The 122,823-nt window shown below is 35.9% G+C and overlaps 13 protein-coding genes, 3 long non-coding RNA genes, 1 other non-coding gene and 1 pseudogene across 22 annotated transcripts in view; 12 read left to right on the top strand and 6 right to left on the bottom strand.

The window, feature by feature from the left end:
- The first annotated feature begins 1,593 nt into the window (after window positions 1–1,593).
- Window positions 1,594–6,622, top strand: LOC147551089 (uncharacterized). The gene is made up of 3 exons (XM_086668522.1): window positions 1,594–2,738; window positions 2,770–3,510; window positions 6,159–6,622. Exons 1-3 carry the CDS (start codon window positions 1,665–1,667, stop codon window positions 6,447–6,449), a joined length of 2,106 nt encoding a protein of 701 aa, XP_086524648.1. The 5' UTR covers window positions 1,594–1,664; the 3' UTR covers window positions 6,450–6,622.
- LOC147551090 (uncharacterized) lies at window positions 5,591–5,939 on the top strand. Its single transcript, XR_015237113.1, has 2 exons — window positions 5,591–5,700; window positions 5,825–5,939. It is a non-coding gene; the product is annotated as an uncharacterized LOC147551090 (long non-coding RNA).
- A 16,454-nt stretch (window positions 6,623–23,076) lies between the features above and the next one.
- Window positions 23,077–25,890, top strand: LOC147551088 (uncharacterized). 2 transcript variants are annotated; one of them, XM_086666839.1, is made up of 2 exons: window positions 23,077–23,526; window positions 24,068–25,890. In XM_086666839.1, exon 2 carries the CDS (start codon window positions 24,431–24,433, stop codon window positions 25,718–25,720), a length of 1,290 nt encoding a protein of 429 aa, XP_086522965.1. In that variant the 5' UTR covers window positions 23,077–23,526; window positions 24,068–24,430; the 3' UTR covers window positions 25,721–25,890. The 2 variants fall into 2 exon arrangements, with proteins under 2 accessions (XP_086522965.1, XP_086522966.1); XM_086666840.1 differs by having other exon boundaries at window positions 23,121–23,357; window positions 24,699–25,890.
- A 6,561-nt stretch (window positions 25,891–32,451) lies between these two features.
- On the top strand, window positions 32,452–35,944 carry LOC147551087 (GRF-interacting factor 1-like). Its single transcript, XM_086666842.1, has 4 exons — window positions 32,452–32,794; window positions 34,077–34,153; window positions 34,929–35,013; window positions 35,283–35,944. Exons 1-4 carry the CDS (start codon window positions 32,714–32,716, stop codon window positions 35,694–35,696), a joined length of 657 nt encoding a protein of 218 aa, XP_086522968.1. The 5' UTR covers window positions 32,452–32,713; the 3' UTR covers window positions 35,697–35,944.
- A 797-nt stretch (window positions 35,945–36,741) lies between these two features.
- On the bottom strand, window positions 36,742–45,779 carry LOC147551086 (TNF receptor-associated factor homolog 1b-like). 3 transcript variants are annotated; one of them, XM_086666831.1, is made up of 13 exons: window positions 45,369–45,779; window positions 44,625–44,836; window positions 44,290–44,401; window positions 43,476–43,564; window positions 43,313–43,381; window positions 43,095–43,224; window positions 42,060–42,218; window positions 41,066–41,414; window positions 40,153–40,265; window positions 39,877–40,027; window positions 39,167–39,564; window positions 38,505–38,697; window positions 36,742–38,205 (listed from the first exon to the last, which is right to left on the bottom strand). In XM_086666831.1, exons 2-13 carry the CDS (start codon window positions 44,794–44,796, stop codon window positions 36,955–36,957), a joined length of 3,186 nt encoding a protein of 1,061 aa, XP_086522957.1. In that variant the 5' UTR covers window positions 44,797–44,836; window positions 45,369–45,779; the 3' UTR covers window positions 36,742–36,954. The 3 variants fall into 3 exon arrangements, with proteins under 3 accessions (XP_086522957.1, XP_086522958.1, XP_086522959.1); XM_086666832.1 differs by having other exon boundaries at window positions 38,514–38,697; window positions 45,369–45,757; XM_086666833.1 differs by lacking the exons at window positions 44,290–44,401; window positions 44,625–44,836; window positions 45,369–45,779 and adding an exon at window positions 43,662–43,783.
- A 1,413-nt stretch (window positions 45,780–47,192) lies between these two features.
- On the bottom strand, window positions 47,193–47,504 carry LOC147551085 (signal recognition particle RNA). Its single transcript, XR_015239119.1, has one exon.
- A 1,325-nt stretch (window positions 47,505–48,829) lies between these two features.
- On the top strand, window positions 48,830–53,110 carry LOC147551084 (quillaic acid 3-O-glycosyltransferase CSL1-like). The gene is made up of 8 exons (XM_086666836.1): window positions 48,830–49,526; window positions 50,110–50,208; window positions 50,338–50,463; window positions 50,632–50,844; window positions 50,955–51,054; window positions 51,174–51,358; window positions 51,613–51,966; window positions 52,427–53,110. The coding sequence occupies exons 1-8, from the start codon at window positions 48,876–48,878 to the stop codon at window positions 52,967–52,969; spliced, it is 2,271 nt and encodes a 756-aa protein (XP_086522962.1). The 5' UTR covers window positions 48,830–48,875; the 3' UTR covers window positions 52,970–53,110.
- A 742-nt stretch (window positions 53,111–53,852) lies between these two features.
- LOC147551083 (quillaic acid 3-O-glycosyltransferase CSL1-like) lies at window positions 53,853–60,988 on the top strand. The gene is made up of 10 exons (XM_086666844.1): window positions 53,853–54,073; window positions 55,219–55,690; window positions 56,420–56,509; window positions 57,886–57,983; window positions 58,025–58,067; window positions 58,440–58,652; window positions 58,828–58,927; window positions 59,043–59,233; window positions 59,816–60,169; window positions 60,355–60,988. Exons 1-10 carry the CDS (start codon window positions 53,886–53,888, stop codon window positions 60,895–60,897), a joined length of 2,292 nt encoding a protein of 763 aa, XP_086522970.1. The 5' UTR covers window positions 53,853–53,885; the 3' UTR covers window positions 60,898–60,988.
- A 3,162-nt stretch (window positions 60,989–64,150) lies between these two features.
- Window positions 64,151–64,618, top strand: LOC147551082 (zinc finger protein 6-like). The gene has a single exon (XM_086668521.1). The coding sequence runs from the start codon at window positions 64,151–64,153 to the stop codon at window positions 64,616–64,618; it is 468 nt and encodes a 155-aa protein (XP_086524647.1).
- A 1,590-nt stretch (window positions 64,619–66,208) lies between these two features.
- LOC147551081 (plant/protein (DUF668)) lies at window positions 66,209–69,074 on the bottom strand. Its single transcript, XM_086666837.1, has one exon. The coding sequence runs from the start codon at window positions 68,154–68,156 to the stop codon at window positions 66,318–66,320; it is 1,839 nt and encodes a 612-aa protein (XP_086522963.1). The 5' UTR covers window positions 68,157–69,074; the 3' UTR covers window positions 66,209–66,317.
- Window positions 69,075–71,477: 2,403 nt separating this feature from the next.
- On the bottom strand, window positions 71,478–75,919 carry LOC147551080 (pentatricopeptide repeat-containing protein At3g26782, mitochondrial pseudogene; annotated as a pseudogene). Its single transcript, XR_015237109.1, has one exon. The product of XR_015237109.1 is annotated as a pentatricopeptide repeat-containing protein At3g26782, mitochondrial pseudogene (transcript).
- A 54-nt stretch (window positions 75,920–75,973) lies between these two features.
- Window positions 75,974–82,243, bottom strand: LOC147551079 (uncharacterized). The gene is made up of 4 exons (XM_086668520.1): window positions 80,312–82,243; window positions 79,450–79,591; window positions 79,210–79,329; window positions 75,974–77,787 (listed from the first exon to the last, which is right to left on the bottom strand). The coding sequence occupies exons 1-4, from the start codon at window positions 82,148–82,150 to the stop codon at window positions 75,974–75,976; spliced, it is 3,915 nt and encodes a 1,304-aa protein (XP_086524646.1). The 5' UTR covers window positions 82,151–82,243.
- A 5,871-nt stretch (window positions 82,244–88,114) lies between these two features.
- Window positions 88,115–90,442, top strand: MEF3 (Pentatricopeptide repeat (PPR) superfamily protein). Its single transcript, XM_086666838.1, has one exon. It carries the CDS (start codon window positions 88,237–88,239, stop codon window positions 90,082–90,084), a length of 1,848 nt encoding a protein of 615 aa, XP_086522964.1. The 5' UTR covers window positions 88,115–88,236; the 3' UTR covers window positions 90,085–90,442.
- LOC147551077 (poly [ADP-ribose] polymerase 1-like) lies at window positions 89,875–96,145 on the top strand. Of its 2 annotated transcripts, none has more exons than XM_086666834.1 (19): window positions 89,875–91,004; window positions 91,266–91,315; window positions 91,430–91,613; window positions 91,704–92,194; window positions 92,282–92,477; window positions 92,564–92,695; window positions 92,774–92,834; window positions 92,953–93,016; window positions 93,100–93,354; window positions 93,478–93,715; window positions 93,817–93,932; window positions 94,024–94,100; window positions 94,219–94,379; window positions 94,465–94,659; window positions 94,741–94,849; window positions 95,041–95,123; window positions 95,228–95,365; window positions 95,461–95,643; window positions 95,983–96,145. In XM_086666834.1, the coding sequence occupies exons 1-19, from the start codon at window positions 90,855–90,857 to the stop codon at window positions 96,028–96,030; spliced, it is 2,931 nt and encodes a 976-aa protein (XP_086522960.1). In that variant the 5' UTR covers window positions 89,875–90,854; the 3' UTR covers window positions 96,031–96,145. The 2 variants fall into 2 exon arrangements, with proteins under 2 accessions (XP_086522960.1, XP_086522961.1); XM_086666835.1 differs by having other exon boundaries at window positions 90,299–90,417.
- A 663-nt stretch (window positions 96,146–96,808) lies between these two features.
- On the top strand, window positions 96,809–99,877 carry LOC147551076 (uncharacterized). The gene is made up of 3 exons (XR_015238078.1): window positions 96,809–97,354; window positions 98,677–98,851; window positions 99,644–99,877. It is a non-coding gene; the product is annotated as an uncharacterized LOC147551076 (long non-coding RNA).
- A 294-nt stretch (window positions 99,878–100,171) lies between these two features.
- On the top strand, window positions 100,172–101,138 carry LOC147551075 (uncharacterized). Its single transcript, XR_015238077.1, has 4 exons — window positions 100,172–100,293; window positions 100,433–100,476; window positions 100,803–100,995; window positions 101,063–101,138. It is a non-coding gene; the product is annotated as an uncharacterized LOC147551075 (long non-coding RNA).
- Window positions 101,139–105,196: 4,058 nt separating this feature from the next.
- LOC147551074 (LOB domain-containing protein 29-like) lies at window positions 105,197–106,663 on the bottom strand. Its single transcript, XM_086670758.1, has 2 exons — window positions 106,324–106,663; window positions 105,197–105,953 (listed from the first exon to the last, which is right to left on the bottom strand). Exons 1-2 carry the CDS (start codon window positions 106,600–106,602, stop codon window positions 105,447–105,449), a joined length of 786 nt encoding a protein of 261 aa, XP_086526884.1. The 5' UTR covers window positions 106,603–106,663; the 3' UTR covers window positions 105,197–105,446.
- Window positions 106,664–120,838: 14,175 nt separating this feature from the next.
- LOC147551073 (transcription initiation factor IIA large subunit-like) overlaps window positions 120,839–122,823 on the top strand; it is a 5,515-nt gene continuing 3,530 nt past the window's right edge. Inside the window, exons 1-3 of the mRNA XM_086667434.1 lie at window positions 120,839–121,282; window positions 121,943–122,107; window positions 122,702–122,823. The exon at window positions 122,702–122,823 is cut by the window's right edge and continues 1 nt beyond it. Coding sequence (XP_086523560.1) covers window positions 121,163–121,282; window positions 121,943–122,107; window positions 122,702–122,823 — 407 coding nt within the window. The 5' untranslated portion in view covers window positions 120,839–121,162. The remainder of the gene's footprint in view (window positions 121,283–121,942; window positions 122,108–122,701) is intronic.

The following is a 122,823-nucleotide window of genomic DNA, read 5'->3' as shown; positions in this document are numbered from 1 at the left end:
TTTTCCTGGAAAATCGTAAAAACAGAAGGAAAACTCTTCCCTTAGGGTATGTTTGGTTGAAAAGCAGGAAATCAGCAAGAAAAGTTATGATTCTTATTTCATTTTCTCTCTTACTTTTCGGATTTATTTTAATCTCGTATTATGATTAGCTGAACATCTATCTAGGGTCGATGATGAAACCATGTTCAATGTTTTAATCGGGATTTTAACGAAAACATTTTCCGGAATTCGGGTAGTTCATTACCTTGAATTTTGAGTTATAAAAAGAGATTTAAATGTTTACTTATTGGTTCTTAAACTAATTTTATGTGGTGAATTCAGAAAACCCAAACTCTCTCCCATTTGACATCTCCCCCATTTGAGTTCCTTGTATCATTTGTATTTATTTCCTTTCCGTAATTTTATTTTAATATTTTATTCATTTCAAAATCAAAACCATTTTCAAAATCTTAATATTTCCTAGTTTTAGAATAGATTTCATTTAGTCTCTGAGGAACGGACCGGTCTTACCGGAATTAACTATCACTTGACGCCCGTATACTTGCGGGTGGTGACCTATTTAGGAAACTTTCTAGGCCCATCAACCCTAAACCCAGAAGATCTCACATCAAAAAGACCTTAAATTTCATAACATCAACCCATTAGGTAGGAGATAAACAAAAAACCCTAATTCTTCCTTTTCTCTTACTAGATGACAAAGACCAGAGACTACCCAGACCTTGAAACTCAAAACCAGATCCGTAGGACAAGGAAGGCTGTAATCCCCTTTTAAGAAATTAAAACCCTATCCCCATAAATGTAAAAGAAAAGGGGAAAAAAAAGAAAGATTCATGAAACCCTAATTAACAAGTGACCTGGTCTGGTCTGTTCGTGAACAACCGATCTGGTCTGTTCACGGCTCCGGCGAAGGGAAACCCCCTTCGCCGGAGTTTTTAGAGAGAGAGAGAGATGAGAAGAAATTTTTTTTTTTTAGAGGTCGCCGGCCGGAAATTTTTCCGGCCGGCGACCTTAATCGGAGAAGATGAAGGTGAGTTGGAGAGAGAGAGAGAGGTGAGTTGGAAAGATAGAGAGGTGAATTGGAGAGAGAGATGGGTGAGTTGTAGAGAGAGATGAGGTGGAGAGAGAGAGAGAGGGGGGTGAGGTGGAAATAATGTTTTGTAAATGTTTTAAATTTAAAATTAAGAAGGGTAGTAATGACATTTACTTGAAAATAGGGGGCCATATTTGAATTTACGAAAAAAAGAGGGCCATAAAGGAAGCTAGTCACAAAGTAGGGGGCCATATAGGAATTAACTCAAATACATTATATGGCACAAGGTATTATGAATGTTTATCAAGTTAAGCGTAGAGCTAGTTCAAAAAAAAAAAAAAAAAGTTAAGCATGGAGCTAAAATTTTATGTTTATGAAGGGATTAAGACTGCAAAAAAAGGGCTACCAAACAAAAATAAGGGGCTACGCATGTGTGCCGGTGGGAACTGACTGGCGTGGTTCAGTCTACTCTTGGATCCAACAATGTAGTATGATTGAAGGTGATCCCTAATACTTTGATGAGCATTAGGCATGGCCTCGACATGATTGATTGTTCAGAATAGAGAAGAAGCACTGATTTTGTTTCACATCATCACAGACTCACAGTGAGTGAGTAACATCTCCAGACACAAAAATGCCTCTAACAAGAACTGCTTCAAGTAAGGCTTCTTCTTCTTCATTTCTATCTTCCTCCATTACTCATCTATCACTCAAACTACACTCAAATATTCTTAACCCTAATTCTTCTTCTAATACACCAAAGAAAGATTCTTTTCCTGATTTTATTAAAACAACCCAAAGATTGGAGACCTTTGTAAGAGATGGGTGTAAATCAGGTACTATTAAGTATGATGATGCCCTAGTTTTATTTGATCATTTGCTTCATATTAAACCCTCACCTTCTATTTATACTTTTACCCAATTGTTGGGTATAATTTCAAGAATGAAATATCATTCTACTGTTATTCATTTATACAAACAAATGGTACTGACTTCAGTTGAAACTCAACCTGATATTTCTACTTACAACATTTTGATTAATTCATATTGTAACATGAATATGGTACATCTTAGTTTTTCTGTACTCGCAAACTTCTTCAAATGTGGTCTCCAACCTAACACCATAACCTTGACCACACTTATTAAAGGACTTTGTAGAGCTGATAAAACCGCTCAGGCAGTAGTGGTGTTTGAGGAGATGTCTAAGAGAAAGGATATACTAGATGTTGTTTCTTATGGGACGGTTATAAATGGGCTTTGCAAAATGGGGAACACAAAATCGGCTGTTCAGTTGTTAAGAGAGATGGAGAAGAAGGGAACTTGTAAACCTAATGTGGTAATTTATAGCACAATAATTGATAGTCTCTGTAAAGACAGATTGGTAGATGTTGGTCTTGAGTTGTTCTCCGAAATGATTGGTAAAAGTATTTGGCCCAATGTTGTAACTTACACTTCTTTGATTCAAGGTTTATGCATTTCAAGCCGGTGGAAAGAAGCAGTCGGCATCTTCCACAACATGATCGATCGTGGGCTCTCCCCAAACGTGGTAACCTTCAACATTCTTATTGATGGTCTTTGCAAAGAAGGAATGGTGGAAGAAGCACATGAATTTTTAGAAGCAATGATAGGAATAGCTAAGGAGCCTGACACTTTCACTTACAATTCATTAATCGATGGATACTGTTTGAAGGGTCGTATGACTGAGGCAGTTAAAAGTTTTTGATTTCATGGTTCATAAGGGGCATGCACCCGACGTGGTTACGTACGCCACATTGATTAATGGGTACTGCAAGAAAAAGATGATTGATGAGGCCATGAGGGTAGATGAAGAACTGTGTAGGAAGGGATTGAATCGTAATGTCGTTACTTATAATACTCTTATTGGTGGTCTATTGATGGTGGGAAGAGTTGTGGAAGCTAAGGAACTTTTCAAAGAAATGAAGTCTCGTGGTCAGTATCCGGATATCATCACTTACAGAACACTTATGGATGGATTATGTAAAAATGAGCGTCTTTGTGAGGCAGAAGAACTACTTCAAGAGATGCAAATGAGTTTCATCAAACCAGATATCAAAATCTATAGCATCATGATTGACGGAATGTGCAGGGCAGGTAAAATTCTAGATGCTGAGGAGCTTTTCAGTAAAATTTCTACAGCTGGGTTGGAGCCTGACACAATAACATACAACATAATGATAAATGGGTTTTGTAAAGCAGGGTTTCTGAAAGAAGCTAATGAATTGTTTTTAGAAATGACGAAGAAAGGTTATCCACCGAATGAGTGCACATTCGATATCATAATATTGGGATATTTTCGAGAGAAACAGATTAATAAGGCAGTGCAACTTTTACACGAAATGATTGGGAAGGGCTATTCACCATCAGCAAATATGACAAGTGTGATAGTGAATCTTCTATCAACCGGTCAATTAAGTCCTGAATGCATGAATTCACTAAAACGGTTCAACCCAAGTACCAAATAGACTTGATGTCTTACCATTGTTCTTCATTCTTCTTTATCATTCGGAGCTGAAGCATAAACAACTTACTTAATCTTCAAAAAAAAATTTTAATCTTCAAAAAAGCATAAACAACTTACCTTTTAACGAGGAAGTCATCCTTTAGAAAAATCATCCTGGGATTATCTCCAAGGTACACAAATACGTCTTTGCATTTTTTTTGTTGTAATTTCTGTACCAAAATTGATGAATCTGTTGCGTTGCTTTTAATGGAATATTGTTCTCTTTTCATGACTTTGCTACATCTTTAATACTGTCGAATCGTGCCTCTGTTCCCATATGTATTTACTGATTATTTCCTGCAAGCCCATAGAAGAAAAAAAATCGAAAGGGATAGATCGACTCACAGGAAGAACCCGCTTTTAATATGATTTTATCATTTAGTCCCATCCGACATGGCATTTTCCCGGCTAGGAAGGGACTGACAGTAACATGTTGCTAAACTACAGAGAACAGAATTTCATGGCCAAAAAATTTGTATATATGTCTAATTTACCAAGTAGGCTCACTCAACAGGGTTGCTTTAAATTTGATTCTTAAAAATGATGATGATTGTAGTTTGAATTTTGAAATAACTAAAAGTGTATTAAAGATGATGGAAATCCTGCCTCTGTTATCATCCGCTTTTGTTAGGCCTCGTCTAAGTAGTTTTTACTAATAACGTTACTACACAAGTCTATTCGGCGGAGGAACCACAAAGTGGTTAAACAAATTGTCAGGTTATCTATACGTGAAAGAACTCTTCTGGTCCGACACTGAACGATTTAAACCCACCTGTTTGTCGTTAATATGAGTTATGACATTAGTCTTCAAAACTTAAAGATGACTGAATTTGTTTTTACATGACTGTTACACACTTATGTGATCCATGAATGTTTTTTCATATTGTTATTATTGTTTGCCCCTTCAGAAGTAGTAATAGACCATGAAGATCTCGTCTAGAACGACAGGACTCGAGCTATTTTGGTGATCTTTTTTCTCAAATTGAGCCAGACCCATACCCTGGTGCACCTGAAATTTTTAGGAAACCGTAGTTCCTTCTTGCAATATGATAGCGTTCGGCCGACAACCCTTGGTTGGAGTTGTAAGAGGTTAAGTCTTCCACCTTAGAGGTCAAGGGTTCGAGGCACGGTGACAAATTAAAGAAAAATGATAGCGTTCGCGTCATGGTTCTATCGCTTAATTGTCCCCATTGATATCAAGTTTGGCCTTGAATAGTCTCCTGTAAATTTAGTTCAAGTGAAACTCATTAGTAGTCAAAACAGCATAAAACAAACGATGTTAATGCCTTAATGGTAAATGGAGACAAACAACAAATTCTCAACACATAAAACAACCTCGGACAGGAATACATCTCACTAATACCTACTGCAGAAGCTTTAATAACTAGTAAGAACTATGTTCGGGCCCTTTTCGGGCCACGACTGTAATGACCTATTTCAAAGAAATTCTGGATATGCTTCTTTTGCTCAAACACATCGTCATATGCTGCAAAAACGGATAACTACCTCATACCACTTATTTATGCTACAGTAGCAGATTCATGTATGTCCACATTGGTTGCACATACATGAATGTATTGGTCATACATTGAGATTTTTATCCAGGGTATTTTTGTGGTATTATATTAAAGAGTTGTGGGATTACATCAATTTTGAATTAATCCGAGAGTAATGTCAAAGTCACCTTTATAGTTCTACCAGGCCAACTTTCTTGTTCCAAATCTATTGGATTTTGGTTCTCCAAATCTTACTTTCATTAACTAATGGTGCCGAGAAAGAGACAGGGAGAGAATAAAAAATGTTGGTCGCTGGTATTTACAGAGCTTCCAAACGATATTTTTAGACATGGATATTTAAAGATCTTACATTTGATAGTGACATACATTTCCATATTTGTTCTCAAGGGCAAGCAGACGGTCGGCCAAACCTACCAGGCTGAACCAGCTGAACCGAACACTGTCTCTAGCTTGGCTCTGTCTGCAAATGTCAACATCTTGGGGGACCAGTGATCTGTGCTATAGGCAGTCGAAGTTGCTATCTTATCTTCTTATTTTTATCTCAGTTGGGGTGTAGCGTGATCTGGGTGGAACGCCTACACAAAATATTAAAAATACGTGAGCACCTTATCCTAGCAGAAGAATAAAAATACGTATAACTTCGGCTGTGAATTCGTACAAATTTTGATAATTTCATGTGTTAGTTACATAAATAGTTCTTCTTATATACTGCAACTAACCGTTGACACTCTACTTGTCGGTTTGAGCTATCGGCAGGTTAGAGATGACAACGGAGGCGTAGATGATAGCTGGTTTAATAGTAGTATGATAAAACACTTCTTAGGCTCATTTACTACACTCTGTTTTTTTCTTTTATGTTCTTTTTTTACTCTCTCTCTTTGTTGCTTTCCTGATTGGAGTTGTAGGTATATATATACACAACAACAACCAACCACCTATCAAGAAAGTAATCTAACATTTCTCTCTCTTATCTCTCTGTAGACTGTAGGTATATATATACACAACAACAACCACCACCTTCACTCAGGAATCTGTCTAAGCTGATCAGCCTTTCCTCAAGTGTTGTAAACTACACATACTTACTATGATAAATGGGTTTTGTAAAGCAGGGTTTCTGAAAGAAGCTAATGAATTGTTTTTAGAAATGACGAAGAAAGGTTATCCACCGGATGAGTACACATTCGATACTATAATTTTGGGATATTTTCGAAAGAAAAAGATTGATAAGGCAGTGCAGCTATTACACGAAATGATTGGGAAGGGCTATTCACCTACTGCAAATATGACAAGTGTGATAGTGAATCTTCTATCAACCGGTCAATTAAGTCCTGAATGCATGGATTCACTGAAACTGTTCAACCCAAGTACCAACGAGACTTGATACATGACCAAGTTGTTATTGTTTTCGTTCTTCATTCTCTTGTGGATAAACAACTCACATTTTAATGAGCAAGTTCTTGTTTACGCAAGTCACCTAGGGTTCATCTCCATGTACACTGCTAATCGCACATTTCTGGAAATCATGACTGTAATTTTATTTGCTTTGCTTGATAATTTGGTTAGTTCATATTACATAAATTTCATCCATGCCTAGTTTTCTAAAGCATTAGATTCTATCCTCCGATCACGCCGCACAAGTGGGTTATGTCTATTGTACGGTTCAGACTGGGTGGAGTTCAAGCCTGTGAGGTGATCACAAAGGTACAACTGCAAACTTTAAGTTCATCGTGAAACCTTCTTATGCATATCCTCTGTGCAGCCTTTTGTTAACATTAGTCTTTAGAAATGAAATATGATTTTCCAAGGAATTTAAGTACTATGGATTACTGAATATGTGTTCACATGATTGTTATAATTTATGAGTACTATTTGATATTATTATTACTTCACCACTAGTAGCAGTAGAGTGTGCCATGAAGATCGGTCGGATTTCTTTCAGAGCTACCCAATTCGAGGTGTTTGTGTAACCATTCCCCTCATATTGACCCAGACCCCAGTGTACCTAAAATTCTCAAGATCGGAAGTTCCTTCTTTCACTATTATGGCATCTACGTTACTGTTCTGGCGCTTAATCATCTTCGCCGCAATCTCCCCATTGACATCAACTAGCTCTGGCCATGAATCCTTACCTGTAAATGGGACATTGCATATTGATGTATTGTTAGTGAAAGAGTATTGTCAACAGGTTTTTGAACTATCTACTTAATGAGACATTGCGTATTGATGCCATTACTTGAATCATGTCTAGTTCTAAATTCTCTTCTTTTAGTTCTTTTGGTTTTTCATCTTTAAACAGAAGATTTAGGGCTTAAATAGATTCTGTAGGGTGTAAGCTTTTAGGATCTTTCTTTCTGTCATCAATTCATAGCTGCCCAGCCTCATATTTGATCTTGGAAATATGTTGACTTCATCTCTAAAGAATATAAAGTTGATAGAGATGACGATAGATAGAAATTTATTAGATGAGATCAACAGCTGGGAATTGTTGACTGTGGCATATGGGTTTTCTTTTTGGCTATGGTTTAGGGCCTTAGGCTTAGTGACTGAAGAAAATAGCAACATCTATGAGCGCCACTGATCTGTGCTATAGGCAGTTGATGCCACTATAGTATCTTCTTTCTTATTACAGGCGGAAGTGGGGCGTCATCTGGGTGGAACGCCTGCATAAAAATGGAAATGGGCCTAACTTCAGCCGTGAGTTCGTACGAATTATGATAATCTCACGTGTTAGTTACATAAACAATTCTACTTAATGGACACTCTACTTCTAGGTTTGAGCTATCGACAGGTTAGAGATGACAAGGGACGCGTAGATGATAGCTGGTTTAATAGTAGTATGATGAAACACTTCTTAGGCTCTGTTTTTTTCTTTTATGTTCTTTTTTACTTTCTCTCTTTGTTTTTTTCTTGATTGGAGTTGTTCATTGATTAAGTTTGTTCAATTTTGTGGAGTTATTATCTTAACTGCTCTTCTACCCCCCACCAACCACCTATCAAGAAAGTAATCTAACATTTCTCTCTCTTATCTCTCTGTAGGTATATATACACACAACAACAACCACCACCTTCACTCAGGAATCTGTCTAAGCTGATCAGCCTCTCCTCAAGTGTTGTAAACTACACAGACTTACTATGGATGTCAGATGCCTTGGTGATCTCTCTCTCTCTCTCTCTCTCTCTCCATACATACGTATATATATATGTGTGTGTGTGTGTCTGTGTGTGAATATACATGTGGTAAGGTATTGATGGATGGTGAATGCAGGGAAGGTAGAATGGCCAGAGCTGGTGAAAGTAAGGATAATACAGAACGGATGCATCACGATTCTCGATTATAATTGCAACCGCGGCTGGTTATGGGTTACCCTCAATTGTACGTCTGAAGAACCAGTTGTTGTCCAGCTCCTGAAAGTTGGTTAATTTCGTCTAAAAATTCCGATCGAGAAACTTGTCAAGTGAGGATGAAGGGTTAGAATCAATAAAGACTTGAAACTCTGTAATAGTCTTTTCAATGAATAAAAGTTTCATCCTTTGTTAATCTTTGATGAACCTCGATTGATATATCTTCTTAGTTATGTTATTTTTCCTGTCACCCTGGTGTTCGAGTCCGCTTAAGTGCATCGTGACTAGTCCACAGGCTTTGTGCCTGAACCAGCTGAACTTGTTTGCCATAATAACGTGAAAATGAAACACATGGATCAAATTTATGCTATAATAATGGATCAAAATCTAGATTATAATAATTTGATTCATTTGTTTGTTCATAAAGACACTTTGTACCACCATTGATTAATCTAACGATTCATGGAGATTTCAACGACGTAACCATCGGGTTTTTTTAGTAACATAAAGTACAACACGATAGCAACCAACATCGTGAAGTCTTGACTCTCCAGCATTATCACCTTCTTTTGTTCATCTTATGAACACAAGGTGAAAGAGTGGTATTCAAAAACAAAAATCCTTTCCTGATTATGTTGCTCATTATTCAATTTATCATCCTCTTCCATCTGCATTTGTTGATGCCCTTCATAAGTTTCATGAGCCAACTTCCTTTAAAGAGGCATCTAAGTCCATAGAATGGTGTAATGCTATGAAAAATGAGTTTTTGTCCTCACACAAGAATGATACATGGTCTCTGGTTCCTATTGATCCCTCCTCAATGAATGTTCTTGGATGCAAGCGGGTTTATAAAGTGAAACAGAGGTCTGATGGGTCTTTAGAGAGATATAAAGCTAGATTGGTTGCTAAAGGTTATAATTAGCATGATGGTGTTGATTTCAATGAAACATTTAGCCTTGTGGTTAAGTCTACACCAGTTAGACTTATTCTTACTATAGCAGTCACCAAATCCCGAAGCATCAAACAACTTGATGTTTCCAATGCTTTCTTACATGGGATTTTGGATAAAAAGGTCTATATATTTCAGCCACAAGAATTAATTGACAAATAAAAAAGAAACCATGTTTGTCTGTTACATAAATCTTTATATGGGCTGAAGCAAGCACCAAGAGCTTGGTTCAACAGATTGCTACCTTTCTTCTTAAGTTTGGTTTTGCCAAAAGTACCACTGATCATTCAATGTTCTTTCTACTTCAACAATGTGATGTATTAGTGCTTCTGTTATATGTAGGTGACATAATTCTCACTGGGCCATCTTCCATTTTGGTTGATTCTCTTATCAAGACATTAAGCTCTGAATTTGCTATGAAAGATCTTGGTCAATTGCATTACTTCTTAGTTATTGAAGTTATAAGGAATGGTACTGGCTCTATTTTGCTCACCCAAAAGATGTATACTCTTCAAATTCTTGAGAAGGCTTCCATGATGTATTGTAACATCAGTAAAACACCAGTTGCTAGTGGTTCAAGAGTTTCAAAACTAGATGGTAATATTTTACCTGATTCCACCATGTATAGAAGCTTAGTGGGGGATTTACAATACCTATCTCTCACCAGACTAGATATCTCTTATGCAGTTAACTATACTGCTCAATTTATGCAGGAACCAAGAACTTCTCATTTACTTCTTGTGGAGAAAATTTTGAGGTATTTGAAAGGATATATTGGCTCTGGAGTCACTAGTAATCCAGGGAATTTGACTACTCTTCAAGCTTACTCTGATTCTGATTAGGCAGGTTGTCCAGATACTAGAAGATCAACAAGTGGTTTTTGCATTTTTCTTGGTTCTACTATTTTATCTTTGTCCTCAAAGAAACAACCAACTGTTGCTAGGTCTTCAACAGAAGCTGAGTATAAGTCACTTAGTGTGGCAACAACTGAAGTGTTATGGATTAGCTATCTGTTAGATGAATTACATATGCCTTTATCCAAACCTTATCTCATTTAATCTGATAATCAAGGAGCCAAGCATATTGCCTCTAATCCTATATTTCATGCTCGAGCTAAGCACACAGAGGTCGACTATCATTTCATCAGGGATTTGGTTGCCAATGGTTCACTTCAGACCAAGTACATCCCCACCCATCTTCAATTAGCTGATATTTTTACTAAAAGTCTGCCTTATCCAAGCTTCACATCTCTCAAGAACAAGCTGATGCATTTTGAGGAAGCACAACTTGAGGGGGGATAGAAGAGAGTTAAATCTAACTAAGCTAACGCAATTGAGCTGGTTCAATTAGTTAGTTTTGAATTATGATAGTTAGAGAAAGTTAGGCCGCAGCTTTGGGGAATAAAGAAAAATCTCGAGGGAATAACAACTTAGTCAACTATGATTGACTTAGGGGGCATATTTATTTTTTGACCCAAAAATTAAGTAACTTGTCTCTTGCTTCCTATCTTCATCTTCCTTGTCCTACCAAAAATTCCGCCCACCAACAATTCTGGCCACCACCTTTGAAACTGATAGATCTTACAATGGGAGCATCAAAACCTTCATCTATAGCATCATAATCAGCCAGGACAAGAAAACAATATTCCTAGTCGATATACACAACAAAATTATTGTTTTTCAACAAGGTCTATAATGGAGTCTCAATGAACAACAACTTGGAAGAAATACCTCCCAATTCCTGTAAAAAACAAATATTAAACAAGAGTGAATTACTACAATCAATAAATTTCATATACATGAAACTGAACAATTTTTTTTTGAAAGAATTTAAACAAAACCTAGTGAGGAAATTTATCAAACACTTAACATTCATCTCTAATATTTTAAAAATAGAGCAGAAACTGAAAGAAACCCCATTTCTGAAATTCAACTAACAATATCTGAACAAAAATCTAAGAAAAATGTAGAAAACCCCATTTCTATTATCCATATAAACTTGATGGAAGAAGAAAAACAGAAGAACCATATACCATAATGAGAAAATTTTGATTAGAAGCTCTTCTTACCTCTTAGGAATTTGGGGAATAGAGAAAATGATATCCTCTAATAAAACTGAAGATAACCCAGATGAGAGATCGGATCGGAGATGTATACGAATGCAAGGAAATTCGAGTAAAATGGAGAAGATGGAGAGAGAGGATGGTTAGAAAACAGAGTGGTTTTTCTTGTTGTAGTAACCTTTTTCAGAACTAAACAAAGATGGTTGTATCTGCTGCCCTGCTGTAACAATGAAGCCTTTCATTATTAGAAAAGACGCAGGGGTTTCCCCTTCATCATCTTCTTCAACTTCTTCAACTCGGAATATCACCTTGTTTAACTCAGATTCTGAGTTGAAGAAGATAGTCTTCAGAGATAGAAAGAAAGGGGAAAAGGGAGGAAGAGAGAAGAAAAATGAGGGAGAAAGAGAGAGAGAGGAGTTGAAAATGATGGTCAGAATCTATGGTGGTCGGAATCTGTAGTTCCGGAAATTGTTGGTGGCCGGAATTTCTGGTGGGATGATGTGTGAGGAAGATGAAAATTAGGAGGAAAGAGACAAGTTAATTAATTTTTGGGTCAAAAAATAAATATGCCCCCTAAATCAATTATAGTTGACTATGTCTTTATTCCCTCAAAAATTTTCTTTTATTCCCCAAAGCTGCAGCTGAAAGTTATTGTTTGAATAATGGTAGTTAGAGAAAGTTAGTTAAAGTGTAATAATAGTTAGAGAAGTTAGTTAAAGATTAACAACCTAACAGAATTTGTTAAGAGTTGTTAATCATTCTCTCTATCTCTATAACGAACCGTTTTTCTCTCTCTCACACTAGATAATATAAATAGAGATCATCTCTTCTGTAATCTTTAATTGAGAAAAGTTACAGAGTTTATCAAAGGATTAATCAAAGTTCTCACATAGACACATCAAGATTCATGAAATGATTAGGTACTATAATTGTCTTATTTAAACTCTAAAGACTATTTACATTTGCCTTCAAAGGCCATCCTAAGTGGGTTTAAGGGCTAAAACCCATCTAATCTAGATCTACTTTATTTATACACAAGTTCGTTAAACCCTAGATTTATATTTTCATGAGATCAAACCTGAAATCTTCGTGTTGCAGTGTGGGTATCCAACCACTGCACCAAAGAGGTGGTGGACTTCTTTTCCTCATATATATACGCCCACCTATATCAATTAATTATGTTATCGCAAATTCATTTCTACAAGTAATTGAAAGCGAAAAGAACAATTAAGGGAGAAAAAACTGGTGCAATTCGGGTTGATATTAGTCAAATTTCATTATTCACATAATTTGAGTCTTCATTAGATTTTTTTTATATTTTTTTTGTGTTGCAAGAAGTCTTTAGATTTAACATTGATTGATAGTAGAAGACCCATTTCTAATTGTAAGCCTAGTCAAAGAAACAATTAACATCTGCCAAGGCATTACCCACCAAGTTATTCGATCTAGGCATCGGGCACGTGGTCCTGCTCGCACATAGGTGCAACCAAAATGTTTCAGAACCAGAACCCTCTGGAAGAGATTCCCTATCATTATATATTGTAATCGGTCCTCAACACCACTATGGTTTTGTTTTTCTCATGCAATATTACACCTGCTTCGATTTGATATAAACAGGTACGTACTTGGGAGAACATGAACAAGAAGAAGAAGAATAAACTTAGTTTCTAAAGTTGTCGTTAAGTTTTTTATCCTCTATACTGAATTATATGAATAAGATTGAAAAATATATAACTGTGGTTGACACTTGACAACTTTCGTTGACGAATCTATGTACACTTATTGGACTATAATATTTCAAATGGACTTTATAACGTTGACCAATTACGATAGAATCAAGATTTGGACTCAAGGAGTGCGAAATTATATACAAACAAAAAAGTATTGCAAACACAATAATAAACTAGAGAAAAACTATCAAAATAAATACATTATATGGTATAGGGTATTATGAATGTATATCAAGTCAAGCGTGGAGCCAAAATTTTACTTTAGACTGAGCTGACCGTGAATGAAAACGGTATGAAATAAAAAATCGATACGTATGACTAGTTTTGAAGAAGATAATTATAGTGCGAATATAGGCTCTTAACTACATATGTTAATTGTCAAACAAATATTGTTGTTTCTTTTTTAAAGACTAAGTAATAGTCAGGGGTGGCCCGTGACCAAAGCCACCAAAGCGGTCGCTTTGGGCCCTAAATAATCAAGGGCCTCATATTTCCTATTTCGTATGTAACTTTCAAAAAACTAATTATACTTTAAACAAATTTCAAATATAATTTAAGGCTTAGTTTAGTAGTAAAGAGTTTAGATCTTGGATAAAAAGTCAAGAGTTTGATTCCTACTTTTTACATTGTTTAAATTTTTTCTAATATCCATTGTATGGGGCCTCCCATATACTTGGGCAGCTCCCGGTAATAGTTTAGAAAGCTTAAATTCATAAAAATTTTAAAGAGAGCAAAAATCTAAGGCCCAAAATCCTACCCAAAACCACAAACCCAGCCCAACACGGAATATTATTCCAAAAAAAACTCAAAAGATGAAAAGTCACTTTTAACCTCTTAAGACAATCATCCTTCCTCTAGTATCCCTCCCTCATTTCCCGCTTTTTTTTTGTTTCAGCCTTCCTCCCGAAAAACGAGGGAAAAAGCTGTAATGTGAAGCGACTTGACGTGACGCTTAAACCCTCTCTCTATTTCCCTCTCTTCATTCCCTCAAAACACAAAAACGAAATCAGACTCAACCATTTCTGGAGACATTTACAGCTATGTTGAAGACATTTGGGATTTTGTTTCAAACATTTAGCGTATTGTTGGTAATTTTTGGGTGTTTTACTTGGTAAAAAAGCTTATGTTCTTCTTTAAGCGTTTTGAGGGTTTTGGGAAAAATTTAAAGTTATGTTGAAGACATTTTGGGTTCTGTTTCAAACATTTAGGGGTTTGTTGAAGATTTTTGGGGGTTTTACTTGGTAAAAAATTTACTGGTCTTCGTTAAGCATTTTGGGGGTTTTTGAAGACATTTACAGTTATGTTGAAGACATTTACAGTTATGTTGAAGACATCTGGGATTCTGTTTCAAACATTCAGGGTTTTGTTGGTGATTTGTGGGTGTTTTACTTAGTAAAAAAACTTTTGTTCTTCGTAAGCATTTTGGGGATTTTGGGAAAAAATTTAAGTTATGTTGAAGACATTTTGGATTTTGTTTCAAACATTTAGAGGTTTGTTGATGATTTTTGCTTGTTTTACTTGGTAAAAAAACTATTGTTCTTCATTGAGCATTTTGGGGGGTTTTGGAGACATTTACAGTTATGTTGAAGACATTTGGGATTCTGTTTCATACATTTTGGGTAGCGTTGGTGATTTTTGAGTGTTTTACTTGGTAAAAAAACTATTGTTCTTCGTTAAGCATTTTGGTGGTTTTTAGAGACATTTACAGTTATGTTGAAGACATTTGGAATTTTGTTTCAAACATTTAAGGTATTGTTGATGATTTTTGGGTGTTTCACTTGGTAAAAATCTTTTGTTCTTCGTTAAAGCATTTTGGGGGTTTTGAGAAAAATTTAAAGTTATGTTGAAGACATTTTGGGTTCTGTTTCAAACATTTAGGGGGTTGTTGATGATTTTTGGGGGTTTTACTTGGTAAAAAAAATATTGTTCTTCGTTAAGCATTTTGGGGGTTTTCGGAGACATTTACAGTTATGTTGAAGATATTTGGGTTTCTGTTTCAAACATCTACACAACATATGCAAACATTCTGTTTCAAAATATTGTTCTTGGTATAAAATTCATATACAAAAAGAAGAGTTTCTAAGACAAATAAACAACATATGCAAACATTCTAATTAATGTTGGAGACATACAGAAGAAATGGCAACTACAATTGGGTTCGACATGATTCACATATCATTATTTTGAGAAGTAGCAGGTACTCTATTCGGTTCCATCTTTATCATTCTATCCGGGTGGGTTCTATCACGCACCCTATTTATCATTCTCTCAGATGACATTATCCCCCTGGTCATCCGCTGTTTTTAGGGATTTGCTTGCAGCATCAGAAACCTTCATTAAGACATAAGTAGTTATGTTAGTACATTTCAGAAGTTCTTTCAAGCGTTATCATGTACTTCGTAAACATTCAGAGCACTTTCCACGTCTAACATGAAAATGTTCATAACATTGTGTGAAATGCTTAGCTAACTATTTAATCTGCAATTAACACAACAAAAATGCTCACGAAAACATGATTTTGTCTGTATAACAAAGAAAAATGCACAAGAATCAACACAGAATTATATGCCTACGGAAAAGACATAATTGCACAAGACATTTCTGAGAATGCACATGACAAATTTGTAAATGTTTACAAATGTCGAAAAATGTAAAAGACGAAATATTTAAAATTAAGCATTATGTTAACAATACTACAGAAAATTTCGAAAAATATTTACAAGTGCTCAAAACATATGTAAAAGTGTTTAAAACACCAATCGATTTCTGTAAAAAACAAAATCTGATTTATGATGGTAACATCTATAAAAAAAAAAGACTAAAGCATTTTTGAGTTTGCTCGCTGTTTTAACATCGTTTAACAATATATTTTAAAATGTTTAATGCACCAGCCAATTTGTCTGTTAAAAACCAACATATGCAAAAAAAACGTAATTCTAGAGAGAGAAACCGAAAAATAGATCTGAAATTGTACTTTTTGATTCTTTTGAAAAAAAATTGTTTGTAAAGCTTTCTCACACTATTGTTTTTTAAATTATATAGTGTGGAAGTAAAACCAATAAACTTCATAAGAAGATTGAACCTTATAAGAAAAAAAAAACACCAAGAACAACCTCATTAATGGAGCTTCAAATAAGTAGATCTACAAATCTATACGAGAAAAACAAAAGAAATACAAACATTACTTGTACTTTTGGGTGAAGAAGATGATAAAATAGAGAAGTTTAGAGCTAGAAGATGATGAATCTCGGTCTTTTTGGATGTCACAGATATTAAGATAAAGACAACCCAAAAAAAAGATGAAGCTTTTGAAGGTCTGAAAACGAAGAAGATGAAGCATTGGAAGTCTTAAAACGAATAAGATGAAGCTTTAGAAGTGTGAAAACGAAGAAGATTATGAATGTTTTCGTCAAACAAGTTACGGTTTCCTTAAAAACGAAAGAAGATGGTGATATGAAGAGGAATGAACACGATGCAGAGAGATAAATGGAGAGGAAAGAGTGAAATGTAGAGAGATAAAGATGAAATTTTTTTAGAGAGAGAAAACCAATAACTGATTTGATAGAGAGGGAGTGGAAATATTTGGTGAAGTATATATAAGAGGGTAAATGAGGAATTATGGAAATATAAGATGTCTTAGAGATGCGTTTTTGTGAGATATGGCACATAGGGATCCATATTTGGGTTTGATATGAAATAATATTTGGGTTTTGGGATTTATATGAGTTACTATTCCGGATTGGGTTTTTTTAAGATTAGGGCCCAAAAGTTGGGTTTTTCATCAAAAATTTCTATTTTGTTTAAACATATGACCTCTTATGCCTCCATTAAACCAACAAACAGGGACATCAGGAGAGTGCCGAGCTTCTTCATTCTTTGGGAGTGATCAGAGACTACTCCCATCTTTTTTGTCAAACTACTGCGAACAATATCTATGTAAATACTAGTTGATATGATTGTTCAGAAACAAATTAGGGCTCGAATAGAGAAGAAGCACTGATTTTGCTTCACATCATCACAGTGAGTGAGTAACATCTCCAGACACAAAAATGGCTCTAACAAGAACTGCTTCAAGTAAGGCTTCTTCTTCATCTCTATCTTCCTTCATTACTCATTTTTCACTCAAACTACACTCAAATGCTGCAACTCTTAACCCTAATTTTTCTTCAGACACACCCAACAAAGATTCTTTTCCTGATTATATTAACACAACCCAGAAATTGAAGAATTATGTAAGAGATGGGTGTGTTATAACTAAAAGTCGCGGAAGCTATCGAACCTATCCTAGAAATTGATCCGATTATGAAGGTTAATCGAAAAGCTAAGCCAAAATCAAATATGCGAACAGAATTTAACGAGGTTCGGCTTAAAGCCTACGTCCTCGGGCGAACAAGAAATCTTTATTGAAGGATAGATGAAGACGACTAACACAACCCGCAAGTTCGTCCCAAGATGGTACCGTATAGAATTTAACCTTCTATACTAGATCTTCGACAACCGAGAAATTAAACACCGCTCAAAACTATGAACAAAAAATTTCTCTCTCACTTGCTCTCTCTCTCTTTAGCTCTCTCTAAAGAAGAGTTGTTGTTGCTTGTGTTGGTATTTTACAAAGACTCAAGACCCCTATTTATATAGGATATCAAGCCCCATAAACAGAAACTTTGGTTTCTAAATTACTTTGGTGCCAAAATTTAGAAACCACCTATATGGTGCCCAATAAACCGCCTATGTTGCAAGCCAACTAAACCGCCTCTTTTGAAATTGGAAACTGCCTCTCACAATTCTCCACCTCGTACACAATTTGATACTTTTCAAATTTTGGACGAACACTAGGATACTCCTTGTAAGATATATCTTCTTCTTGTAACTACTTCCGACTGCACCATATGACCATGGCTGCCTACGTACCCTTTTATAGGATCAAGCCTACCGTAGTTCTACCAACCCTTCACATAAAGAAAACCTTGTCGCCATTACGCCCTTTCGGGCAACTTAACACGAGCCGATTTGTAGCAATTCCAGGCAATGCTGAAACTTGCTACACGTCACCACTTTAGTCAACATGTCCGCGGGATTCTCATCTGTGTGTACCTTCATGAGAGAAACATCACCTTTCTCTATGACATCTCGTACAAAGTGATACCTGACATCGATATGCTTAGTGCGAGCATGGTGAACCTGATTCTTCGCCAAGTGGATCGCACTTTGACTATCACACCATACATCCACGCACTCTTGCTTAATCCCTAGATCATCCAGAAGACCCCACAACCACAATGCTTCCTTCACACCCTCGGCCATAGCCATATACTCGGCCTCCGTAGTAGATAACGCAACTGTAGATTGTAACATCGATCGCCAACTAACTGGAGCACCATGTACCTTAAATACATAACCAGTAGTAGATCGTCTTCTATCTAGATCGCCAGCATAATCCGAGTCAACATAACCGCTTACCTGACATGTGTCTCCACCAAAGCACAAACCCGTATCAACGGTACCCTTCAAGTACCTCAAGACCCACTTCACAGCTTCCCAATGTGTCTTCCCCGGGTTTGCCATAAACCTACTAACCACACTGACCGCTTGTGAAATATCCGGACGAGTACACACCATAGCGTACATCAGACTGCCAACTGCACTAGCATACGGTACACGATCCATATGATCCTTCTCCACCGTAGTAGTGGGAGATTGTTTTCCCGAGAGCCTGAAGTGTGGTGCCAAAGGTGTTGACACCGCCTTCGCATTTTGCATCCCGAACCGAGAAACTACTCGTTCGATGTAACCTTTCTGATTCAAGTACAGTTTCTTACTTGACCGCTCTCTCTTAATCTCCATTCCCAGTATCTTCTTTGCAGCGCCCATGTCTTTCATCTCAAACTCTTGACTGAGTTGAGATTTCAACTTATCTATCTCCACCATGCTTCGAGAAGCAATAAGCATGTCATCCACATACAAAAGGAGATAAATAAAGTCACCTTCGCGAAGTTTCTTGATGTATACACAACAATCATAGTCACTTCTGCGAAAACCATGCTTTAGCATGAAAAAATCAAATCGTTTGTACCATTGGCGAGGGGATTGTTTCAATCCGTAAAGAGATTTCCTCAAACGACATACTTGATTTTCTTTGCCCTCAACCTTGTATCCCTCTGGTTGAGCCATATAAATTTCTTCTTCCAAATCTCCGTGCAAGAAGGCGGTTTTAACATCGAGTTGTTCCAGCTCAAGATCACTGTGAGCAACAATACTCAATAGCACCCGAATAGAAGTATGTTTCACGACCGGTGAGAAAATCTCATTGTAGTCGACCCCTTCTTTCTGTGCATAACCCTTGGCCACTAGTCTTGCCTTATACCTTGTACCTTTGATCTCGGAAGAATCCTCTTTCTTCTTGTACACCCATTTACAACCAATAACAGACTTACCTTCGGGCAGTGGGACAACCTCCCATGTCTGGTTCTTGTGAAGAGACTCCATCTCTTCTTGCATAGCAACCAACCAACTCTCTCTATCCTCCGCGGTAATAGCTTGTTTGAAGGTGACCGGCTCGTCGTCTTCCACCGAGAGTGCATATTCAACAAGATTTGCCTGCCCATAATGCCTAAGAGGTTTGTCTGACCCTAACCTCTGTACCGGCTTATATAACCGCTTCGGCCTAGTGTGTACCGAAACATCCTGCTGTTGTTGTTGTAAAACTTGTGTACCTTCCCCTTGAACCTCCTCATGATCGGGTTCATCAATTTTCTCATCCTGAGTATTATCCTGATGCTCCACCTGATTATGATTCCTAGAAACCCGTTGGTCTTCGGCTTCTACTTCCACTACTTGAGCTTTAGTAGACCCAACATCACCACAACTAGGCACCGTAGCTTTCGCCATAGCTACAATAGATGACTCATCAAACACCACATCTCTACTGATTACAAACTTCTTGTCTTCCGTACACCATAACCGATAACCCTTGACTCCTGTAGCATATCCTAAGAAAATTGCCTTCTTTGCTCTATTGTCAAGTTTGTTACCTTTAACATGGTAATAGGCCGTACAACCGAAAACCTTAAGTCTCCCGTAATCTGCATGTTCACCTGACCATACCTCGTAAGGTATGCCGCCATCTAAAGAAGAATGTGGAGACCTGTTCACAATATAACAAGCTGTAGCAACAGATTCTGCCCACCATTCTACGCCTAGTCCCGAATTGGAGCGCATACATCTAGCCTTCTCAAGTAGTGTACAGTTCAATCTCTCTGCGACTCCATTCTGCTGAGGTGTGTTTACTACTGTCCAGTGCCTCACAATGCCTTCCTGATTACAAAACTCCTTGAATGCCCCATCCGTGTACTCGGTCCCATTATCCGACCTTAACGTCTTCAACTTTCGACCAGTTTTGTTCTCAACCATTGCTTTCCACACCAGGAATGTGTTGAATACCTCATTCTTATGCTTCAGAAAATAAAGCCAGACAAATCTCGAATGATCATCAACGAATGTAACAAAATACCTGGAACCACCCTTGGAAGGTAACTTTGCCGGTCCCCAGACATCGGTGTGTACGTAGTCTAACACCTCTTCGCTCCTGTGCTTGCTTGTAGAGAACGTCACCCTGTGTGCCTTCCCGAACGCACAATGCTCACAAAACTCCATGCAAGGCTTCTTCATGTCCTTCAACAAGCCTTTCCCGCACATCAAAGATAGACCCTTTTCTGACATATGCCCAAGGCGCATATGCCAAAGCCTCGTACTAGCCGTTGGATCCCTTCCACTGATTCCTACTGCTACATCTCCCGTAATTGTTGTCCCCAAAAGTTTGTATAAATTACCGTAACGAGTACCTCTCATTACCACCAAAGAACCCTTAACGACTTTTATGGAGCCATTCTCTATAATTATCTTACAGCCGTTCCGCTCCAACACACCAAGGGAAATTAGATTTTTCCGCAAATCGGGTATGTGTCTTACGTCCGTGAATGTTCTCACCACTCCATCGTGCATCTTGATCCGTATTGTTCCGAGTCCCACAGTTTTACATATACTATCATCACCCAGTATAACTGTACCACCATCTATACTCCTATAGGTAGTAAACAACTCCCTATTTGGACACATATGGTGTGACGCCCCTGAATCAAGCATCCACTTATCGAAGATTTTCTCAGACACCTCTGTCACCGAGAAACATTCATCCGCCTCTTCTGACACATATCCCGCCTCTTGCATCTCTTGTTTCTCCTTGTAGCCTTCGTTCTTTTGCTTCAACTTTCTCTTTGGACAAGCCGCTTTAAAGTGGCCAAGCTCACCACAACTAAAGCACGTTTTCTTGAAAGAGCCTCTAGATTTGGATCTAGATTTCCCGCCCTTTCCCTTTCCCCTTTCATTACTCCTCCCCCTCGTTACAAACAACCCTTTTGCTTGTTCTTTGTCTACTCCACCCGACGCCATACTGCTAGTAGCAACCTTCATTAAGACATAAGTAGTTATGTTAGTACATTTCAGAAGTTCTTTCAAGCGTTATCATGTACTTCGTAAACATTCAGAGCACTTTCCACGTCTAACATGAAAATGTTCATAACATTGTGTGAAATGCTTAGCTAACTATTTAATCTGCAATTAACACAACAAAAATGCTCACGAAAACATGATTTTGTCTGTATAACAAAGAAAAATGCACAAGAATCAACACAGAATTATATGCCTACGGAAAAGACATAATTGCACAAGACATTTCTGAGAATGCACATGACAAATTTGTAAATGTTTACAAATGTCGAAAAATGTAAAAGACGAAATATTTAAAATTAAGCATTATGTTAACAATATTACAGAAAATTTCGAAAAATATTTACAAGTGCTCAAAACATATGTAAAAGTGTTTAAAACACCAATCGATTTCTGTAAAAAACAAAATCTGATTTATGATGGTAACATCTATAAAAAAAAAAGACTAAAGCATTTTTGAGTTTGCTCGCTGTTTTAACATCGTTTAACAATATATTTTAAAATGTTTAATGCACCAGCCAATTTGTCTGTTAAAAACCAACATATGCAAAAAAAACGTAATTCTAGAGAGAGAAACCGAAAAATAGATCTGAAATTGTACTTTTTGATTCTTTTGAAAAAAAATTGTTTGTAAAGCTTTCTCACACTATTGTTTTTTAAATTATATAGTGTGGAAGTAAAACCAATAAACTTCATAAGAAGATTGAACCTTATAAGAAAAAAAAAACACCAAGAACAACCTCATTAATGGAGCTTCAAATAAGTAGATCTACAAATCTATACGAGAAAAACAAAAGAAATACAAACATTACTTGTACTTTTGGGTGAAGAAGATGATAAAATAGAGAAGTTTAGAGCTAGAAGATGATGAATCTCGGTCTTTTTGGATGTCACAGATATTAAGATAAAGACAACCCAAAAAAAAGATGAAGCTTTTGAAGGTCTGAAAACGAAGAAGATGAAGCATTGGAAGTCTTAAAACGAATAAGATGAAGCTTTAGAAGTGTGAAAACGAAGAAGATTATGAATGTTTTCGTCAAACAAGTTACGGTTTTCTTAAAAACGAAAGAAGATGGTGATATGAAGAGGAATGAACACGATGCAGAGAGATAAATGGAGAGGAAAGAGTGAAATGTAGAGAGATAAAGATGAAATTTTTTTAGAGAGAGAAAACCAATAACTGATTTGATAGAGAGGGAGTGGAAATATTTGGTGAAGTATATATAAGAGGGTAAATGAGGAATTATAGAAATATAAGATGTCTTAGAGATGCGTTTTTGTGAGATATGGCACATAGGGATCCATATTTGGGTTTGATATGAAATAATATTTGGGTTTTGGGATTTATATGAGTTACTATTCCGGATTGGGTTTTTTTAAGATTAGGGCCCAAAAGTTGGGTTTTTCATCAAAAATTTCTATTTTGTTTAAACATATGACCTCTTATGCCTCCATTAAACCAACAAACAGGGACATCAGGAGAGTGCCGAGCTTCTTCATTCTTTGGGAGTGATCAGAGACTACTCCCATCTTTTTTGTCAAACTACTGCGAACAATATCTATGTAAATACTAGTTGATATGATTGTTCAGAAACAAATTAGGGCTCGAATAGAGAAGAAGCACTGATTTTGCTTCACATCATCACAGTGAGTGAGTAACATCTCCAGACACAAAAATGGCTCTAACAAGAACTGCTTCAAGTAAGGCTTCTTCTTCATCTCTATCTTCCTTCATTACTCATTTTTCACTCAAACTACACTCAAATGCTGCAACTCTTAACCCTAATTTTTCTTCAGACACACCCAACAAAGATTCTTTTCCTGATTATATTAACACAACCCAGAAATTGAAGAATTATGTAAGAGATGGGTGTGTTATAACTAAAAGTCGCGGAAGCTATCGAACCTATCCTAGAAATTGATCCGATTATGAAGGTTAATCGAAAAGCTAAGCCAAAATCAAATATGCGAACAGAATTTAACGAGGTTCGGCTTAAAGCCTACGTCCTCGGGCGAACAAGAAATCTTTATTGAAGGATAGATGAAGACGACTAACACAACCCGCAAGTTCGTCCCAAGATGGTACCGTATAGAATTTAACCTTCTATACTAGATCTTCGACAACCGAGAAATTAAACACCGCTCAAAACTATGAACAAAAAATTTCTCTCTCACTTGCTCTCTCTCTCTTTAGCTCTCTCTAAAGAAGAGTTGTTGTTGCTTGTGTTGGTATTTTACAAAGACTCAAGACCCCTATTTATATAGGATATCAAGCCCCATAAACAGAAACTTTGGTTTCTAAATTACTTTGGTGCCAAAATTTAGAAACCACCTATATGGTGCCCAATAAACCGCCTATGTTGCAAGCCAACTAAACCGCCTCTTTTGAAATTGGAAACTGCCTCTCACAGGGTGTAAATCAGGGAGTTTTAAATTCCATGATGCCCTTGTTCTATTTGATAAATTGCTTCATATTAAACCCTCACCTTCTATTTATCCGTGTAATCAATTATTGGGTGTAATTTCAAAAATGAAATATCATACTACTGTTATTCATTTATACAAACAAATGGTACTGACTTCAGTTCAAACTCAACCTGATATTTCTACTTACAACATTTTGATTAATTCTTACTGCAACTTGAACTGGGTTGATTGTACTAGCAAACTTCTTGAAATGTGGTCTTCAACCTGATACCATAACGTTGAACACACTTATTAAAGGACTCTGTAGAGCTGATAAAACCGCTCAGGCAGTAGTGGTGTTTGAGGAAATGTCTAAGAGAAAGGATATACTAGATGTTGTTTCTTATGGGACCCTAATAAATGGGCTTTGCAAAATGGGGAACACAAAATCGGCTATCGAGTTGTTAAGAGATATGGAGAAGAAGGGAACTTGTATACCTGATGTTGTAATTTATAACACAATAATTGATAGTCTGTGTAAAGACAGATTGGTAGATGTTGGTCTTGATCTGTTCTCCCAAATGATTTCTAAAGGTATTTGGCCGGATGTTGTAACTTACAATTCTTTGATTCAAGGTTTATGCATTTCAAGCCGGTGGAAAGAAGCAGTCGGCATCTTCCACAACATGATCGATCGTGGGATCTCCCCTGACGTGGTAACCTTCAACATTCTTATTGATGCTCTTTGCAAAGAAGGAATGGCGGAAGAAGCACATGAATTTTTAGAAGCAATGATAGGAATAGCTAAGGAGCCTGACACTTTCACTTACAATTCATTAATCGATGGATACTGTTTGAAGGGTCATATGACCGAGGCAGTTAAAGTTTTTGATTTGATGGTGCATAAGGGGCATGCACCCGATGTGGTTACGTACAACACACTGATTAATGGGTACTGCAAGAAAAAGATGATTGATGAGGCCATGAGGGTAAATGAAGAACTGTGTAGGAAGGGATTGAACCGTAATGTCGGTACTTATAATACTCTTATGGGTGGTCTATTAGTGGTTGGGAGAGTTGTGGAAGCTAAGGAACTTTTCAAAGAAATGAAGTCTCGTGGTCAGTGTCCGGATATCATCACTTACAGAACACTTATGGATGGATTATGTAAAAATGAGCGTCTTTGTGAGGCAGAAGAACTACTTCAAGAGATGCAAATGAGTTTCATCAAACCAGATATCAATATCTATAGCATCATGATTGACGGAATGTGCAGGGCAGGTAAAATTCAAGATGCTGAGGAGCTTTTCAGTAAAATTTCTACAAAGGGACTGGAGCCTAACACTGTAACATACACCATAATGATAAATGGGTTTTGTAAAGCAGGGTTTCTGAAAGAAGCTAATGAATTGTTTTTAGAAATGACGAAGAAAGGTTATCCACCGAATGAGTACACATTCAATACTATAATTTTGGGATATTTTCGAAGGAAACAGATTGATAAGGCAGTGCAACTTTTACATGAAATGATTGGGAAAGGCTATTCACCTACAGCAAATATGACAAGTGTGATAGTGAATCTTCTATCAACCGGTCAATTAAGTCCTGAATGCATGGATTCACTGAAACGGTTCAGCCCAAGTACCAACGAGACTTGATACATGACCAAGTTGTTATTGTTGTCGTTCTTCATTCTCTTGTGGATAAACAACTCACATTTTAATGAGCAAGTTCTTGTTTACGCAAGTCACCTAGGGTTCATCTCCATGTACACTGCTAATCGCACATTTCTGGAAATCATGACTGTAATTTTATTTGCTTTGCTTGATAATTTGGTTAGTTCATATTACATAAATTTCATCCATGCCTAGTTTTCTAAAGCATTAGATTCTATCCTCCGATCACGCCGCACAAGTGGGTTATGTCTATTGTACGGTTCAGACTGGGTGGAGTTCAAGCCTGTGAGGTGATCACAAAGGTACAACTGCAAACTTTAAGTTCATCGTGAAACCTTCTTATGCATATCCTCTGTGCAGCCTTTTGTTAACATTAGTCTTTAGAAATGAAATATGATTTTCCAAGGAATTTAAGTACTATGGATTACTGAATATGTGTTCACATGATTGTTATAATTTATGAGTACTATTTGATATTATTATTACTTCACAACTAGTAGCAGTAGAGTGTGCCATGAAGATCGGTCGGATTTCTTTCAGAGCTACCCAATTCGAGGTGTTCGTGTAACCATTCCCCTCATATTGACCCAGACCCCAGTGTACCTAAAATTCTCAAGATCGGAAGTTCCTTCTTTCACTATTATGGCATCTACGTTACTGTTCTGGCGCTTAATCATCTTCGCCGCAATCTCCCCATTGACATCAACTAGCTCTGGCCATGAATCCTTACCTGTAAATGGGACATTGCATATTGATGTATTGTTAGTGAAAGAGTATTGTCAACAGGTTTTAGAACTATCTACTTAATGAGACATTGCGTATTGATGCCATTACTTGAATCTTGTCTAGTTCTAAATTCTCTTCTTTTAGTTCTTTTGGTGTTTCATCTTTAAACAGAAGATTTAGGGCTTAAATAGATTCTGTGGGGTGTAAGCTTTTAGGATCTTTCTTTCTGTCATCAATTCATAGCTGCCCAGCCCTCATATTTGATCTTGGGAATATGTTGACTTCATCTCTAAAGAATATAATAAAGTAGATAGAGATGACCATTGATAGAAATTTATTAGATGAGATCAACAGCTGGGAATTGTTGACTATGGCATATGGGTTTTCTTTTTGGCTATGGTTTAGGCTTAGTGACTGAAGAAAATAGCAACATCTATGGGCGCCACTGATCTGTGCTATAGGCAGTCGATGCCGCTATAGTATCTTCTTTCTTATTACAGGCGGAAGTGGGGCGTCATCTGGGTGGAACGCCTGCATAAAAATGGAAATGGGCCTAACTTCAGCCGTGAGTTCGTACGAATTATGATAATCTCACGTGTTAGTTACATAAACAATTCTACTTAATGGACACTCTACTTCTCGGTTTGAGCTATCGACAGGTTAGAGATGACAAGGGACGCGTAGATGATAGCTGGTTTAATAGTATATGATGAAACACTTCTTAGGCTCTTTTTTTTTTTGTTTAAAGTTCTTAAGCTCATTTACTACTACTCTGTTTTTTTCTTTTATGTTCTTTTTTACTTTCTCTCTTTGTTTTTTTCTTGATTGGATTTGTTCATTGATTAAGTTTGTTCAATTCTGTGGAGTTATTATCTTAACTGCTCTTCTACCCCCCACCAACCACCTATCAAGAAAGTAATCTAACATTTCTCTCTCTTATCTCTCTGTAGGTATATATACACACAACAACAACCACCACCTTCACTCAGGAATCTGTCTAAGCTGATCAGCCTCTCCTCAAGTGTTGTAAACTACACAGACTTACTATGGATGTCAGATGCCTTGGTGATCTCTCTCTCTCTCTCTCTCTCTCTCTCTCTCTCTCTCTCTCTCTCTCTCTCACTCTCTAGATCTCTCTTTCTATGTGTGTGTGAATATACATGTGGTAAGGTATTGATGGATGGTGAATGCAGGGAAGGTAGAATGGCCAGAGCTGGTGGGAGTGAAGGCAAGCATAGCTAAAGAGACAATAGAGAGAGAAAACCCATTTGTCAAAGTGAGGATCATACAGAAAGGATGCATCACAATTCTCGATTATAATTGCAACCGCGTCTGGTTATGGGTTACCCTCAATTGTACGTCCGAAGAACCAGTAGTTGCCCTGGTCCCCAAAGTTGGTTAATTTCGTCTTAAAATTCTGAACAAGAAACTTGTCGGGTAAGGATGAAAGGTTATAATCAATAAAGACTTGAAACTCTGAAGTAGTCTTATCAATAAATAAGAAGTTTCATCCTTTGTTAATTTTTTATGAGCCTCGATCGGTATATCTTTTTAGTTAGGTTAGTTTTCCTGTCAACCTGATGTCCATGTCGTCCCCTTGCCTAGTCCACAGGCTTTGTGCCTGGACCAGCTGAACTTGTTCGCCATAACAAAGTGAAAATGAAACACATGGATCAAATTTATGCTATAATAATGGATCAAAATCTAGATTATAATAATTTGATTCATTTGTTTGTTCATAAAGACACACTTTGTACCACCATTGATTAATCTAACGATTCATGGGGATTTCAACGACGTAACCGTCGGGTTTTTTAGTAACATAAAGTACAACACGATCGCAACGAACATCATGAAGTCTTGGTTCTCCAGTCTCAACAAAGGGTACATATTTCACATTTGGATTCTCCTTCATCACTGTCTCCTTTGCTATTGATGCTTTTTTCCCCAATAGCTCCGGCCATGTTTGCTTTCCTGCATACATACTTTACATTATTAATCACTTCCAAACTGCAGAAGGAGAGAGAGAGAGAGAGAGAAGGGCATTACCTTTGCATTCAGAAGTCATTTTCACACTTGGGTTTTGGCTTATACAAGATTAGAGTGAGACTGTTTCCTTCATATTCTCTACTTAATAGTGAATTTGTTAATCGTTATGAATTAGACAGACCGACTACTTTTTCTAAATGTGTCAATAACATAATAAAATGGATCTTCTAAATCACGCATTCAATATTCAACTTTTTATGCGAAATCTTGGTGATTTCGGAGTAATAAACAGCCTCTATTTGTTTCCTTACCTATCTCATTTAATCATGCCAACATTACCAAATAGGCATAAAACCATGTTGGTAAATAACCTGGCGGAAGAAAATCATTAGACATTATCTTTTTAATGATTCTTATTGTTAAACAGTAGATTTTGGAGCCAAAATTTATTATTTTACTATCCTCATAAATCAGCTAAAAGTCTAGGGCTAAATTTATCCCTCGGTATGAGATCCGTTAGCATTTACCTTCGAAATTCTAATTATTGATTGATTGGAAAATCATTAATATTTATTGGAATCACCTCTATATTGTAAACATCAAAGACTGTGAATCTTAGTCCAGCAGATCCTAGTGTTAAGTAGCCAAGCTTGGTCAAAAGATCCAAAGTCAAAGAAGAAGAAGAAATGAAAAATCTAAATAATGATGAGAATATTATTTGATATTTCAGAATTATCATTGCTTTTAGTAGTATTCCCTTATTCATTCATGAATTTGGGTCTTAGCTAGACTTATGATTGATTGGTAGAAGAAGACTCATTTCTAATTATTAGCATGGTCAAATAACAAATGACACTGGCAAAAGCAATACCCTTAAAGTCAATCGACTCGCATTTGGTTACATCCCACCTTGGAGCATTGGTGCAACAAAGAACGTCCAGAACAAGAACTAGAACCCCTTCGAAGAGAATGTATACCCTGGAACGGGTACTTGGCAGAGCCGGCCTAGGCCCAAAGCCACCAAAGCGATGGCTTTGGGCCCCAAGATTTGGGTGGTAGGATAAGGGCCCAAAAGTCTGAAGTTCAAGTATATAACCTGAAAGTGCAAATTTCTATTTTGTTTTTTTTGTTGTTGAAAGATATGCACCATCTTGTTGGTCCATCATATTCCAAATGGACTTTATAATGCTGACCAATGACTAGTTTCTGTTTGTTTGTATTCTTTTTCAAGATTTGAATGAGTTGGAGGAAATGTTAGAATTTGAACTTCAATTTTACCACCGAATTGCTAAGTCCAACTTCTGCTAATGGTCAAAGTTCACTTGGGCAAATTTCGGAATCTGCAAAAACATCATTGTTCAATTTATTCATTTGTTTATAAGTTTTTCCAATCCTTTTTTTGTTATTCTTTTTCATTTTAGCTTCATAGGCCAGTCGCCATTGACAAACTAATCTAAACTATAATCACGTGTTAGATAACCTAAATACCAATTTTGTGATTTAGAATGAAAGAGGGCAGTAGATTAGGGAACTAAAACATCCTGCTCCAACGTGGCGGGCTCTTAATTTTGGGAGTCCCTAAAATTTTGGAGTCTCAAGTCTTTTCTCAATTCTAACTTCGAACTCCCAACGGAAGCTCCCAAATCTAAATTTTGAATTGTTATAATTAAAATTCATTAAAATTAAGAGAGAGAGAGAGAGGGGTGAGGTGGAGAGAGAGAGAGGGGTGAGGTGTAGAGAGAGAGATATGAGGTGGAGAGACAGAGAGGGGTGAGGTGGAGAGAGAGAGGGGTGAGGTGGAGAGAAAGAGATGAGGTGGAAATAATTATGTTTTTTAATATTTTATTTAGAAATTAGGAATGGTATTTACGCCATTTACATGAAAATGTGGGGTCAAATTTGAATTTATGAAAAATAGGGGGCCAAAAAGAATGTGGTCACAAAGTAGGGGGCCAAATAGGAATTAACTCTAAAATTAATTAAGATTTAATAAATAATTAAAAAAACTACAATAAAATTTTAAAATATTTTAAAACTAATCTAATTCGCATTCACCCAGTTTGAGAACAATTTCCTATGAATAACAAGTTGTTCGGGATTCATGTTTGAAGTATCTTTGTTCATCAAGTCTACCTCAATTTGCATCTGTTGATCGTCGTTGGTTTCTATTTGCACGTCTATGTTTGTTTTGCATGTCTATTTATTTGTTTTGAAGGGCTAGACCTTTTTTTTTGCGCATTTATGGAGTCATTGAGAAATTTATCTTCGGTCTCCTGATTCCCATTTCTCTCTTTCCAAAACTCAATCGTTGTAGAACTTTTCTTACTTTTGGCTTTATCTCTAGCCTTCTTGCTTGCTTTTCTTCCAAGTGGTCTTTGTTGGATTGTAGAGGGAGATTCTTCGTCTTGGTCCAAAGAAGGTTTTGTTTTGTTTGACGAAGATTGAGATAAGTTTGATGACCATTTGGGATGGTCTTTCAAAATTTTATAACAATGTTCGAATTTAAAAGGTTTGTCGTCATTGTTTCGTTTAAACTATTCATATGCGGACTTCAACTGCAAAATAAATTTTTTAATTTCAAATATGTTGTCAAAAATAAATCATAATGTTGTCAAAATGTAATAAGAGTAATTACCCGATCATCATCATTTTCTTCGTTTTTTGGGTTCTTTTGCAAAAATGACAAATGCCAACAAAACTTCGTGCATTGCTTGTTAATCTCGGTCCAACGACATTTAAGACCCTTCGGAGCACGATTTTAGTTTGTATGCTCGTTGAAGTGTTCAGCAATCTTGTTTCAAAAAGTACGTGCTCTTTGATCATTTCCAATAATCGCATCGGTGACAATATGTAAATAAGTATTAAAGAGCACATTATCATCTACATGATTATAACGCTTAGCGAAAACCGACGAGTTCGATGTTTCATTACAATCAAAAGTTTCTTCGATCCCATCATTCAATAAATGAACATCATCATAATTATTTAAATCGGCGTTTAACAAATCTACATAGCTTCCAATATTATTCAAATTGGAGTTTGGACTACCCATTGAAGAAAGAAAAATTAATGGGGGAACAGAAATTGATAGAGAGAGGTTGCAAAATATTGAGAAAGAGAGAGATTGCAAAATATTGATAAAAAGAGATAAGTATAGAGATGGTTAGAATATTGGGATGGATCCTCAACTAGTCGTTGGAGACTCCCAACGGTAATCTATTGGGGTTGGGAGCCCGGGAGGGTGGGGTTGGGAGCCGGGGAGGGTGGGGCTCCCAGTCCAGGTCTCCCGAGTTGGGATGTGAGGGGTTGGGGCTCCCAAATTTGAATTTGGGAGTCTAACCCCACACACATGCCCTAATACCGGTATACCACAATGGTGTCTTAGAGCATCTCCAGTGCAACACCGAACAAAAACTCAATTAATTCAATGTCAAGTACGAATTGAGTTTTTCTTTCCTAGGTGGTACTAATGAGATACTCAATTCAAAATTCTTCTCCAATGCAATATTAAAAAAAGTCAACATTTAGTCTAGATTTAATCTTGTTTCTTATTTTAATATATAAAATGATGATGTAGACCAATTGAAATACAACAATAAATATTGAGATACTCAAAAGAAAATTCAATTGAGTTTTCTTTTGAGTATCTCAATATTTATTTTTATTTTTTTTTGTTGAAGATCTCAATATTTATTGTTGTCACATCATATTAAGATTCTAGTTGAGTGTTGTATTGGAGAGTGTTTTTTGTTAAAAACTCAAGTAATCTTATATGACAAATTGAATTTCAAATTTAGTGTTGCATTGGAGATGCTCTTAGGTATTCTGACAACTTTTGCTCTCTGCTTTCTCTATCCATGTAACATGATAAACCTTTTTTTTTTTTGTTGAAAATGTAACATGATAAACCTGTATATCACATATGTAATGTGTGACTAAAACTAGAGAAAAAAAACAAACTTCACTAAAAAGTGACATGTTTTAGAGAGTGGGTGGATATTGTAACTTATGGGAAGACCATATCAATTTATGACACCCTTACAACAAGCCAAGCTAACTATGAATCTTTGTTTGTCTCATTCTCTCTCTCTCTCTCTCTCTCACTCTCTCACTCTCTCTAGTCTATCTCTATTCAGTTGTCTTTTATGTGTTTGTAGTTTTGTAACTGCAAAAGAAGAAGAAAAAACATCTCCTATCAGAGTTGTAACAGCAGAGTATTAAGAGAGAGAGAAACAAGGGAGAGAGAGATAAAAGGAAGAAATGCAGCAACATCTCATGCAAATGCAACCCATGATGGCAGGCTATACTCCCACCAATGTCACAACAGATCACATCCAACAGGTTTACTTACTTACCATCTCCTTTCTGTATCTCTTCTCCCTTAGCTCCCTTTTCTCTTCTAGGTTTTTTCAAGCTGTTCCCTTTTTCAAACTCTGTATAAAATACTCATTTTGATTGTTATTCTGCAATTGCTATTTGTGGGTTTCTTGTTTCAAACTCTTATTGAAATGAGTTAGCTCTTCTTAGGTTTTTTTGTGGGTTCTGCTAGGGTTTATGTGATATTGATATTATCATATTAGTTGATACCCCTTAATGATTCTCACTTACTGCAATTGGTATAATTTTTTTTAACTTGCTTTGTTTGAAAGAGGCTTCTTTTGCATGTCAATAAAAGATTACTAAATGAACAATATTGGATGTCTTACTAGTGTTTCTCATTTTATTAGTGTTTAGTCTTTGAGCAGCAATGCTTGAAATTGAGATGAATTATGAAGATTTGACTTGATGTTTTTAACAAGCTTTGGCATCAATGGTTTGGGTGAATTTGGTAGCTTCAAGTGACCCCGGGATTTCCGGGACCATTTTTATGCGATTATGCGATTGGAGAGACAAGCACATGTGGGGGCCATACGAAAAAAAACGGCCAACTTTATAGAGTTTTGCATTTCGAATAGAGTTTCTGTAATTGATCGTCTTCATTCGCGCATTTGCCCACAAAGATCAAAACTCTTCCGGGAAACAGTATCAGTAAACTTCCTTTAAGAAATGATATTTCTCTAGAGACGAATGTGAGAATATTTGATGTTAATTTTGTTTGACGTGAGTCTTTCCTGTTTCAGTCGGTCTGCCCGTGACATGTTAATTTGTGTCATCTTCATCAGTATGAAGTGAAAAAACAAAAGGTGATCATTCATTTGCAAAAATGTCTCAACTAGTAGTAATAGGATCCCTCTTTTTATTTCTACCTCTTACAAAGTTTGATTATGGTTGATAACTAGTTGCTGAAATGGCATTTTTATTGGCACAACCTGGCAAATGTCGTGTTGATCATTGTCTCAGAGCGAAAAAAGAAATACTTCTATAATGTGTGCTTATAGTGCGATGGGGACCCCTTGATCTGTCATTACGATATTTTTAATTGGTTGTAGAGCTCTTTTCCTTGATCTATAATTTACTAATTCCGTCCGTTAGCGAATGAGGGCATGTTGTCATTTGGAGGGGGTGCTGGCTTTGTATTATATAGTTATTTGGTGTGCTAGTGTCTCACTTTCATTTACGCATCCTTCCCTTTACTTAACTATTACTTCTTTCTATTTCTGTAATGATGGATTTAAATGTGCAGTATCTTGATGAGAACAAGTCCCTGATTCTGAAGATTCTTGAGAACCAAAACTCCGGAAAAATGAGCGAATGTGCAGAGTAAGTTACAGATGATGCTCTAGCTAACCTAATTCTATCTCGGCTAGTTTTACATAATTGAATGATCTACTGGTATATTTTTCATTACTAGCCAGAGATAAAAGCAATTACTTGTGAAGTTGTAAAGTCCGTGGGAAGGAAAGGTTGACAATGAGAACCAGTATTTCATACTTCATAGAACTATAACCAGGGGCATCTTAGAACCTCAGAACTATGAGAAAATCCTAGAAATAGTTTGAATGCTTAGTATCTAGTAGCGTTGTAATTACAATTTTGGGTTATCAATAGAAACAATGATCGAATGTTATCAGTCATTGTTTTCACGTATTTTTTCAAGTAAGCTTGATTTGGCCCCTCTATTCCTCACTATGGGACTATTTCAACTCATTTCTGTATAGAACCCTATGTGATAGGTTAGGGTTCAATTTTTACTAGATGAACTCGAACTGAACCTTCTTAACGACTCGCTACTTCTTTCGAATCTGCCCAAAGTCTAACAACTACTCAGATGAAAACTTCAAACCGTGCCAAGGCCATATCTGTTTCCTGCCATTTTTTGTTGTAATTAGAGTGTCATTTCCCCTGTCTTCGTTCCATCCTCTGTTGCACTGTATCTGTCCACCCTCACCTTTTTTCCGCCTCTCATTTTCAAGTTACACAATAGTTGGACTTGATTTAGGTCGGGCTTTTTTGTTCTTTAATATGGAGATATGTCCATGGTTTAGAGAGTAATGTGGAAATTTTTGCGAAGAATAATTTTCTTTTACCCTTGCAGGAATCAAGCAAGGCTCCAGAGGAACCTCATGTATCTAGCTGCAATTGCTGATTCTCAACCCCAACAATCCTCTGTGCATACTCAGGTACCCCGTCTGAATACCTCGTCTTCTCATAAAATTTTGTGATCATTGATCTGTTTGGATTTTTATACCCTCAAGTTCCACTAGTCTGTGGGTCATGTCGTTGAGATTATTAACCAAGGGACAATTTTCGTGAGAGAATAAACGCCCCATTGCCATTTGTGGATGCTGGGAACGCTACAAAAAAACTGATTGTAGTCGTTTATCCATTTTACTTTTGTTTATCGGGGCAAACATTCACCAAAGTCTAAAGATAAGCTTTTGTTCTACAGTTTCCTAGTGCTGTAGCTCAGCCTGGAGCTAACTACATGCAGCAGCAGCAAGCTCAATCTATGCCCGCACAGTCAATAATGACTTCTCGATCCTCCATGATATTCTCTCAGCAGACATTATCAGCAATGCAACAACACCAAGCTTTACATAATCAGCTTGGCGTGAGCTCCGGCGGTAGTAACACTGGACTTCACATGTTCCACAATGAAAGCGGTATGGCAGGAGGAAATCCAACAATCGGGTCCATCAGGCTCTCCAATTTCGGCCGAAGCAAGACCAGCGAGGATTTTCAGGGTGGTAACAGAGGAACAACAGTTTCATCTGCAGGTTCTGGTGAAGGACGAACCTGTCATTCTGGAGGACAAGGAGGGGAAAGTATCTATTTGGAGGAAGGCGAAGAAGAGAGTAACTAATTGCTCGGAAAAAAACATTAGCTACTTCTGTCGATGGTTACCGTAATTTAGAAAGTTTTAGATCGTCCTGTAGAGTAGTGAACTTTTTTTACAGACTTTTGGTAGTAATGGTGAAATGAAAACTGGCTAGGCGTTAATATTCGAAAACGATGTCACCTGTTAATGTTTGTGTCATGGGTCGATCATTCAATAGTATATCTTGTAAATCTTGCACTGAATTGCTGAATGAATGGTGATATTATATGCTATGTTGATGCATTTACGAACAAGAAAAATTGTCACACCTGTTTTCATGTGACAATTAAACTATTTCATCAGTATTTGTTTTCTCATGCCTCTTCATCTTATGCGACACATATGACTAATACAAATGTTTTCTGAGTAGAGATTTATGTGAGTTTCAAACTGATACTCCAGCGTATGTCTGTCAGAGTTTTGCTTGAAAACTAACGGCAAAATTTTCGCCCAAACAGTTTGCTGCGTAAGGATAGCACCGAGGAACTGATCCAATCGAAATGGGATCAGAAATAGAGGGAAACAAAAACTTGAAACAGATAATAACGTTTCTCGGTCTTCTCATCAAGGGCAAATTTTGTATGCCGTAGTGATGCATTTTAAGGCCGTAGGTCCTAAACTACCAAAGCAAATAATATGGTTAGCAGCCCAAAGCTTGTGTGCACAATCCTATAACAGTAAAGGTTTTTTTTTTTCCGAAACTGTCAGGCACTTATTCACCGAAATTAAGATACGTACTAGGCTGGATATTGAGTTGAATGATAATTAAAAATGAGTATGTTGTTGAAGTTGGGATCTTCTTCACGTCGCTAAATTGATCGTGTCTGCATGCGTGGGAGGTGCAAGCCCTAAAACATCAAGACTCATTTATAAACGGGGCATAGCAAGTCAGTCTCTACCTGTTTATAAACAGTCTGTGACCTGTTGCTTGCCTGTTCAATCGGATCGTAGAGGACTCTTTATCGGTCGAGACATTATGCTCTTCCTTGAAGAGCAAGTTCCTGCTAAAACTCATGCCAGAGACGAAAGGTAGTTTAAAAGATTTAATGTGAAAGGCAAAATGATTCTTTACAAAGGGTATTTCTTGTAGAATCTATTGCTAACAACCTCACTCCCTAGCTGACAGATAAATTCTTTGCTCCTTTTTGTCCCTCCGACACAACTATTTATTAGGTCCGACGAAAAAACTAACTGAAGTCAACCGAAAATAACATCCTTTTCTCTCTCTCTCTCTCCCTCTCCCTCACTCTGAACCATTTGCAGGTCGGAATACAGGATTTCCGTAAAAATCACGTGCAATATTTGAATACTCTGACGGCTGTCCATACAGGTAACCATCCCCTGGGATGTTTCCGTAACCAAACGAAGAGAGATCAGGACCACCCACACGCCATTGGTTCTCATTTACTCCATCAACAATTTGACCATCTGAATGAGGAAGACCAATACCAGGATAAGCTTCCCCAAACCCAGCGTAAGAAGGCCCCGTGCTTGAGGATCCATAAATCAGCTGCAACCCGCCATCATCACGGTAATTGCTCTCCTGCACGTTAACCGGCGGATTTTGATGATACCCATTGCCGGAACTAAAACCCATGTTAGCAGTACCTGTCATTCCAATGCTTCGATCCTCGTCAAACAAATAGTTGATCATATCAAGGTGCGGAAACTCATATTGTCTTGCTGAAGCTGAAGCATTACCACCAGAACTACCAGAAAAATCATGGTTTTGAATGTCGGTCAACAGGATGGAATTGTCTCCCTGTTGAGCTTCGCCGGTCCAAGGAGGTGTATTCTGCAAACTTTCTGGAGTAACAGATTGAAAAGTAAAGCGCGGTCTGACCATTTCTTGATCTTCCTTTGTTGTGTTCTGAGATAAATGCAGTTCTTGAGACATCAAAGAAGTTGATCCGTACTGTGTAGAGGATCGGCTTACAGAAGAACAAGAACTGGACGTGAAAACAGGTGGAGTTGACGATATGGGTTCTCCAATTATGGCATTTCTGTAGGAACTGGGAGGAGCATAACTTTGGGTTGCCGGTGAAGTCTCAGTTCCCACACGTCCAGCTGCACTCAAGGCGCGTACTCGTTGTGGTTCTGTTGAGACCACAGGAACAACAGCAGAAGCAGGCCTAGAGCCAGAAACCAGAGGAACACTCGAGGGTCTTGACACAGAAGATACTTGATGAGCTGTTGGGCTTTCAGTTTTTAATGCGGGCTTAAATAAAGCTGCAGCACTACGGGCCTCTGGTTTTGACAAAACAGGGATTCTGGGCGATGGCGTTCTCATGGGAGCGACTTTCTCTCCTTGGTGGGAGATATCCGAAGATGTTACCTTGACAGGGAAAGGTCGGTCCTGACTGGTGGGACCGTTGGATGCTTTCTTTGTTAGCTTTTGATCAGTTCTTTCAGCATTTACCAGATTTTTCTTTTGATCAGGAGCAACATGCAGATTTGTTACAGTCGGCTTCTGTGGTGTAGAAACTTCTTTTTCCTGAAACATGGACCAGCAATGTTACATCACAAAACCTTGGAGATTTTAACTACCAAATTTCAAGAAAAAGCCTGAAAATACTTCAAGACTTTTTTGGGGGCTTTGAACAACTACTCAAAGCAATTAGAGTTCAAAGAAGGTGTGACATCCTATCTGCAAACTTGAAAGAAAAATCTCCGTGCTCACACTTGCACGGAGACCCTTGGTCGATAATCAAAACAAGAATTAAGCTACTCAAACTCCCCAAGGCTAATTGGCATTTGAAAACAAAGAAAACAGAATGATAATGATTATTCCACCTTACTAACCAAATGCTGCTCTCGCCGACGTATCCTATCCTTTAAGGAGTGAAGTGATTCAGGTTCTGCCGCAGTAGAAGTTCCAGAAGGATCTCGTAGACGCCCAGAATCAGATGCAGACTCAGCTGGATTATCCGTGCCATGGCTCCAACCAGACTGGTTAAGCTTCTCTTTACTGCGTAGGTTCTTTCTTCTAGAAAAACAGAGTGAAAAGCTAGTAAGTGTCAACTTTTCCTGCAAAGTAGGACAACAGTTGACTTACAGATATGATTTCACAAACACTAAACGAACGGCTTCCACATCGGTTAGTGGCTTAATTTGGTCGTTAGTTGGCCGGTACTACTTTTCCTAAGCATCAGAAGAAACTTCGGTCTTACTTCCCCATGTGATTTTGTGGAGCGTATGGAGAGCAAGAAACCGGGCAACCTTCAAAGGGAAAGGGTTAACTTCGACAATATCAAGCTTTCAATCTTATCTCTTTTTGTTCTTTTGGGCCAAAAACAAAAACTGGCATCTTGATCTTTTGTTTAGAGACTTCACTGGAACGCTGTCTTTAAAATTTTGCAAATTCGATAATATGTAGCCTCAATACTACTGTAAATAATTTATACATATAGAAAGAAAATATTCTTCTTTAAAAAAAACAGATATGATTAAATTACCTGGTAGCCGTTATTGGTTTATTGTAGTATGGTGCAGAATTTCCATTGTAGGGAGAGCCATTCATTTTGACAGATGGGACTGAATCAGTAGAACATGTTGAAGAACTATCATCCATTAAAGAAGTGCTCTTCTTTTCTACCTGTCCATTGGCCTGACTGACATCTACTTCCACATCATGCTGAAGTGTTTGTGTAACATCATCCGTTGCATCTGTTTCATCTGAAACATCTCCCGTACTGTCAGGCTTTTCTAGCACAGCTAATGCCTGTGTTATTGACAAACCCTCCATGGATTTATCAATGGAACTCTCAATTTGTGGCTTGTCTTGTAATGTCACCTCCAACTTCTCACTTCTTCCTTTGTCCTTGCCTTTATTACTTCCCCGCCTTTGCTTATTCTAGAAGGGGGGAGAAAGAAAAAAGGTAAATGAGACAAGTTTATTTTCTTCTATGGGCAATAAAATCAGGAAAGATATCGAAGAATAAATATAGAACAATATCTAGAGTTCAATAAAAAGTAGCTTTTGAGGACTCCAAGATTCCAATAAATTGATTAGTTATACGAATTTTTGGGGTTTTTGAGTGTTCGCAGATTATTCGGATGGTTGAAAATCCACGCCACCTCATGTTAAGTATAAGAAGTTCCTACACTGGCTGATTAATTCAGTAGTTAAAAAAGATAGAGAAGTCATAATTCGTAAAAGACAAACCTTTTTCTTGTTGGCTCGTTTTTCCTTTTCAGCTGCTCCACGTTTTGCTTTTTGTTCATTTTCAGCTTGCCATGCCTCCTCTTCCTCACGGATGAGCTCCTCTTGCCTCTCCAAAGACACAGCCTCTTGGTATGCTATCTCAATTTTATTACTGCAAAGAAGTAAATAAACATACTGTTTAGAACAAATTTAAGTCAATACTCATTTTCTACCACAAATAATGAAAATTAAACAATAAAATACAAAGAGTGATTTAAGGAACTTGCTGCAAGTTACCTAAATATATGAGTTAAGACAAAAATTTCCACTGTCCTACGACCCAGTTCTGTTAGTCTTCTTTCGTCACGCTCAATGTAATATCTATTGGCGTCTTCTCCCGGGCTTCCGTCCTGCACATGTGAGAGAAACATTCTAGTAAGTGAAGTGCACAAAAACCGTGGACTTCTAAGAACATCATCCTTAAAGTTTGAACTTAACAGATAGAGCAATTGCTGAGGGAAAATAGTCTGCATTTCAGCAAAGAGATGTGCAGGCACCATACAGTTGACGAGAGTATAAAAAAAGAAACAAACAATGGGAAAGGAACAAAAATGTCTTGATTAACATAATAACATCTTTGAATCAGTAGATCAGCAAGAATCAGCCCTGGTGATTTATCACCAACATATGGCTATTCAATCCAAACTACTTTATTCCGTGAAAATGGAGATAAAATAAGATTGTGACATACAAAATGTCTGTCCTCCTATATAACTTCAGGAGAATGACATCTAAGTAATCATATGCTTACAAAATTGAATACATAGAATAGGATTCTAAAAGAACACGAGATAGATAAGTAACATCTCCTATTCAGATCCAGATTCATATGCTTACAAAATTGAATACATTGAAAAGGAAGCATTAACCAAAAGAAATTATAGTAACTATTTAAAGACTACAAGTAGAATTAACAGGCACGGTGGTGTGCACGCTACACAGTGTAAAAGAACAAAAAGAATCAAAGATGAGAAATCTATATACTTAGGAGGTTATTATGCAAGATATTTGCTAATCCTTACATTGACCTGATGTGTACCCCATAGACAACTACCAGTCGAGAAAATTTTGAACACAGCTTTCTTCCAAAGCAACAAAGCCCACAGAAATACACAGACACACATGCATAAGTACATAGATAGATGCCTACCTTCGTACGATTTTGAGGACCCTTTTCATCCTTCGGAGGCAAAGGCTCACGAGCAGCTCTCTCTAGAAGTAGCAACACATCATCCACCAGGGTAAACATGTCACTCTCAACAAAGACAATAGCAGTTGGTGATTCCACAATGTCCAACACCTTTTCTCTCCCTTTCTTGTTCCTACTCTGGCATTCTAAAGCCTTCAGACCACTGTAGAGAGAATCCATTACCAGAGTAGATGTAACTTCCTTCTCTACAAAAAACTGTTTCACAACTACTTTCAATATCACATCAGTTTTCTCTCTGGACATCTGAAGCCTGGTGCTTTTCTCAACTCCTGACCAAAATTTAGAGAAGCTGCAAATATCCCAAGTTGCATTCTGTTGTAAATATCTCAAAAACAGGGAAAAACGGTGTTCCAGTAGATATCAACGTATTCAAATAAATTACAGTTATAATATTGATGAATATATCGGTTCTATTTCAAAAAATGAGAAAAATAGTAAAAAATAACACTTCCATCCCATTTAAATGGACTTTATATTGGGATGAAGTAAACTCTAAGCCTCTTAAGAATATATTTGAAGAAATATGTATGGCAAATGACATACTCGTATATTCAAGGTAAAGATTAACACACTGCTCCCCCATCAGGAGGGTGATCGTCCCGTTAACTAAATGTAAACACAACACGAAATCAGAAGTACTTAAGGTGAAATAAATTGTTACACTAGTCAATGGGGTTGAAATGGTAATTGAGCGCATAGGTTGACTAACTTCTGACAAGGTACCCCATGTTAGCCATACTGTAACTAATTTCTGCATTTTTAACTAGATATAAACAAACCAATAATAAAATGCATAAATATTGATAACTACTCTTTTTTACTGTTCTTTTATTTTACAAAAGAAAATATCCTACAGGAACAAACAAATTAAGGAGATCTATCAATCGACTTACAACGTAACAACTAGAATAATTAATGAGGAAAAAGAAACTACCTTGACCACCTCACTTTGTCTTCGATCAACTTCCCAAGTTTGCCTCTTTTGTCGTCAACAAACTGCCGACAGATTTGCTCTACATTTGATAGGTAAACTCGAACAAGTTCTGTCCTATACGGAAAATCAAGGCAGCGGAAAGGGCGATCGGCTTTCTCCCTTAGACAACAAACAGAAAATCAACTCATCGCTAACCAAGCACCAAAGATCATAAAAAAAGGATAGATGCATGTCTGCAAATCATACACTCCTTTACAGGCCAAAGGGTCTATAAAATGTGTCAGCACAAATTCTAATTAGCAGCTTAAAACTATATTACAAAAATAATGTCTCAAATTCAATTAGCTAAAACTTAGGGTTAATCAATAGGATGTGCACCAAATAACACATTACATGAAAAAACAGCATGCCCTGACCACACATATCCCGAAAATATAAATTTAATTTAGATGGTCAGGGAAAACAAGAAAAATTGAACTCTAAAACAACATCAATTTTCAGTTACAAGCATGTCTTATTTTCTTATCTGGAGTATATGGCACAGGTGGGAATAATATTATAGAAAAAGTTCATGCACTTACTGATATTAGACTGCAAGCAGGTTATACATAGTTTCTAGACCAACCTAGGATTCTAGGAAGCATAACAAAAAGTATGTAACTAAACTTTTTATAAGTTTAAAAACTTTGATTCAAAACTAAAAATTTGTGAATCAGACTCTGCCAGACAGAAGGACTTACGATGGAAGCCATGACTCAAAAATAAAACAATGCTACTTTTAACAACCTTGCTTCGTTAGTGCACATTCAACAGAAGAAATGATTCATTGTAAACATCAACTGATACAAACATTTATTAAAGTATATACCCGCTGATGTGAGAATGCAACCCAACAGTAAATAGAAATTCCTAAAAGTATGACAAAATTTAGAATTTAAATAATTGACTATGGTGGTGTAGCAGAAAACATTGAAGTTAGTATCTGGTATTAAGAAAAGTATGGGTAAGTATCAGTGCAAAAGAACTTGGAAGTACCTAATAACTTGAACTTGAGCCTTTATTTCAAGAGAGTCGTCTACAATAAAGCCATCTACTACTTTGGATAATTCCATAAACTTTTTCCATCCCCAATCATGCTCTTTCTTCCAGAAGCGATGTAAAGTATCTGCAAAACTTGCATTGACTGCATAAATTGCCAAAGCATTACAAGCGAAAAGCTCCACCTAAAAAGGAATTGAATGTAGACAACTGACCAGAATATTTAGTCTTCTTCTGATCTTTATTAAGAACAGCTATTGTGAACTGCGCAAAATGGCTCCATCCTGCCAATTTTTGGAAATATAAGGGAGAAGCTATATAATTTTTAATTTATGGGCAACCAACAAAACCAGACGAAAATCATTAAATTTATTAAACCTGGAAGAAGCTTGTCATGGTTTGCAACACAGAGAAATAAAGAAAGATGGTTGCAGACATCGCATCCCTGAGGGTAGACTAAGATGTACCTGAAGCAGATTTCAAAAAGATATAATATTAAAACTCTAACAACTCATGCACAGACACACACGCATGGGGAGAGAGAGTGAGAGAGTGTTAGTTCACATGATCTCTACACTGCTTCTTGAGGCTCAGATGTAGTTAATCAAGAGGCTAGCTTTTATTGAAGCCGTGAAGATATTCTTCTCACCATGTAGACCATTTCTCACCAAAAATCATCCCATCATCTGTTGGAGTGTAATCAACGGTAAAATAAGATTTCGCCATTGATTTGCAAGCAATAGATGAGGGGGGGTAAAAAAAATAGAATTGGTTTTTGGCAAGTATGATCTCCTCACAGTGGACAAAATGATCTGGAAACCTACCCTTAGATGCTCCTCATTTGGTTAAGGGAAGCAACGTCTACCAATAACGAAACAAAATCAAGAACTGTGCATTCTATTTAGCTTTCATGTTGTTCGCTCATATGAATAGATAAATGTAATGCTCCATTAAACTAAGGGCACATCGAACTAAGTCTAGCTCTAGTAAGAAATTGTCAGGGGACAGGGTTATAATGCTTTTTCCGTTAATATATGAACTGATAGAGTAAATTACTTTCTACTATATATAATTGCATGTAACTTTCCACGTTATCGTGTTTTTGCACAAAATATTGCACGAAGGAGAAAAGTTATAATTCATACTGTTTACAATTGCATTCATTTACAGAGATGATAGAGCTAGTTTTTACCATTTGTAACCGCCAATCTCAAACACATTGCTCCGAAGTTCTCTTTTGCTGGTCTGTGAAAACTTCTCAATCTTCCATGTGAACCTTCCATATAGCTCAGAAGGTTTTGGACCTATGCATATAGAGTATCAGGTAAAGAATAAATAGGTTGTCTAATTATTCTTGAAATACATAGTTTAGTTCTTTAAAAAGTCAAGGTTATAATAAATCTACAATAACCCTGATACACTAGTGGAGATTGAAGCGTCGGCCCAGCCATTGCAAAAAAAACGTCCAATTTGGCCGATTTGAATGAAAATCAAATGACATGAAAGCAAAATGAGAAAGGATTATACCACAATCGTCAACATCATCAATGTCCCAGTAAGGGGTTGAAGTCGAAGGGGCACCAGTCTCCAAATGCTCACAGGACCTCCATTCTGCAAGTGCTTCGCCAGACTGGTAACGCTGTCCACTCCTGTCAGACACCCTTCCAACACTGGAATCCTCGCTCAAACTCCCAGACATGACCCTCTCTTCCCACAATTTTATCTCACCACTCCTTCACCTGCACAAACAAAAAATTCACAACTTCATTTCATATTTCCACTATCAATCACTGAGATCAAAGCCTAATAACACTTTCTCACCCCTTCAACCTTGACCAAAAAAAAAAATCCTCTAGTATATATTCCCAATAACAAATTCAAATTAGCGAGAAAACCCTCTTTCAGTCTCTTCAAAATCCCCAAATAAATCAATCATTCAATAAACCTAATTGTTCTAAACCCTATGCTTAAAAATACAATTTTCTAAAGACTAAAATGAAAATTAACAAAAACATCAAAATGCCAACAAAACAAGAATCGTTAAACCCATATTGAGAATCCCAAATCGATAAAACTCTCATAAAACAATCCCCCGTAAATCCTAATAATCGCCCATACATAACATAAACCCTAAACAAAATCAAATTGAAACGATAAAACAATCGAGATACGAAAAACAAGAAAGAGGGGAAACAAACAATAAAAGAATAATCGAAGTGAATAGTGGAGATCAAATTAAAATACAAGAAGTGAAGAAAAGAGCTGGTTTACCTTTTGATATGATGTTAGAAAGAAGCCGTTTTTTTGTTTGTATGAAGAAGAAGAAGAAAGAAAGAAAGAGGTGAAGAAACGGAGATTATAAAGAGAGAGAGAAGAAGAGGTTTTTAAGTTTTTAGGAAGGACAGCAAAGAGGCTATGCCGTCAAGAAAATATAACGAAGCAGATATGGAAAAATACACAACTAGTCCTTTTTCTCTCTCTCTCTATTCTTTCTTTCTATCTCTCTCTAAAAATGACCTATAAAAGGGTAGTACCAAATGAGTTTAGTACATTTTTGGGGCTTGCAAGTCCTTCCAACTCTCAAACTCTAACATCCATTTGCTTTTTGCAGATGGGCTCATCCAATATTGGGTATCTGGTAATGTGGAAATCCATTATTTATTGTTTCGTGTTGTTAAGGGTAAAAATAAATGTAGGTCAGTTTAATGAAATGTAATATGTATGATAATTCTACATTATTCATGAGAAAATCCGTAATTATAAACGGGTGTTCAAACTTGGAAAGTGTCTAAGTTTTTGGATAGGTTCGTGGATGTATATTGTGGGTTTATGTTTGGTTGTCAAAAACAGAGACGATAACAAATTGTCGATAACTGTTGAGACTCGAGGCGTCACGTGATATTTTTATGGCCTTTAGGGTTTATGAGGGTCTTTATGACATTTATATTACATCTTCATGATGTATTAAAGCTATTTGATGTATGATATAAGATGTTTATTTCTATTGTAATCATGTAATAAGAAAAATTTCTGCTCTTGCCAAATAAGTTAATAAATGGTCCTTCTTCCGCGTGCCTTAAGGGCACATGACAAGTCGTAAAAAAAATTTGCTTCTAGTCTTAACAAGTCAAATTTGAACTTTTTCATAAACTTTACTGACTTCAAGACTCATAATTTAAAGAAGAAAAGAATTTATCTCGCTGATTATGTATTATAACGGCATACAATAAGTCATAATTTTTTTTCACTTTCAACAAGTTAAAGTTCAATTCCTCTCGCTGATTGTGTATTCTAAGATTTTTTTTACTGAAAAAAAAAATTATATCTTATCAATGTTCTTAGGTCACTCGATAGGAAGACCGCTTGTATATATAGTTGTACATGGATAGCCTTGTACTATTGTTGGTTTGGAGTTTGTTCCCGATGTTTGTAGGTACCCCCACCCCTACTACCCAATACGATCCAACTCGAAATATTTGTCTCACCTAAGAAGTACAGTGCCCTTAAACTTTGGCCCTTGCACTTCCAAACTTGGTTAGCCTCTTTATGGAGCTTGTTAAAATTATTTTCTTACTGTATCTCTAAATAACATAAAAAGATTAAGTTAAGGATCAAAATAATAATTGAATATGAACGAAACTCAAAATAATAATTGAATATGAACGAAACTCAAAATCGGAGACACACGAGAAATGCTATAATTTGTCTACCATCTCACCCTCGTTAGAGGACTAAGTTGTCTTTGGAGCATCTCTCGGACCCTCGATCTCCCAACCGTAGTTTTTTAGCGTTTTTGTTAAAACTATCAAATAAGTAGACACTCTATTTTAGATCATACTCTAAAGTGTGCCTTCGGAATTACAAGTGATTAGTCATCAAATTTTAGATTTAAATGAATATAAAACCTTCTACTTTATAGATAGAGTATATCAGTACTTCCAAAAAAAAAGTGGTTGTCCAGATAGAGTAGACTCTATTTTAGATCATACTCTAAAGTGTGCCTTCGGAATTACATGTGATTAGTCATCAAATTTTAGATTTAAATGAATATAAAACCTTCTACTTTATATATAGAGTATATCAGTACTTCGAATAAAAAGTGGTTGTCCAGATAGGGTAGTCTCGTAGGGCATACTGGGCCTAGGGAGAACAGATTCGTTATCCTGCCACTGCCAAGAGAGGGAGGTTATCGCTGCTCTGTGAAACCAGCCTTTGCGTTGTGCCCTCCACTACTCTAAGGAACGAGTGATCCTAGCCTTCGCCCAAATCACATGAACCAACTCCCAGCTTGGAATGGGCGATCCAGCTAATTATCTCATCAAAGGCCCAACCCTGCTGAGTCGACCCAACGTCCAACCACCTTCTAAGCCCTCACTCAAGTTACAAGCTCTTGCTACAGAGCTCGGCGATTAGGATTCTCCCAGTAGGCTCAATGAAGTACAAAAGTTTTCTTCTTTTTTCCAGTGCGGGACTAAACTTAGAGGAAGAGAAGAATATATCCTCTCATGTTCTACCGCATCAAGGAAGAATTGAATATCTTTGCCCCCTTCACTTAAAGTCTAGATTTATACTCTCTACAACCCTAGAGTGATTCATCCATTCTTTGCCATTGAGCTAAGCCAGTTTTAGATAATCTAGTTTCCCAATTATCAGAGTCATTAAAAGAAAACTGAAAGAAAGTTTGAATTTTACGAGTTGTTGAGGGAAAGGGTGTCTAATTTTCTGCCATTTGATTTTATTCAAATTTCGAAATCTGAAAAAAAAGTGAACCACATAAAAATCTATTGTTTTCCATCGAAAGCAAAAGCTTCCTGGGGTCTTCTCTGATTGTACCACTCTAAACATGAAGAATGCTTTCATTCAGCCAAGGAGATGCTGCTCTTTCAAGGTGGGTAAAAAGCGTCGCCAAAATTGGTGAGGGTGTTACCGTTTGGGTTAAAGTGTCACCAAAAGTTGAGAAAGAAACATTTCCCTAAGTGGGTGCAAAAGTGTTGCCAGAAGTGGGTGCACAAGTGTTGCCAAAAGTGGATGCATAGCCAAATTGGATGCAAAGACACTGCCAAAAGTGGACGATGAAATGTGTTGAAAGTGGGTGAAATAACATTTCTCGAACTGCTAAACCAGTCAACAATTAAGTGACCATAAGAGAAATACAGGACGGCCCCAGAACGCTAGCTCAAGAATTACCCGCACATAATTAAGAATCATCATCATAATCACCAACAGAAGATTTGATTTTTCTTTCTTACCATAGGGAGAAAGAAATTGGTCAAAAATTTCCTTTCTATGTAGTTTAGGATAAAAATCACTTATGTAGCTTTTTCATGTATAGTCTCCCTTGTCAATATTAGCATTCACCTCCTTGACTCCTTGAAGAAGATTCATTAATTAGAAACCTAGAAAAATGAGATCTCCACTCCAAGATCTTACCTAAACAGCAATGACTCCTTAACAATAATCAATCAAAACTTCTTAATTTTGGGAAGGACTGAAAGGAAATCCATTTAACACGAAAATTTGTGCACGAGACAAAAATTATTGAATAGCTATTTGGGGACCATGACATTATTTCGGTTGGCCGAATAGAAAAGGAAACCGAATCCTACTTTATTTTCTTTCGCAAAAAAAAATATATACCACATATATAAATCTAATAATGAAAATGCACAGGCCTGGCAGGCCCAAGCTGGCCTAATTGACACCATTATTCCCCACTATAAGAAGGCCTTAGAGAGTTATCTCCCTAACCACAAAAACAATACAACCTCAGACAGAGAGATGGAAAAAAAGCAGCTCTCATTTCAAACTTCCAAAGTTAAGCAACCTTTAGCTACCATTAACAGAATTCACACCTTCTTTCATTCAATCACCATACTTGCTTTATTCTATTACAGAGCTTCAACTCTTCTCTTCCATGGCTCATTAACTACAAAAACACAAAAACTATCATGGATTCTTCTCTTCATCTCCGAGTTCTTACTCTCATTGTACTGGTTCTCGAATCAAGCTTATCGATGGCGTCCCATCTCGAGAACAATCTTTCCTGAAAGACTTCCATCTGAGGAAGAAGAAGAAGATGAAGAAAATGAAGTTGTTCTACCTTCCATTGATGTGTTTATATGCACAGCTGATCCAAAAAAAGAACCCACAATTGAAGTAATGAATACTGTAATTTCAGCCATGTCTCTTGATTACCCACCACATAAACTTTCTGTTTATTTTTCAGATGATGCTGGTTCTTCAAGTACTTTATATGCCATTAAAGAAGCTTTTCTTTTTGCAAAATCATGGATTCCTTTCTGCAAGAAATACAGGGTTGAAACTAGATGCCCTGAAACATATTTTTCTTATAATGGTGGAATTCCTCAACAGAATGGTAGTAGTATAGATGATGATGATGAGTTCATGAGGAATAAAGATATAATCAAGGTAATTTTGAGTTTTAGTGTTTTAACATTTTGTTGGTTGAATTCTAGAGGCCTATGGGGGTAAGTACATAAACTATCTTGGAAGCCATGGTAGTATACCCTAACCACTAGCATATAAGTGGGTTTAGCCCGGCTCGGAATAGACTCGTGGTAGTGGATGATTGAGTTTGAAGATGGGCACGAGCCGCCCGACCTACTAACATAAGTGAGTTGGGCTCAGGTAAAAACCTTCAACCAACATATCGCTCAAGCCCGAACCTATTTAGGTAAGCCAGATAGAATGCGCTAGTACCTGCTCAAGGTACTTACGCCTCTTGGCGGGCTTGGGCCGGAAAGGTACACTCTAAGCGCAGAGTGTCCGTACTAGCCAAAAGAGTAGTGCCCCCTCGTGCTCGTAGCGCGATTCTCACTCCTGTGAATCCATATTTAATATTTACTTTGTAATAAAAATTTATTTCGTTAATGTAAAAGTATTCTCGCACATCCGTCACATGTACTTATATTTTCAACTTCATTATGTTAAAAATAAAATAAAATAAGGAATCTTAATGAACTGAAATGTTTCTTCTCTTTTAAAATGGCAGTCAAAGTATGAAATATTCAAGGATAGAGTGAGAAGAGCCATAGAAAATGATCATGATACGAAGATGTCTTCTGCTACAGATTATCCTCCCATGGTTGAGGTAAGTAGTAAGTCCTAGGCGGCTTATGACAATCAACGTATAGTACTTAAAACCAGGCTTAAGGCTGCTTCTTTATGTTATCTTTAAGCTTATGTGACAAGTTTGCTTCATATTATAACATGTTCCCAGGTTATAGGCGATAATGAAAAGTGCGACAAATCAGAAGAGTCAAAAGTGCCGCTTCTTGTTTATGTTAGGCGTGAGAAAAGTCGATTCCAACATCACCACTTCAAAGCTGGAGCTCTCAATGTCCTTGTATGGTTTCTTTTTTCTATAAATGAAGCTTTTCCTTTTTAAAGTAATAGGTTAAGACGTTAAGTACGAGCCAATCCCATCTATTCTCGGAGTATGAGGTGTCAGTAGTACAGGCGGGTCAATTACTCTATGAAATGCTAACTTTTCGAGCTAATTTATGAAATGCAGCTTCGAGTGTCAGGTTTAATAAGCAACTCTCCATATATACTAGTATTGGATTGTGACATGTACTGCAACGATCCTTCATCGGCTCGACAAGCGATGTGCTTCCACCTTGATCCGGAAATTTCTAAGTCACTCGCATTTGTTCAATTCCCACAGAATTTCCATAATCTTAGTGAGAATGATATTTACAACGGCGTATTTAGAACAGTATTTCAGGTATGCATCTTAATCTCACTCAAATCAAACGGAATATGTTGCACATTCTAATCTTATATGACTTGGTTAAAACAAAAACTATAACTAAATAAGTGTTGATTGTGTTTTAGACATTATGGTATGGAATCGATGGGATTAAGGGACCAATACTAACTGGAACTGGTTTCTACATAAAAAGGAAAGCATTATATGGGTTATCCATTGATCAAAGTAAGTATAATTGCATTAAGGAATCCATAATTACACAATTAATTTGAGATTAAGATACATAAACCTCAAGGATATTTGTCTCTCTTATTTTCTTTTTCTTTTTTGAATCTTGATACTAGATATAGAGGATGTCAATCTATCGAAATTCAAACAAAAGTTCGGCCATTCTAATGAGTTCACGAAATTCTCAACTCGGAACCATAAATTTAATGCTTTTGAGGAAAATGAATCAAATTCTCTTCTTGAGGAAGCTCGGGTTTTGGCTACGTGTGCCTACGAAAAGAACACGGGTTGGGGTGAAGAGGTAAGTCATATTTTTCTTCACAAATATACATGGGCATGTGAGCCGGACAACCCATCTAGAGATGATCCTCTCATGATGCATTCTAAAATACATTAAGCATTTTGTCATTTGGAGCACTCTGATTTACAGAGTGACTTTAGCAACATCAATTTGCACGAGAAATCAGTTCTTGAATCATTTCCACGTGAATACGTTTATATGCCGATCTTGTGACATACGATAGATCGATTAATTATTATTCTTCGGGATTGCAGATAGGATTTATGTACCATTCTGTGCTAGAAGATTATTTTACAGGGTTTCTTTTACACTGCAAAGGATGGAATTCTGCCTATTATGTCAATCACTCAAAACCATCTTTCTTGGGCTCTGTCACCACAAATTTGAATGACACATTGGTTCAATATACAAGATGGCTCTCAGGGTTGCTTCAAGTTTTGTTATCAAAGTTCTGTCCTCTCACATATGGAGTCACAAAGATGTCTATTCTTCAAAGCATGGCATATGCTTCCTCAGCCATTGAACCGATCTTCACCTCTCTTCCCTTCCTATGTTTTGCCATCATCCCTCAGTTATGCTTCTTCAATGGGATACCCTTATACCCTAAGGTAATTATACTTATCTAATTGTTAACCTTTTTTTTTTCAGTATTTTACCCCTCATCTTTAGTACACCGACAGCTTATAAATCTGTCGCTAAAGATCTTTTAGGCGACAGTTTTATCAACACTGTCATCAAAAGTCATCCATTTAGTTGTTGAGGTATTGGTACTGTCAGAATAGTTCCGCATTAGAGAAGGGCGATTTAGTGACCAAGAATATTATGTCTATGTCTTCTCCACTCATTACTAATTGGTTTTGAGTTGGATGACCACAAAGTTAACACAGTACCACAGCTAGGCCACACGTGATAGGTTCAAATCCAGATAGATGTGTAGAGAAAAGAAGAAAACACACACACACACACACACACACACACACACGTAGTAGGCTAAAAAAAGGCACACGTTTTGAGTTAGATGACCATAAATTTAACAATTACTAATTACATATTCCAAATGTGTAACAGGTTTCAAGCAATTGGTTTAATATGTTTTTGACTCTTTATGTTTCTAAACTATTCCAATCCATATTTGAAGTCCTAATTTCTGGAGGATCTTTAAAATTGTGGTGGTATGAGTATAGAATTTCTATGATGAAATCAGTCACAGCTTCTCTCTTTGCATTTTTGGATGTTTTAATGAAACTTGTTGGACTAAAAGAGATCCTTTTCTTGCCAACAAATAAAGTCATTGATGAAGAACAAGCTCAAAGATACAAAATGGGTATATTTGATTTTAGGACAGGAACTATGTTTCTTTTGCCATTAACTACAATAACCATACTAAATATGGTTTCTTTAGTTTTTGGATTAAGAAGAGTTTTCATGGATAGAAGCTTTGATGAAATGTTTGGCCAGATTTTCATCTCATTACAAATCTTAGCAATTACTTACCCGATAATTGAAGCGATGATATTAAGGAAAGATAACGGCCGGATTCGAAGTTCTGTTACATTTTTATCCATCTCAATCTTGATGATTTTCTTCTCTTTTGAGGTTTTATTGGTATAATTAGTTGTCATTAAGTAGTACCTTATTTTCTATGGAGTAACAAACATTGTAATCTTTTGGATTAAGAACTAAGAATCGTCATCATAATCACTAAAGAAGATTTGATTTCTTTTACTATAGGCAAAAAGAAATTTGTTGAAACTTCCTTTTTCTATATAGTTTATGATAAAACTTTCTTTTGTAGCCATGCATAGTCTTTCTTGTCAATATTAGCATTCACCTCCTTGAAGAAGATTCAAGAAAAATGAGATATCCGGTCCAAGATCTTATCTAAAAGCAATGGCTACCATCATGTAGAAGTTATAAAAACAAACGCAACCGATGACGTACTTTTCTTTGACTCCGCCACAATTTTGTGTCACATTCATTGTGTATTTTGTTTCTATTATCTCACTAAGTTAAACTGTGAGTAACACCTTACTCGAAATAACTAATTTTCTTAGTATCTTGGAGAAATTCTAGTTTGCACTTTAGAGTAGGAATTCTAATTCATATCAAAAATTTAATTTGAAAAAGGAATAGAAGAGAAATCCAATAGTAGGAAAACCTATGTACGACACATAAACATTATTGAATAAGTATGTGGGGACTAATTCCCGACAACCAATAACTAATCAAAACTTCTTAAACTTGAAAAGGACCAAAAACGAAATCCAATGAATAAGAACGTATGTACACGAAACATAAAAGTTATTGAGTAAGTGTTTGGGGACCCATAACATTATTTTGGTTGGCCTAGTAGAAAAACGAAAACGAATCTTACTTTATTTTGGCCGCCGCTTTGAAAAATAAAGAAAAATCTTTTGAAAATATTTTTTTTCTACAAAATTGGTCAAAGATGGACACCACTATTCTCCTATAAGAAGCTTGGAGACTTATCTCCCTAGCCACAAAAACAATACAAACTCACGGAGAGATGGAAAAGAAGCAGCTCTCATTTCAAACTTCCAAAGTTAAGCAACCTTTAGCAACCATTAACAAAATTCACACCATCTTTCATTCAATCACAATACTTGCTTTATTCTATTACAGAGCTTCAATTCTTCTCTTTCATGGCTCCCATGAATACCCAAACTCATTAACTACAAAAACACATAAACTATCTGTTGGAATCGGCACTTAGCTCAAAAGGAGCTGGACCGGTTTTTCCTTAATTTGAGGTACTTATATTCATCGGAATCTCGATCAAGACGTCTAGTTGGATTCGTCTCGTCGAGCTCTTGAATTTAGACTCAAATTTTGTCCAAATCCGATTCCGTATGAGTGAGTTATTACAAAATTCGTTTGGTATGGGTACCATTAACTCAAAACCGAGATTTTGAGTTAGTACCACATTTATGAAGGAGGAAACATTTTATTTCCTTATATAGAACCTTCCATATATTTATGGTATGTTCTTTAAAATAGAAAGGTGACTCACGTGGTTTGCACCACGCAAACCACGCACGCGCACGCGCGGCGTGGGCGTTTAGGGCGCATTGGGCGCTTTTGAGGCGCCCGCACGCACTTTGCACTTCGCACGTACGCATCGTCGCGAGGAGCGATTGGAGCCTTGGATTTTACGATCATAGATATGATCTGACGGTCAGGATATTTGGCGCTCTTTAAGATAGATCCGTTGATGATCTAACGGTGGGCGTTCAATGCGCGAGATCTTAATAGATCCGTTAAGATCTGACGGTCAACATGGCACCCGAAAACCAATAGACAAATATGACTGTTGGGAAGCATCCATTCTTTTCTAAGGCACCTGTCTGAAGTGTCACCAATACTTCTATAAATACCAAACAAAATCCAGCAAATAAAACACGAAAGTTTTAGCATTCAAAGTTACAAGAGCATTTAGAGTTTAAGAAGTCAAGTCACCTGTCGTTCTTACTGCTTGTTCTAAGTTCGCACGCTTTCAGAAAAACGAAGTACTCTTAGTCGTCACACTGAAAGGTACAGCCGTTGTATCCTGGGAGACAAACACCTTACTGGTTTTAGTACTAATACCAGGGTGTTCACTGTCTTAAGGAAAGAGACAACTCGACTCGGCTTTCTCTCTCTAACTTTTTATTTTATCATTGTTTTAAATTATATTAGTTTTTCTTTTCTTGTTTAATCTGTTAGAATACAGTAACACTTTTAGAATTAAAGTTATCTCTGAATTTATTTCAGAAAGACACTCTAAGGTGTATCCCTGTTTTTATTAAAACAGGAAGACCAGATTCTTGGTTTTTTCATAATACCAGTAAAACAACACTATCATGGATTCTTCTCTTCATCTCTGAGTTCTTACTCTCATTATACTGGTTCTTGGGTCAAGCTTATCGATGGCGGCCTATCTCAAGAACAATCTTTCTTGAAAGACTTCCATCTGAAGAAGATGAAGAAGAAGATGAAGTTGTTCTACCTTCAATTGATGTGTTTATATGTACAGCTGATCCAAAAAAAGAACCCACAATTGAAGTAATGAATACTGTAATTTCAGCCATGTCTCTTGATTACCCACCACATAAACTTTCTGTTTATCTTTCAGATGATGCTGGTTCTTCAATTACATTATATGCCATTAAAGAAGCTTTTGTTTTTGCAAAATCATGGATTCCTTTCTGCAAGAAATACAGGGTTGAAACTAGATGCCCTGAAACATATTTTTCTTTTAATGGAAGAATTCCTCAACAGAGTAGTAGTAGTATAAATGATGATGAACTCATGAGGAATAAAGATATAATCAAGGTAATTTTGAGTTTTAGTGTTTTAATACTTTGTTGGTTGAATCCTAGAGGTATATGTGGGTAAGTAGTAAGCACATAGTTAAACTGTCTTGGAAGGCATGGTAGTAAACCCTATGGCTATCAAGATTTAGGTGTGGGCGAAAAGTGCGAAATCATACAAGTTCTTCTGAGTCCGAATAGACTCGTGGAGTCGTGGTAGTGGATGACTGAGCTCGAAGATGGGCACTACCCACCCAACCCACTAGAGCATGAGGGTTGGGCTCGGGTAAAAACCTTAGTATCTGGCTGAGGTCAAGTCTGAGCCCACTTAGGCAAGCCTGACAGACTGCGCCCGGAACCTGCTCAAGATACTTGTGCCACTTGGCGGGCTTGGGCTGCAAATGTGCACACCTAGCATCTCCACTAGCCAAAAGAGTTTAGTGTCAGTATGCGTTAGCATGCGCAATTTTCACTCTTGTAGATCCATATCTATTATTATTTCGTAATAAAATTTTCTTCTGTTAATGCAAAATTATTCTCGTAAATCCCTCACATATACTGATATTCTTAGCTTCATCATACGGCACTTTTGTTCGATGACATCTTATCATCCACATATAGACTGAATTCTTTTACAATATTAGGTTTATGAAAATTTAGTTCAAAATGAGTGAGTTTTTATTTGGTTATATAATTTTTGTAAGAAACATTAATGAGCTAATGAGATGTTTCTTGTCTTCTAAAATGGCAGTCAAAGTATGAAATATTCAAGGATAGAGTGAGAAGAGCCATACAAAATGATGATGATGATCAGAAGGTGTCTTCTAGTCCTATGATTGAGGTAAGTAGTAAGCCCTAGGAAGCTTATGACCATAAATGAACACTTCAACTTATCATTAATCTTCACCATAAATATATAAATTATTCAAGTAGAATTAGGGGTGGGAATTCTACCCGAAAGCCCGATACCCGTCACGTTTACCCGCGTCCGACAATGTCCATGGACGCCCGCGCCCGAAGATGGGTACTACCCGCCCAGCCCGATGATTTTTCGTGGGCGGGCTCGGGTGAAAAGCTCTGCCCGCCATCCCGCCCATACCCGAGCCCGATATGCTCACCCGACGGGTGCCTATAGATGCCAATCACTTTGAGTGTCGATTATACTTCACTATAAAGCCCAAAGTAGATTTAAGGTTTCTCCCAAGATACATAAACAACACATTGAAGCAACCCTAATAGTTTACCACATTGAATCTGAGAAATTCGGTAGCATAGAGAGAGAAAAAAAATCTACGTTGTCTCTCTAGCCGTTTCTCTCTTATTTACTAGACCTTCTTGTGCCAACCTTCTTCTCTATTAAATAAGTTATTGGGATCATCTTCCACCTCTATGTAGTGGTCAAATTTTAAAATTATTTTGATGTGAAGGAAGAACAAAGAAGAACTAATGAAACATACAAAGACAAGAAAAAAAGTGGAAGACAACCAAGTCTCATGTTTGCATATATAAATTTATATCAGTTGTTGATTTCTTATGTTACGGAATCTGAGTATTTCTTTCATTCTTGATTTGTAAGTTTTGTAAAGATTTGGTATCAATTTGTTTAGAGAAGCTTATTTGAACAATATCAAATTACTAGAGTTTCCTGATCTGGTAAAAAAATATCAGATAAAGAAACCCGATGCCCGATTTGCCCGAAGCCCGACTTGCCCGATGCTTTAGTGGGCATGGGCGGGCTCTGATCATAGGAGATTTCAGAAAAGCCCGCCCGAATCCGCCCGAGAACCCGAGTGGGCAGAGGAGAAACTTACCCGACCCGCCCGAGTCCGACTCAGAATTACCCGCGGGTGCCCATACCCGCCCGATTCCCACCCCTAAGTAGAATGATACTTGGCTCGAATATCTCAATCGAATGTAATGAGATTGTTGACGTGGCATACCCGGAGTAAAAAAACAAACATGCCACATCAATCAGGTCATTTTCAGACACAATTTTCGGGCCATAAATCACCGTTATTTATGAAATTTATCTTGTACGTCTTGTTTTATTTTTATGTTATTTTCTCTAAACAAAAGCATCTAACATTTATCTATATTTAATAATAAATCATTGAGTGTGACAAATAGTACACAAAGTCAGGTCTAAGGCTGCTACTTCATATTATCTTTAAGGTTATGTGACAATTTTGCTTTCTAAACAATAAAACGTGTTCGCAGGTTATAGGTTCGCAGGTTATAGGCGACAACAAAAAGCCCAACGAATCAGAAGAGTCAAAAGTGCCGCTTCTTGTTTATGTTGCTCGTGAGAAAAGTCCATTTCAACCTCATCACTTCATTCCCTTCATCAAAAAAAAAAAAAAAAACCTCATCACTTCAAAGCTGGAGCCCTCAATGTCCTTGTATGGTTTCTTTCGTCGAGCGATAAAGCTTTTCATTTTCAAAGTAATAGGTTAATTAAGAGACAATCTCTATCTCTCTTTGGAGTAGTTCATATATGGAAAACTAACCTTTCACAAATTTCTTTTATATAATATAAGTGAATGCGACAAATTAATTATGCTAAAATCGTAAGACGCACAAAAAAAAGTCTAGTATGAAGTGTCAGTTGTAGAGATCACGGATTAGTTCATTTGTTCTATTTACGTAAACCAGTATAGCGATTGTGAAATTTGCTTGTGACGTATCTACATTTTTTTGGAACATTAGCTTGTAGATTGTATCATATTTAAACGCAAATTTTAAGTGTTACTCTACTAATTTATGAAATGCAGCTTCGAGTGTCAGGTTTAATAAGCAACTCTCCATATATACTAGTATTGGATTGCGACATGTACTGCAACGATTCTTTATCAGCTCGACAAGCAATGTGCTTCCACCTCGATCCGCAAATTTCTAAGTCACTTGCATTTGTTCAATTTCCACAAAATTTCCATAATCTCAGTGAGAATGATATCTACAACAGCCTATTTAGAACAGTATTCCAGGTATAAATCTTTATGAAAATTTCTCACTCAAATAGAACACACACACACACATATATATATATTGTAGTCGATCACGTTAAACAAGTGTCTAAAAAACTTTACTCTGTTCTGTATAATCTTATATGACTTGTTTAAAATAAAAACTATGACTAAATAAGTGTTGATTGTGTTTTAGACACTATGGTATGGAATCGATGGGATTAAGGGACCAATACTATCTGGAACTGGTTTCTACATAAAAAGAAAAGCATTATATGGGTTTTCCATTGATCAAAGTAAGTATGATTACATCGACGAATCCATAATTGCACAACTAATTTGAGATTAAGGTATTTGACTCTCTTCTTTTCTTTTTCTTTTTGTTTTTTGTTTTTTGAATCTTGATACTAGATATAGAAGATGTCAATCTACCTCAATTCAAACAAAAGTTCGGCCATTCTAAGGAGTTCACGAAATTCTCAACTCAAAACCATAAATTTAATGTTATTGATAACGGAGGAAATGAATCAAATTCCCTTCTCGAGGAAGCTCGAGTTTTGGCAACGTGTGCCTACGAAAAGAACACGGGTTGGGGTGAAGAGGTAAGTCATATTGGATCGTTCTATTTTTCTTCACAATTATACATGGGCATGGAGGCCCTATCCCGCTAGAGATTATCTAATAAAGGGTCTCTTTTTCTTAGAATGATATCCATGAATTCGCAAAGTATAGATCCCTTCATGGTGCATTCGTAACTACATTTAGCATTTTCTGATTTGGACTTTTGGAGCACTATGTGAAAATAGTCTCACATTCTTAATGAGCATTCTAACAACCAAGAATGTATGTCTATGTCCTCTATGCTCATTCTTAATTGGTTTTAAGTTTGATGACCACAAACATGACATGGTATCAGAGCTAGGTCCATTCGTGATAGGTTTAAAAGTCACAAGTACTCCACGTCATCCAGAAAAGAAAAAAAGATTTGTGTTGGACTCAAAAATTGCCAATTGGCTTTAAGGTAGATGACCACAAACCTAACATACTCTGATTTACATAGTAACTTTAGCAACATAAATGTGCAGGAGAAATCAGTTCTTCAATCGTTTTCGTGTGCATACGTTTATATGCCGATCTTTATGACATAAGTTAGATCGATTAATTATTATTGTTTGGGATTTCAGATAGGATTTATGTACCATTCTGTGTTAGAAGATTACTTTACAGGGTTTCTTTTGCACTGCAAAGGATGGAATTCTGCCTATTATGTCAATCATTCAAAGCCATCTTTCTTGGGTTGTGTCACCACAAATTTGAATGACACTTTGGTTCAAACTACAAGATGGAACTCTGGGATGCTTCAAGTTGGGTTATCAAAATTCTGTCCTCTCACATATGGAGTCCCAAAGATGTCTATTCTTCAAAGCATGGCTTATGCTTACTTTGCCATGTTACCCATTTTCACTTCTCTTCCCTTCCTATGTTTTGCCATCATCCCTCAGTTATGCTTCTTCCACGGGATACCCTTATACCCTAAGGTAATCAATCTTATCTAATTATTAACATTTATTTTTGATATTTTTCGATTCGCCTTTAGTACACCGACACCTATAGATGTGTCACTAAAGATCTCTTAGGCGACGGTTTTTCAGCACTGTCATTAAAAATTAGCCATTTAGGTGTTAAAGTGTTGGCACTTACACATTTTTGAAAATTGTAACAGGTTTCAAGCAATTGGTTTTATGTGTTTTTGGCTCTTTATGTTTCTATACTATTCCAATCCATGTCGGAAATCCTAATTTCGGGGGGATCGTTGAGATTGTGGTGGTATGAGTATAGAATTTTGATGATAAAATCAGTCACAGCTTCTTTCTTTGCATTTTTGGATGTTCTAATGAAATTTCTTGGACTAAAAGAGATCATTTTCTTGCCAACAAATAAAGTCATTGATGAAGAACAAGCTCAAAGATACAAAATGGGCATATTTGATTTTAGGACAGGAACTATGTTTCTTTTGCCATTAACTACAATATCTATACTGAATATGGTTTCCTTAGTTTTTGGATTAAGAAGAGTTTTCATGGATAGAAGCCTTGATGAAATGTTTGGGCAGATTTTCATCTCATTACAAATCTTAACGATTACTTACGCGATAATTGAAGCGATGATATTAAGGAAAGATAATGGTCGGATTCCAAGTTTTGTTACATTTTTATCCATCTCAATCTTGATGATTTTCTTCTCTTTTGAAGCTCTATTGGTATAATTAGCTGTCACGAAGGAGTCGTTAATTTCTATGGCATTATGTATTAAATAACAAACATTGTAATTTTGGATCAGTAATTCTCCCTACGTAATTATGTGTTATTTTGGTGATTTTTCGATTTTCTAAATCACTTATGGTGTGTCTGGATGAAAGAATCATGAATCTTTTGAATCAGATACTAGGATTCATAAACCCTTAGGATTTTCCTTAGGGTATTTGATAATCAGGAAATTGGGCCGGAGGCCCAATTTCTAGTATTTTTTTGTTAAAAAGACAACTCATCTTTTTAACTAGCTAGGCCCCAAGTAAGTTATAAAAATAGGCTTCATGGACATTTTTAAAGGCACCAACTTTTTAAGAGTCAAAAATACCCTTCATTCAATTAGAAATACCTAGTAATAATCTAACTAATAAATCAGGAATTTGAGTTTTCTCATGACCGAACCGAGTTGGATGGTCGACGCCGATTAAAATTTCTGGGGTTTGAATCGATTTTGGTTATAAGATAGGTTGATGTTTTTAGGTTTTGGTGATTTAATCTATTTGCTTGTTGTTTGAAGAGGCTTTTAAGGGGTTTGATTTAGTTTTTGGTTCTAAATTCTAGAGAGAGAAAGTTTTATATACTTTAAATGGAAGGAAAAATTGATAGTGTTTCAAGGTATAATTCAACTTCTTCATTGCTTTATTTTCATTGAGTTATGAATGATGGATGACAATTTGTTAGGTTTGATATTTATGTTCAAACTTATTTGTTGGATTTATATGGAAGTTGTGAAAGTATAGTTGATGCAAGCAATGTGTTTGATAAAATGCTTGAAAGAGATGTTGTTGCTTGGAATGCAACGTTTGTTGGTTATACAAGACTTAGATTGGTTGAAATAGCTATAAAGTTGTTAGATGAAATGCCTATGAGAAATATATTTTCTTGAACAATCATAATTGGTATTTATGTTCAAATTGAGAATTTCATGAAAGCTTTGGAAGTTTTTCGAAGAAATGTAAAGTGATGGTGCTAGAGCTTATAAAATGACTATTATGAATTTGTAGGGGTTTTAGCTAGTTTTTCGATACAACATTCTATTAGACAAAATATAATAATTTGTAACAAATTTCATGTTAAATCAATTCAAAAACTAATTTGCAAACCATTTGCATGACACTGCAAGGTGTTTGCAAGGCTCTGCAAGGTATTTGCAAAGCTTTGCAAGGCTCTGCAAGGTGTTTGCAAGGCTCTGGAAGGTATTTGCAAAGCTTTGCAAGGCTCTGCAAGGTGTTCGCAAGGTTGTGCAAGGTATTTGCAAAAGTCATGCAAGGTGTTCGCAAGGCTCTGCAAAGTTTTTGCAAGGCTCTGCAAGGTGTTCGCAAGGCTCTGCAATTTGTTTGCAAGGCTATCCAAGGTGTTTGCAAAAACCATGTAAGGTGTGTGCAAGGCTCTGCAAGGTGTTTGCAAGGCTTTGCAAGGTGTTTGCAAAGCAGTGCAAGGTGTTTGCATGGTATTTTCTTAGACTAGGGTTAGGTTGGTCTTTTTACTGAAATTGAAAATTACATAATTGCCATCAGGGAGGTGAAGCCTAAAAAACTTTGATGAATCCTTTTTAACCAAAGTCATAATTTCTTAGGGAGTTTTGGCCAAATTCCCCTTTGATAATCAAAGTTCCATTTGATACGTGGGAGAATCAATTGGAAATAATTTTCCGTTGTTTGGTAAGACTAAAAGGTGTGAGAGTTGAATTTCTGTTGGAAAAAAAAAAGTAGGAAAATAACCTAAGTTTTAGGTGGTAAAACTGGTAAATAGAAATAAAAAACCACGACGTATGTATCTAGGGAGATCTCACCCTAAACTTTTGCTCTCTCTCCTCCTGTAACTCTCTCTCTCTCTCTCCATTTCTCTCCTCCCCTAACTCTCTCCTTTCATCTCCCTCCTCCCGTATTCTCTCTCGTCCTGCATCTCTCTTGTTCTTTCCCTCCATATCTCCTCTCCATCTCTCATTTTCTCTCTCCATATCCTCTCCACCGTCCTCAAATGGACCCTAAGACTAGTTAAAGAGGGTTTCTTGTTGTGAAACAGATTAAGGAATTCGGGTTCTTATTAAATCTTAATTTTTGCCCCTTCATCCTCACATACCATTAATTTTCTTTCTTTATACTTCTTCTCCTGTGTAGAATTTATATGGGATGACTTATAGACAACCCTAGTCCATCTGACTTGGCTCACAAACTCCATGAGCTAGTTTTTCACTAAGGGTGACTATAAGATTTCTCGAATCACAGAAAAGTCATTAAGAACTTGAGCCCACATATACTTCAGGAGCCCGTCAGTTTCAAAGCCCACAAAATAAACTCAAACAATGGAAACTTGGGCCACTAATTGCAGTCGGTTGTGCATCTATTCTGAAATTCGAAGATCACAAGTTACTGGTGGAAGTGAAAATCTATTATTTATTGACTTCTGTAAATAGGGTATCAATAAAGTAAAGGTAGAAATAAATGACCTACAGTCCCCGTACGATGTCTTTAAGGGTTTTTATGTGGCATGTAAGTCCAAGATGATGACTTTAGTGATAGTAGTTATAAGGCTTATTCAATTCGTAATGTATATGTATTCATAGTGTAGCCACATTATCTAATGAATGTGATGGCTTTAGGATCTCCATGTGAAAATTAGAACTTTTGACACTCAATCCTACGAACTCTCGGTATTTTAGAAGGAGGTACAAACACAAAACCGAATGCCCGATACTTCTTTGTGTTTGAAGATACTTCTTTGTGTTTGAAGAACTACTCTAGCTCATCTAGCTTCCCTACCCCAAGTATAGATATCCTGTCTATCCGAAACAAACAAGTCTTGTTTTAATCAATTATACTAGTCCCCACATAACTGCATAAGGTTAGCTCCTTTAAAACTTAACTGCAAACTTACTAAAAATGAGAGCTACTACTACTAAGCAAAAGTGACAGTAGTAAACGTCAAAACCGTGTACTCTAGTCTCACATCAACCATACTAATTACACACCCAAGTCACATGAACAATGCCACTCTCTTTTACTTCTCTCTCTCTCTCTCTCTACAATCTCTTTCTCTCTCTACAAACACTATAAAACCCTCATCACCTCCCTCACACTGTCTAACATCAAACATATTCCGTACCATTCAAACTTCTCCATCAATTTTCTTCAAACATAAATCCTCCTCCTCATTTTCTTCTCCATAAAATTCATCCAAGAGCTAACTATGACCTCTACTTACCAAGAAATGGCTCAAGACGAAAATGAAAACACGGGTATCGGTCGAACTTACGAATGTGTGTTTTGCAAGAGAGGATTTACCAATGCACAAGCTTTAGGAGGTCATATGAATATCCATAGAAGAGATAGAGCTAGACCCAAACGTCGCCCTTCTCCGGTTCCACCTAGTTTCAACCAACCCGAAAATGAACTATCCAATATCCATGGGATTTTACAACCCAATTCTAGTCATTTTTCGTGTTATTACCCTGTCATAGAACCAACTTCTTGGAACTATGATAAGTATTTTTCAACTTCTACATTCAAAACTAGTAATACTAAGCACCATAGCTCTTATCCGGCATTGAGTTTACTAGATAATGAAGAGAATCTTCGGTATACAAATTTAAGTTTAAGGTTGAATTGCGAAGGTGAAAGGAGACAACATGAGGAAGAAAGTTATGGGCTTGATTTAGAGCTTCGACTCGGTATTTGATCCTTATTTTTTCAATTTGTACTATGTTCATTAGTTTTCATTTCGGTTAAAATGTTAAGTTCTTCTCTATCTACTTTTTACGTTCTTCTACATTTGAATGAACTACTATTATGTCTGTGAATATCTAATTTAGAACTTTCTTTACCACTGGACTTTTCTTTATCGACGTGGGAATGTTAAACATATTATACTTCTTGGTCCGAACCCTAACCTTATCGGTTCAAACTCTCTTAAGTATAATGAAGAGATTAATTAAGTTTGAATTTATGTGATAAAGATTTGGGGAAAGAATTGAATGAAGGGGATGGTTTGAATTTTTCTTTTTCTTCATATTTAATGCTTATGATGCAGTATCAATGTTGAATCTGCAGGAAATGTCAAGTTCCCAGGATTTTCACTGTACACATGTAAAACTTGTGACTCTAATAAATTTACTGGTTAATTTTTCAGAAATGCCCCTCCACTTTTTTGTGAATTTTTTATTTTTTCCTCATATTTCCAACAATTACAATGTGGCCCCCCTAACAGTCAACCGTAGGTCCGTAAGATATCTAATCCGAATTTTGACACACTTTTGACTCATTTTAGTACATATATTTTCTTTTTTTGTACTTCACTGGTTGCTTCAGTAGTTCGATATATGTATAATATTGTAGGCAAGTTAGTCTAATAAATATGGATGACTTGTGTTTTTAACTGATTTGTCGAAATCGTGTGTGCCTTTAACACATTCAATACAAAACAATTTGATATTTCCCTTGTGTTGTTATCACAAACCCGCGTTCGAAGCTTGGGGTATAGAGACATGCTCAGATTAATCTGCGTCGGGGTCTTCTAGTGTAGAACAAAACTTCACACCAAAATGAGTGATTTGGCTAAGAATCGACCATGTGAAGGTCCACATTGTCATTGCAGAATACATACTATAATGAATAGGGTGAATCCTATGTCTTTGTCAATGTTGAAGCTTTTCAAAGAAGCTTATGAAGCATTATCCAATAACAAAACCTCACACCCATTACATTTAGATACAATTGTCAGAAGCAGAGACAATATCGATAATTCTTAAGGTTAGAGACGTTACAATATCAAAACAAGATTTTCGAATTGAGGAATTAGTAATTAATGTAAGTAAAAGATCAATTCCTTTAATATTTTCCCATGTGATTTTTAATACGGAGTTTCTCAAAAGTCGTTTTTTTCTTCGTTGACAAAACTCAAACCATACATGTTTTTATAATATTTACCAAACATTGAACTTGTCCTTCATCAAATTACTAAAACTGTACTCTTTGAAAGAACAATTTTATTTATGAGGAAGAGAACACATAACTCACACGCCATGTGAGTTATATTCTTTCATGTCCTCTAACAAAACCTGATAGAAACATAAATTTTCTTCCCAACAAGAAAGATCAACTACCCTTTCCAAGATCAACGATTTTTTTATCATATTAAGAAAACAATCAATTCTCCCGACTCAGGGCTCGAACACTCCGTGGCAAGCAATTAGACAATTCATCTTTTTCTTCTTTTATGTGTACATGTCAAGGAAGTAGTAACTCGGCACAAGAGAAAGTTGGGTCTCAATTTTAGTGAAAAGAACTCTGAATTATGTACATTAATATCATAACTTTGCATTTATATGAAAATACAATAAGACTAACCTGTTTTGAAAGGGAAATGGAATTTTTACAATTCATAGAAAACTTTCTTGCCATCGCCAATCAACACAATCGTCGAAATCAAAACTACTTGCACAATCTAACAAGGCATTCTGCTGATGTTCGTAACGACATATATAAGTTAAGCCAAGAAGAAGTTGACATATAGCTGCTTCTGTTTTTTCTCTATCTGCAAAATATAATGTCTGAAGAAGAAGAACGTTTGTTCTCGTTACGATTTGTTGTTGCTCCAAGTTTCGTTCGGTTTGCCATCTGATCATGTTATGAGCTAATGGTGAAAACCATGTTAATATCTTATTTAGGGTTTCCTTCCAATCATGAGCAAGAGGAGCATCGTATATTGCTAGACTCTTAATATAAGATTTCAAACTTGTTTTCAGAGAGATTCTTAAACTTGTTGGTAACATCTGATATAGATCAGTTCTTGCTTCATCGCCGACTAAATGTGGGTATCGGAGCAACTTCTCTATAACGATTACGATATTTGCATAGTGAAGAGCTAGAGCAGAACCTCCAACAGTAGAAGGTGGGGCATTGAGCATTAACCTACTTTTGGGAACAAACTGAGACTTGCTAGATATACTAGACTTAGATTGTCTTTGTTCTCCACTGAAAGGGAAACCTAATTCGACTCCACTTGAGCAACCAGAATAACACATTTGTTCTCTCTTCAATCCATTAGCAGAACCAGACACATTAGAGACTTGGTTATCATGAACTTCATTCTCAACTTCGTCATCTAGCTTCAACGAAGCTGAACTGTTTAAACTAAAGCAATCTATAAAAAGTCTTCCTGGACTAGACCCACAAGGAAAATTGATATACTCTGGACGAAAAGAAGTAACTAAAGATTTGTGTGAGATTGACCCAGACCTGGAACTTGTTTGCCTTTTCTCCGTTGAAACTCTCTCGATCTGCCTCGAATTATAAGAACTAGTCCTTCTTGAAGCTGGTTGTAATGGCTCACGCGTCGTTTGAGAATGGCGACTTCTGCTTAGATGACTCGAAAGCTTCCCACTTCGATTCGGAGTAGGAGATGAAGGCGAAACTGATTCTCCTCCAGACGAAGAGAATTCTGAGACTAAAACAGAAAGGTTAGAGAATTCTAGCCTTGACAAAACAGAATCCCCAAAGACGGAACAGATTCTAGCATAAATTGTACAAATAGTTCTTGCCAATATCGCTATAACTTTATCGTAAGTTTGGTTCCACAACGATGTATCCCTAAGATGCCTAACATCTTGCCCTTGCCATGTCAATTTCTGTTCAAAAGCCCGACGAGTTTCTTCGTGTTGGGTTTGTTGGAACTTCTTCGACGCCTGTTCTAATTCATTCAAGACCTGCATTTCGGTATAAAGATTCGACGTTGCAGTTACATATCTCTCCATCTTCTTAATCATTCCATCCATATCCTTAACTAAAAACCCTAATTCCTTAACATTAATAACTCTCGTCATAATATCAGCATAAACATGCTCAAATCCTTGTAATGCTGGTTCTGTACACCTCTTTCCTAGACGAGAAACAACCGAAGCTACATGATTAAGATCGTCGAGTTTTTCGGCAAGAACAAGTTGCATAAGGTAAGATTCATCTGAAGAAACAAGATTTCTAACACCTTCACATTTCAAAATCTCATTTTTTAACCTAGAAATTTCTTGATCAGTTAATGATTTGTGAAGATGAACAGTTTTTGACATGATATTTGCCACTTCAAAGGAAAGAATACCAATAGTTTCTTTATGATCAGGTTTAGTACTGTTCTTTTTCTTTGATGGATCTAAAAGGAGAGCATTCTTGAGATTATTACTTACCTGGTTTCCCATCTTTAGAATCCAAGGTTCTGCAACCATCTCTGCTTCCTCCTGAAGAAGAAGAAGAAGATGAAGATGAAGAAGAAGAGTTCAATCTGACTCCACTCTTCCAGATCGAAGCATCTGAAACTGAATCAACAAATTTCAAACTCTGTCAGATTAAAAAAATCTGACTCGTAACTGACGAAATCGAAGCTTCTCAAACCACATATTTTTTGTCCGTAAATCTGATCTATAATCACTAAAATCTCATTATCATTTAAACAAACGAATCTTCGTTATAAAAAAAGATTATAACTCTTCTGAACTCATTTCAAGCTTAAAAACCCTAGATTTCGAGAGATTGTATACAGATCCGAGCTTCAAAAACCTCATACATCAACTAAACCGATTCAGATTATCTTCAACTCAACAACACTCGATTTCTCCAGAAAAATCTTCGTTAATCGTCGGAAAAACGATATTTAGCACAAATCTTGAAGATGAAAATGGCGAAGTTAATGTACTGAAATGATAAAAAAAGAGGAAGCTTTTGTTCAGTTTAAAGAGTAAAGTTGAAATCTTTTGGATTTCTTTGGGTGAAGCTTTATCACGCTGAGGTTTGAGTAGTCTAGTAATCGATTCTACACTGAAACAGATGTTGAAGAAAGTTCAGACAAACCAGAATGAAAGTGAGAGAGTAGAGAGAGAGAGAGAGAGAAAGTTTTAGTGAGAGAGAGAGAGAAAGTTTTAGTGAGAGAGAGAGAGAGATTTAAGGAGGAGGCGTGGGAGAGGGAAGAGGGATTGTGTTTTTGAGAATGGAGGGAAATGATTTACCAGTATACCAGTAAAACAACACTTTCTTCTTCCATTTTGTACTCATTTTTCTTTCTTTTTCTTCTCCAAAGTTTAGTTGGTTAACAAATTCACCATAATTATTATATTTTATTACGGTCTTACCCTTTTCTTAAATTATAATCATACAACTTTTTTATTTTTCTTTTTTGGAAATTCATACCTAGATCATCGAAATGGTTTGAATTTGAAATTAGTCAACCATCAATATTAACTTTCCCTCCCTTGAGAGGGTTCTTTTGTGTAGGGAGTCCTTGTGTCATGTGTCAGAATCGTATGTACAATTGTGACAATATTTTGAATATTGTCATAGATTACTTATGTGTACACAAATAGTTTCTATCGTAAAAATAGTATAATCTTCTACCCTTGTTTGGAGTGGTAAGAAGTATAATCTTTCACCTAGAGATCAAGGATTCGAGACACACGCTGAATAATTCAAAAAAAAAAGTAGTTTCTATCGTAAAATTATTGAACAAGTTACTCATCTATAATTGAAGTTATACATTTCTTATTTTAGTTTTTCGGTCGTTTGACTTCTAATTTTTGTTTTTTGGGCATGAGACAATTGGAAGGTAAGATTAGGGAGGAATCTCATGTGATAGGAGTTTGGTAAAATTTCATTGGGGCTAGCAATTCAAACGTCCAAGGTCAAAAGTTATCAGTTAATTAAGAAGTCAAGTTAAGCTTGAAAGTTGTTTTTAATTACATTTATTTATGGAAGATTAAAAAAGACCTGAAATAGGCCAAAGGAGGTGTGGTAAAAGTCAATCTTAATGTATTAGGTATTTAGATAAATTTTTCTATTCTTGTAGATGTTCTTTATTAGGGACTTTTACTAGTAGAAACTTCAAAATGCTTCAAAAAGAAATAGAAAACTGACCATAGAGAGAGAGAGGGAGAGAGAGAGATGGGTGTCTGGTCACTTTTGATGTCACTAAGGGGATCCCTTCTTTCATTTATGGAGTTAGTTACTAGACAACTACTTAAAAAAGTCAAGCTTCAAATAAGGACCAAACATAGACACATAGTAGTAGTTGTTTGGTTTTGGACTAATTGATTTGGTACTTGTTAGTAGGAATGTATAATAATATCTTCTTATATATCATACATCAAAAGTTTTCTAATTATTCCTTATGATCTCCCAAGAATTTACCAACAGATTTGTCAACGCGATCATGTTCTGTCACAACCAAATTGGTCCTGGCAAGTTTGATGGCTAGCACCACTAATCCGTTCGGAATAAGACACAATTCACCATGTTTAATCAATCGTGTTTAACATTGCAGTGTCAACAGACTGTGTAAGTGCAATATAATCACGCCACAACCATGGAGAGATGGAGTCAAAATTATTCTGCAACAATATCTTTTTCGAAAATAACCTACCATTGATACTTTTTTTTGTTGAGATTACCATTGATACTTAGGCTTTATCTTTGAGATCAATATACACATGAGAGGTCCAATTATATAAACTTCTTTTAAGTGGAAAAGCTTTGGATCTACTTTAAACTATTCCACTCTACTAGGTCATCACAGAGTTAGTTTGTCATTACTAACAAAACTCTACCTAATGTGAATCAATCCATTAACTTTATCTACCTAATATGATCAACCCTTTATGCTTTTCTTTATCAACAAGAAAACCAGCAAATTTCAACAAAAAAAAAAAAACAAGAAAACCAGCAAAGTTTAAAATCATGATCCATAAAAGATAAAAATAATATAATAAGTGTAAAAGCATGAGTCATAGGTTTAGACCCACATAAATTTTGTGAAATAGACAAAGAGAAAAAAGTATGCACCACAGTAATATATCAACTATACCAATCTTTTCTCCTTAACAAAAAAAAACTATACCAATCTTTTCGTACACTTCCATACAAGTATTTTATCAGACTCCTCTTAACAAAAAAAAAAAGTATTTTATCAGACTAATTTTTTCTAGTCTCTCTAACAAATAGAACTACATGTTACCACCCAATTAAAAAAGTTCATCCTGAAGTTTAATATCCTTTCGGAACTAAGAAATTAATTTAATTGACACGTGACACTCTCTGTCTGTGATAATATTCTTGTGGGTCTACAAATAACCTACTTTGTTATGGAAAAGAAAAAGGAAAACAAATATTCTGAAATGGGGAGATAAAGACAAGGAAGAAGAATGAAACTAAGTTAGATCTTTAACTGTTTTCCTTATCCATAATTGTAGGGTTGTGTTTGGAGTCATGTCTAAAAGGAGAATATAGATTAGATAACAAACTCTGAATTTTCCACACACTTGTTCCATTACTTATTTATCTTTGTTCTTTGTATCTGTCTTTCATGGCTTAAATTTATAAATGGCCATCAAGAGTCTTCATCTAGAGGAGTTGTTTGCTGACTTTTTTATATGTTTGAAAGACGATTATTTGTTTCTAACTCATCTTAAGACTATTTCGCTTTTTTGACTAAAAAAGAGCAATTCTTACATTCTTTTTATTTATGAAATGCCCGAGAATTAACATTGATCATATGCGTCATATGTGCAATCGTTGAATACAATAGCAACTCAACTGTAATTGTAAATTACAAATATCCGTCCCCGGATGTGTCTATAAGAATTGTCCCACGTAGACAAATACTACTCCCATAACCAAGAATATAATATCTAAAGCCTCTCTTTTCATTGCCAGTATCAATTACAATTTTAAATACATTTCACAAAAAAATCGTTTTAACTACCAATAATCTCCGCAAGAACAAGATCCTTCACTAAAGTGATGAAACCGATTCCGGTCTCTTACTATAATCACTCTTCCATAAATCTTGGATAGGAGTTTTGTTGCAGAATGACAATCATCACAAACCCGAAGGTTCTTAACTATCCGAATTGGCATGTTTGAAGCTGTACTTATCAGACCAAAAGCCATTGCCAGTTTCTCGCTATGATAAGCAAGCGATGTTTCTTTCTCTTCTTCGTCTATATTCAAAAGTACAGATGATGTATTAGCTACATGACCTGCAAGTTTAAGTTTCTTAAGCATCTCGGATAGCATTTCTTGTATTTCTTTAGTTCTTGGGTGAGATTGGTCTCCCATAATAAACTCATGAACTGAACCATTCACCTCAATCGAGCTAAAACCTGGTGCTTTCTTCATTCCTGAATCTTTCATGGTTTTTCTCATTCCTGCAACATCATTCCATCTATTTGCCGTTGCATAGATATTCGACATAAGTACATTATAACCACAGTTGTTTGGATCCATTTCAAGAAGCTTTTTTGCTGCCATCTCCCCCAAGATAAGATTTTTATGAAGTTTGCAGGCAGCAAGTAGAGCTCCCCAAACTATAGTGTTGGGCTTGATGGGCATTTTGTTGATCATTTCAAGGGCTTGGTCTAGTTTACCAGCCCGACCGAGAAGATCCACCATACAACCATAATGTTCAACTTTCGGGCTCAATCCAAATTCGTTTACCATTTGAGCGAAAAGTCTTTCTCCTTCTGATAACAATCCGGCATGACTACATGCATGAAGAGCTCCAATGAACGTAATATCGTTAGGTTTTGTTCCTTCTTTCTGCAACTGAGAGAAGAGATCCATGGCTTCCTCACCAAAACCATGCATCGCCAGTCCATTTATCATGGCATTCCACATGCAGATATCCTTATTCGGAGCTTTGCTGAAGACCCGGCGAGACCCATCAATATCTCCACATTTCGCGTACATATCCACCATTGTCGTTGCTAATTTGACATCCACTAATATCCCTTGCTTATCTATGTAAGCATGTATTGACTTGCCTAAATCCAGGGCTCCTGATTCTGCACAGAGCGAAAGGAGATTAACCATAGTTATTTCATTAGGGTTTATACCTTCATTTCTCATCTCGATAAACAGTTCAAAAGCTTGATCAAGTAAACTAGACTGTGTATATCCTGAAATCATGGCTGTCCATATTCCAACATCTCTCTTGCTCTTGTCTATTCCTTCAAACACTGTTCTTGCCTTCTTTATCTCACCACATTTTCCATACATATCTACCAGAGCTGTCAGCAAACTAAGGGACATAATGAACCCGTTTCTGATTATGTAAGCATGAACTTGCTTCCCTAATTCGATTGCTCCAACAAACCCACACTCTAAAACTAAACTCAACATCGTAATCTCGTTCGGCAAAACATTCTCTTCCAGCATTTTCACGAAAAGTTCAACTCCATCTTCCAACTTATTGCATCTAATATGACCTGCAATCATGGCAGTCCAAGATACAATACTTTTCTGATTTAGTCCATCGAAGATCTCACGAGCTAGAGTTATATTCCCACATTTAGCATACATATCTACTAAAGCAGTAGAAATTGGAACACCCATTGATCCAATAACACCATTCTTTACAACATAAGCGTGAATCAATCTCGCCATTTTCGAGTTCCCAAGGTCTGCAAATAAATTCACCATATTTAACATAGCAACATCACTTGGCTTTACTCCTAAGAACTGCATTTCTTTAATAAGATCCAAAGCTTTGTCATAAGATCTATTCCGACTATAACTTCTAATCATTGTACTCCAAGTAACAACATCTCTTTCAGGCATTCCATCAAATATAATGGAAGCAGAATTAATACTATCACATTCTGTGTACATTTGAATCAATGCATTTAATACAAAAATATCCCAATCCAAACCCATTTTCAAAACAAACCCATGAATCTCTTGACCTTGTTTAAGACTCCATGAATGTTGACTACAAGCTTTGAGAATTGATGGTATGGTGAAATTATCAATGTTTGAGTCTGTTTTTCTCATATAAGCATAGATTTTTAGAGCTTGTTTTGGGTTATTGTTCTTAATGTATGAAGTTATTATAAAGTTGAATTGAGCTGCTAAGCTAGAATGTTGTTTAAAGAAGTCAAAAGAAATGGGGTAATTGGGGTTAAATTGGGTTTTGATCATATGAGCATGGGTTTGCTTGGTTTCTTCTAGGTTGATTTTGTGTTCTTGGTGGTGATGATGGTTCTGGTGATTGAGTTTGGTTCTGGGTATGATAAGTTTATGGATTGTAATGGGGAGTGAAGAAGGTGAATAGAATTTGTTTGCTGCTGACATCAAATCCATTTTCTCTGGGTTATTGGCTAACCCTAAATTTCTTCCCCCAACTCAAACATCACAAAATATCAAGTGGCAGGCTGGCTACTAGTGCTTCAACAAATCCCATCATTTTAAATAAGAAAAACTATGTTGGAAAGTTATCGTGTTGGATCGGTTTGTAGTACATGTGTTCGGAATCGGGCGTTCACGGGCTCTTACAGACTAGTGTGAAAAAGCATGGGTGAAATAAACCTATGGTCTAAGTTCATCACATCGGAGAGGGTATGTGTTCGACACCAAGCGTTCATGGGTTTTTACAAACTCGTGTGAAAATATCGGGTTCGGAACGACACTATTTTAAATAAAACTATGGTGGAAGTTCAACGGGTTAGGCGGATAGTACATTTCTTGGAATATCGGGCGTTCATGAATTCCAACAGACTAGTATGGGTCTGGACAAATATCCGGTTCTCGGGGCCTATCCCCACTCCTAGTGGAGAGACATTATTTAAAACGAAACTGTGGTGGAATATTATCAGGTTGGGTGAATAATAGTATGTCTTCAGGCAGCAGGCATACATGGACTCCCACAAACAAGTGTGAATAAACCTGTTACTGGATTCTCATATCTCTCCAACTTCACTGCATCTCTCAACCTAATCAACCAATTAGATTACAAGATCTACAACGCTTATCTCGAAGTGGGTTCTCTTGATAACGCATTCACAGCTTTCAATGAGATTCCTTTCAATTTCAAAAACCCATATTCATTGAACAGAATTATCTTCGAGTACTCGAAGAGATGACGTTTTTCTGATGTTCTGAAGCTTTTTAAACAGCTTTTGAGTGAGAATTTTGCTGTTGACAGTTTTGATTTGGGTTTCGCCACTAAAGCTTGTATTGATTCCGTCTCAATGCACAGCTTCAAGCCCTCAAATTTTCCCACTTTCCTGCAACATTTCTCCCCCAAACTTGAGTTTTAATCAAAACCCACAACTCATTAATGAAACTTTCACTATAATATCTGCAAAAATCAGAGCATCTACAATCTATAATTGCAAAGGAATGAAATTTTCCTTTCCAAAAACTCTTTTCACTAACTATTTCGATTTCTCGGGTTATGGAGAAGTATGTGAAACTTCCAAAAATCTTGTCTAGCAGTGAAGTAAAATAATATGAAATTGTACTCATGAACACGAATCATTCATCCATGCTAGTACTAGTACAATCCTGTGGAAATCATAATATGAGTTAGAAAATATTCATTATGAAATCATCAAAACTAAAAAGTCCCCAAGCCACCATAATGTGTGCCAAACACAACAAAATTCTACAAGGAATGCACCCTAAAAGCAACCTGTACTAGTTGAGAGTGCTTAATTACAGGAAAATTGGTCGTTTTTCAAGTTCGGGTATATTATGACTTCTGCTGTATGGCTGCTAAACCTGAGTTCGACCAATGCGGGATAATCTTGAAGATGGCCGCCTCTTCACTCACACTTGTATCAACTGTTCTTCCGCAAAAAAAAGCGATGAGTCGGGGGGTTCTTAACTCGTAAAAGTTCAAACGGACCCCCAATCTTCTTGCATAAAGTCAGCATTTGGTAGAATTGGAATGGTGGGCAATTGGGTTGGGGTATATTGGGATACAAAAAAATAAATATTGTACAGAAAGATAAGACTACTTGATTTGTGTTTAAGATAAGATTACTTGATTTGTGTTTAAGATAAGCCCTTGCTGTTATTTTGTGGGTATAAGTCAGATGACTACATATCTGCCTTCCAGACCCTAGGTGACTTTCGTAAACAATAACTTGCTCATTATAAGGTGAGTTGTTTATCGACAAGAGAAAGATGAAGAACGACAATAATATTGCTCATTATAAGATGAGTTGTTTATCGATAAGAGAAAGAAGAACGACAACAATAACAACTTTGTCATGTATCAAGTCTCTTTGGTACTGGGGTTGAACCTCTTCAGTGAATCCATGCATTCAAGACTTAATTGACCGGTCGATAGAAGATTCACTATCACACTCGTGATATTTGCCGTAGGTGAATAGCCTTTCCCAATCATTTCTTGTAAAAGTTGCATCGCCTTATCAATCTTATTGTTTCGAAAATATCCCAAAACTATGGTATTGAATGTGTATTCATCCGGTGGACAACCTTTCTTCGTCATTTCTAAAAACAATTCATTAGCCTCTTTCAGAAACCCGTCTTTGCAAAAGCCGTTCATAATTATGTTGTATGTTACAGTGTCCGCCTCCAACCCTTTCGTAGAAATTTTACTGAAAAGCTTCTCGGCATCTTGAATTTTACCTGCCCTGCACATTCCGTCAATCAGGATGTTATAGATTTTGATATCTGGTCTAATGAAGCTCGTTTCCATCTCTTGAAGTAGTTCTTCTGCCTCACAAAGACAGTCATTTTTACATAACCCATCCATAAGTGTTCTGTAAGTGATGATATGCGGACACTGACCACGAGACTTCATTTCTTTGAAAAGTTCCTTAGCTTCCACAACTCTTCCCACCACTAATAGACCACCAATTAGAGTATTATAAGTGACGACATTACGGTTCAATCCCTTCCTACACATTTCTTCATCTACCCTCATGGCTTCATCAATCATCTTTTTCTTGCAGTACCCATTAATCATTGTGTTGTATGTAACCACGTTGGGTGCATGCCCCTTATGAACCATCAAATCAAAAACTTTAACTGCCTCGGTCATACGACCCTTTAAACAGTATCCATCGATTAATGAAGTGTAAGTGAAAGTGTTAGGCTCCTTACCTATTCCGATCATTGCTTCTAAAAATTCATGTGCTTCTTCCGCCATTCCTTCTTTGCAAAGAGCATCAATAAGAATGCTGAAGCTTATCACGTCTGGGGAAATCCCACGATCGATCATGTTGTGGAAGATGGCGACTGCTTCTTTCCACCGGCTTGAAATGCATAAACCTTGAATCAAAGAAGTGTCAATTATTGTGTTATAAATTACAACATTAGGTTTACAAGTTCCCTTCTTCTCCATCTCTCTTAACAACTCGACAGCCGACTTTGTGTTCCCTGATTTGCAAAGCCCATTTATTAGCGTCCCATAAGAAACCGCATTAAGTATATCCTTTCTCTTAGACATTTCCCCGAACACTGCTACTGCCTGAGCAATTTTATCAGCTCGACAAAGTCCTTTAATAAGTGTGTTCAACGTTATGGTATCAGGTTGAAGACCACATTTCAAGAAGTTTGCTAGTATGGAGAAACTAAGATCTACCATGTTCATGTTACAATATGAATTAATTAAAGCGTTGTAAGTAGAAATATCAGGTCGAGTTTCAACTGAAGTCAGTATCATTTGTTTGTATAAATGAATAACAGTAGTATGATATTTCATTTTTGAAATTAAACCCAACAATTGATTAAAAGGATAAATAGAAGGTGAGGGTTTGATATGAAGCAATTTATCAAATAAAACAAGGGCATCATTGAATTTAATACTCCCTGATGTACACCCATCTCTTATAAAAATCTCCAAATTTTGGGTGATGTCCATAAAGTAAGGAATAAAATTCTTGGGTGTCTTAGAAGAAGAATTAGGGTTAAGAGTTGAGTGTAGGTTATGTGAAAAATGAGTAATGAAGGAAGATAGAGATGAAGAAGAAGCCTTACTCGAAGCACTTCTTGTTAGAGCCATTTTTTTGTGTCTGGAGATGTTACTAGGGCCCTTCTTTTTATTCCAAACCCTGAAACCCACTAGCATATTTGGGTTGTTGTCTCAGTTCACCTCAACAAATGATAGATTTATGCCAATCTTAGAGGTAAGCATTTTGTTTTTTTGCATTTAACAAACAATAATTGACACTAACATTTTGTGAAGAAAGAAATGACTTCCACATTTTTTTGTTTTGCTTTTGTTAGAAACATATTTAATTTGTCTTTTGTAAAAATTAAAATATTATGCATATTATACTTTGTATTTGACAAACTTATTATCGGACAAATAATATTTTGACTTTATTGCTAACAATATAATTATACACGTTGTCAACATTTTATAACAAATCAAGACAATTCTACATGTTGTCAACATTTTATAACGTATCAAGTTAACTCTATATGTTGTCAACAATTTATAACAACATATTTATATATTTTGAGTGTGGTTCGGCCGTTCGGGTATATTGAGTTTATGGATTGTAATGGGGAGTGAAGAAGGTGAATAGAATTTGTTTGCCGCTGACATCAAATCCATTTCTTTAAAAAAAAAAAAAAAAAAAAAAAAGACATCAAATCCAATTTTTCTGGGTTATTGGCTAAACCTAAATCTATTTTTTTTTGTTGAACAACCCTAAATCTATTTCCCAACTCAAACGTCACAAAATCTCGAGTGGCAGGCTGGCTACTAGTGCTTCAACAAATCCCATTATTTTAAATAAGAAAAACTATGATGGAAACTTATTGTGTTGGGCCGGTTTGTAGTACATGTGTTCCGGATCCGGCGTTCACGGGCTCTTACAGACTAGTGTGGAAAGCATGGGTATCGGGTTTGAAATAAATCTATGGTCGAAGTTCATCACATCGGAGAGGGTATGTGTTGGACAACAAGCGTTCATGCCTTCATGGGTTCTTACAAACTCGTGCGGAAATATCGGGTTCGGGGCGACACTATTTTAAATAAAACTATGGTGGAAGTTCAACGGGTTAGGCTACATTTCTTGGAATACCGGGCGTTCATGGATTCCAACAGACTAGTATGGGACTAGACAAATATCGTAGGTTGACTGATTCGATTCTTTTGGAACTTTGGGCCCTGTATTCATGCGGGATAATCTTGAGGATGGAGTGATGGACGCCTCTTCATCCATGCTTGTATCAGTGGCAGCATTAGCCATTACTGTTATTTTGTGGGTATAAGTCAGATGACTTCGTATCTGATTTCCCTCCTATAACCATTAAAACCATTAGAATGACACTAGGAATTACCAAAACCATAATAAAAGAACCAACTAACGTCACGAGTAAGAACGATCTTTTAACTCTCATCTTTAAGGTTTTCGTCTATACCAAGATATATTATCATTCCATAGGGTATAATTCAGAAGAGCATAAACCGATAAAGTCATAGAGAAGTACTTGTTATAGAAGTTCATATTTTAAAAATGAGGAGGGCAATACTGATAATATCCAGCCCAGTAATTGCTGATTCGGGAAAGATAACTGTTGAGAGAGCAATCAAGATCCAGTCTTTTAGAACATCAGCAACACGAATTGAGACTGCTCCACTTCTACCAATTTCTAAGAATATCGAAAAGCTCAAAGCTATAGCACTAAGACCGTTCGAGAAAAAAAATTCAGCAATTGAATAGAATCTGCAAAACTTCCATACCTAGATTTCAATAAAAAAAACTTCCATACCTGGCTTCTCATGAAAATACCAAGGAACAAACATACACATGAAACTGCCCATCTCAGGCGCATTTCGTGAATTCTTATCCAACAAAAATACATAATAGTAATACCAACAACAAGCTATGAGGTACGATAAATGATTAAATTGCTGAAATGCATATTATTAGAGAGAAACAAACAGCAAAAACAGAGAAAACAGGAGTTTTTTTTGCATCCAGCTCCTCCTTAAGTTTGCCCTTTTCAAAGACACTATCTCCGCAACAATTTTAAGAGTGAGGGTATTTCTATACTCGAGATTATAACACTTTCTTATTACACACTTAATATGAAAAAAAAGATATCAGAGCATAAAAATGCTGGTGATAGGATTTATAGTCAAGCCCTACTTTTGTAGAAGGGCTAGGCAGCTATGAATTGACTACAGAAAGAAAGACCCTAAAAGCTTATCCCGATGCTTCTCCCGTGTTAGAAGTGATCGGAGGATAGAATATAATGGTTTCTTCGACGAGGGAAATTTATCTATTTAAGTATCTATTCTTTCACTCTGGAGGTGCAAGAAATAACCCATAATAACCACGTCAAAGCTTATGAACTAACAAAATAATCAAGCAAAGTAAATAAAAAATACACATGATTTCCAGAGATGTAGCAAAGACAGGAAAAGAGAATCCATATTTCATTAAAATCACTGGAGCAGATTTATCCACCTCGTACAGAAAATACATGAAATGTGCGATTAATAGTGTACTTCGAGATGAACCCAAGGTGACTTTCGTAAACAATAACTTGCTCATTATAAGGTGAATTGTTTATCGACAAAAGGAAGAATAATAAAGAACGACAACAATAACAACTTTGTCATGTATCAAGTCTCTTTGGTACTTGAGTTGAACCTCTTCAGTGCATCCATGCAATCAGGACTTAATTGACCGGTCGATAGAAGATTCCCTATCACTCTTGTGATATTTTCTGAAGGTGAATAGCCCTTCCCAATCATTTCGTGTAAAAGCTGCATTGCCTTATCAATTTCATTATTCCGAAGATATTCCAAAATCATAATATTGAATGTGTATTCATTTGGTGGATAACCTTTCTTCGTCATTTCAAAAAACAAATCATTAGCTTCTTTTAGAAACCCTGCTTTACAAAAACCATTTATCATTATGGTGTATGTAACAGTGTTAGGCTCCAGCCCTTTTGTAGAAATTTTACTCAAAAGCTCCTCGGCTTCTTGAATTTTACCTACTCTGCACATTCCGTCAATCAGGATGCTATAGATTTGGATATCTGGTTTGATGAAACTCATTTGCATCTCTTGAAGTAGTTCTTCTGCCTCACAAAGACGCTCATTTTTACATAATCCATCCATAAGTGTTGTGTAAGTGATGATATCCGGACACTGACCACGAGACTTCATTTCTTTGAACAGTTCCTTAGCTTCCACAACTCTTCCCACCACTAATAGACCACCAATAAGAGTAGTATAAGTACCGACATTACGGTTCAATCCCTTCCTACACAGTTCTTCATTTACTCTCATGGCCTCATCAATCATCTTTTTCTTGCAGTACCCATTAATCAGTGTGTTGTACGTAACCAAGTCGGGTGCATGCCCCTTATGCACCATCAAATAAAAAACTTTAACTGCCTCGGTCATACGACCCTTTAAACAGTATCCATCGATTAATGCATTGTAAGTGAAAGTGTTAGGCTCCTTACCAATTCCGATCATTGCTTCTAAAAGTTGATGAGCTTCTTCTGCCATTCCTTCTTTGCAAAGAGCATCAATAAGAATGGTGAAGGTTACCACGTTTGGGGAGAGCCCACGATCGATCATGTCGTGGAAGATGCCGACTGCTTCTTTCCACCGGCTTGAAATGCATAAACCTTGAATCAAAGAATTGTAAGTTACAACACTTGGGCAAATACCTTTACAAATCATTTCCGAGAACAAATCAAGACCAACATCTACCAATTTGTCTTTACACAGACTATCGATTATTGTGTTATAAATTACAACATCAGGTTTACAAGTTCCCTTCTTCTCCATATCTGTAAACAACTTGACAGCCGATTTTGTGTTCCCTGATTTGCAAAGCCCATTTATTAGGGTCCCATAAGAAACCACATCTAGTATATCCTCTCTCTTAGACATTTCCACGAACACGGCTACTGCCTGAGCAATTTTATCAGCTCGACAAAGTCCCTTTACAAGTGTATTCAAAGTTACGGTATCAGGTTGAAGACCACATTTCAAGAAGTTTGCGAGTACAGAGAAACTAAGATGTACCATATTCATGTTACAATATGAATTAATCAAAATGTTGTAAGTATAAATATCAGGTTGAGTTTCAACTGAAGTCAGTACCATTTGTTTGTATAAATGAATAACGGTAGTAGAATGATATTTCATTTTTGAAATTACACCCAATAATTGATTAAAATGAGAAATAGAAGGTGAGGGTTTAATATGAAGCAAATGATTAAATAAAACAAGGGCATCATTGAATTTTATACTCCCTGATTTACACCCATCTCTTACAAAAATCTCCAAATTTTTGGTGGTGTCCATAAAATAAGGAATAAAATTCTTGGGTGTGTTAGAAGAATTAGGGTTAAGAGTTGAGTGTAGGTTATGTGAAAAATGAGTAATGAAGGAAGATAGAGATGAAGAAGCCTTACTTGAAGCAGTTCTTGTTAGAGCCATTTGTGTCTGAAGATGTTACTCACTGTGATGACGACGTGAAGCGAAATCAATGCTTCTTCTCTAGAGCCCTAATTTATAATTGGAACATTGACACATTTGAACAGTCATCTAGAATGTATGGTCTAAGAGCAAGTCCATTCGCAGCCTCTCTTAGGCCGAAAAAACCACTTTTTCACCCAAAATTTTTGGCTTCAGCTCAGCCTCTAAAATTCAGCTCCAGCCCCAGTCTCTCTTGAGGATGTAAATTTGTTCATGTGGGAAACGCGTGTGTGGACTTTTACTCGGTGTGCGAAAAACGTGTGTGATTTTATGTATATATAAAACACGTTTTTGAACTATTTTCGAAATAATATTTTTTTTCTAAGGTTGAAAAATTATTCGGGGACCGACATTTGGTGGGATGTATTTTAATTATTAATATTTAAATTTATCTAGAATTTTAAAAAGAATTAAAACTAATTAAAATTACAAATTTATTATTTACATAAAAAAAAAAAGAGAAGAGGATCACCCCAACATGACCGTTGGGACTCCCCAACGGTCATGTTGGGGAGCCTTCAATCACCCCTAATGTTAGGGGCGACTGAAGGAGGAGCCCCAGCCTCCGCTCCAAGCGGCTGGGCTTGGAGCGGGTGGCTGAGGCCATAATTTCAAAATTATGGCCTCAGCCGGGCAGGGGCTGGACTTGCTCTAAGAGCATCTACAATGCAACACTCAATGTTACGAACTCTGAGTGTTTTTTTCCGACGCAACAGTCTATTTGGATCTCTAAGATGACGTGTCGAGGGTAAAATAGAGATATTCAAGAGGACAATAGATTTCTATATCTGTAATTGTCCAACTCATCACTACTTGATTTTCAACTAATAGAAATCGAGTCTTCTATATTTTCTAAATAGCTAATTATTTATTTACAAAAATAACTATGTCACACGAGTAAATAAGATAAGTTTAGAGTTTTGCTTTGGAGACAAAAAAATTGAGGATCTCTATTTCCGTCACCTACGAGCATCTCCAATGCAACACTCAATCTTAGAAACTCTGAGTGTCACCTATGATTTTTGGAGTTTTTTCTTAAAATTCTTCTCCAATGCAACACTCTATTTGGAGCTCTAAGATGACGTATCAAGGTGGAATAGAGATAACTCTAATTGTCCAACTCATCAATATTTGATTTTCAACTAATAGAAATCGAATCTTCTATATTTTCTAAAATAACTAATTATTTATTAATAAAAATAACTATGTCACATAAGTAAATAAGATAAGTATAGAGTTTTGCATTGGAGACAATTTTTTTTGAGAATCTCTATTAAGACCACCTAGGAGTAAGAATCTCAATTGGGACTTGACACATAGAATGAATAGAGATTTTTGTGAGTTTTGCATCGGAGATGCTCTAATGCTCATCAAACAGTAAGTAGCGTCGCCCTTCTCTTTATTCCAAACCCACTAGTAAATGTGGGTTTGTTGTCTCAGTTCCCGTGTCCCGTTAGCCAATTTAGTAACGAATTGCTAACAAATGATAGATCATTTAGTAGCGCGTATGCTTTGAAATTTTAGAAGCCATTTAATTCCCAGCAGAGGTGAATCTATGGTTTATTGAACTTGTTTTACTAAAAATAAGGTTATTTCCTAAAAGGCCCCCTTACTTTGTGACCAGCTTCCTGCGTAGCCCCCTACTTTATCAAAAATACCCAGATGACCCCTACTTTATCAACGAGAGAGAGGAGAAATTTTTTTTCATGTTTGATGGTCGCTGGCCGGCGACCTTCGCCAGAGAAGAGAGAGGTGAGGTGGAGAGAGAAAAAAAAAAATTAGTATGAAGGTCGCCAGAAATTTTGACCAGACCGACGACCTTATCAGAGAAGATGATGAGGTGGCGAGAAAGATGACATGGCAGAGAGAGGTGAACAGATGGAGGAGAGAAGTTAATAGACATTTAACGGTAAACGGAAAAAATGGGCTATCTGGGTATTTTTAATAAAGTAGAGGCTACGCGGGAAGTTGGTCACAAGGTAGGTGGCCTTTTAGGAAATAACCCTTACAAATATATAGATATGGTCCATGTTTTGGAAAATACGAAAATTTTCCGAAAAAGAAAGTTTTGAGTGGAAACAAATTGTTTCCTCCAAACATTAGCCACTTTTGATATCTTCTTCCTCCATCTTCTGTTCCACCACCATCAACTCCAGCTACAATGACTCCGACCGTCATCTCTTTCTCTCTCCATCCCTCTCTTTTTCTTTTTTTTTTCTCTCTCTCTCCCTTTCCCTCTCTTTCTTCTCTTTTGTAGTTTCGGCGAAGAGAAGGCCCCTTCGCCGGAACCTCATCTGGAGAACCAGACTACCTCGTCTGAATCTGGACGCCACGAAGAAAATAGTCCCTTTTTCGGAACTTAAAGAGAGAAGAGAGAGAAAACAGAGAAAGAAGGGATAAAGAGAAGAAAGAAGAGAGAGAGAGAGAAGGGAGAGTGAAGAGAAAGAAAGAAGAGTTAGAGAAGAGAAAGAGAAACGAGAGATACAAAAAAGAGATAAAGAAGAGACAGAGAACAGAGAGAGAGAAGAAACAGAAATGAGAGAGAAGATGAGCAATGAATCTCCAGCCGACGATATTTAGGGTGTGTTTTGTGAAATTTTTTTTGTGTTTGCCACCTTTCCCCCGAAAAGTTTTCTTGTTTTCCCGAAACACCGACCATAAATAATATATTAAAAGGGCTTTAGGCCATTAGTTTAATTAGACTTCAGACCATTAGTTTAGTCGGACTTCAGGCCTTTTCTGTAAGGTTTAAATTCGACAGTCGTATTTATTCGGTGCTTCGAGGAAATAAGAAAATTCTACGGAGTACATAATTTTAAAGAAAAATTGTAAATTTTGACAAATTTTCTGGGGTGAAAAAATTTTTAAAGGGAAACAAAGTATATTCTTTTTCTTCATTTCCTACCACCAACTCTGTTCACCACAACCATTTTCTCTTCTTTTTTTTATTCTCTCCTTCCACCACCATCATTATCCTTCTTCTTTCCATACTCCTTCATCTCATCTTCTCTCTCCTCACTTCCGTCTCTTTATATGTAACCCTTTTAAAAGGAGGTTCCCTTCACCAGAAACCAATCTGGTTTTGGAAGAATCCCCAACCCATTGGGAACTGGTTGGGAGAAATCCCAAACCAGCTCATACTGGTTTGGGGATCCCCAAAACAGTTCCTAACCAGTTCCGATTTGTTAATCTCCGATTGGAAAATTGAAATTTTTAAGTGATTATTATTTTCAATTTGTGAGCCTCCCTTTTGGACTATCATTTCGTTCCAAACCATTCTCAACCAGTTCCGATTTGTGAATCTCCCATTTGGAGGACTGAAAGTTTTATGTGATTATTATTTCCAACATCAATTTGGACTACCACTTTGTTCCAAATGTAAAAACGACTAGAGAGAGAAGAAGAGGGGAGCGAAAGGGGGCGGAGAAGATAAAGAAAGGGAGGAGAAAATAGAGAGAGAAAATAAGGAAAAAAAGAAGAAGAAGAAATGGTGGTGGTCAAAGTGGTGGACCGAGGAGAAGAAAAGTTCGAAAAATAATTAAAGGTTGTCAGGAATGGTTGTTTACAGGCGACCACTGCTGGAGTGAAGAAAAAATGGGTGGTGGAGTCGGGGGAACAAAAAACCAAAAAAATTCACCAATTTTTGATAAGGTCTTTGCACTCCAGAAAATATTTGTATTTCACCAAAGTCGTATCTCTCAGGAGATCTCATGAATCAGCTAATTCGCTTCCGTAATGGTTTGGTGATCACCTTCAATCATACATCTTTGTACACCTATAGGAAAAGTCACCCAAGATCACTATTTCCAAATGGACTAATTTGTTAAACACAATATAGGAATTAGATTTGACGATCCACTTGTCAAGTTGTCTTGATTGAAAAAGTTTTGTTAATAAATCTATCTCAACACCAAATTGGGATCATAGGTGGGCTACTAGTGGGCATGTCATTAAGAGGTGGTAGTCCGTTTTTGTAATTCAAAAAAGGGGATTGGACGAATGGCCCAAAATTGAGCCCAAAATAAGAGCCCAATCCATTAATGCCAAAAAATGTAAAGTAGGTCCAAAGCGTCAGAAGAGGAGATGAAATTTCCGAAACACCCTTCTTTTTTTTGAAATTTACGAAACTGCTATCGAAAAATCTCGGAAAACTAGAAATTTTCTGGAAAATAATCTGACAACCCTTCCATCAGACTTTGTACTTTCCACAAAATTACGGAATTGCCACCGAAAAATTTCCGGGAAACGCGATTTAAAAAAAAAAAATAGTCTGATGCACCTGCCATCAAACCATTTATTTCCCACAAATTTACAAAATTGCCATTACAAAAATTACCAACTTGCCATTTTCGTTTTTTTCCAGATTTTTCTCCTTATCTTATTTTCTCCCACACATATTTCTCTCTCTAATCTCAACAAATTTATCTCTCCAATCTCAACAAATTTCGTTTTTTTCCAGATTTATTTCTTGTCTCGTTAGATTTAAATTTTCTTCATTTTTGGTAGTTTTCCATGATTTGTACAAGGAAATTTTCTTGTGTACCGAAAATTGTTATGTATACTGGTCATTTGGTTATGTACTAGACATTTTTGTATTGGAAATTTTCTTGTGTACCGGAAATTGTTCTGTGTACTAGCCACTTGGTTATGTACTAGACATTTTGTATTGGAAAATTTCTTGTTTACCGGAAATAGTTTGATTTACTGAGAATTTTCTTGTGTACTAGACATTTTCGTACTGAAAATTTTCTTGTTTACCGGAAATTGTTTGATTTACTGGGATTTTTCTTGTGTACTGGGAATTTTCTTGTTTACCGGAAATTATTTTATTTACTGAAACTTTTCTTGTGTACTAGACACTTTTGTACTGAGAATTTTCTTGTTTACCGAATTGTTTTGTGTACTAGCTATTTAGTTATGTACGAGACACTTTTGAAGTGAGAGTTATTTTGTGTACCGGGAATTGTTTTATGTACTAGTTGTTTGGTTATGTAATAGACACTTTTTGGAAAGAGAGTATAGGAAAATTTGTTTCCAAATCTTTCCAGATGTATTTATTTGGAAAAATATTTTTAATGAAAAAGATAGATTTTCAGAAGTCGATAATCTTTCAAAAAGACAGAGAGGGTAAAATATAATCGATTTCAATATATCTGTATAGAGAGAGGAGAAATTTAGAGAGCGAGAGAGATATTAGAAGTTGATAAGCTTTTAGAAAGAGAGAGAAGAAGAAGATAATCAACTTCGGAAGATTTGTTTAGAGAGAGAGAGAAAGAATTCCAAAAAAAAATAGAGAAAGAGAGAGAGAGAGGGAGGAAGATAATCAACATCCATGGTTTTCTTAAGGTTTTAGAGAGAGAAAGAAAACGAGAAGAGAGAGTTTGTCGGACGAGATCCCAAAATTTCGGCCAAAAATATCGAATTTTCAAAAAAAATGTACTTTCCCGCGTCAGATTGTTAGAAAACGCCAGAATTTCCTTTCCAAGGGCAAGAGGGGAGAGAAAAAATAAAAACCCGGAAACAATAAGACGTCCCTGACATTTGGACTGAAAACTTATTTTTTGGCAAAAATGGTTTGAGGTCTAATTTACCCTCCATTATTTGGACTGTTGCCTCATTATACACAAAATAGTCATCAATTAACTACAACAAATAAGTCAAGAAGAGACCAAAAGCTGTTTCTGTATAAGCTACAACAATTTTCTTATTTTACACTATCGTTCTATTGTTTTATATGTATATATTATGCTATATGACATCGATCAAACTCGTTTTTTTTTTTGAATTGTAAGTGTGCCTCGAACCCTTGACATATTAGGTGGAAGACTAAATCTCTTACCGCTCCAACCAAAAGTTATTAGCAACTCGTATTTCACTATAATGCGAAATATATATAAGTTAGGACGAAACTGTATAACTAGGGTATTAGTTACCCAAAGTTATGTCAAGTAGTTGGTGACGACTCATGTCAATACAAATTTAAAAGTTCACCGTCGGTAACACATAGGTTCAACTTCTTGTAAACGTTGGAATTCAAAATATCGTTGATGCTTCATACAGTTGGGAAATCCTTTCCCGCCATTTCACTCCAAAATCCAACTAAAACCTTGTCCTATCTCTTCAACTTCACTACAACTCTCAACCTTATCACCCAACTACACGCACAGATAATCTTAAATGGATTCCATCAATCAGTTCTATTCAATTACAAGATTTCCAACGCTTATCTTGACATGGGTTCACTTGATAATGCATTCAAAGCTTTTAATGAGATTCCTTTTAATTTCAAAAACCCATATTCATGGAACAGAATCATTGCCGAATACTCGAAGAGAAGACGTTTTTATGATGTTTTAAAGCTATTTAAACAGTTTTTGAGTGAGAATTTTGCTGTTGATAGTTTTAATTTGGTTTTCGCCATTAAAGCTTGTATTGGTTTGTCTGTGCTACAAAAGGGGAAATCTTTTCATTCTTTAGCTGTTAAATCAGGGTTGAAGGTTGATCCTTATGTTGGGCCTGCACTGCTTAACTTGTATGTTGAATTGTGTGATTCTCTTGAAGAATCCCAGAAGTTGTTTGATGAAATTCCTGTGAGAAATTTAGTTATTTGGGGTGCTATGATGAAAGGGTACTTGAAATTTTCACAAAATTTTGAAGTTTTTGAGCTCTTTGATCAGATGAGGAAGTATGGCTTTAAATTGGATCCATATACTATGGACGGGTTGGTTCGAGCTTGTGGCAATGTTTGTGCTGGTAAAGTTGGAATTTCACTTCATGGGTATTGTCTAAAAAGGAATTTTACTAGTTCGAATATATACTTACACACATCTATTCTTGATATGTATATGAAGTGTGGTTTGGTCGATTTCGCCATTGAACTATTTGAAGATATAGAGGATAAGGATGTAATTTTATGGAGCACAATTATCTCAGGATTTGTAAAAAATGGGAGAGCTTGTGAAGCTATTTCATTATTCCGGAAAATGCTTGATGAATCGATAATGCCAAATGAAATCACATTTTCTAGTGTTCTTCTTGCTTGCTCACATTTAGGAGCTCTAGAGCTAGGAAAGAGTGTTCATGGGTTTACAATTAGAAATGAGATTGATTTGGATGTTGTAAGTTATAATTCTTTGATTGATATGTACGCGAAATGTGGCAATATTGAAAGTTCGAGCAGAGTATTCAATAAGATGCCTGAAAGAAATGTATTTTCATGGAGTGTGATGATCAATGGGTTTGGAATCCATGGGTTATATTCTGAAGCATTGTCTGCTTTTAATCTTATGAGAACCGAAAAACATTTACCAAATTCAGTTACTTTTGTGTCGATCTTATCTGCTTGCAGTCACTCTGGTAGGGTTAAAGAAGGTTTGGATTTTTTCGACTTGATGTTTAGAGATTACGGAATTATTCCCATTGAAGAACATTATGCATGTTTGGTTGATTTATTAGGTAGAGCTGGGAGAATTGAAGAAGCTACATCACTGATCGAGACAATGCCAATGAATCCTGGTGCAAGTATTCTGGGAGCTCTATTGAGTGCTTGCAGAATTCATAAACGGGCCGATTTAGCAGAAAAAATTGCAGAAAAGCTCATTGTAATGGAGCCTGATAAGTCTAGTGTTTATGTACTTCTTTCCAATATTTATGCCTCGGTTGGTAAGTGGGAGATGGTGAAGAAAGTAAGGCGAACAATGGGTCTGGAGAAATTGCAGAAAATTATTGCTTTTAGTTCTGTCGAAATAGATATGGAAGTTTTTGTGTTTGGAGCCAAGGATAGATTGACACACAAGAAAATGGAAATCGAGGGTGTTTTGATTCTTTTACTCGATCAAATGAGAGAACTCGGTTATATGCCCGACAATAGAGTTGTTCATGATTTTGATGATTAGGAGAAAGAGTTGTTTATAATCGATTTTCAGGAATTTACTGAATTATGTCAAAATGTAAAATTGAAATGAACCCATGGTTATTTTCTTTGAGATCACCACAGAGAATAGATCTGCTTTTCACTGAAGATCCATTATAAACAGTGACTTGTCCAGCTAGAACGACCTTGCGGGCAAAGTAAGAATCAGCTGCAATCTTAGGAAGCTATTGACGTAATGGGATTATCTGTCTTTGGCCTCTGGATTCTGAAATTTCATTTCACTATATCACGACGGTGATGGTTACAGTGGTGTAGTTATTTCCTTTACCATGAATTTAACAGAAAAGGTTAACTGGTAATGTCATACCGACTTTTTCTTCTTCTTCTTTCTCCCTCACAATCACACTTATTCTTACACTCCGTTTACACCTTATGACCTTATCAATGAGACCAGTCATAAGTGTCAAAGATCATCTTCAGAACTATATCATTCGAAAGAATCAAAATTTTCTAGAATTCTGTTTTTTTATAAGATAATGATACTTAACTACTTGATCAGACTTTACCCTTAAACTTAGAAATGCAAACTGTACTGGTGAAGCTTCATCTTTAACTACCAACTGAAATTTTATAATGAAGTTGACCAGTATAGTGGGGAGGAAGGATGAGAGACTTTTCAATGGTGTACAGGAGAAGCTGCATATAATAACAAACAGATAAGTATATAAACTTCCCTTGTATAACAATAAGGTGCAAGAATCAGCAGATTGCCGGTACAAATTGAACTTAAAGATGATGAATATGAAAGCGTCAAAGCAATGGAAGATTGAGTACGCCAAAACTTCGAGGTCATCTTGTAGAACTTGCAAGAAAACAATATCTGTGGAGATGCTCAGATTAGGAAAAATTGTTCAAGCTTCCAGATACGATGGTTTCATGACCGTAATCACTACTCCTTCACTGATAACCTTTATACCTTTGGTCTTTAGTTTTCTTTTCCAATTCTTATTCTATTGAATTTAGCTCCTTAACAATCTTATATTATAGATTCGGTCACTATTGGTAAAGCTAAAATTGTTTTCATGGTTCCTAGTTAGTCATCAACATCAATGGGATTTTGAAAACGAGCTGAAACAGGAAGCTAAGACCAAGTTTTATTTTATATGGTAGTATCAACCTTTATTTTATTTTTTGTTTGAGCAGTTGTGGAATCATACTCACTGTATGCTGAAGAAAGCGGGTCGCATAAAATTGTACGTATTTAACTTGTTACTCAGCCTCTATTGAAGGATGGATTTGAATAATAATTTTAGGTCTCTCCTAATTACGAGTTGAATTCAGTGTTCTTTTTCTTATGTTAAACTCAGCCTTGATGACGTTGAAGGCTTAGACTTGCTTCGATGGGAAGATCAACGGAAGATGAGAAGGTACATAGAGGGTGGTGTTTTCTTCAATACGACAACAGTTGGTGTAAATGAATTTGGTATTGAGGTTTCACAGACTTCTCGTGCTGTTTGCAAGCTATGCAATAAGAAGATTGCAGAAGGCGAGGTCAGTTAATTATTCTTTTGTTTTTCTTTTCTTTTTGACGTGTGGATCAGCTCGTTACTGTTTTTATTCTTGTCCCATTTTGTTGTGTAGGTCCGTATATCGACCCGTCCAAATGGAGAAAAAACGAAGATCCTGGCTTGGCACCATGCCTCTTGCTATTTGGAATGGTTGCCTTCTACACAAGTAGAGAAGTTGTTAGGTTGGAATAGCTTTTCAGTTGCAGATCAGAAAGCTGTCTCTGCCTTAGCCAAGAAAGATGAGTTACAAGAAGAAGATGAATTGCTACAAACGGCTCCTAAAAAGCGAAAGAGAAGTGTTAGAGGCAATCAGAAGTTAAAAATTTGTAAAACTGAGGAGAATGAGTCTGTGAGTATGGTTGCAAATGAAAGCAATTTAAGTGATCTGACGATTCAAAGCCGAAACAACTCTTCCTACCTGGAAAATCTGGAGAGTCAGAACAAAGCATTATGGGGTATAATCGATGATCTCAAAACACATGTGACTATTGTTGAGATGCGAGAGATGCTTGACTTGAATGGTCAACATCCAGCAGGGTCAGAACTTGATTTGAGAAGCCTTTGGTAAATCTCCTATTAACTGTTTGATTACTACAATCCTCATATTTCTGTTCAAATTAACTTCATTTTGTCTCTATGTTTGTTCTGAAGTGCTGATGGAATGTTGTTTGGAGCGCTGGCTAGCTGCCCCATTTGCTCTGGTTCTCTACGTTATTCCGGCACCGAATATCGGTGCCATGGATACGTCTCAGCTTGGAGCAAGTGTTCTTACTCGACTACTAAACCCATACGTCTAAAAGGGAAATGGGAAATTCCAGATGAAACAAGGAATGCATATCTTTCCAAGGTATGCCACCTCAATGTATGCCACATACCAGGTTATACAGGTTGTTAGATTGTAACCAAAATTTGGTATTTCATGTTTTATTGCAGTGGTTCAAGTCGCAAAAGGGTCAAAAACCAATTCGGATTCCACCTGCGTTATTTCAAGGTCAAGCTTCAGGAACTCAGGCTGCTTTGAAGGATTTGAGAGTCGCAGTCGCTGGATTTTCTGAGGAATGCAGGGTAAGACTTGTCATTTTCGAATTCAGTCAGTCACTTGAAAGTTCTAGGTAAGCATCTTCATTTTATTGCAATTTACAGGTGGACTGGAAAAATAAAATTGAGAGACATGGAGGGATATTTGATCCGAAAATTAGGAAAGGTATGCAATCTGTTGCTGGAAATTATGATACGAATACCGTTTTTTTTTCAGTGTCCTCTTATGCCAGCAACATTTAGTTGATGTATACGATGTTTGTCACTTCTACCCTAATTTTCAGATACTACATGCTTGGTTGTTAGTAGCGATCTCGATCATAAAGATTTTCAAATCACGAGAGCAAGGTAATGGTCCTCTCCTCGTCCAAGTTCATGGTTTGACCTGCTTGTTTCTTATGTCAGCCTTCATATGCTAATCGTCTTGACAGGATACTGGGGTTACCCATATTGCGGGTGGACTATTTAGTTGACTGCACTGAAATGCAAAAGATACTTCCATTCACTCGATATATAATTGAACCCATCAATCAGTCTTTCAGAAGCACGTTAACGGTACAAGTGAAAGGGAAATGTGCTGTGCATGAATCTTCTGGTCTGAAAGACTACTGTCACATTCTTGAGGATGGCAAAACCATTTACAGTACAACCTTAAGCAAATCTGACCTATCACTTGGAGTTCATAGGTAGCTTATTTGGTTTTCCCTGAAATTCTTGTTCTTTATGATTTTAATATGCTTAGATGGTTACTTTGGATATTAATATGGTTTAGAAGCTCTAGGGGCTAACAACTTTTATGCTTTTTAAAGTTACTACATTCTTCAAATCATCGAAGATGACAAAAGACCAAACATTTATCTATTCCGTGAATGGGGTCGTGTTGGGAATGATCAGATTGGGGGAAACAAACTTGACAATATGTCAAAAACTGGAGCCATCCAAGAATTTAAACGTCTGTTCCTGGAGAAGACGGGGAATCATTTTGAAGCATGGGAGATGAAAGAAAATTTTCAGAAGCAACCTGGCAGATTCTTCCCACTAGACATTGTAATAGTGCTGTCTTTGTGCTTGTATTTTCTCGAATCCAAAATTTTTTCTCCCTATCTCTCTGACATCATATTCCCTCACACATTTTGAATTTTTTTTAGGATTATGGGGTCAACAAGGAGGTATTTAAGAAGAAAGATCCTGACAATTCAAAGAGCCAACTTGCTCCTCAACTGGTGAAACTTATGGAAATGCTTTTCGATGTTGAAGCATATAGGTCTTAACTGATTCAATTTACTCTTTAAATTCTTTTATTCAAATCATTTTTCAGGGCAAACTAAAAGAAACTTTGCCTGTATTCATCACAGGTCTGCCATGATGGAATTAGAGATTGATATGTGTCAAATGCCCCTCGGCAGGCTAAGCAAAACTAACATCCAGAAGGGTAGGATTCCCGAAAAATATTCAATTGCCCGACTTTCTTTTATATGTTTTGTTCAAGTCAATATCGATGTCGAAATGCAGATGGCTTGAAATATTTATAGAGTTGGTAACTTTTACAGGTTTTGAGGCATTGACAGAGATAGAAAATATATTGAACAGTAATAATCAGAACATTGCTATTGGAGAAAGTTTGCTTATTGATGCAAGCAATCGCTTTTTCACCATAATCCCTTCAACTCATCCACATATAATAAGAGATGAAAACGATTTCAGGTCGAAGGTACGGCTTGTTGAATTATTCCCTTGTTTTCATTTTACAAGGCTTCTAGTTTTTTGTAGGGTAATTCTTCGGTGTATATATGTAGGTAAAACTGTTAGAAGATCTTCAAGAAATTGAAATAGCTTGCAGACTAGTTGGTTTTGATGACGGTAATGCCAACGAGTCCATTGATGATAAGTATAAGAAACTCCACTGTGATATTACTCCATTGTCTCATGATAGTGATGACTATCTGTTAGTTGAGAAGTATCTTCGTATTACTCACGCCTCTACACACAAGGTGCCTATATCTTCTTATTTCTCATAGTAGTGTGATTTGATGACTTCCGTGATATCTGAATTTCCATTACTGCGTCTTTAGGATTGGTTTCTCGAACCTGAAGATGTTTTTACACTTGAAAGAGAAGGAGAACTTGATAAGTTTGCACCCTATAAACAAAACCTTGAGAATAAGATGCTTCTCTGGCATGGTAAGTGAAAACCACTGCTTAAATTTCATACCAGAAGGTTGCTTTATGTTTATGGATTTCGGGTAACCAGCACGGAGCTTTGAGGTTTCAAAAGTCTTACTAAAACATAGAAACATATAATATATCGCCATATCGGAACCGAATAAAGAAAAGTAATGTTTTAACTACACCAATATACTTCTGTTAAACAGGTTCGCGCTTGACAAACTTTGTGGGTATTCTTAGTCAAGGACTGAGAATAGCACCTCCAGAAGCTCCATCAACTGGTTATATGGTCGCTCTCTCTCTCTCTCTCTCTCTCTCGCTCTCTCACACACACACAAATTTGTGTAAATGCGCTAATATCGTACTCAAGTTTTTCTGGTTTTTGGTTAACAGTTTGGCAAAGGAATATACTTTGCAGACTTGGTAAGCAAGAGTGCTCAGTATTGCCGCACTGATAGAAGGAATCAAGTAGGTCTAATGCTTCTAAGCGAAGTGGCACTGGGAGATGTTTATGAGGTCAAGAATGCCTCGGTTAGTCGACAAACACTTGCCTCTCTATCTTCTCTCATACTCGCACACAACACCTACTTAAAATTTGGAAACTGCCTTGTTTTTGTGTCCCTCAGTATATGGAAAAACCTCCTCAAGAAAAGAACTCAACCAAAGGACTTGGAAGGAAGATACCTCGAAAATCAGAGTTCGTAACATGGAGGAATCAAGTCACTGTGCCCTGTGGGAAACCAATCTCATCGAACGTCAAAATGAGTCAACTAATGTACAATGAATATGTCGTCTATGATACTGCTCAGGTATGTTCTACTTTGTTATATATTCATGAGATCCAAATCATTTCGACAGTTAAAAGAAACAAAAATGTCGCTATTTTAATCGAAATATCCAGGCTAAACGTATTGTTTTCCCAAGCTTTGGTTACTAGTGGCATCCCTTATATGACGGAAATACTATGCTTGTCTAGTATACTCTTTTTTCATGAACACTTTTATCGAAACATCAATTTAATGGACTTGTTTGAGTAAGTTCGATTATTAGTTGATTCCTCGATTAGGATCTATCTCTTCCTTTTATTATGAACATCCATTTGCCTCTGATACTCCAATTTATTACTTGAGTTTGGCATTGTTGGGCAGGTTAAGATGCAGTTCTTGTTGAAAGTGAGATTTCATCATAGAAGATGAGAAGAGAAGGAAATGAAAAGTTGGCATGATGTAAATAAAATTTTCATGTAAATGTACCAAGGTGGATTTGCCCATAATTTTTATGTCAATAAAGAGAATCAAATTGAGTTTTTCACCTATGATTCATAAAATTTAAGATTAAAAGTACTATGATGAGACATGTTATTTGTAACGAACCTAGTTTTAGCAGTTATTGATATTGTTCTGTTTTTGCCAGTTAAGTTCAAAAAGCCCAATCAACATGGGATTTTGTTTTTAAATTTTAACGAAGGCTCCAAGAGCTCAACCAAAAAGCCTGACACCGGCTAAGCTTGAGCTAATGAGCTCGCACTTGTAACAGAAGGCTCCGAAATCTTGACAATCAACCACACTTGTTAAAAAAAAACTAAATGACTAAACTAGATGGAAGATGTACCATTTAAGTTCATGTACCCACTAATCCATGGTCAGTTTGGAAGATGTCTATGATTCAACAGAAAAAGACACCACATTGAGCCCTGAAAAGAAAAAGCTTAAGAATTGAAAATTAGAAAGAACAACAAAAAAGAAAGAAGAAAAAGGAGAATGCTTTACTATTTCGTTACAATCTTTAATTAAGATACCTAAATAGAAGACATTATTATGAAACACTATTAGCACTATATAATATAGTTGAAAGTTCTTTGAATGACTTTCTATTATTCACTTTTAAGTCAAGTCGAACACCACACTTTGTGACTTTGAAAAGTAAAATACGACAAGAAAAAGATCGATCCATACATTTAAAATGAGAGGATAAATCTAAGGCCCAAAAAAGGAGCCCAAATAGGAAATCCAACCCAGTAGGGAATTATATCTCAAAAAAAACCCAAAATGTGATGTAACCTTCCTATCCCCCCAAAAGAAATAGTTACCTCTTATGTCCCTCACTCATTTCCCTCCCAAACACATGGCAGCCTCTCTCTTTCTCTCCCTGACTTGATTAGACACACAAACACATGCCAGCCTCCTCTCGGTCTCCGCGCTCTCTCTCTCTCTCACAGATTTGATTAGACACACAAACCCTCTCTATCTCTCTTCATTCAAACGCTTCCTCTCTATCTCGATCAAACTTTATCTCTCTTCATTCATTCAAACGCTGCCTCTCTATCTCTCTCTCTCTCTCTATCTCTTTTTCAACAGAAACGATTTCGACCATTAACCCCTAGAATCGAAACGTTACCGGCGACAATCTTTCTCTATTAAAGCTTCAAAAGCAACTTGATCTACTCATGTCTCTCTCTATTTCGCTCGCTTACAACAAATCCGGTGTTTCTCTCTCTTGTTCGAGCATCATCAAACACAGGTACGTCTCTGTTCTTCCTCTAAATCTTCTTCCTCTCTCTGTTGTTGGTAAATTTTTAAGATTGTTTGAACATTTTTTGGGTTTCTTCTTTCAGATTTTTGATTTTTGGTAAAGTTTTAGGGTTGTTTGAACATTTTGGGTTGTTTTCAAAAAATTAGGGGTTCTTCTTTCAGATTTAGTACTTTGATCTTGATTTTTGGGGTTTAACTTGCTCTTAAATTGTTGTTCTTCGTGATTGCTGTCGAGATTTTGGTTTGTGATATAACATTTATGGATTTTGTTTGTGATTTCGGAAGCATGCATCTTCACAGAAGGTAATTTTGGGGTTTATGGTTCTTCATCAAGTTTCTAGGTTAGGTTTGTTGTAACATTTTGGATTGTGATCAGAAAATTAGGTTTCTGGGGAGACATTCAGTATTTTGTTTTCGATTTTTGGGTGTTTGTGTTTGTTGATGAAATGAATGGTTTGTTTTAAAATTATGATTTTCTGTTCCAAAATGTTTCACGCACAGGTTCGTCCTCAACATCTTCTTCGTCTCTCTTGCTTAACATCTTCTTCGTTTCTCTGTTCTTCGTCAAGTTTTAGGTTTGGTTTGTTGATGAAATTACAGGTTTTATTTAACATTTTGGGTTGTGTTCAAAAATTAGGGTTTCGTTTCAAACATTTAGGTCTTTGTTTTTTATTTTTGGGTTGCTCTTAAATTGATGTTCTTCATTAATGTTGACGACATTTTGGTTTATGATTTAAAATTTTTGGATTTTGCTATTGAGATTCTGAATCATGCATCTTTACAGTAGCTAATTTTGGGGTTTATGGTTCTTCGTCAAGTTTTTAGGTTTGGTTTGTTATGAAATTACGGGGTTGTTTTAACATTTTGGGTTGTGTTAAAAAATTAGGGTTATGTTGAGACATTTAGTACTTTGTTTATGATTTTTGGGGGTTTTACTTCATTATTACTTTGTTTATGTTTTACCATTTGGGGGTTTGTGTTTGTAAGTCCAGTTTTTGTTCTCTACAATGTTGATGAAATGAACGGGTTGTTTTAACATTTTGGGTTGTGTTCCAGAAATTAGGGTTACGTTAAGACATTTAGTACTTTGCTTATGATTTTTTTGGGTTTTAATTGATTATTACAGTGATGTTATTGGTCAATGTTGCAGACATTTTGGTTTATGTTTTAACATTTAGTGGGGTGTTGATGGATTTTGTAGTTTTTACTGAGTAAAAATTGATATGTTGTTGACATTTTGGATTGTGTAGAAACATTTTGGTTTTGTTATCAACATTTTGAGGTCTCTTACAAACATATCATTTTGTGCAGAACATTTAAAAAGATGGTGAAAGTAACAGCAATGAAAAAAGGAGAAGAAGCAGCAACAAGACAACAGCCTGTACAAAGAGCTAGCCCTAGAAAGAGGGCTAGTGAAGAGACAACAACTGCAGGGGCTAGTAAAAAAGGCAAAAAAATATTAAAGGTGACTGAATCACAGACCAAGGTAAGATATTCTCTAAAAATTTCAAACTATGTTTATGCATTTTACATAATTTCAAAATATTTTAGAGTATGTTTCATGAATGTTCCTGCATTAATGTATGTGTTTGGGCATTTTGAAGAATGTTTAGGACTGCATATGAAATGACATAAGATGTTTCTCAAATATTTTGCATAATGTTCGGCATTGTATGTAATTTTCAAACATTTTACATAACGTTTAGGAATGCATACGAAATGATATAAGGTTCTGTGAAAAAAGTTAAAATTTGGGGAAAACAGTGGCATCAGATTTTTGAAAATGTCCTCTCATTATTGATTGTGGTCTAGCATTCCATATAATGTTTTCGCATTATTGGCACTGTCCTAGCATTTTGGAAAATGTGGCCTGCATTATTCCTAGGGTTCTGTGTATGGTTATGGAAACCAGTGGCATCAGTTTTTTTTGGTACACAATTTGCAAAATGATCTCGCATTATTGGCAGTGTTCTAACATTTTAAATAATGTCTAGGGGTGCAAGGTAATAACAACAATTGTTTCTCAAACAATTCGAATAATATTAAAGCATTATTGATAATGTTGGAACATTTTCAAGAATGTTTAAGAATTGCAGAAATGGTTCCTCAAGCATTATGTATAATGTAGCATGCAAGTTACCTAATCTTCATCCATTTCAGAATATATTTGTACATTAGTGGTGGTGGTATGGCATTTTACAGATTGTCTGCATAAGTCTTACAGTGTTTGCTAGTAATATATAGAAATGCTAACATATGTATTACTGTGTTTTTGAAGCATCGGGCGGTGTCATCAATATTGAAGGAAAACACAAGATTGTGGAGATTAAACCTGAATTGAAAGTGTGGTTGATATTTTGTGCTTTGGGGAAAGAAGTTCTAAGCAATAATGAAGTTGTTTTTGAGAACGGTGTTATGTTCACATTCGTAAACCCGCAACGACTTCAATTTTTCTTAGAGAACAAACAAAAAATGATTGTAAATTATTTTGTATGATATTGTACTGTTTTTGTTTTTTTTTTTTTTTTTGATGAAAGAGTACTGTTTTTGTTTGCTGTGGGATCTTGATGTTGAAAGAATATGGAGTACATTTGTTTAATATATTATTTTTGTTCTTCAAAATATATGAGATGCATAGACAATAAATAGTTTGTCTGAGGAACACTACAAAAAAAACGTCCAATAGGGACAGACGTTTTTACGTTTGTCCCTAATATATTAGTGATAGGGACAATTTTTTGATATTCGTCCCTAGTGAAATGATAATTGGGACCGAAGCAGGGACAGTTTTCTTTTATATTTCAAAAAAAAATTGTGAAAAAAAAATCACTCGCAAAACACCTTATTTCTTCCCTCTTTTTTCTTTCTTTTTCATCCCTATTATTCCGCTCTCCTCTTTTCCACGATTTTTCTTTCTGGTGCAGCAAGGTAGGACGATTCTTCCTCTTATTCTTCTCGTTCTAGGGTTACTCGTGCTAGGTTTCTGTTCATCTTCTTCTTCTTTCCTTTGAAGCACGTTCTAGGGTTTTGTATTGACGTTCTAGGGCTTGTTTTGAGTTCGTTCTAGGGTTTTGCTGGGGGGCATCTTGGATGCAAGTCCTTCACGTCCAGGTTCGTTATTCTTCTTCTTCCCCTTCTTATTCTTCAAATTAATACATTGGGAGTTTCTGAATGGGTGATATCAAAGGATATTTTGTATCTTCCTCATCTAGGTTTGCTATTTCTTGTAATGGTCATATGCATACACTTCATACTATCATGTTTTACTGTTGTTTAACATCTTCCTGGCTGATTTTTTAGATATCTGATCTCTATTTTCTTCAGTTTCTGCTATAAACAAATCAACAACAGAGAAGAGTCTTTACGAATCAGAGCATTGTAATATTGATGACTTCCCTTTCGTTCATATCTTAACCTTTAATTTTTATGATGGATAGGAACGCAAATTGTTTGATGAAAAGTTTAACTAAATTAGTTTAACTGAATTGACACCAAAGGATTATGTGAGTTAATATCTGGTGTTGATAGCCTACAACTGAAGCCAAGTTGATCTCACCAGCCCGAATGATTGAATGAAAGACACCTGAGGAGATACGGAAATAATTTCACTTGCCCGATGATCTGACTGAGGTATTTGTTATTTAAAAGTTGTCTAAAGTTCCCATGGACATTTCTCATTTAGATTTGTTGTTTCTAGGAGAAGTTGGAGCCTCTGAAAAACACAGCTGATGATCCGCAAATCAGGCTATTAAATCGACTTTATGCAAGAAAAAGGAAAGAATTAAAAGAGGAAGAGAAACTAAAGATGAATTTTCATTTATAGGCTATAGCAATAAAGGTTGAGTTATCTATCAGGATCCATATTGTGTTCAGGCTTTAAAGATTCAATCAGTTACAAGTTGCAAGATGTCATATTTGTCGTAAGTTGGTTTTTAGTCTTATGTATTGAATGGTTTTCAGAATGTTGAAGTTGAAGAGGAGCACACGGACGAGCTCTCAGTCGATGATCTCTTTTCATTTATTAATGGTGGGAGTGGAGGTAATATTGGGCAAGATTTTTTTCTTACCTAAGCTATAAGGTACTCCAAAGTTTCCGGTTTTACATATTTCAACTTTTACTGTCATAACAATATAACTGTTAAGCTTACACATTTTGGGAGCTACAAAATGGTACTATTATTCGGGCTTGGTTAAGGATGTGCATTTCAATCATTTGTTAAACGTTATTTTTGCAGTCAATGGGATTTCAACGAAAAAAGATTAGCTGTTGTTTGAAAATAATTTGGTATATATCATTAATATATGCAAGTGACACAGCTAAAAAACTATTACAATGGGTTGTAGTACTTGGATTCTTTGGTTTCAAATAATAGTGTTTTCTATATTATTTTGATAAATAGGCACTATGGTAACTACTTGTAGTAGTATTACGATTTGCGACTGCTTCCAATATTAACTAGGGATATCATGGGCCTTTTTTTTGTAGTGGAAGTAAACAAAATGTGAAGACACAATAATAGATGTATAGACATTTTAGAGAATGTCGACAAAATGCTGACCATGTTGCTAACCTTATATGATTTAAACTCTATATAAATATCATTTTTATTTAAGAAAATATATGAAGCCACAATCGATAATGTTCTAACATTATTATGAATGTAATCTACAGTGTTGCCTTTGTTTTGGATGTAAAAGAAATCTACAAAAGAATAGTTAACCAAGTAAGTATCCATTCTTTCAACATTTTTCGGAATGTGTAAAGAAATAAACAAAATGTGAAGACACAACCAAAGATATATAGACATTTTGAGGAATGTTGATAACATTATATGAAGGCACAATCCATTCATTCAACATTTTTCAGAATGTCTACTTGCAAACGCCGGCAAGAGCATGTAAGAGTACCAAGATTGACGGAATGACGTGGAGTGGAATAAACTTCAAAAATAAGTGGGTCTGCCTCGACGTAACTCACGTCTCGGCAACTTTGAATTTCCCATCCTGAACATCATTAATGGAGGGGCAAAGAAATGTATTCCATCCAATAGCGGCGTCTCTGTGCTTTGTCATCTTGTTCATAATCTTTTGTCGAATGGCATCCAAGAGTGTTGTTACAACATCTAGATGAACGTCACAACATTATACGGAATGTTTAGTTTGTTTGGGTAGTGGCCAGACAGTTTAACAAATGTTAAGGCAAATTTGGAAATGTTACACAACGGCGGAGTATGTCCGTTTCAAAATCAAAAGTTCTCTCATCAGCGGAGAAGGTAGGTATTTTAAATTGAATTCTGCTTTGCAATTTAACAAATGTTTGGGCAATGCTTAAAATGCTTAGAAAACGTTAGACTGATCTGAACATCTTTAATACAAAATTGTGGTGAACATTTTTCAAAATGTTCACACATCCTTTAAAATGTTAACACAAACTGTAAAGTGTTTTTAACAAAACGAGAACCAGTTGCTACTGTTAACATAACTGTATGGAATAGTGTTAACACATCCCGTAAAATGTTTAGACAAACTGTAAAGTGTTGCTTACAAAACGAGAAGTGGTTGCTAATATTAACAAATCTGTACGGAACAACAATGAAAACACCATGAAAATACCCTAAAACCAAGAACAACCTCACCAATGGAGCTTCAAATAAGTAGATCTACAAATCTATATATTTAACTCTCTACAAAACTATGAAAACACCATAAAAATACCCTAAAACCAAGAACAACCTCACCAATGGAGCTTCAAATAAGTAGATCTACAAATATATATATTTAACTCTCTACAAAACTATGAAAACACCATGAAAACACCCTAAAACCAGATTTGAAATTTTTTTTAACCTCCATTAAAGAAGATGAAGATGATGATTGAAGAAGTGGGTTTGTGTGTGGTTTGTGTGTGGACTGAACCACGAAAAAGTGGGTGTGTGTGGTTTTATAGATGAAGATGATGATTGAAGAAGATGATGACTGTAGAGAAATGAAGATGATGATTGAAGAAGATGATGGAGGTTCGGTTTTAATATGGTAGAGAGAGAAAGTGAAAACAGATTATAGAGAGAGAAAGATATTTGATTTCTGGAAGAGAGATATTTTGGAGAGAGAAAGATATGGTTTCTTATAAAGGGAGAGAGTTGTTGGATATATATAGGAGGGCAAAAGAGGGATTAGAATAAAATATTAGGTCTTAGAGATACGAGTTGGGTCCGGATTGAGCATAGGGATGTGTATTTGGGTTTGATTTGAGATATTAGTTGATTTTTGGGTTTTGGGTGGGTTAATAATCTCTATCGGGTTTTTTTTTGTATTTGGGCCCAAAAATTGGGCCTTTCATCAAAAAATTCTTAAAAAAGCTAAAGTCACTTCACTTGTGCCCTATAAAGTAAAGATCAATCTCTCCCACAACTTATGTGGGACTAACTCCAGCAGGTACGACGGTTTAGGTTACATTAATTTTTATGAAATCATGTTCTCAAAGAGGATGATTATTTGTGATTGCAACAAAACCAAAACACTCACTATTTAGCAACATTTCCATGAAAAAGAAAACATCAATTTACCGACCCCAATATAATTTGTTACAAGATAAAAAGTTTTCAGATATGAAATACGAGAATATAATACTTAACCCAAGACAAAATAAAAAATAAATAATGCTAAATAGATTGTAATAAAGAATTAGCCCTTAAGAATATGGGCCACCCCAACCCCGAAAAAAGGCTGACTTTGCAGAATTAAAAAATATATCGTAAATCCCTATGTTTTCTTTTTAATCTTTTAGTATTACTTTCGGTTCGGTAAGACACCGTACAGTTAATTAACCTCGAAGAAGCTTAATTTCGGCTGCTAACTTAAATTAATAACACCTTAAGAGGTATTACATGAACCCATTCATTTAGTTATCTAAACAATTTTAACCGATATTCGTGCGCACACCAAACCTAAGTCATATTTTTATTAATTTACCTATGATCTATATACTGTTTCCAATTATTTTTATGCACCCTTGTTCTTCTATTTATGTCAGTAAAAAGAAGTAGAAACCAGAAAGAAGCGTGTGCTTGAGTCTATTTTTTTCTATTTTATGAAGAAGCTTCATTTGAAATATAGCTGCTGAAATCAACTAATTTCATGACTAATGTTGAAAAATTTTAAAATTAGGCAAATATGTGGGCATATAGTTTAGAATAGAATCGTCAATTCGTTTTAAAAGAGTGAAAATGTCCGTCAGGAGTTTGCTTGGAAATGAGGATCGTTAATTTTGTATTAAGTCTGAAGTAAGTTTTGGGTTGTACAATTCAAAAAAAGTTTTGGGTTGTAGCCTTTCTAGCAAACTCTTAAAATAGAAGGACGATAATATTACTAAGTGATTAATTAGTGATCTAATTAAGTAATATTTATCTTATGTATCCCTCAAGGCCTCAACCGCACAAGCTAGCACATAAAACTTTGCAACCTATCCTTGCAAGGGTATACTGGTTAGTTGATTTGATGGAGCATGTCATTTTCATATATATTAAATAATAATTTATCATTCATCACCCTTCTCTATTATGTTAGTTTATCCAGGAACAATGCCAAATTGTGACTAATTGACTATCGTGAAACCCTATATGTAAATTTGTGGTCGACTAAATTATGACGTGCGCGTGCATTTCTACTGCTTTAGAATTTTCATCAAGATTATATAGTGTCTTTAAGAAAATTCAAAATCCGACTCTCTTGTACTCCTACATATTATGCAGAACCTGATAAATTGTTCACTTCTCTTAAAGACTTACTCCACTTAATAAAGGTTCAAATCAACATTGGGAAATTGTAATAATTGAAATGTAACTTGGGTTCTTGCATTAATTTTTAACAAAAAATTACACCACTCCAAGGATACATAAGAAAATCTAAAGAACCACATCATATATCTAGGGTTTGCTAATTGTATGAATGCCCTAGCTAGCTAGGTTATTTTTGCACCAAAACTTGCATTCCTTTTTTTTGGAGTACTTTTTGTTGAAAATTTGATGCATGAAATACATGCATCTAGTATCCATAAAAAAGGGTTTCTTCGGACGACGACGTTACGAGTGCTGAAAATAAGCGAAAGCCATTGATTGAAGGTCTTGATGATCAGTCTCTTGAAATGTCCATTTCTTGTTGTTCATTTCAAAAGAAGCCATGGCTGCATCAGAAGAAGAATCTTCATAACTAGTACTTCTCATGAACTCAGGTGTAGTTGAATGATAAGAATATTGATCATTTACTTGGTTTGAATCCACCATGACTTCATTTTCATAGTTATTGAACATTGCTTCATCAGTACTACAATCATTAACACAAGAAGGATGTTGATTTTGATTTTGATTTTGATTTTGATTCTGATAGAGTTGATGCATCGATATTTTCGATTCGTTTAAATGAATCAAACCTTGAATATCTAGTGGGTAAGTAGTAGGAAAATGATCTCCATAAAACAGTTTTTCTTCTTGATTGTTAGATATTGAAGTGATATTAGTACCACCATTAACCATTCCTTGAGCTTCTTGGTGTGCTTTGAGAGTGGCTAATTGAGCTTGTAAACTAACAACCTGATATAAAATCCAAGTAAAAATTGTTATTAGAATGGAATGAAGATGAATGAGTTGAGAAGCTAGCTAAGTAAACAATCTTACAAACACAAGAGCTTTACGTGGTTCGATTGGTGAGACCTATTCCCTGACGAACTATGACACAACAATTTTTACTATATATGGATGAAGCAGAAGATTAATACCGAGATTTCTCAAGGGTTTTAGTGTCTATTTCTCGGTTAGCAAACCAGATTTTATATCGACCCATTTTCAAGGCACTTTCAACTTCAGAGAGGAACCACTAGCAAGCTAACTCAGATTTCGGGTTTTTAATTATATTCAAATAACAAACGAATGTATTTTAGCTTGGTTTAGAGTGAAAATATACCTGTTGTTGGAGAGCAAAAATATGAGCGACGCATCCATAAATAGGATCTTGAAGTCTAGCTTGAGCTTCATATGAGATTGTAACAGCAGCTTCGCAACGATCACTCACGGCGAGGTTAGTGAGAAGTTTCGAAACATTACTTGCTCCGAAGACTTTGTGAATCGCAGCGAAATGTGTAGCTCCTTGTTCATGACAAAAATAAGGAGCAAAAACACAACCTCTCACACATTTTCTTCTTAAGAATTTGCAAGCTCCACAAGGAGAACCAAACCCTGTCATTTTTACTACCTAGCTTTAAGAAGTTGCTAATGGTGATTGTTATGGTTGTAGATTTTGAAGTGAAAATTGAACTCATTGAACTTGATTATATAAGGGTAAGTGTTTAAAGGGTTTAATCATATTTTAATGAATACTTAATTATGTTGGTTCCCTTATTGGATTACATGTTATATTATTTTATGTAAACACCCCACATTGTTAAATTTTAAAATTTCCCACATTAGAGATTCCATTTTAAACATCCTTGAAATGACAAATGAGCTAATTTTATACATTAGACAAATCTACCCATCTCCATTTTCTTCTTAAGTTGGGATTATGATCCATTAATCCTCATATTTCTCTAGTATTATGTAAAATAAACTCGATATAATGATATAATTATCTGTGTGGGACTATTCTCACACTCCTACTCACGTGTAGGGTTCTTTGAGCCTAACACGTGTGTTTTTTTTCTTTACGGGTGACGTAGAGCACGTGTGGCTTTTAAAGCCTATCACGTGTGGGCCTAGCTCTGATACCATGTTAATTTTGTGGCCATCCAACTCAAAACCAATTGGCAATGAGTGGATATGACCTAGTACTTTATATTCTTGGTTCCTAATTACCCATTCTTCCATGTGGGACTATTCTCACACGTCTTACAAAATATAGATTTTGAATCTTATCCATAAAAACAAAAGAATTAGGATATGAATTAGAGGATGTATGGATTAGGGTTTGAGTGATTACTTTTCCAATTAACTCATTTGAACAGGTCTAAAGTGAGAAAATATATTATTTATAGAATAATAAGAGAAAATAGAATATATATTTTAAAGTATAATTAATTAGATTTGGAAGATCTTCAGGTATATAACTTGTGATAAATAATTGTGGTCCTTTCCCTTCTACAAAGGGTTCATGAATAATGGTAAGTGCCAAATTAGTTTAATACTTCTAAGTACAGATCATTAACCATTAATTAACATAATTACTTTTCATTAAAAGTTAATGGTGAAATAATAAAACCCTAGAAGCATATTTCCAATCATGAAGCAAACAAAAGGGAGTGACATTTACATAGAACACTAGTAATTAATGGATTTTGCCAAATAGTTTTAAGGGTTTGAGGTCATGGTTTGTCGAGCATTAACAAAAAAACTAGTACTTAAGTAATCACATATAACAATGATTAACCACTTTAATCACTATCAATGTCAGACTTAAATACCAACATGTAGACCCTTCCCTTGGTGTGACATAGGGACTCATTCCCTAGTAAGTCATTCGATTATAAAAATATGATAATGCTATTGTTACAAACATCTCTGATAAAAATCATTGATGAAGTTATTTTATTGATTGTTCAAGATGATTTTTACCAAGCTATGCTTATCTCAAGGAAAGAAGTAAGGGTCATGATTTTGCTCAGCATGTAGTGGTCATTTGATGTACTGAGGGAAAGCCTCACTTCTTGAGATAAGTTTTTGGGTGAGCAGATAGGCCAAAGATGGTAGCAAGTAAGACTAATGGACCACATCCACAAATACAAGTGCATGTTTTACCAAAATCTTAGGCCATTGGGTAGGAAGATCACTTCATACTTGTGTGAGGGAAAACTTAATCTTAAGGTAGCTTTTATTTGAAGTGAGATAGGGGGAGGATCATTTTGGAACAAGTGGCATCAAAGTCCAGATTGACAAAAAAATGGAATGGATGAAAGATCCAAAAATTGGGCCCAAAATAAGAGCCCACCCAAACTCGGACAAAATTGTAAAGCAGGTCCAATGCGTCAGATCAAGAGATGAAATGTCCAGAAAATCCTTATTCTTTTCAAAATTTACGAAATTGCCATCAAAAAGCTTCCCAGAAAAGCGAAAATTTCTGAAAAACTAGCTGACACACCAGGCTGTCAGACAGTGTACTCCCCACATATTTACAACATTGTCACCGAAAAATTTCCGAAAACACGAAATTTTTTGAAAAATAGTCTGACGCACTGACATCAAACCTTGTACTTTCCCACAAAACTACAGAATTGCCATTACAAAATTACCAACTTGCCATTTTCGTTTTTTTTCAGATTTATTGCTTTTTTTTATTTTCTCCCACACATATTTCTCTCTTTAATCTCAATAAATTTCTCTCTCCAATCTCAACAAATTTCCTTCTTTTTTCCAGATTTATTTCTTATCTCTTTAAAAGTAAATTTTCCTCATTTTTGATAGTTTTCCATTCATTTGTTTTCATATATTCTGTGTACTCGGAATTTGGTCATGCACTAGACATTTTTGTACTGGGAAATTTTTTTGTTTTCTGGAAATCGTCTTGTGTACCGGAAATTGTTTAGATTACTGGGAATCTGGTTATGTAATAGACATTTTTATACTAGGAAATTTTCTTGTGTACTGGAAACTGTTTTGTTTACTGGAAATTTGGTTATGTACTGGACATTTGTGTACTGAAAAATTTTCTTGTTTTCTGGAAATTGTCTTGTGTACCGGGTATTGTTCTGTGTACTCGAAATTTGGTTATGAACTAGACATTTTTGTACTGGGAAATTTTCTTGTTTTCTGGAAATTGTCTTGTGTACCAGAAATTGTTCAGTTCACTGGAAATCTGGTTATGTACTAGACATTTTTATACTGGGGAATTTTCTTGTCTGGAAATTGTTTTGTTTAGGAAATTTGGTTCTGTACTAGACATTTCTGTAGTGGAAATTTTCTTGTGTACCGGGAATTGTTCTGTGTACTGGTCAACTTTAAACCAATTTCTTTTTTTTGTAACCAAATCTTTCCAAAATGTGAAACAAAATAAGAATGTGAAACAAATCTTTCCAAAAAGTGAAACAAAATAAGAATGATGAAGAAGATCTTGGATGTACTGGTCAACTTTAAACCAAATATTTCCAAAATGTGAAACAAAATAAGAATGATGAAGAAGATCTTGGATGTGTAAATCTGGAAAGATCTGGAAACAAAATAAATGAAAAAAAAAGATAGAGATGAAGAAATAAATAAATCGATTGAAAGAGATGAAGAAGATAAATAAGAACATAAAACTTAAAGAGAGAAAGAACTGAAAACTTTGATGTTTTAGAGATTGAAAGTGATGAAGAAATAAATAAATCGATTGAAAGAGATGAAGGAGATTCATAAGAACATAAAATTTTTAGAGAGAGAAAGAACTGGAAACTTTGATGTTTTTAGAGATTGAAAAAGATGGAGAAGATAAAATGTGAAGAAAATAAGAATGATGAAGTAGATTTTTGGATGTATAAATAGGAACAAAGAAGGAATTGAAGCAGAATACAATGGGCGGGATCCAAAAAAAATGGCCGAAATTTCGTCAAAAATGGCGCCAGTTTAGAAATTTCGAAAAATCTGAATGTCTTTCTGTTGTGTACGGGAAACTAATTAATTCGCTGTCTCGCGTCAGAGTGTCAGAAAACTGGGAAATATCCCGTCCATGGGCAAGTAGGGGAGGAAAAAAATAAAACCAAGAAATAGTATTGTTTTCTGACATTTGGACCTGCTTCACATTTTTGACCAAAAATGGATTGGGCTCTCATTTACCCCCCAAAATTTGGATCTCTCACTCATTTTTTGAAAAATCTTAGGCCTTTGTGGCGGAGAAAGATAATCTTCTGGAACGAAGATTTTTGGGGGGAGGGGTGAGTGTATAAGTGACGGAAAAGGAAACCTTTCAAACTAGTTTAGCGGTAAGACAAATCCAGTAAAGTCCATCGACCACATTGGACTATTAGTACCAGGGTTCAAGTTTATTCAAAATTCTAGGTCATTGGTGGAAACGAAGATAATATTACATGTTCAACGTGTGAAGAGAAAGAGTGTTGGTTAGTCCCACATTGGTTGTGGATGGGGTCAGAGACATTTTATGAATCTGAACAAAAGTCTCACTTCTTAAGCTAGCTTCTGAAAGAAATGGACCGAAGACTAACTTGTGTTAAAATTTTTGACTATTAGTTAAAATTGTTGGGATTATTTCCCTAATAGACCCCAACTTTGTGACTAGCTTCCTGCCTAGCCCTCTACTTTATCAAAAATAAAATACTCAGATGGCTCCCTTTTTCAGATTCCGTTATAACACCGTTAACTAGTCATCACCTCGCTCTCATCCAACTCATCGCCTCTCTCTGCCACCTCATCTACTCGCCACCTCATCATCTTCACCGGCGAAGGTCACCGGCCGGCCAATATTCCGGTCGGCGACCTTCAAATATTAATTATTTTTAACTCTCATCTTTCTCTCTCTCTAAAAGGAGGTGATGACTAGTTAACGGTGTTATAACGGAATCTGAAAAAGGAGATCATCTGAGTATTTTTGATAAAGTAGGGGGCTAAGCAGGAAGCTGGTCACAAAGTTGGGAGCTATTAAGGGAAAAATCCAAATTGTTGTTAGGAAATAATTTTTAGTGTTTTTGACTTTCAAATAATAAATATTTGAATTAGAACTTAATTTTTAATAGTTGTATCTATTTGTAAAACATTTTTAGAGTTGAATGTTTTTTTGAAAAGAACTCTTGCAAAGTGTCTTATTTGTACCGGTACGGTGTTATAACGAAAATCTGAAAAATGAGATCATCTGGGTATTTTTATAAAGTAGGGGGCTAGGCAAGAAGCTGGTCACAAAGTTGAGGGCTATTAAGGAAAAAACCAAATTGTTGTTAGGAAATAATTTTTAATGTTTTTGACTTTCAAATATTCGATATTTGAATTAGAACTTAATTACCGATAGTTGTATCTATTTGTAAAACATTTTTAGAGTTAAATGTTTTTTTGAAAAAAACTCTTGCAAAGTGTCTTTTTATTTGTGTCGGTAAGTGTTTTAGAGTTAAATTTTAAAGGGTTATTTCCTAAATAGTCCCAAATTTATGACCGGTTTCCTGCCTAGCCCCTTACTTTATCAAAAATATTCAGATGGCCATCTTTTTCAGATACCGTTATAACACCGTTAACTAGTCATCACCTTCTCTCCTCCGTCTCATCACCTCTCTCTACTACCTCATCGTCTTCACGGGCGAAAGTCACCGGCCGGACATTTCTGGCCGGTGACCTTCAAACATTTAAAAAAAATCTCTCATCTCCAGGGCCGGCCCAATCATTATTGAGGCATAAAGCCAAATCAAGAAATGGGGCCCCTTTACTAAAGCAAAAATGAACAAAAAAAAATACTTTATAATGTTTGTGGAGGGATTGAACACTTGACCTCTACCTTATAACCAAACTTCTAACCACTGGGCCATTGCTCATCTGTTGTAAACATTTTAGTTATTACAAACAAACTACCCCCATCATAAACTCCATGAAAAATGCCCTCAGGTAGGTCGGGGCTCAAAGCAGCCGCTTTGGTTGCTTCGGGCCTGGGCCGCCCCTGCTCCACTCTCTCTAAAAAAATAAAAAATTTCTCTCTCCTCTCTCTCTCTCTCTAAATACTCCAGTGTTATAACGGTAACTGAAAAAGGGAGTCGTCTGGGTATTTTCGATAAATTAGGAGGCTAGGCAGGAAACCGGTCATAAAATTGGGGGCTATTTGGGAAATAACTCAATTTTAAAACATCAATATATAAAGACCACATAGAGAGATTAAGAGTTTTGTTTTTAGACGAAGAAATTAGGGTTTTATTTGTGTTAGTCACCAACAAAAATACTTCACCATATTCTCAAATATATTCTTATGCTCGTATCGTAAAATCTCCACAAAAAGCTTGGTGTAATTTCATGAAATACTTGTCATATTTTTGGAATCATTCCTTCAAACACGCTCAGCCGAAAGGGGAGAAATAATGCTTTAAAGATAGTGTATCTCATACACGTTTCAACTTTCAAGTATGTAATCTCTTATCTCTTTATATGTAATTTCGTAGATACATTTTTTCTAACACTTGGAAGCAAGTAACCCATGGACCACACCTAGAATCACCTAGGAACCAAACTAGGTCAAGTTCTAGTAGGGGGTTACATAGCTGAACGGAAATAAAATTATCCCAATTTTCTGAAATCTGTTATAAGAGCAAGAACAAATGTATTTCTAAGAATCTGATTGGACCGTCGAAATCAAAGGGCCAATTAGTTTAATAAGCAAACTACAAACCGAAGGAAAATGCTAGAGCCACGAAAAAACAAGCGGGGAGATTGGCAAATAGTGAATCGATGGCTTTGACTCTCTCTCTCTTGACGGCAATCTCTATACACAATGGCTATTGATTCAGTTTTTGCTAATTTCAGCTTACTTTTTCGGTGGCTCTATCATTTTTCGCAAACGGGCAAAGGGAATAGTAAGTTTAGAACATGTGTACTTGTTTGCCACTTGAGTTAACCGGGAAGGGAATATCGTTTTATGGGGATTATTAAACTAATTAAACAATAATGTTAGGCTTAATAAGTTAATTATAGATATTAGTTTAACTACAACTAATATTTTATAATTTAACATCCCAAAAAACCCGCCTGAACTACCTTTTTAGGGTTTACAAAATTATTTTTTACCAAACTCTTAAAATATTAATCTGACATATTCTGATATTCATGGGTACTTTCTCTGTTACCCATATCAACATTTGCAGCTTTTTATTAGGTTAAATATAAGAAAATCACTTCATTAGATGTTCTCCTTCATCAATCAAACTCTCTTAATCTCTCTCTAGTTATCAAAGTACATTTCATTAAGCAAAGTACTAGACATCTTAGGGAATCTAAACCTCTCAACAATTATAGTTATATACTATATAATACAAAGAAAATTCAACATTTTTATCAATTTATCAATAATTCTTTTTCAAAAAACCAGAAGGCGACCGAAATCAACAACATAAGATCAAAAGAAACCCCGAACAACTTCCTTGGTATATGTGTCATTTGTATTTTTAACACAATGTTCGAAGCCAACCAATCAGATATAAGTACCATGAATGTGAGTTACGAAGTCATTCAGTGAAAATAGTGCGTAGAATGTGAGATCCAATAACGCTAATGACGTTTCATTCTGCTCTAGAATTCCTTCCCATACCATATACTCTGAATAACTCGACTGCCAAGTAAAATAGGATTATTACTCTCTTTTTGGGTCTTTCATCTTGCTTCACTAATGTAATTAAGAAAAGTTGCTAACACATTTGTAATCGGTTCAACTATTTAGCATGGATTAACAGACATATATAGTGTTTAACAACAAAAAGATCTTTTAAGAAATTCAAATATTGCATTTGCTTAGAAAAGAACTTTAGAAATAAATGTGCTCCCAAATTTTATTAATAACGAAAAAAATTATGAAAATGTTGTGGTTTTTTTTTTTGTAGTTAATATAAGGTATCCGTGCGGATAAAAGAACTGCAGACAAAGTATAGAAAAGTATGAGGTGGAGGAAAAGGAAAACAATGTATGCGGCATATCGCTTTGGTATGGAAGGTTATTAAAGAAATTAATTATAGAATTAAGTAAACATTATTCATGTATTTTCCTTACATTTTGGAATAATTCAGAAAACTTATTAATTAAGAATTAATGAATGGTTAATGATTAAGTAACATGCATTAATTTGCACGCCCCCACCACCTGAACACCATGATTAGTCAGTGGTTTCTCATGTGCTGCCCAATTTCTCTCTTTATTAAATTAACTTTAACTCTTATATCCAAATTAATCTAAAATCATGTTTATGTGGTTTATTCCAATTAATTCAAAATATAATGTTAAACAATTAGAAGTTCGCGTAAAAATTATTCTAAAATGATCAAAGTAAAAGTCTAAAGAGATACACCTTCCATTGTGAGAGAGATGAGGACGCATAAAGATAAAGAATGTTCAGTATGAGGGTAAAACTGAAAAAAAAATAACATCTTTCCAAAAAGGGCTAAATTCGTATATTGTAATAGGTAGTGATCAAACGGGAAGTAGTTATAAGTTAGGGACGAAATAGCAAATTATTCACCGGCCATCTGATTTTCTGAAGAATGATTGGCAGCACGAGTGGGACTGACCAATAACCATCATACACCGTGGGACCCGTTCCACGTCAGCAAATAATACGTTAAATCAAAGTTTGTCTTTTTTATTTAACAAACAAAATTAGTCTTCTAATTGATGATTAATCCCTAGATGATTAACAAAAAAAAAACCCTAGAATTAGATGATTACTCTTACAACACCTAATCTTATACAAAGCGATAAAATAAGGGTCTAAATTCCATTTTAAGTATCTAACCTTTGCTTCAATGAGATTGTGAATAAAACCAAAAATAAGATTAATAAAAACTATGTATGTTTTAATTAATTTTCAATAATTTTTGTAATAAAATTATCGGTCAAATTTTGACTATCAAGAGAAAAATATGCATATATGATGTCGACCTATACTCCATTTGCAAGTCAAGCCGACATAGAAATAGTTGGTGGGTTTTACAAGTGTAGATTTTTCAATTCTAATTTTTCAAACTATATATATGTTGTTGATTAACAATAAATTAGAAAAAAAACCCTCTTCCTAATAATAATCAAATTATTTTAAACATTCTCCAAAGTACTTAATTATTGATTTCAATTTCAGAACTAAAATATAATTTATTTTGGAGTCCTTATATTATTAGTACACCTTAAAACTTCGTGGGCTTTTATAAAATTAGAGATTTATATCGTATTGATATAAGATACATTTTTTTGCAGGTATATACTTGGGACAAAAATAGTAACCGCAAACCTCCTTATAAGTGATATAGTCTTCGAAACTTACGACATATAATGTACCATATAGTATAGATAAAAGATTCAAGGGACAAAAAGTAGTAAGCTTCATTTTCAAGTTTAGGTTTGCATATTAGATTATAAACACAATACATATAAGGATATAAATTATGACTAAATATTTGGATGAAATTGACATGTTGTTTGAAGAGGGGGCAGATTTTCTTAGTCTTAACGTAATCATGATTTGATTAAGATGAAGGGGTAAATTACACTTGAGGTAGTCATTGTCTTTCTATGAGAACTTTAGTAGAAGACAGATATGTATATATATATATATAAGATGATTGAGGTTGATGTTTTTATTGTTATAGACAAAATGGGGTTTGTTTTTAAGAGTTGAAGTCCTTGAGAAGGCAAGACTAGTTTTTGACAATTAGTAGGAGCTAGACTCCATTTTTATGTGGAGATTAGAGTTAAAGAAAATAACTCACAAACATAGTCTAGAATATTTTCCAGCAAAACAAAATAAGAATATAAACAAACTTATAAAAAAAAGACGTCCGATCTCAAGTAAATTATTAAATCGTGACAAAGTGTGTCCTCCTCGGTCTTTAGGGTAAAATAAGAGATTTTTTTCTCATGAAAATCTGTCAAGATGTTTGAGATAGTACCAATAGTATAAATATTTTAAACTTAATTTAGGTGGGACAACTTCATGACTTATAACACAAATCGTGAAGGCCCCGAGACAAGAGGGCACCACTTGACTTTTTCCCTCTAGAAGTTCTTTCTTCTAAATCTACCCCTAAAAGCATCTCCAATGCAAAACTCAAAAAAATCTTCATTCATCCTATGTGTTAAGTTCCATTTGAGATTCTCACTCCTTGGTGGCGTTAATAGAGATCTTCATTTTTTTTTGTCTCCAATGCAAAACTCTAAACTTATCTTATTTACTTATGTGACATAGTTATTTTTGTAAATAAATAATTAGTTATTTCAGAAAATATAGAAGACTCGATTTTTATTGGTTGAAAATCAAATATTGATGAGTTGGACAATTAGAGATATCTGATCAAGAGGACACTCTATTTCTAGAGTGTCCTCTTGAGATATCTCTATTCCACCCTCGACACGTCATCTTAGAGATCCAAATAGAGTGTTGCATTGGAGATGATTAAAAAAAAAAAAACTCTAAAAAATCCAAGATTGAGTGTTGCATTGGAGATGCTCTAAATCTTAAGATGAAGATGGAGATAGAGGTGAAGGAATAGAACAACCAATCAATAGAGAAGAAGAACCATGAAAAAGAAGATGAAAATCATATACAACTATTAGGATATATGGACCAAGATGGATATCAACCGTCCAAGATATATGAAGATGAGACGAATCGACATGAAGAGATCCAACGACTAAGATGACTCCAAGATATTGAATGATATGAAAGATATCGAAGATATATTTTCCTATGTTTAGTATATCTCTTGTAACTATTTGATAGTAATATTAAGTAAAGATTATATTGTTTCCTAGTTTAGTTAGGAGAAATTAGGAAACCCTAAACCCTATAAATAAGAGATGGGTTTTAGGAGTTTAAGCATTCGATTACTAATCAACCATTATAACGAATCACCACAATTGTGGGTAATAAAGTATATAGTCGTTTTGGCTTTCTCTGAAGATGTAGGTCGTGAATATCCGACTGAACCTCGTCAAATATTGTGTCTTTACTTTATGTTCATCTATCCGATTATAATATAATCGTGAATTTCACAACAACTCAAAAGATCATTATTTTGGGTTAATTCATAATCGGCCCTTATTTGTGACCAACTGGAAAATTTGGCTCCCCGAGACTTATTTGCTGTTAGTTAACTTTAACTTAATATTCCTTTTACCCTTCTCTTTCCACTTCTACATTCCTTCTCGTTTATCTTGACTCAAACCGATCGACGCAAGTAGATTACCAATTGACCTTTGCCTACAATCTTTATCAAGTTTTTTTTTCATTATTTTTCTTCTTTTACCACAATCACCATAACCATCTCCTACATCCCTTCTCACTTTCACTCACTCATTAACTCACGTACTCGGCCTCCCTCAATCCCACTCTCTCTTTCGTTCACTAATGAGCAGTCTCTGAAAGAAGACCTTCTCCTCCTCTATTACTTTTAATTGGTGGGCTTAAGAAAGGCTCAACCCAAGCGAAAAGGGATGGATCCCAATAGAAACTCTTTCGGTTAGAGCAAACCTAATTGAGACAATGGGGGACTCCCATTTCATGTTGGGGACCTCTTGGATTTCAATTCAATTTTAACTTGTTTGTGCGCGTGTAGGATTCTAATCTAAATCCAACTATGAAATTATTAGTTCCAAGTTTCAAATTTGATCTAGTTTTTGGGAGGGTTCAATTGACTTTCATATTTTACCCAATTTTATATTTGAGTTTTCAAAATTTGAGAAGAAAGAAAAAAGGTAATAAAAAATTTATAAAAACAAAAGATGAAAAAGTTTGCAGAGAAAACAAAAAAAAAAGTGAAAAAGCCCAAAGGCTTGTTGGGAGGGACTCCTAGCCTCTCGGAGAACCCAACAGAGGAGCTTCCTTCTTGGGACAACCAGGGTGTGCGCTGGGCTCCCAATAACTTGAATTTGAGAGCCCACACCCACCGCTGGGTTTGCTGTTAGGAATGGTAGTGTACAAGTAAAGCTGGGCCGAAGAGGCCCGGTGACAAGTTCCTTTAGGTGGAAGAAAAACTGAGGAAGTGGAAAAGAAACCACGGTTGCGATTGTGGACAGAAAATTGGATATCTGTGTTATTTTTTCTTAAAGATATTGGAATTAATTTGGAGAGAGAGAGAGAGACAGAGAGAGGGAGGATTAAGAGCTCAATCTTAACCTTCTTGGGATGAAGTTCTGAGCTTTTACTTTATTCGATTTGAATATAAACCATTAAACTAACTAAATTTGTATAACAATTTTGAATCAATTTCATAATGGATTATCTAACCTTTTGAAATAATTTCAATCTTGGCTTCCAAAAAACAACTTCAATCAATGTACCCTAAAAATGAAGAAAAGCTCTGAAGTGACACTCTTGGTAGCACAAGTGGAAAATATATACGACATAACACATTAAAATCGCTTTTATTTTTCATTTGAAACATTTTATTTAAACAATGTTAGTGTAATATGGATTTGGATGAGACAGTGAATGGTTTTCTATTGTTTTCAGTTAGTAACATTTCATTGTACTTGATTTATCGTACTTTATGAATTGACTGAGATGTGATTCCATCGTAGTTGATTTATCCTCTGTATCATAGGATTATGTCAACTTGGGAAATGTCTAGCGGGTGTCAGTGCTCGACAACGGTATGAATAAGGTATGACGGCTAAATACGTTTAGTATATTGTTTGCATATATGGTGAAGTACTTTGAACTAAAAATGTGGTCTATAATCCTACTTGACGTTGATTTAAACCCGTTTTGTATGTTTGTACGGAAATCAATGCTGAAGCTATGCTCGAAAGTCGTGGCTTATATCTGCTTTAGACTTAAGGATCTTCTATTGCGTCAGGAATTATGCATACACCATGGAACATTATACCCAGTATTCTAGTGCACTCATATTTTGCACCGACTTAGATTCTTCTAAAACCGTGTCTTTCGCGGATAGTTTTTATCGTCATATATAGCCCGATTTATGCATTGATGGTTCATTTCTCCAAAACATAATATGAAATCTAAATTCAATTTAGGATTTTGTTTATATCCACTTAAGTTTCTAAGGCTCATCCCTTTGTTATCTCTACTAGTGCTGGGCTTTTGTGAAGTTGATATCTATCCTAGGTACCATAGGTAGGTGTAATCAGGGTGTAAATGAACTTGACACTAGATAAGATGTACTTTTTGGTAGTCATACAAGATCTTTCAGTCTAAGCATCTGTTGTTTTAAGGCAGACAATGAATTGTGTCGAATTCCATAAAGTCAACGTGAGCAAAGTGAGCTCTTCTTCTTCTTCTTCTTCTTCTTCAAATTATCAATCGATCGAATTAGATTATTTGATAACTTGTCATTTTATTTGGCTACTGATGCAATTCCTAAAACCAAGTTGGTTATGAAAATGCTTTACAAATACCAAGTTGTGTTTATGGAATTGTTGTACAGTCTTACATGTTAAAAGCCGTATTCGATTTTCTATGCGATGTCAACATTTTAAGAGAATTCTACACTTCAATGTCCTTCAACTAATACTTAATCAAGTTCTAGTTTATGAAAAGTAAAGCTTCTTTTGTTTTTTTTTTTTTTTTTTGAATAAACCTTTCATTCATCAAAGAACAATGTCCACAATTAGTAACATTACATCAAGGATTACATAATAATTGAACTTGAAAGGGGCAAAAACACATGTTGCCGATATTTTGGACTTATGTTGAATGCGCTAAGTCAAAACGCGTCAGTGGTGCTTGCTCTTCTGATGAATTGAATGGTAATTGAAGGCCTAGATTCTCTTAACGCTTGGTTTCATTCCGTTATCTCCGAGGGATGTTGTATATGCCGTCCGAGGAAGAAAAAACCAAATCTTTGGAATCAGACTTCAAAATATCTCTTGGATTCCTTGATCCTATTTTAAATCTAACCCCAAACTCCACAGAATTTTGGAGATCAATAGAAAAGAAAAGAGATTCTAAGAATTACAAGATAGCAACAATAAAGTAACAAAACCCTAAAGGTTACGAATCAAGGACCCTAAAGGTCACGAATTAAGGATCATATAAGATCAACAATAATAAAATTATACTAAATAAGTAGTAATATGACGATACTAGAATGAATGCCATCCAACACAGAGATTATGATGTCGATTCTCTTCTAGTGGTTTTATACTTGAAACACAGATCTTCGTTATTTTTTATACACAATATGTGCCTCTTTTGATAGATCTATTTTCTCTCTCTAGGAGTACAATCTCAATTCTCAATTAGAGAGATTTACCACAATCTTCTAAAGTTCATCTTCATCTTCGTTCAACACTGATGCAAAAATCGATTCTCTTTTACTGGATCTAACTTTTGATGGAGAGTTGTCGATTTGGAACTTATTTATGTCGAATCATGAAATTTAAAGTGAATATTAACTGAGAAGATGTATAGAAATGGAAGACCAGGGATAGATTTTGGAGTCGGTTTGAGGAATTGTAGGGAGAAAATCAAAGATTCAAACGAAAAACCGCCAATAACTGCTCCGGGAGAGGAATTAGGAGGTTGCGCCACCAACCCCTAAAATCCCTCCGCTGCAGAGCTTTTCCACCCGATAGTGTTTTCTTCTTTTGTTTTTGGATCTATAGGTATTCTTATAGGTTTCACATTTATAGGGTAGCTCGGCCCCTTGACACCACTAGGCCCATGAAGAGTAAGCTATTCGAGCCCAGTATGATCCAAGCCTAACATCTTGTACTGGGCCCTAGTTCAACCTACCGAAAACCCATCACTTGACATCTCTCCACCACGTGGAAGCTTCAGATAGGAGATAAGTAAAAGGGTAGGACCCACTTTTTCCTCTTTAGAGAGAGAAAGGGCGGACAAGAAACCACATCTCAGCGTTCAAGAAAGAGAGAGAGAAATAAGAGGATTCGAGAGAGCTTTCCCTCCTGCGAATGCCAAAACCTATTTATATATCTCCTCACTTTAAAAAAATCTCCCCTTTTCACAATTTCTCTTCCTAAATCACAAAGATCTCATATTGAATCTTCACAAACCCTAATTCCTTTGACTATTACTTACTTTCAATTTCATTAAAGATATCAATTTTCCCCCTTTTCGGATCGCATCTCGTATACTTCTCCAATTTCTGAAGACGAACGAACGTCTTGAGATGTCGTCGACAACTGTTTCCACAGTTTATCTTAACGTTGTGGATTCTGTTGTGAGTAAGTTAAGAGAAGAGTTCGTCAATGAAGGCGTTGATGATTCTGTTCTTAACGATCTTCAAGGGGTATATTACTCACTTTCTTTCATTATTCAGATGATTCTTGATTATTATGATTTCAATTTTAGGGTTTGTTAGATCTCGTGTTTCCATTTATATTTATGTGGTTAGACTTGATTATGATGTTTGGGTTGAGATTTCGTTGATCTGGTATTGGATCAGCTTACAGATTAGAAAGTTGATGTCTTTATTACTAATATACACTTAATAGCTTCTGCTTCATCCAATTGGAACACTACTTTTGTGATTTGTGTGTGTAAAAAGAACCTGAAAACGAAGCATCTTCTTTTCGGATCTTAAATATATTGGAATTTGTAAAGATAAGGGTTTTGCCTCTACGAAATTTATGTGTGGTGGTTCTTATGGTGGGGTGGGGGTGGTGGTCTGATTTACTCACTTACCCCTACACAAACTTTATTAGGGTTTACTGTTTATTTGATGTTCTGATGATAGGTTGATTAATCCATTGCTTCTTGCTTAGGTTCCATTGATGTGTATATAATATATATACCTATTACAGTGTTAGTGTGAAAGTTTTTACATATTTGGATTTGTTTAGGTGTTTGTTTGCTATACGTTTTAGTTTTAACTTGATAGTTGCCTGAGCATTTGCTGTATGAAATTCTGATTCTAAATGTGGTTTGTGTTATAACTCTTATTTAACAGCTATGGGAATTAAAGATGATGCAATGTGGGGCTATACAGGGTCCTATTGAAAGAAACACTGCTCCTAGAGGTAATGGTGGTCCAACTCCTGTTCATGATCTGAATGTACCATATGAAGGGACAGAAGTATATGAAACTCCAACAGCTGATATGCTTTTTCCACCGGTATGATTGTTGTATTACTCTGTTATATTGATATGCCTAGTTTTGTGTTGTTTAGGATGTCGAATGCATATGTCATATGTTGTAGTCCAGTTTTCCATTTTAAGTAATGAACATCGTTGTGATTCACTATTTTACTCTTTGAAGTTACATTGTGTTTGTGTTATTGGTGTCCGATTTCCGGGATTACGTAATAGACATGAATTATGAATATGATGATTCTTCCATTTAATATTCCAGCAATAATGAATATTGTACTCTAGTTTCCATATCAAATAGGATCTCGCTTTTCCATGTCTACGTTCCGGACTTGTATACGATAGGGCCAGCAACCCAATCTTGGCCAGTTACTTTCTATGTACGCCTACAATAAAATTAATTTCCTTAATTGATGTCCTGTTTTTCAGTTTCAATCTTAATTAATCCATGCACCATTCTACAAATATACATGCTAAATTCTTTTTGCCAACTAATTAAGATTTATAAAAAGCGGCAACATGTTCTCTAGAGCTTAAACTGAATGTTTGGTGATTAAATAGTGAAATATAGTCTTGCTACTAGACTTTGATTCTGGTCTTTCTTTAAAATATTTTGCAGACACCTTTACAGACTCCAATGCAGACGCCTTTACCTGGAGAACCTGGATCATATCAATACGGTACAACTCCTGATATTGGGACTGCAACGGATTCCAATAGTGGAACTCCTGCTATGTACAT

This window comes from Eschscholzia californica, unplaced genomic scaffold (assembly GCF_041429995.1).
Source record: "Eschscholzia californica isolate CP2 unplaced genomic scaffold, dmEscCali1.0.p SCAF_3, whole genome shotgun sequence".
Taxonomy (NCBI): Eukaryota; Viridiplantae; Streptophyta; class Magnoliopsida; order Ranunculales; family Papaveraceae; genus Eschscholzia; species Eschscholzia californica.
The sequence above is the reverse complement of the archived record's forward strand: the minus strand, read 5'-3'. Positions and strand labels throughout refer to the sequence as shown.

Excerpts from the sequence above, each read along its gene's own strand:
- LOC147551079 (XM_086668520.1), bottom strand. The coding sequence starts at position 82,150 with ATGGCTCTAACAAGAACTGCTTCAAGTAAGGCTTCTTCATCTCTATCT. Across the intron at positions 79,330-79,449 it reads GTATTTTCATGAGAAGCCAG|AAATTGGTAGAAGTGGAGCA; the intron begins GTATGGAAGTTT and ends CGATATTCTTAG. Across the intron at positions 77,788-79,209 it reads TACTGGGCTGGATATTATCA|TGGGTTTCAGGGTTTGGAAT; the intron begins GTATTGCCCTCC and ends CAAATATGCTAG.
- LOC147551074 (XM_086670758.1), bottom strand. The coding sequence starts at position 106,602 with ATGACAGGGTTTGGTTCTCCTTGTGGAGCTTGCAAATTCTTAAGAAGA. Across the intron at positions 105,954-106,323 it reads TTTTTGCTCTCCAACAACAG|GTTGTTAGTTTACAAGCTCA; the intron begins GTATATTTTCAC and ends ATTTTATATCAG.
- LOC147551084 (XM_086666836.1), top strand. The coding sequence starts at position 48,876 with ATGGAAAAAAAGCAGCTCTCATTTCAAACTTCCAAAGTTAAGCAACCT. Across the intron at positions 50,464-50,631 it reads CTGGAGCTCTCAATGTCCTT|CTTCGAGTGTCAGGTTTAAT; the intron begins GTATGGTTTCTT and ends TATGAAATGCAG. Across the intron at positions 51,967-52,426 it reads GGATACCCTTATACCCTAAG|GTTTCAAGCAATTGGTTTAA; the intron begins GTAATTATACTT and ends AATGTGTAACAG.
- MEF3 (XM_086666838.1), top strand. The coding sequence starts at position 88,237 with ATGCTTCATACAGTTGGGAAATCCTTTCCCGCCATTTCACTCCAAAAT.
- LOC147551088 (XM_086666839.1), top strand. The coding sequence starts at position 24,431 with ATGTCTAAGAGAAAGGATATACTAGATGTTGTTTCTTATGGGACCCTA.
- LOC147551089 (XM_086668522.1), top strand. The coding sequence starts at position 1,665 with ATGCCTCTAACAAGAACTGCTTCAAGTAAGGCTTCTTCTTCTTCATTT. Across the intron at positions 2,739-2,769 it reads AGGGTCGTATGACTGAGGCA|GGGCATGCACCCGACGTGGT; the intron begins GTTAAAAGTTTT and ends ATGGTTCATAAG. Across the intron at positions 3,511-6,158 it reads GGTTCAACCCAAGTACCAAA|AATGGGTTTTGTAAAGCAGG; the intron begins TAGACTTGATGT and ends CTTACTATGATA.
- LOC147551081 (XM_086666837.1), bottom strand. The coding sequence starts at position 68,156 with ATGGTTGCAGAACCTTGGATTCTAAAGATGGGAAACCAGGTAAGTAAT.
- LOC147551082 (XM_086668521.1), top strand. The coding sequence starts at position 64,151 with ATGGCTCAAGACGAAAATGAAAACACGGGTATCGGTCGAACTTACGAA.
- LOC147551087 (XM_086666842.1), top strand. The coding sequence starts at position 32,714 with ATGCAGCAACATCTCATGCAAATGCAACCCATGATGGCAGGCTATACT. Across the intron at positions 32,795-34,076 it reads CAACAGATCACATCCAACAG|TATCTTGATGAGAACAAGTC; the intron begins GTTTACTTACTT and ends TTAAATGTGCAG. Across the intron at positions 35,014-35,282 it reads AATCCTCTGTGCATACTCAG|TTTCCTAGTGCTGTAGCTCA; the intron begins GTACCCCGTCTG and ends TTTGTTCTACAG.
- LOC147551077 (XM_086666834.1), top strand. The coding sequence starts at position 90,855 with ATGATGAATATGAAAGCGTCAAAGCAATGGAAGATTGAGTACGCCAAA. Across the intron at positions 91,316-91,429 it reads AAAGCGGGTCGCATAAAATT|CCTTGATGACGTTGAAGGCT; the intron begins GTACGTATTTAA and ends TGTTAAACTCAG. Across the intron at positions 95,644-95,982 it reads TCGTCTATGATACTGCTCAG|GTTAAGATGCAGTTCTTGTT; the intron begins GTATGTTCTACT and ends ATTGTTGGGCAG.
- LOC147551083 (XM_086666844.1), top strand. The coding sequence starts at position 53,886 with ATGGAAAAGAAGCAGCTCTCATTTCAAACTTCCAAAGTTAAGCAACCT. Across the intron at positions 54,074-55,218 it reads ACAAAAACACATAAACTATC|ATGGATTCTTCTCTTCATCT; the intron begins TGTTGGAATCGG and ends AACAACACTATC. Across the intron at positions 58,653-58,827 it reads TATTTAGAACAGTATTCCAG|ACACTATGGTATGGAATCGA; the intron begins GTATAAATCTTT and ends ATTGTGTTTTAG.
- LOC147551086 (XM_086666831.1), bottom strand. The coding sequence starts at position 44,796 with ATGTCTGGGAGTTTGAGCGAGGATTCCAGTGTTGGAAGGGTGTCTGAC. Across the intron at positions 43,565-44,289 it reads GAGATTGGCGGTTACAAATG|GTACATCTTAGTCTACCCTC; the intron begins GTAAAAACTAGC and ends AATCTGCTTCAG. Across the intron at positions 38,206-38,504 it reads AGCAGCATTTGGTTAGTAAG|GAAAAAGAAGTTTCTACACC; the intron begins GTGGAATAATCA and ends TCCATGTTTCAG.